Here is a 144179-nt window from a genome sequence, read left to right as displayed (position 1 = left end):
CTGTCACGTCTGGAATTTGGTTGTTCTGGAAGTGAAATTGTACTTGGTCAGATTTTTGTTCGACCATGTGGCAGGTGCCGTTTAAACTAACATGGTTGACACTCTGTTTTAATTTTATTGGTCGGCTAGTCTGGGTCCAGAGGACCTTGTTTACACAATCTATTAGGGGTGACAGTCATTCCCTAGTAAACAAGGGGTGCCCTCTGGAGTCACTACTATGACCGGGTGATTCACCTTGTGTCGCCCAATTTTGATGTACAAATCTACAGTTCCCTCGACAGGAATTTCCTTCCTGTCAAAGTTCTGCAGTTGTCCAGGAAGAGAGGTGAGAGGAATATGGTAATTCTCTCCCCTTCCTGCATTTAGTTCCTCAAAGGCCCTTTTGGACTGAAGGGTAGCTTGGGATCCAGTGTCCACCAGTGCCAAAATTATACCCTGCCCCTGTACTTGTACGGGGGCATAGTATCTTCCCCCCTTCTCCTCAAGGGGGCACAGATAATGCACATTTTTGGACAACTGGTGGGCTGACTTTCTGGTTTTGGACATGGCGAGAGAAGAGATTTGGGCAGAATTCTGTGGAGAGTCTTGGGAATCTGAAAGAAAAAGTTGGCAACTGGAGATCAGAGCCATTGTGGGTTCCCCTGGTTCCGGTTCTGGGCCACCCCCCCTTTTTGGAGGCAGTCACCAGGATGGGTTTCAACCAGGGGATTTCGGTATTGTGGGTTCTGGGATGAAATGATGGGCGGCGGTAGCTCAGTCTCCACATCTCCCCAGTCTGAATTGGCGTCCCTTGGGACCCATTTTTCCTTGGGAGGAGTTCCCCCATCTCTAAAGGAGAAGATCCTTTCCCCAGGATCCTCTGAGGATCCCTCTCCCTCAAATTGGAAGATCTGTACCTCCTCCACAAACTGGGTCTGTTTGGGTACTTTGTTTCTCCTACCTCCTCTCTGCTCCTTGGGTGGCAGACTTTCAGGGGTAGGAGATTTTGTTTCCGGTTCCTGGTTTTCCAGGGGCTGTTTACAAGTTGGGAAGGAAGCTTCCTCCAAGGCTTTACACACCCCTTCCCCTTGTGCCTCCTCCCTGGGAACCAGTGGGTTATCGGGGTGCTGCCCCCGTCATTGTTCTGGAGCACCAGGTCCAGAGTTTGGGGCATTCTGCGGTGGCATGCTCATCTGAGGGTTCTGTTGAGCCCTCAGTATGTGACCCAGATCCCGTGCCATATTTTGGACCTGGTGCTCAAGTTGTGAAACCCGCTCAGGCTGATACGGGGCTCTATTTTCTCCCCTGGGGTGATCCCGGGTAGGGTAGCTATCCCTTCTCTGGTAATTCCCCGGATTGGGAAGATTTGGGTACCCCTCCACCCTTGGCCTCCCCTCTCCCGGATTAGGTTGTCTGGGCTCAGGGAATTGGGGAAAGAAGGATGGATGGTTTTGGGGTTGGAAATTGGGTGGATACCTGGGAAAAAAGTTCTGCCCAGGATTTGGTGAATTTCTGCCCTCCTGGGGGAAGTTAGGAGGGAAGTTCCCCGGGTTAGACGCTTGGCTGGATCCACCCCCCTTGGGCTGGAGGAGTCCACACATAACCCAGGATGGGTCGGTTTCCCTTGTAGCGGGGACCTACATAGTCAGGGGAGAGGGGGACCCCATTTGTGGGACTACCTCCTCGGCTCCCTGTCTGTGACTGGCCCGAGGGCCTTCTGGGCTGTGAATTATTTGGTGCAGGCAGGTTTTTAGGCCCCCCCATCTCCAAATCTAAAACGGGGGCAACCTTTACCTCTGCCACCTTGGCAGCAGCAAGGGTGCTGTTGGTTTTGGGGTTTTTCGGCGCATTATTTTTATTTTCGATGGGCTTCTGCACCTCATAGATCTGGGTAGCCTGTTCAATGACCCAGTCTAAAGATCTTTTCTCATGAAAATCTTCCACGAGCTGGGTCATTATGTATTTGGGTAAGGCATGGAAAAATGTATTGATAAATTCTCTGCTATCCGTGCGCACCCTTCTGGTGGTCTGCGCAAAAGCACGTTTTAATTCTTGCACAAACTCTTGTGGGGCCTGATCCTCCCCACATTGCAAATTTTAGGCTGCCTTGTGAGCCTCTTGAGGATTTCTGTGAACAGAAAAATGTTTCAAGATGGCCGCCTTATAGGTGGACCATCTTAAATGATTTTGGTCCTCCAGCCCTGCAAAGAAACTGGAGAATTCTGGGGAGAATGTCCATTTGACGTACTGGATGCAGCTACTGCTGTCCTTCACATGGAAAGTCTCCATCATTTGCTCATAGAGCTCCAAGTGTTTCCAAACGGAATACTTGGCGTTCTTATGGTAAGGAGTGATGACACTCCTGATTGCCTTTATTTGTTTCAATGGGTCCTTAAGCAAGGCCCTTTTTGCCTTATTGGCCTTTTTGGTTCGGGTAACCCTGGTCCATTCATCCTCCGACTCAGAAGCGCTGCTCCCAGAGGTGCCCGTCTGATGTTCCAGGTTTTCCCAGATTCTGTGAGCCTGGGGATGGCTGGCAGAATGTGGGGACCTGGTCTCCTGTGACACTCAGAGGAGTCTTCAGATCCCTCCCTGCTACCAGGATCTGCTGGGTATCCCCCCCACTGACCTAACTGGGCAGAGGTTTTCAGGATGCCCTTAATGGGCCTACTCTCCTGGGGTTCCCCACTAAATTGCACTGTGCTTGGGTGTCCATACCCGGATACCCGCCCATCCATTCCTGGGAGGTACTGGCCTATGAGCCCCATACTTCTAGCTGGATAGTAATCTGCCCTCCCCGTGGCCCTGGGCTCATGTGCGCGAGGTGACATGGGGGTGGCAGAGTCCAGGGACTGGGAGAGATGAAGGCCTCCGGTACTAGGGCTCCTGAGGTTATGCTCAGGAGTTTCTCTTTCCCAGCGAACCTCATCTCTATCCGCCCCTGCTTCCTGTTGCAATGCAAGAGCCTGCACTTTCAGTTCCTCAGTTAAGGCCTTACTAGACTCTATCAGTCTCTCCTGCATCGCTACCTGTTGCTGGAGCCTATCATTGTGCTGACAGAGAGCCTCATTTTCTCTCTGTGCTTCCTGATTGGTCCTGGAGTACTGGGCCAGTCTCTGCTGCAGGAGGGTTACCCCCTGAGCTGTGTCCCTATTGGCCTGCTCCTTTCTTGCCAGAGCATCCTCCACCCTCCTGGTGTGCTCTAACAAGTTCTGGTGTTCTTTTTAGAGGTCACCCAGTCCCTGGAGGGCCAGGTGATTTTCTTCCATTTTCCTTTTTAAGTGTCAGACTTCCTGGCCTAAGGTATCCCTTTCCTGACTAAGAGCCTGCATCTGTGCCGCCAGGTCATCCCTTTGCCTTTGGAAGGCACCAGCTTTCTGGCGCTCCTGATCAAACTCTGCCTGGATATCCAGGTCTTTCAGAATCAATTTATTGCTTTCCTCTTTCTCTGTGTGTAATCGAATTTTCAGGGTGGCTACCTGCTCTGTGCATGCCCTGTTGAAGTCCAGTTGTTGCTCCAGCTTTTTCTGGCTCTGCAGAAGGGAGTCCAAACCTTCTTGGTACTCCTTCTGCAAGGCCAGAAATCTGGTATCCTGGTCTGCCTTTTCCTGTTGCAGCACATCCATATCCTCCTTTATTTTAGTGATGTACTGTCTGCTGTCCTTTTCTGACTCCTGGTTCCTGAGCAGCCTCTGCTCAGAAGAGTCCAGATCAGAATTGGCCTTCTCTAACGCCATCTGTTGCCTATTTGCCTGGTCTTGGCCTTCAGCACATTTGTCCTGCATGGCTCCCGTATATAGCTACAAATATGCCGCTATCCTAACCATCTTGTTGTGTTCATCTTTAACTTTAGGAGCCATGTATAATTCACTCAGGGCCACATGTAATGGACCCTGATCTCTCCATATATCTGACCCTGTTTCAGTGACCTGTTGCGCGATTGCCTGCAGCCAGACCGTTTGGTCCTGATGAGTCCACTCACCTCTCACAAATAGCTTATGTAAGAAGTGTTCTCTGGCTATTTTCATATCTACCAAGGTCGTCATTCTGGAATTTGAGTTCCTTCCTGACTTACAGAAGTTTGTATTTTATTTTGCAAAACAGACCGTTTCCTTAGAGCGTTCCTTTGAGGGGTGCTTTCACAGTGTAAAACAGCGTGGTGATCTAACCGGATATGTGTATCTGGTCAGTTGGCACACTGTATTAATCTGCACAAATGGTAAATCTAACCCAGAATATCCCGGCTCGAGCACCCACTTTTGTAAGCGATATTCAATCAACACTACAGCTAAGTCAATGCCTAGTCTGGGATGCTGAGGAAAACCCTTATTGATGTATTTTTATATCCAGTTCAGTACTCTGGATGACAACCCTTGTATAACACCCCCCCCTCTTAGAATCCCCCTGACCCCACTGAGCCAAGAAGTAGGTTTGTTTTGCAAATAAAAAGGTTTATTTGAAAAAGTAAACAATATATATGTATCACACTTTCATAATAAATTAATATCTGATAGTACACTTAGACATATGATGTTGATCAACAATGGGTAATCTGGCACTAGCACACTTCTTTACAATCAATGAGGAGTTAGTATAGGATGGATAAAGTAGCAAAAATACTTTTATGGTTTCAAGGGAAAAGCAATGAGGAATAAAATGCAGTACAGAAATACTTGATATGATTTTAGCAAAAGTTAAGATAATCACTTTTTCTCTGGCAATTCACCCCCCTCCCCTATCAATGTAAGAAATGGAAGGAGATGGAAAGAGGAGCACACAGTTCTCAGGAATGCAATCAAATACAATACGAAATTCTGTTCCCCCCCAGCAAGCTTAGAGGAAACAGGTATGAGTTTTAAAACACAGGCCCAAGTGCTTCGAATGTGGTGGCAGTGAAGTGAGAAATGTGCTGAAAATGCTTTTAATTCCCTTTAGGAGGTTCAGGGTGAGTGAGAGATACTTGGGATGAGCTCAGGCTCACTTTAGCAATGATTCAGGGATGGTTATTAAGAGGCAAACAAATTTTTAGCAATGGAAAGCAAAAAGCTGCTATCTTTTTACAGGTAAAGAAATCAGGCCAAATCGCAAATCACAGCAAAATTCGCGAGTGCGTGAATCGCGATTACGGCAAAAGTATAAGTCGGTTCTAGGTTCGTTGGAAAGCTGAGATTCTAAGCCTTCAGAGGAAAGTTAGGACAAACGGTTCCAGAGATATGAACGATTTTGTAAAGGTCGTTTTTCGGATTTAAAGTAACTCAAATTGACAGGTGACAGCTTTGAAAATGACAGGTGACACGATTTCTAGGAGACAGTTCTAATCAGATTAAAATAGTTGGATTAAATTATTTTAACTAAGAGCTTATTTCTGTCACAATTTGATCTAAGTACTCAATCCTAGCTTTGAAAAGACTGGACCTCGCCACGGATCGGGTCAGGATTGGCTGCGGTTCCCTCGCCACGGACGGTCTCTGCGCGCAGCGCCTGGGTCAGCTCCGCTCTGCTGGGTCTGTCAGGCACCGGTTCTGCTCACAGCGTCTGGGTCAGCTCCTCGGATACAGCGGCCTGTGGTTCTCTGGATCTCTGGTCTGCTTACTGGGTGTCTCTGCTTTCTCTGGGTACAGCACTGCTTCTGGACCTTTCTGGCGCAGGGTTTCAGGCCAGAATCAACAGCTCAGCCCGGCTGTGAATAGTATGCAAATGATTTTGAGGCCTGCTGACGAGAACTCAGCTTGTGGGTTAGGCCTGTTCTTTACAAATTCTGAAGTAAAGTCTTGGTCTCTGAAGATTGATGGATTGAAGTCTGAAGTCTCCCGGCAGAGCGTCCCGCGGAAAGTGAAAAAGGAATCCCCACTTGTCCTGCACTGTCTGCTTTTATGTGTTTAGAAAGTGGGTGTGTGCGCAGCATCACTAAGCCAGCCCCTCTCTCAATTTATCATTGGACAAGCTTTCCTTTTGCCCTTGATTGGGGGAACTGAGTTGTGAGTCAGAGTGATGAGGTAGATTTTATAGCCAGAAGGCCCTACCCTGTCATCTTTACATACAAATCTATATTTGATCCAAATACATCTTTCCCAACTACACAGTTGCTTTTACGTCACCTACACACATCATATATCACATGAGGTAGGCACTGTTCCTACTCTGGCGTTTCTAGGAGCTTGGGTAAAGAAATGGCAACTTATTTTCGATTTTAGTGGGTTATGCAACATTGGTTTTTCATTAAAAATTATACACATATACACGGCCTGTCCATACATACTCCAGTAAATTCCCATGTCTCTAGCTTAAACACAGACAGGGTAATTCATAGAATTTCGCAGAAAAGTGTCGCAAGCGGCTGGCGCAGAGTGTCCGCGTGCGATTGTCTGCGCCCGGTGCGTGCGCCAAAACCGATTTCCGCACACAGCGTATTCATGGATTTCAGGCTCCCAAACCAGCCGTGGCGCAGAGTATCGCAACGACCCTGCAGCAGCGCCAGTAACGCCCCTAAGAACGCCCTCGCGCAAGGAAAAGCCATCAAAATCGCTAAATCATCGCAAAGGGCTGCGCTAACCCTGGACCAGTTTACAGGGCTGCCAAACAAGGAACGCAAAGCGGGTAACGTTCATATCAGGGGTACGTGGGAAGTTTTACATGCGATTAGCCAGGGTACGTGTATGACAGGGGTACGCGTGAAGTTTTACACGCGATTAGCCAGGGTACGTGTATTACAGGGGTACGCAGGAATTATCACACGCGATTTGGCTGGGTACGTGTATGACAGGGGTACGCGTGAAGTTTTACACGCGATTAGCCAGGGTACGTGTATTACAGGGGTACGCGTGAATTGTCACACGCGATTTGGCTGGGTACGTGTATTACAGGGGTGCGCGGGAATAATCACATGCTATTTGGCTGGGTACGTGTATTACAGGGGTGCGCAGGAATTATCACACGCGATTTGGCTGGGTACGTGTATTAGAGGGGTGCGCGGGAAGTTACACACGCAATTAGGCTGGGTGGGTCCTCACAGGTGTTCCCTGTACACCCTCCACGGCCCCTGCAGGCAGCCCACAAAACATGGGACTACCCTGCACACCTGCTCATGTCTCCCACCCTCCACCCCCCCAGCAGTGTGGGGCACCCTCCACCAGGCCCCCACTCATGCCCCTATCACCCCCACCCCCCAGCCACCATGGGCAGCCCCACCCAGGCTCCCACCCATGTCTACCACCACCCCCACCCCCCAGCACTGTGGGGCAGCCTCCACCAGGCCCCCACTCATGTCTCCCACCACCCCCACCCCGCAGCCACCATGGGCAGCCCCCACCAGGCCCCCACTCATGTCTCCCACCCACCCCCACCCCCCAGCAGTGCAGGGGCAGCCCCCACCAGGCTCCCACCCTTGTCTACCACCCCCCCAACCCCCAGCCACCATGGGCAGCCCCCACCAGGCCCCCACTCATGTCTCCCACCACCCCCACCCCCCAGCAGTGTGGGGCACCCTCCACCAGGCTCCCACCCATGTCTACCACCACCCCCCCAGCCACCATGGGCAGCCCCCACCAGGCCCCCACTCATGTCTCCCACCCACCCCCACCCCCCTGCCACCATGGGCAGTCTCCACCAGGCCCCCACTCATGTCTCATACCCACCCCCACCCCCCAGCAGTGCAGGGGCAGCATTCACCAGGCCCCTACTCATGTCCCCCTGCACCCTCACCCTCCAGCATCCAGGGGCACCCTCCACCAGGCTCCCACCCATGTCTACCACCACCCCCCAGCCACCATGGGCAGCCCCCACCAGGCCCCCACTCATGTCTGCCACCCACCCCCAGCCACCATGGGCAGCCCCCACCAGGCTCCCACCCATGTCTCCCACCACCCCCACCCCCCAGCAGTGCAGGGGCAGCCTCCACCAGGCCCCCACCCATGTCTCCCACCACCCCCACCCCCCCAGCAGTGTGGGGCACCCTCCACCAGGCCCCCACCCATGTCTCCCACCACCCCCACCCCCCAGCCACCATGGGCAGCCCCCACCAGGCCCCCACTCATGTCTCTCACCCACCCCCACCCCCCAGCAGTGCAGGGGCAGCCTCCACCAGGCCCCCACTCATGTCCCCCTGCACCCCCACCCCTCAGCATCCAGGAGCACCCTCCACCAGGCTCCCACCCATGTCTCCCACCCACCCCCACCCCCCAACCACGATGGGCAGCCCCCACCAGGCTCCCACCCATGTCTCCCACCATCCCCACCCCCCAGCCACCATGGGCAGCCCCCACCAGGCCCCCACTCATGTCTACCACCCACCCCCACCCTCCAGCCACCATGGGCAGCCCCCACCAGGCCCCCACCCATGTCCCCCACCACCCCCACCCCCCCCGGCAGTGTGCGGCACCCTCCACCAGGCCCCCACCCATGTCTCCCACCACCCCCACCCCCCAGCCACCATGGGCACCCTCCACCAGGCCCCCACCCATGTCTCCCACCACCCCCACCCCCCAGCCACCATGGGCAGCCTCCACCAGCCCCCCACTCATGTCCCCCTGCACCCCCCACGCCCCAGCATCCAGGGGCACCCTCCACCAGGCCCCCACTCATGTCCCCCTGCCCACAGGCCCTGACAATCCTCAAGCATGTGCCTCATGGCCAGCCACCACAGCCCAAAGACACAACCAAGTATTACATGCGCCCATGATACTACTCCAATGGAAACAATGTAAATCAACACATGTGTCTCACACACACACAATGGTTGCAAGTGAACCTGAAAACCCATATCATGACATGCATGAAAACAAAGAGATGAAACCACACATTGAAGAATGAAAAAATCCAAATAATGTATTAAAAACAACAGTAATGGCAATCAAAATTAAACAAAATACACAAGTAAAAAAATAACAAAATTAAGCTGGCTGTCCCTTTTCAAATTAAAATCAATAAATGATAATCCAAAAAAATATCTTCCAAAGTTAAAGTCCATAAAAAGGAAATGAAGGGAAAAAAGAAATAGAAAACCATTGCTCCATGGGAAAAAATATTCATAGTAAAAAAAATATCCAAATCCAAAGTCCAACTATGTACAAAGTATTCAGGGTCCATCAACCCCAACAGAAGAAATGAAACCTACCAAAAAACTTATCTAAAATGGAACTATATACAAAAGGTGGAGCAGTGTCCGTCGACTCCAAATAAAAATAAACTATAAAGGAAACCTACACTAAATAACTATATACAATGGCGGTGGGCTAGTCCAGCGGCTCACTTAGTGGTGTTCTGGGCCAGGGCATCATCGAACTCCTCGTCTATGTCCCGGAGGCGGTCCTGTTCCATGGCCCCGAGGGTCCGCAGGGACGCCGACATGTTCACCTCCAACTCCCTGCGGATTGCCTCGAGGCACTCGGCCCGCCTCAGGGCCCTCCGCATGGAGTTCTCTGCCCTGACCATCGTGAGCCGTGCCTCTTCCGCCCGCCGCCGCTCCGCATCTATGGCGTGGCCCAACCACTGCCACACGGAAGACACTTCCCGTCCAGGGTCCTCCTGCCCTCCGGCCGATGCCTGCCCCTCCGATGTTGAAGGCCCTGAGCTATCGTGGCTCCCACCTACAGCCTCCTGCTGCTGCAGCTGCTGCTGTCCAAGTGCCCTGTCCGATGGTGCCTGCACATCCTCCTCCAGCTGGGGTGCAGTCGTTGATGTGGCCACCCCTGCTGGACGTCCGACTCCTGACTGTGGCAGGGATCTGTTGTCCACCAGCTTGGTCGCACGGTCGGAGGCAGCTCCACAGGGCACCCAGGTGACACATGGGTGGGAAGATGGCATGGAGGACGACTGGGGCATAGGGGGTTCCGTGGAGGAGGGGGTCGGAACAAGGTCCAGGAAACGGAGGAATCCAGCCCTGGTGAGCTATCCCAGTGGGTCAACGCGGTCAACGAGCCATGCGAGAAGACGTGCAGACTCATCATGAAAAGACTGCAGGTCAGCTCGCATGGCCCGTTGACGCAACGCCACCCCACCCTGGACAGGCTCAACCTGGTGCAGGATAGCCACATCCGCAGGGAGAGGAAGGCCAGGTGTTGTAAGCCAATCCCCTCCCTGAGAACGGGTCTGGAGGTAGGCATCCCCGCTGGTGCAAGATGATGCAGTGACAGGAGCAGGGACAGGATTGCACACAGGCACCTCCGCGGCGGCCTGTGCTGCCTCCTGTCCCTGATCCTGCACTGCACCACTAGCACCAGTGGAATCCCCACCTCCAGACCCCGCCTCTGTCGCTTGCACGGCCTCCTCCTCCTCCAAACCCCCACCAACCTGTATGACTCCGTGCCATCTTCCTCCGTTGGGCCCTGTGGGGTCCCAGCTGCCCCTTCTGCTGCCGAGGAGTCCAACTCCAACCTCCGCCTCTTGGACCTCCCCTCGGCAGCTGCGGCCTGGGACACGGCACTGGACTCCTCACTCCCCGACGAGATCAGAACCTGGGAGGGGATCCGGGCCTTGCGTCTCCGGCTGGTGGTGCGACCCCTGCCGCTGTGCTCCACAGCACCTTCTCCACCCTCTTCATCAGTTGACGCTGCAGACAGGGAGAAAGAAAACACAGGTATCAGGGCACTGTACAATGGACTCATACACACATGACAGTCATACATGAGTGGCATTGGTAAACTTCAGACATGGCATCACAATCCCCAACACACATGTCATTTCAACTTGCACACATGAGCCATACCACAGCCATATTGCAACAGCCAGCACCATCCATTCACATACAACAGCATGAGCAGCCAAAGGTCATCCACACATCACATGCAACATAGGGAGTACACTACACATGCACACACACCACCAAACTTGCATGCATGTGTGCACCTCCGCCAACTGTCGCAGTGTTCCGATCGACATCCATGTCACACCTGACAATCATTCCTCCACATCCTGTGCCATGCAAGCCCACACACACAAGCACCATCCATGTGTCACACATGAGACCCCTCGCATGTGTCACCCTCACGGCCCTGTACACACCCCCTACTTGCCCACATAAAAATACATGTTCAACCTGCACACTCCTGGCACACCACACGCACAGCTTACAATCAGTATGCATGTACACTTACCGCTCGACTCCAGACGGGTCTGCCTCTCAAGGACCTGGACGTGGAGCACTGGGGATATGTGTTCCAGGACCCTCATCTGATCTTCTGACAAGTGGCCCCGGCGCCCATTAGCATCCGCTGCCTTCAGGAGGCGCCGGGCCTTGTTGAGGGTCCTGGACCTGAAGTCCTCCCAGCGCTTCCTGACACGTTCGTAGTCGCGGACTGCCACCTCCTCCGCGTTGATGGCAGTCACGATGTCCATCCAGATCTGAGTCCTTCCTTCCTTGTCGGCGCGCAACCTTCCGAAGAGGGCATCATACTGCCCCAGGACATGCTCCACCAGGACACCAACTTCGGTGGCAGTGAAGCTGGTGCCCCTCTGCCTCCATGGCCGGGGGTTGCCACTGGTGCCAGATGTTGCAGTGCCTGACATGGCAACCCCAGAGGCAGGAGTGGGTGGGCAACTGGGTCCTGGGGCTGGGCTGTGGGGCGATGGAAAAGCAGCCGGGAGTCTTCAGTTCCAGCAGGGGTGGTCACAGCAACAGCACCCCTGGCTGATGTGCAGGCAGCAAATGTCAGGGCACGTGGGCAGCAGGCAGTCAGGCAGCAGCAGATGGCAGGTGGGAGCGTGCTCAGGGCTCTGGGGGGCAGTAATTCGGCCTTCTGGGCAGGAGCGTTGCCTTCCGTGTGTGAACGCGTGGCCAGCTTGATACGGAGTGATTTTGCACGTGAAAATCCAGCACGTCTGCGTGTAATTCGAGGAAAGGCCCTTAGCGCGTAAGTGCGTCAGCACACGTCTGTACATTCATTGACCCAAAGGCCACCAGCGTATGCGCGTCTATGAAGTCACGTGCACGTTGAATATGGCACACGTTTGAAATGTTGCGTGTTAAAAAAATGAAAGACACGTCCGAGTGTCAAAGCGTGTAATTGGTGGAAATGGCCTTAGCGCGTACACGCGGAAGTGACAAAGCGTGTAATTGGTGGAAATGGCCCTAGCGCGTACACGCGGAATTGACAAAGCGTGTAATTGGTGGAAATGGCCCTAGCGCAGTACATGCGGAAGTGACGCTGGACGTGTGGGCCAACATAAAAGGTACGTGTAGAACACCATTTCCTTGTACGTGCTTTTCGTGGAGAGCGAGTGGGTGAAATCTGTACTTCTTGTCATTTCACACGCGATTTACTTCACAGCGTTTCCAGTTCGTACTCCCTGTTACCTCTGACAGCTTTTTCTCTTTTTTCTCTTTTTCTGGTTTTCCTGGGCCTGTTCCCTCAAACAGCGTTCCCTTCTACTGTTGTCCTGTCTCCTCAGACAGCGTACAATTCTTCTTTTGGCGGGGGTGTTGCCAACGCGCACACGCGCTTCTTTTCACGCTCTTTTTCCTGGCAGACAGTGAGTCACGCACGTATCTAACATCTGTGTTTGCCCCGTGTGTAGCCTACCCCTTCAGAGGTCATTCTAGGCTGCGTGTGACACGCATACGTTCATTCTTGTGTTACTGGGTGCCACAGCGTAGTGCAGGTTTTTTTTCCGCACACGTGGTCTAGGAGGGGTTGCGTGCACGTCATCTCCCTTTTTTGGGCTTCCTGTGCATTGCGTTACCCGTCATCTTTCCCCAGGGGTCACATTCAGCCTTGCTAGAGCACTAGGGTACAATTACCATCTGGTACCCAACCCCTTTGAACCCCAATTGCCCAGGACAATAGTTTACAGCCACTCCCATATGCACATTAACATCAGTGCCATGGTTGGGAGGCGAGGAATCCGTAAGGGTGGCAAAGGTGGACGAGCCACAAGTGGTGGCCGTGGTGGATCCGGTAGGGGACATGGTCATTACTTGCAGGGTGACCCTGTCCCCCCATGTGTGGAGGACCAGTCAAGGGCACCCATAATCCCCCTCCCGCCCCCCCTGGTTGAGGCTGATGTGGCTGACACCATCCATGCTCAGCCCTTGTTGGACCAGCCCATTGTGGCACCAGACCTGGCCTACTCCATGGCTGACTTCCAGGTCAGCAGGCCTATGACACGTGCGCTGGTGCACGTTGATGTAATCAGGCCACGTGGATCAGGGGCAGCAAGGTCATCTGCTGCCCCAAGTAGGCAGGGTGGAGAGGCTGCAGGGGCAGCTGTGGCTCCATCCACCCCAGCTCTCACACACCCAGCCAGGACAGTGTCGGTCCTAGTCCATCCTGCTGACATTCCCCCTGACACCATTACACTTGAGCCAATGCCTGCACCAACTCCCATGCTGAGTGTGCAATCCCACACTCCTGATACAGAGTCCACCAGGGCTCCTGCCCCTAGTGTCCAGAGCAGCGTAGGACACTCAGGATCACCACCACCTTCCAAGCGGAAGAGGAAGAGTGCTCGTCTGGCACAGGCTGATGCCCCAGACACGGCTACACAGTCCGGCCCGTCGAGGAAGCCCAGCTTCACGGATGCCGAACTGAATGCACTTGTTGAGTATGTGTCCGCACATGATAACGAAATGGTCATTGTTGCAGGATCCAAGACCACACCTGCACAACGCCAGGGACACTGGCAGACCGTTACGGACATCGTAAGTGCCCTTGGAATCGTGAGGCGCACAGCCAATGATTGCTATAAGCGCTGGAATGACCTAAAGCGCAGGGCAAAGAATAAGCTGGCCTCAAGTCATGCCGCAACTCTAGTGACTGGAGGTGGGTCTCCAGTAGAAGACATGGAACTCACTCTGCATGAGTCAGTCGCTGGGATCTACGTCACGGAGGAACAGATCCAAGGCGTGGGAGATCTGCCTGATTATGAGGCATTGTCAGGTGAGTGCACATGCATGTGTGTGTCATCCATGTGCATGGTGTGTGTGTGAGGGCTTCTGTTTGTGTGCCAGGTGAGGGTGTGTGCGCCTGAGTCGTTTGTGTCACCCATGTGCTTCATGCAATACATTCTGCGCAGCAGCATTTGGCCATAGCAGTATCCCTTCTGCCAACAGTAGACATCTAGCCCAACAACACGCCAGTTGCCCTTGAAGTGTCACCTTGCCACAACATTGTTGCTTATTTTTCTCTGTTCATTCAGGCAGATTGTTTGCATTCAACCACTTTTACTAGGCATTTCTCAGTCCTCTAGTCACATGTCCGACATGGCTATGGTAAAGTGGAGTGACTTTGTTACCTGGATATCATTTGTTTAGACATGTCCCTGTGCAATCGGACCATTTTGGACTGGCAGCTCCAGGTGAAAAATCAGACCTGTTTGAATTAGAAAAGCTATTACATGAGGGAACTGGACTGAATGAATAAGTGCTGCCCTCCTCTCCATCTTCACTCAATAGCAATGGTTTATGCCATCTGTGTGATGGCATTTGTATTTCTCCTGGCAATCACAGGCCAATGTATGATGCCACTGCTAGGCAACAGGCAGAAAATGTGTTCATCTTCCATCTTGGTGTCATCAGTGTGTGCCATTTGCCTACCCTTCATACGCAGTGAGGGTGCATGCATGGGAGGGTTTTAGTCATGTGGGACATGTGTCAATCAAGTACTGGTTCTGTTGCTTCTCAGCCCTCATTGTGTGCCATGGTGCTAATGCCTGTTTCCATTTGTTTGCTTTTATGTCTTTGCAGGGGAAGACGCACCTGATACTGCTGGGGTTGTGGAGATGGTGCAGACCCACGAGGGGGCTGAGGGCCGACCGACCACCAGTGAGGGACGTGGTGTGGTGGTGGGTGAGAACCCACAACTGCTGCAGGTCGTGCTCTCAAGGAGTGTCTCTGGCTGCACCTCCCCAGAGCTGTACTCAGGTGTTGATTCGGATGATGAGACCTACGTGCCGTCGCAGGTGAGTGTTCCTGGGAGGGATTCTGTTCTGTCCGACCCACCTGCACCAGGGTCAGAACCCTCAATGGGGATGTCAGTGTTGGCAGCTACGCCTTTGGTGGTTACGGATGCAGGGTCACACTCCGCGACATCTGATCTTGTTCCTGGGCCAGCAGATCAGAGGGGGAATGCAGTCCTGCAGCCTCAGGCAGTGCCGGCACAGCAAGGCGCAGTTCTCCTTGCCCCAGACAGGTGTGGTGCCCGCCGACGTGGTGGCCGTACGCCACCTGGCAATACCGCATGGGAGAAATCCATTTACGGTATGGCAACCCAACAGGCAGCATCATCAGAGATGATGGCTCAGGCCATGGATAGGGTGGCCACTTCCATTGTCCCCCCCGAAAGGCTGATGGAGCGACTACAGCAGGCAACCGACTCCATCTGCCAGTCACACAGGGAGGACATGTTGGCGTCCAACAGGGACAGGCGGGCGGCACTGGCGACTCTGCAGGAAGCCATCTCCATAGAGTCCCAGGGCCACAGGGAAGCCCTGAGGCTGGAACTCCTTCACCTCAGGACGACTCTTGTTGAGCTTGAGGCTTCAACAAACCGAAGGACAGAACAGCAGCTGGAGCGTCTCACCCATACGCTCTCAGCTGAGATGCAGGCAACTAGGGCGGAGGTCCGGGCATCCCGTGAGTTGTTGCATGGGGACCTCCGCACACTTATCCTCCAGAACGAGACCTACCACACCGGCATGCTTGCAGCCATGGAGAAACAGACTAGGGCCTTGCGTGGGCTGCCTCCCATAGTGCCACCACCTCCGGATGCAGCTGCACAGGGTGAGAATAGCGACAGCAGTGATACTCCCACAATAGGGTAGCCGTGAGAGCCATGAGCCCATGGAGGTTTTTTTTTTTCGCAAGATCCACACAGGTGGGTTTTGGTGTGCACCCTGTCCTCGGACCTCCTGGGTGGCCTCCCCAACCCCCCCCCCTGGGCCCATTAATGGCCATTTTTGATTTTTTTTTTTTTTGGGACAGTGTGTTGCCTTGTGTGGCTCCCGTGGGCATACGCTGCATTGTGGCTGGGCAAATGCAGGCTTGTCATGTATTTGGTTCAGATGCTTGGGTTTTTGTCACACACACCCCTCCTGCTTCCCGTTTCCATGGGCTTGCAAAGGGTGTGCCCAAGTGACATTGACGTACATGGTGACATTGGACTCCCATTACATGTGTGGGTAGTCTAGTCAATACTGTGTATACATTCCTAGTGCATATTGCTGTTGTGTTGTACACTGCATGCTGCATTGATGTGTAACTCATCATCCATGTCTACCTCCTAATTTGCAGGTCCTTTCCTCATGTCTACACAAGGCCCTCTACTTTGGAGATGGGGTCCATGTTGGCAGCAGTGCACCTACAACTCTACATGGCAGCAACACTGTACAGTTGGAAGTGGTGGGAGTGCAGGCATTTCCAGGTGTTGAGACTACTAATTCCTTACATTCGTAATGTCATGTTAATGGTAGTTTTGAGGGTCAGTAGCTGATAAGTGTTATTGCTAAATACCTGCTCAAGTGTGTTGTTGGTCCTGCATTACTGTGAGCATTTCAGGTGTCGCGAGTTTCAATTAGGGACACTGTACTTTGTGACACTTGTGTCATGTTGTGGGGATTACTTTGTTTACCTGCACATAGCATGACATGGCATGGTGTGTCGTGTGGCGGTGCTGGGGATGGGTTGGGTGACATGGCACTGTCCTCATGTTGCATTTTGCAAGTGGGTATTCATTTTAGCTGCATGAATGTGTTTTTTCACGAAACTGCATTGGTGGTGTCTGTGTAGGTAGGGATGCACACATTGTAACACTTCCAGGTGAACAATCTCAGGCTGATATGGTTTTGACGGTTGATTCTCCAGACATTCAGGATCAGTGTCAGGTTGAGTCATCATTGATTGTCAGATGGTATGTGCCAGGGCAGTGTGCACTCCACAGGGGTGTGATTTCCATGTGAAGTAATTAGCCACTAGCTGTGTACGGGCTGCCTCCCCCGTGCCCTTTCCCCTCCCATGCGCAGCGGGCGTGCATGTGGTTGGGGATGTGGGGGCACCACCATGTCCACGGCCAGGCCCCGGCGTGTTGCAACGTTGTGCAGGACACATGCTGCCACTATGATTCTGCACACTACCGGGGGAGCGTATAACGGCTGCCCGCCAGAACGGTCAAGGGAGCGAAAGCGTGACTTAAGCACTCCGAATGTGCGCTCCACTATGCCCCGGGTTGCAATGCGGGCTGTGTTATATCTTACCTCGGGTAGCGTGGTGGGGTTCCGAATTGGCGTCATCATGTGGGGGCTGAGAGGGTAGGCACTGTCCCCTGTGGAGGTGGTGATGGGTATCATTGGTGGGGTTGTGACCTTGCTCGGTATCTGACATGCATGCATGTGCAGTGGCATTCATACTCACCAATCAGCCACGTATCGCCATGCCGCCCAGCTTTTAGGTCCCGGCATAGGGTGGACATTCGGTAAATGAAGCTGTCGTGGGTGGACCCGGGATAGTTGGCATATACTGAGGTGATGATTCCCTTGGCATTACATAATACCTGCAAGTTGATGGAATGCCAGTGCTTGCGGTTCCTATAGATGTGCTCAGATGCCCTGGGGGGACGTAGAGCCACATGGGTGCAGTCAATGGCACCTAGCACTTTGGGGAATCGTGCCACACCGTAAAAATCCAGGGCAGCAGCATGCCTTTCTGCAGGTGTTCTGGGCAGGTATATGTGCCTGCGGACTGATGGGCGTGCAGTGATGATGTTCAAGACCTGGTGTAGGCAGCGTGACTGCGTGGCCTGTGACACCCCACCCACTATGGCACTTGTCCGCTGAAATGATCCAGTGGCTAAGAAGTGCAGTACATTGAGGACCTTCTCCAGGGGGCTGAATGCTTGGGAGCACAGGGTGGGTGATGTGAGGTCACTCCCACTCACTCACCAGGTCCAGTATTATGTGTGGTGGAAACCTGTACCTCCCATACACCTGGTCATCAGGCATCCCGAAAAGGCTGGTTCTGGGTGTGAAAATTCTGGCCCTGACTATCTTCCTCCTCCTCCTTTGGTAGCCCACGGCCACTGCTGCTAAGAACGGTATATTCATCCTAGCGTCTGAGCTTGTTAGTTTTTTGCACGCAAATTTATGCGTCGCGGGTCGACGTATGCCTGCTTCCTACTGGCGTACGTGTTTCTTTGCACATGTTGTAGGCGAGCGTGTGAAACTTCCCGCGCACCCCTGAAATCCAGTACCCAGGCCAATAGCGTGTGGAAATTCCAGCGCACCCCGGAATACACGTGCGCTGATGTACTCGCGTGTGTAAGTGCCCACGCACCCCTGAAATACACGTACATAGCCAATCGCGTGTACACGCACTTTTGTCCAATTACACGCGATGACACTCTGACGTGCAGTCTTTCCATGTGTGCTCCGTCATCACGTGCTATGAGGGAGACACCCGTGCGGGTCACCTCACAGACACGCTTACGCGCTGAGGGCCTTTGGTCCAATAGAATCACGTATGCGTGCTGACGCGCTTACGCGCTAAGGGCCTTTCCTCGAATTTCACGCTGACGTGCAGGATTTTCACGTGCCAAATCACTCCGTATCAAGCTGGCCACGCGAAAACACACAGAAGACCACGCTCCTGCCCAGAAGGCCGAATTACTTCCCCCCAGTGCCCCAAGCAGCCTCCCACGTGCCATCTGCTGCTGCCTGCCTGCCTGCTGCCACCGTGCCCTGCCATTTGGTGCCTGCACATCAGCCATCTGCAGGGGTCCAGTTGCTGTGTCCACCCCTGCTGGAACAGAAGACTCCCGACTGGGATAACATCGCTCCACAGCCCAGCCCCAGGACCCAGTTGCCCACCCACTCCTGCCTCTGGGTTTGCCATGTCGGGCACTTCAACATCTGGCACAAGTGGCAACCCCAGGCCAGAGGGGCAGAGGGGCATCAGCTTCACTGCCACCGAAGTTGGTTTCCTGCTGGAGCATGTCCTGGGGCAGTATGATGCCCTCTTTGGATCGTCCCGCGCCAGCAAGGAAGGACGGGAGAGGATCTGGGCCGACTGTGTGGTTGCCGTCAACGCGGAGGGGGTGGCAACCCGCGACGTCCAGAAGATCAAGAAGCGCTGGGAGGACTTGAGGTCCAGGACCCTCGTGAAGGCCCGGCGCCTCGTGGAGGGGGGCCGGGGCCGCATGAGTTCCATCCAGATGAGGGTCCTGGAACGCGTACGCCCAGCGCTCCACACCCAGATCCTTGAGAGGGAGACCCGTCTGGAGTTGAGCGGTAAGTGGCCAAGCATTGCTGTGTGAGACACGGCATGTTGCGGTGTGCTGGTTGTCTGATACTTGCCTGTATGTGTGACATAGGCCATGTACGCATGTATGTGTGCAGGGACATCATGGTAATGCATGTGCGACCAGTGATGTGTGAACCACATGGTCGTTGCATGTGTTTAAATGCGACATGGGGAGCCCTATGCAGATTTTACACATGAGAGCATGCCAGTCTCTGTTCCTGGACATGGGTGGGGGTGAGGGATGGGTGCTGATGCCAGGTACATATATGGTAGCCATATCTGTGTGCCTGACCTGCGTGTCTGTGACTTGTGAATGCCATGGATGCATGACACATGTCTGTGACAATGCACAGATTCACTGATGCAGCCTAGTTATCCTTGTATCCGCTGTGTTTGGGGTGTATGAGGCCAGATGGATGTGACTGAGGTGAAGTGTGTGCATGTGATAGGCATGACCCATGATGCATGTGAGTCCCATATCATTGTATGTTTCAAGAGTCCATTGGACATGTATGGAAATGTCCATGGCATGCACCATGCCTGTTACTGTGTGTGTTTTGCCTGGACTGACACATGTGTTTTGGAGGGACATGATGGACGTGTACTTTGACAGTGGTACTCATCTGCTATTGCTTCCTGTCTAGGGGACCATTGTACAGTACCCTGATGCTTGTGTTCTATGTCTCCCTCTACGCAGCGGCTAGTGAAGAAGAGGGCGGAGACGGCGCTGTGGAGCAAGGCGGCGGGGATGCCCCCACGGCTGCAGCGGAAGGGGGGGTGAGCCCCCACAGGGGCCTGCTACGGCGGAAGAGGGTGAGGAGCCATCCAGGTTGGTGGTTTCCACAGAGGAGGAGGAGGCCGCCACTGAGGCACACATGGGGCCTGGTGGGGGCATCCCTGCTGGTGCAAGTGGTGCAGTCCAGGGGCAGGAGGCAGCACAGGTCACCGTGGAGGGGCCTGTGCATGTCGCTGTCCCTGACCCTGTGAGTGCACCACCATGCACCAGCAGGGATGCCCCATCCCAGGCCCGTCCGCAGGTAGAGGGGATGTCCATGTCACCTGACTCCCCTCCACCTGTGGACGAGGGGACCCGTGGCCGTATGGAGAAGGTCCTGATTGGGGTCGCGATGCGCACGGGTGCAATTCGTGATGACGTGCGTGCTTCCCGGGAGAAGCATTCACGTCATCACGAAGAGCACCGTGCTGACGTGGCCCAATTGGGATCTTCCATGTTCGGGGGTTTCCTGCATGTGTCGGCCAATCTGGCGGCCCTCTCCTCCTCTGTGGAGGCTATACGCCGGTCGTTCTCCTTGCCGTCTTCCGGCCCAGATGCCACCAGGGCCCCCTGTGGACCTGCCCTGACCAATGCAGCCAGCTCGGTGGGGATCCCATCCCTGCCACAGTCGGGAGTCAGAGGTCCATCAGGGGTGGACACCACAGCAACTGTACCCCAGCAGATGGAGGATGTGCCGGCATCATCAGGCAGGGCACGTGCACGACGGCGTCGGTGGATTCCATCAGCCTGGATGCCGTCGTGCTGGCAGAGGCAGTTGCGTCGGAGGCAGCAGCAGAGTCAACGTGGGAGGCATCATGGCTCGGGGCCATCAACATCGGAGGGGCAGGCATCGGCCGGAGGGCAGGAGGACCCAGGACGGGAAGTGTCTTCCGTGTGGCTGCGGTTGGGCCAGCAGATAGGTGCAGAGCGGCGGCGGGCGGAAGAGGCGTGGCTCACGATGGTCAGGGCGGAGAACTCCATGCGGAGGGTCCTGAGGCGGGCCGAGTGCCTCGAGGCAATCCGCAGGGGGTTGGAGGAGCAGATGGCGTCGTCCCTGCGGACCCTCGGGGCCATGGAACAGGACCGCCTCCGGGACATCGAAGAGGAGTTTGATGATGCCCTGGCCCGGAACACCACGGAGTGAGCCGCTGGACTTGCCCGCCGCCTTTGTATATAGTTCTTTAGTTTTAGGTTTCCTTTGTTTCTTCTTATGATTTGGAGTCGACGGACACTGCTCCACTTTTTGTATATAGTTGCATTTTAGTTAGGGTTTTTTGTAGGTTTCCTTTGTTCAGTTGGGCTCATGGACCCTTGGATGTTTTGTACATAGTTCTTCATTGGATTGTTTTATTTTTTTTGTTTTTATTTATTCACCAAGGAGCAATGGTCTTTGCATTTATTTTTCTCTCTTGGATTGATTTTATTTTTAAAGTGACTTTGGACAACATTTTTTTGGATTTGGATTTGTAGTTTTAATTCTTTTTGACAGACATGCAGCTTATCTTTTTTTCCTGCCATTGCAGTTTGTTTCATCACATTTGCATTCAATTTTTTTTAATACAATTTTGTTTTCATACTTCACTGTGTGGTATCATCTCATTGGTTTCATGCATGTTGGGTGTTTTCCCATTCAATTGCAACCATTGTGTGTGACGGACATGGGTTCATTTGCTTTATGAACATTGGGGGTGTAACATGTCATTTCCATTTCCATGTGGGTGAACGGGTTACTTGGTAGGGCCTTTTGGCTGTGGAGGCTGACCATAACGCACATGATTGGGGATTGTGAGGACCTGGGTGCAGGGGGACATGAGTGGGGGCCTGGTGGAGGCTGCCCCTGCACTGCTGTGGGATGGGGGTGATAGGGGACATGAGTGGGGGCCTGGTGGTGTTGCCCCTGCACCGCTGGGGGGTGGGGTTGGTGGTAGACATGGGCGGGGGCCTGGTGGGGGCTGCCCATGGTGGGTGGGGGTGGTGGTAGACATGGGTGGGGGCCTGGTGGGGGCTGCCCATGGTGGCTGGGGGGTGGGGGTGGTGGTAGACATGGGTGGGGGCCTGGTGGGGGCTGCCCATGGTGGCTGGGGGGTGGGGGTGGTGGTAGACATGGGTGGGAGCCTGGTGGAGGGTGCCCCTGGATGCTGGAGGGTGGGGGTGCAGGGGGACATGAGTGGGGGCCTGGTGGTGCTGCCCCTGCACCGCTGGGGGGTGGGGTTGGTGGTAGACATGGGCGGGGGCCTGGTGGGGGCTGCCCATGGTGGCTGGGGGGTGGGGGTGGTGGTAGACATGGGTGGGGGCCTGGTGGGGGCTGCCCATGGTGGCTGGGGGGTGGGGGTGGTGGTAGACATGGGTGGGAGCCTGGTGGAGGGTGCCCCTGGATGCTGGGGGGTGGGGTGGGGGTGCATGTGTACATGAGTGGGGGCCTGGTGGAGGCTGCCCCTGCACTGCTGGGGGGTGGGTGGGGGACATGAGTGGGGGCCTGGTGGGGGGTGCCCCACACTGCTGGGGGGTGGGGGTGGTGGGAGACATGGGTGGGAGCTGCCCATGGTGGCTGGGGGGTGGGGGTGGTGGGAGACATGAGTGGGGCCTGGTGGCGGCTGCCCCTGCACTGCTGGGGGGTGGGGGTGATAGGGGACATGAGTGGGGGCCTGGTGGTGCTGCCCCTGCAATGCTAGGGGGTGGGGGTGGTGGTAGACATGAGTGAGGGCCTGGTGGAGGCTGCCCTTGCACTGCTGGGGGGTGGGGGTGATAGGGGACATGAGTGGGGGCCTGGTGGAGGGTGCCCCACAGTGCTGGGGGGTGGGGGTGCTGGGTGACATGAGCAGGTGTGCAGGGGCAGTGGAGGGTGTACAGGGAATACCTGGGAGCACACAGCCAAATCGCGTGTAGAATTTCCCGCGTACCCCTGAAATACACGTACCCAGCCAAATCGCATGTGGAAATTCCTGTGCTCGTACCCGGCCAAATCGCGTGTGGGACTTCCCGCGCACCCCTGAAATCCACGTACCATGCCAAATCGCGTGTGAAACTTCCCGCGCACCCCTGAGATCCACGTACCCAGCCAAGTCGCGTGTGGAAATTCCCGCGCACGTACCCGGCCAAATCGCGTGTGGAACTTCCCGCGCACCCCTGAAATCCACGTACCCTGCCAAATCGCGTGTGAGACTTCCCGCGCACACCTGAGATCCACGTACCCAGCCAAATCGCGTGTGGAAATTCCCGTGCACGTACCCGGCCAAATCGCGTGTGGAACTTCCCGTGCACCCCTGAATCCACGTACCCTGCCAAATCGCGTGTGAAACTTCCCGCGCACCCCTGAGATCCACGTACCCAGCCAAGTCGCGTGTGGAAATTCCCGCGCACGTACCCGGCCAAATCGCGTGTGGAACTTCCCGCGCACCCCTGAAATCCACGTACCCTGCCAAATCGCGTGTGAGACTTCCCGCGCACACCTGAGATCCACGTACCCAGCCAAATCGCGTGTGGAAATTCCCGTGCACGTACCCGGCCAAATCGCGTGTGGAACTTCCCGTGCACCCCTGAGATCCACGTACCCTGCCAAGTCGCGTGTGGAAATTCCCGCGCACGTACCCGGCCAAATCGCGTGTGGAACTTCCCGCGCACCCCTGAAATCCACGTACCCTGCCAAATCACGTGTGAAACTTCCCGTGCACGTACCCGGCCAAATCGCGTGTAGAGCTTCCCGCGCACCCCTGAAATCCATGTACCCTGCCAAATCACCCCGGAATACACGCACACGTTATTTTTCAGTCAGCGGGTGTCCGTGTTTGTGGGTACCCCTTTGCACATCATTTGTCCTGGAGGGCCACAGTATAGGACATTCATCATAGCTGTATATAGGTGCTATTTGTTGGCGCACCTTTTGGCGCACATTTATTACAGGCGCAGAGATGCTACAGCCTGCTTTCTTGTGGCGGTCGTGTTTGTGCCTGTGCGGTGGTTTGACCGTGCGCTTTTTTGCCCTATTCGATTCCATGAATACGTGTTGTAGGCGAGCGTGTGGGCGTTCGGCGCACTTGCACCCTGTACTTCCCCCGTGACGCCCACATTTTGGCAAGTTGTTCCCCATTCCGAGTGTTACGCCTACTTTTGTTGTGTGCGCCGCGCTATGTGCGATTTTCGCTGTGGCCTGTGCGATTTTCACTGTGACCTGGCGCACGCCGTTAGATGGCCTGTGTGCCAATGTGCGCCGCACACTTTTTTAGCGCACATCCGATGGTTTTCTCGTGCACGGCCTTCCATGAATCGATGTGCGCTGCTTTTCGTGCGATTTTCGCACTTGCACTGCGATTTTCGCTATTCCACTGCGAATCGCACGTTTTTGGCCACTTGCGTCGTGCTAATTATTCCATGAATCGGCCTGAGAGTCTGTAGTATCAATAAATAGCGGGGTTTTGCCCCAGAACATCACACAAATTGGAGTTTGGGCTTGAATTGTGGGCAAAGTTTTCATTTTAAGGATCCCCAAATTTCACATTTCTGTCATCTGGTTACCAAGAGTTATCAGTATTTCTGTAAAATATATATTTGCTTTCAATTCAAAGTACTGCAGTGTTTGAGTCCGCCCCCAAAGTTTGGGGATGACAGTGATCACCTGTCTCTCCTGGCTGGCAGATCTTTGTTGACAGGAAACAGTCAAAATCACCATATCCTATTCAAGGGAAAAGGTCTTTTGTGTGGGCTCCAGCAAGCTGAGGTCAACAGACCAGGGGGCCACTTTGCATTTGGTTAGCATGACCATGTGATATCCTGGGCTTTCTGAGGTGAGAAGGTTTCCCAGCCTTTTGGCCTATTAATCAAATCAGATTGTCTCTGGGAACCGCATGTGGTTAGATTTGTAATTAACTCACAGTCTTTTGAAGTCCCAATTGTCACAGAAGGCTGATTAGCTTCTGAAGTAGCAGTTCTCCTGTCAGAGTTTAGACCGCTAGCGCCGCCTTGAGTCCAAAGCGGGTACTGCATGCATTTTTTTTGGATCAGTCTTGAATTAATGCATTTCAAACAAGAGATTTTACATGGAAGTATATTATACAGGTTCAGCACATGGCACTGGTGTGGTTCTGCAGTAAAATAATTTTGTGCCCATAATTCAGCCATATTTGACCTGAAGAAAATGAATTCCCAATAGTTATGGGTTGCTTTTGGCAATCAGCATTGCCCCTTTTGCAATGGTTTCAGGCTACTGTGTGTAGCCCAATGGTGGTTTTAGGCAGTGCCCTTCTGTGCCCACAACATAGGCAAAAATGGGTGGCAGCCTATTCTTCATGCATTTCCCTGTGCATTTTCTGGGAAGTTCTGGCCATCATGATGTTTTCAATGCCAGTACTGCACAGTTTTATTGTAGGGGTTGGATGCATGGGTAAAAACATCCCACAAGCCCCCCCTCTTGCGATGGCCATTCTGTCCTTCACAGATGGAACTCGCAAGATCTGGGATGTTCTCCTCATCTTCTTCCGGTATATGGCACAGTTCAGCATCTTTTCCTCCACCCAGTTGGATCGATCGGTTCTCCTCGCTGGTCCTGATGGGAGGGTTGGGCGGTACCCCAGGCCCCTTGGGTCTCTGCTCCCGGTCCCTGGTCGTCCTCCTTGGTCAGTCTCCAGGTTTTCTTTCTCCTAGGACGACAAAGGAAAAGCGGCAATACCTATTCGTAGACATTTTTCCATCACTACTAATGGTGTGGCAGACATATACATTTTATACTTTAACATACCTAACATTTTACTTTTGCGATACAAGTTATCATTCAAAGACAGTGGCTTACAAGAGTATAATATTTTAGAGACTATATGTGGGATATTTTAGGGTTGGAACTGAATTAATCTGGAGCGGTCCCCTCTGGTATTGCAGAGGACTCCTCCAGTTGCTGCAAAGTGTGCCTGGGATGGCAACACTTTAGCTGGTTAATATGGACCCACTTGTCTTCCCCTTCTGCCAGACTGCCTTTGGGGATGCAGATCTTATAGGCAACAAGGGAGATCTTGTCTATAATTTCAAACGGTCCCCTCCATGTAGGCAAGAATTTTCGCTGTTTGGCCTGGTTCTTTTGGAAATTGTATAGATAGACCCGATCACCCACCTTATATTCCTTTCGGGTAGTTTTTAAATCATAGTGGGTCTTCATGCTCTCGGCTGATCTTTCTAGATTCCGCTGAGCATAGGCAAAAGCATGTTGAAGGTGTTTCCTTAAATTCTCCACATACTCATGAGTTGTGGAGGCATTTATCAGTGTCTGCTCTTGGGTCCTGTAGAGCAAATGCTGGGGAAGCACCATCTTGCGCCCCGTCATCAACTCAAATGGTAAAAACATCCCACAAGCCGTCCGACCATAATACAACATCCAGGCCACTGCTCACCTGGAGAAATAACATGCATGCATCCAGTTCATTTACCATGCCATGGGACTGGATTACTGTTAGACTCAGCGTTTTATAGACCCAGCAGGATAGTGTTCTCTTTTTTGGGGAGGGAGGTTATGGTGAGGCTGGGGAACAGTCACATCTGAAAATGCTGATATTGATCTAATGGAAAGCACTTGTTTCCTCTTAACTATTTTTTTTATTATTGCAATTGTTTTAGTTGAAAAATCAACTTTTTCAATCTGTTACACATGTGGTTGCATATATTGTCACAAAATCGAGAAGAGTTAAAAATCAGACATCTCCATCATTAAAGCCTGAGTAATACATTAAACATTTAAAACAAGGTAACCAATCTAAAAAATCACAATTAGATTAATTAGATGCAGAATAGAACATGAAATGCAGAATACATAGATTAAACAGAACATTCATTTCCATTAGAGATTGTGAGGGCAATGGATTTTTCCCCCAGGTTCAGTTCATTGAGATACTGGACAGTGGCTATAATTAATGAGTCCTTTGATGTATTAAATATCTCATTCCATAGTTGATCTTTGGTCAGCAACACTCTGTGGCCCTCATTACAACTCAGGCGGTAAGGGGTTTACGGCACCGTAAACAGCGCCGACCCTTACCGCCTTAGTACGAGGTCCCTTAGCGCCATGGCGGACTTAACTCCTGCTTTTAGCAGGTGTTAAAATCCATGGCGCTAAGGGACCATGGAGTTAATTACACCACCGTAATTTACAGTGGCGTAATTAACGCCTTCCCCACTCCCATTATGCCCTATGGGGCAAAATGGGAATGGGGAAGGGTAAATGGGAAAATGGGGATTTACCGCCCCGCCAAGGTTGGAATGGGGCGGTAAATCCGCCAACCACCATGGCGTAAACGTAGTTTACGCCATGGTGGTAAAGTCACGGCCCAGGCGGTAACTTACCGCCTGGGTCGTAATGAGGCCCTGTTTTTAAAAAAAAAGTATAAAAATATTTTAACCTTAATTCCAGCAGAGAAGGACATTCCGAAATTAGATGGAAGGTAGATTCCTCATTCTTAGATATTTTGCAAAATCTACAATTCGGGCTTAGCGTTGCATCTTTTGAATATTGTGCAAGTTTGATTTTAGTTCAAAGTAGATTTAACCTGAAACGTAAGAAAGTATTGGCATAAAATCTGTCTGGAAATGTAAGGATATATTTCGGAATGTCATTCAGTGCTTTCTCAATAAAGGGGGCTGCTTTGAAGGCAGAATAGTGAAAACATTTTTCTCTTGTGCTAATCCAGTCATGTCTAAATAGCTTAAGTTTCGCTTTGTCTGGAAATTCGAGCAGTTCTTTAAGGGAAATGTCTGCTTCGAAGAGAGACTTTTTGCACTGTTGTAGCCAAGAGGATATCAGAGTATTGCTTGCACATTGGATCATATCTTTTACAGCCGGAAATATATTTTTAGAGGAATCTGTGGCAAGAAAAGCCTTTCGGTATAGAGCAATCATGGCCCAGGAAACAACCACAGATAGGGAGGACAAGCCTAGCTCAAGACGAATTACGGATATTGGGCAACTTTGAGGAACCGGCAGTATTGCTTTCCAATATATTCCCTCTAAGAAGTCCCAGTTTACTTGCTTAGACATGATTTTAGTCTGACTCCCTGTAGTGATACACAAAATTGCAAATTTGCCAATCAGGGCTTTAGATGACAGCATTAGCCGCTGAAAGCCAATAGTTTATTCAAAGTATGTGCCAAAAATGCTGACAGTAGTCTGTTGTAGCACTTCCATCACGCAGTAGTGAGCTACAAGGAATATGCAGGCCTAGTAGGAGTGGTAGGTCACATTATGCATTGTGGATAGACAGGCAGGGCGAAGGCCCCAGCTCTGTAGCTTATAGACATTATTGGGGTGTTTGGAACATTATGGCACCTATATAGCGCTTAGATAGCCAATCTTAAGCGCTGTGAACACTAAGCTATGAGTGCATGCCTTTTAGAGCTTGCTCACATAGGCTTAATTCATCTCGACTTTCTAACTGTAGCCCTGCATGGTTTCGTAAACTAATCTTCTTTTCTCTGGGAAGGCACTGAAAAGACATTCCTGAGCTTTCGCGCAGATGGACTCCAAGCAGGGAGGGGCACAGAAAGGAGCACAGTGGAAATTCACAGAGTTGGGTTTTTCCATGAGCAAGCCTATATTTTGCACAGGGAAGCTTCTGGAACTGTGCGTCATGGACTTACAGCACGAGATTATAAAAATGCATGCCCACATGACTCAGGTGGGAGATCGATCTGTGGACTTGGTTCGAGCAAGATCAAGTGTCCGGAACCTGTTGCTCTGTCGGCACCCTGCAGCGCTGTCCTCTGAGCGGGGCTTGTTACAGCTAGCTTATGAGGGCCAGGGTCTCCCAGTGCTGATTGAAGGGGCGTAAGACTGTGTTTCTCTATGTTTCTCTAAGTTCTATGTTTCTCTATATTTCGCATTTCTCTAAGTTCTGTGCTTTGTAATCTTCTCTAACTTGAATCACAAAATGTTGCTGAAATTCACTGTTTAGAATAAATACTAAAACTTTTTGAAGGTGTCCTTTGTCACTAGCATGAGTTCACTGCTCGGCACAATAGAACCTGTATTTTGGGCTGAATTGGGTAATTTTTGCTCTAAGGGCTGGTCCCGAGGAAGATTTGCCCAATATCAAGACACTCCCATATGTGATTATGGGCACGGCTTTCTGTAAATAAAACATGCGGGCAGGCATCAGTGAGAACAGACCAAACTTCCTTTGCAGGACTTTAGCTTGGATAGCTAAGAGTTTCATCTTATTAGTTAGTTCTTCTTTATATGGTTTATCCGCTACATCTGAATTGATGTTAACTCTGAGATATTTGTACTGATTTATTTTTTCAAGAGGATATTTCGTGATAAACCAATTAAATTTAATATTTGTCTTTTTCGCTGCATGATGAAAGATTACAATTTTCGTTTTTTTGGTGTTAATTTCTAATTTATTTACTTCAGCATAATGTGATAGATCAGCTAATTTCCTCTGAAGACCTATTTGTGTTTTGTTGAAAAGAACTACATATCTGCATATAACAGATACAGAATGGTCAGAGATCCCAAGCATGGTGAAAAAGACTGCACCTCTGTCCGTTCTTTAAAAAAGTCACAAATATCAAAATTAAAAAGGATTGAGGGGAATGGACAACCCTGTTTCAGCACTACATTTGTCCTTATTGCATCTGACAGAAGGCTGTCAGTTGTAAGTTTGATTTTTATGCTCGTGTCAGAGTAAAAAAGTAAAATCAGATAAAAAATATACAGAGGGCAGTTAGCGTTTAAAAGTTTTTCCCACAATAAATAACGAGTGATAGAGTCAAACGCTTGTTTAAAATCCACTAAAACAAGATATATTGGTTGTTTCTTATGGATAGCTTGTAATTTGAGTGCAGAAATAAATAAATTTAACGAAGTGCCAATACCTGGGACAAAGCCAGATTGATAGTGATCCATTAGATCCTGATCGTGGAGTCATTTTATAAAATCTCTAACCATTAGACTTGCTAAAAATTTTCCCGGCACATCTCAAAGAGCTATTGGGCGATAATTCCTAGGGTCAAATCTATCGCCAGATTTAAAAATCGGGATTATAATTGCTTCCTGCCATGACAGAGGGAATTTATTTTGGCTTAAAATGCTTTTAAAAATGAAATATAAAACATCAGCCCAGGCTTCCGGGTTTTCTTTTAAAATAGCATTGGTTATCATATCAGGACCTGGAGCCCGCGAGTTGTTTAGTTTCTTGATTATTATAAGTACATCAAGTGTATAAAATTCAAGGCCTTTGATATCAGACTTAACTGGTATTCTCACATTGAGCAGGTTTAAGTAGAAGTAGAAGTAGAAGTTTCTCATAGTGTTTTGTCCATGTTGGCTGATCAATGCTATTTAAAAGCATAGATTTTTGGGCTGTTGGTTCTGTTCTGTTTATTACTTTCCATATTTCACCTACTTTTTTGGAGAGAATGGCTTTTAGCATTATTTCAGCATTATTCTGTTTCTGTATCGCTATTATTTGCTTAATTTGGTTCCTATATCTATTTTTTAGTTTTTGCTTTAAAATTTGGTTATAATTTCAGGGAAGTAATCTTATATCACACCGTAATTTTGATCTAAGAATGGCTATCTCAGGGTTCCATTTATGTTTGTGAACAAAACTTGGTTTGTTATATGATAAGTTCGATTGAATAATGATTTGAGTTAGATCATTACAGTTACTTTTTTCAGCTGCCTCTTGGTCTCTATACAGAAGTTGCTGTAGATAGTTGATGCGAGAAGGGGACCATCGAATACGAGACCTCACATTATTTATTTGGATTGAGCCTTTATAATATTCTACATTTGTCTTGGAGTGAGGTCTCCGAGATAGTTCAACCAAATGATGATCGCTCAATATGGTTGGAATAATTTGGAAGTTCACTAGTGATTTAGTTGCATCATTAGAGATAAAAACGTAGTCTAACAGACTGCGAATTACCTCTAGTCCAAGTTGGTCTTGGAGGTACATCACTAGGGAATGTGCCATTTATCATTGCGAAGTTCCTAGTTTTCATTAGCAATAGCGAATTAGATAATCTCGAGTTAATGAAATGATCAGAAGGGTTAATCAGCTTCATGTTGAAGTCCCCAGCGATTATGGTGTTAGCAATATCAGGCTCTTGTAAGGTCTGATCAAGTATTAACTCAATGTTATCAGCAAATTTAGATGAAGTCACAGAGGCCGGGTTCCAATATATATTTACAATTACAGTATTTGGAAAGAAGGGGTGATCTTTATTAGAGGTCGTGATTAAGACTGGTTGGATTCCAGGATCTGAGCTTTTCCACGGGGTAATATCTAATTGCGTGTCCGTTCTTACTGCTAGAAGGAGACCAGCTGCTGGTCTGCCGTTAGCTGGTTTAGAGGCATTAATTGCTAGTAGTTGATGATCAGGCCAAATTGGAGTTGCAGTCATCCACGTCTCTTGTAATAAGACTATGTCATATTTAATGAGTGAAGGCGATTTGGAATTAATTAGGTGCGAAAAGCCACAAGTATTCCAAGAGATCAAGGTGCACTGACCTTGAGGCACATTGGGTGGCTAGTTGCTTTCATTTTCCGAGTATCATGCGCTAGAGACCCACATCCATTTAGATTATTGCAGTGGGGGTGGGTTTTGCAGATTTGTATTACAATTGGTGCATGATACATTAGGGAGAGTTGGTACCTGGCATTGGTTTTTAAATCCAGACATTTGTTGCTGGTCAGGATTGGGAGCTGGAGCAGGTTCAAGTAGGAGACCCTTTTAGAACAGTAACTGTCTTTGGTCCCATACATAGTTTTTGACTATTAAAGATGGTATTTTAATGTCGACAATATCCTGATGAGCTGGAATATGGTAGGAAACGCCATCAATATCCTCTGATTTGATGTGTTTCAGTTGCGGAATGGCATGAAAAATTGTTAGTAGTGTCATCCTGCTCGGGAAGGGGTCGGAATAAATTCTATCGATCATGGTGAGCCTCAAGGTTTCATTTGATAACATTTTAGGTAACTACTCCTCGTCATATTTGGCATCTTTGTCTGGATAAGTAGAAATGGGAATATTCTCAACAGGTGGTAAGTTGGGAGACTCATCAGCATTTAAGTTAGTGAAAGAGGGTAAGGATTTAGTGTATAATTCTCGGTAGTACCTTGAGCTCTTGGCGGCGAGTCTTTAGGAAAAGGAGCTCTCTTCACCAATTTTTTCCTCTTTTGCTTCAGGGTCGTAAACGGATTTGAATCGTGATCTAGTATAATGCAAAATGTTGGATTTCCGGATGTTGGACGTGATCTGTCCTGGTGCAAGCTTTGATGGACAGTTTCCAAAACAGAGATGTTATTATTCGAATGCACTGAAAAATGCATAAGGTTATCATTTGACAGATCCTTGACTGGTATTACAACATCGCTTGTTGAAGACACAGCGTCTAAGCATGGTGACATAAGAACAGAATCCTTACCTGTGAGTGACGGCACACCTGGAAAAGGGGGATCCTGACCCAGTTTGAGAGATTTTGAAGGAAGAGCATTAGCATCAGCCACGGAAAATGTAGCAGCAGAAGGTTCGGACTGAGAAGGAAGTTTAATGTTAGCTACAAACTTTTTGGTTTTAGATGCTGCTGCTTTGTTTTTTTTTGGTCAAATTTTGGTTCTGTGTTTTTTTTATTTAAGGTATATCAGATGACAGGTCTAGTACAGTATTTGGGATTTGGAAGAATGTTGTCTTATTGTGTCTTTTGCGTTTTCTTCTCTTATTCTGAGAAGGACGCTTAAAGATCTCATATAATTGACTTTTTCCTGTAGGAGGAATGAGTTGTGGTTCAGATTCAGCACACAATTCCTTCTCAGGTGCAGATGATATCTCGGGGATACTGGATTCTGATCCAATCAGAATTTGATTCTCATTTTCAGTGTCAGGACTCACAGGTGTGGCGTCACTCGCAGTAGAAAGAAGAACAACATTTTCATTCAAGTTAGGTTTCAGTAATGCAGGAAGATTTTGTGCGAGCCAGTCAATTTTGCAAATTATATTAGTTAGTGTTAGGTCCTGGGAACTGACACGTGAATCAAGTAATTCAAAGAGTTTGGTCAATGTAAATATCGATGTATTTATGGCCATGAGAGCTGACTGAATAGCTGAATTGGGAAGTGAGGGAAAGCCAAAAGAAGGACGAGGTGTAGGTTTGGTGAATGATGGGACTTCAGAATTATCCGACATCGCACTATCCGGAGATGAGATAATGTCATTAGGGCAATCAGTTGAAAATAATTCTGGGGAATTGGAAAGCCTGGATTCAGCAAATTCATTAACTGTTACCTTCTTAGCTGGCTGAAAGGGGGGCATACAAATCACTTTGGTTGGATTTTACGCTGATTGCGCCAATGGAGATGTAGGTGGAGGGCTGGGATACCTTGTTCCATCATTTATTTTTTTCCTTTCTGTCTTTTTTTTTGGCTCACTCCTTGCTATATCCACATAGTGTAAAGCATTTTTAGAGGCCCGTTGTTCGTTCCGTTAAGGACCTCTGAATACAAGGCTGATTGTGACAATGGTCTTCTCTCATATTTGGAATTAAGGCGGGTCTCAGGGATGAAGCAGGGAGTATAAAAGACTCGTTCATGAAAGGGAGAGGGTTGATTATTATAGCATTCATGGATAGTTTTGTCGGAAAGAGTAGTTACAGGAGTTTTCACACCCGGATTTTTTGGGAGAATGGAATGTACTTCTGGGGTCTCCTGTAGGTTAGAGCAGAGGGAATGAGGCAGAGTTATCAGAGGATGACTCATATATGATGAGCCTGGAAGGACAGGGTTGCCAGGAAAGGCTGAGAGATGGAAGTGGATGAGGCATTCCAGAAGTTAGCCTAAACATAGTTTTATGTTGGTTGAGGAAAGTAAATATAATGCACAGAAATTTCTTAAGATCCGATAGAAGCAACCCACACGGTAGCCAGGCTTTAAGTAATTTGTGGGTTATTCAGTACCTCAGAGTTGTTGGAAGGTGAAGCAGACAGCTCGTCCGTCAGGTCAGAAGCGGTTTCTGTATAATATGCAAAGGGGAAGAATAGAAAGAAATTGTTTCACATAAGGGGTGTTTGTACCTTCCAACACTCCGTTGACATCTCGGTTGTTTGTCCAAGAGAAGGGAGTTTTGCTGCAGGTTTAGTTGCGAGCAGAGTGGCGCATGTATGGGCTTCAAGCCGGCAAAATCGTCGAGTTATCCACCTTCTAACACAACGTTGAAGTACCGATTGTTTGCCTAACGGGAGTTTTGTTTTTTTTTGCTACAGGTTTGATTCCGAACGGACGGGGAGCTGCCGTCGGCTATGAGCTGGCAAAATGCCACAGGCCACAAGGCTCCGACACAAGCAAGATGGATTGTCTGAAGGGGGTTGGGGGATCTATGGCAGATAGGCTCCCGAAAGAAGCTTGAAGGATATATACCTTAAAGCAGCAAGAGGCCGCGGGTCAACAGAAGAGCGGTGTTAGCCGCTCGCTCAGGAAGCGCAGTTGAGAATCATAGTATCAAAACAAGGCAGCGGCACAAAGAAGCCTAATAATATATCAAAAAGGGCATAACACGGCAACCAGCAGCCAGCGGCACAGCGGACAGCCGACAGTATTTGCGTGTACTTGCTGTGGTGCGTGCGCACTGGTGCGCACGAGGGCTCGTATTTAGAGGCACATCAAGAAGTGGGCGTATCTAAATAAGGAAACAGATAAAGAAAAAAGGGAATTAGCATTATATAAACGCAATATAAACGTAAAGTTGAAATGAAGTTAGAGTCCACATAAAGTCCAATTAAGGGTAAGTGTTTATACCTATTTCGGTCCAATCCAGTAAAAGTGAAAGTATTGAATGTTGATTGTAGAGGCGTAGCAGCGGGACCAGCCAAACAGCCGACAGTACTTGCATGTACTTGCCTAGCTGCGCGCCTTGTTTCCTCTTAATGAAATGCTATTTTGGATGTTGGAAGCCAGGTTACTAAGACCTACTGTGATAAACGCAGGAATGTGATGCCCATTTAAGGTAAATTGATTTTTTTAAAAAGAAAGGGAGGGGCAGAAAAACTCAGAGAAAAAAGAAAAAGCGGATTGAAGAGGAAGTCTGGCAAAACAAAAAAAATTGAAGATCTGTTTACAGGTCAGACTATCAAAATGTCATGTGGTATTCAATGTTCCCTCTAACCTGTGCACAGCTACTGGGTACCGGTCAGAAGATTTTTAGCAGCGCACACAGACAATTCAAAAAGATTTAATAAGGCACAAGCCACAGCAATTACCTGGAATGTTCTTTCTCTTAAAATAAGCAACTAGTCTTGATATTCTGCTCATTTGCATTACACTACTTTGCAAGGGTGACCATAAACACCTAAAATTCCTAACAGCAAAATACAACGCAAGAGGTTATAAACTAATATGAAAAACTGGCTCCACGAACAGAAGAATCTAACCAAGTTATGCCTGCACACATTAACCAAGAATTTCTCCTCCCCACCCATGACTTCTAAACCGGACTCTACCACACTTTTCCCTTATGACTAACTTCTACCCCAGAGCACATTAAGATACCACCGGACAACCTTGACTCTTCCTCTCTTGGCTCTGCGAAAGGTTAGCAGACGTGTACCTACATCCACTTGTTTTGTTTGTTGTAACATGAATAAAGTTCACGCGCCAGAATTTCTGTTACTCGTTGTGCCTTACCGAAAGAGTCACCCACACTATATAATCGAACTGCCAGGTCAAATATCGGACACTGACTGTAAGTGAGCAGGCTACTTGGATGTGTAACGAAATCCGATACTTCCTCTTCTTTGTACATGTGTCACGCAAGTGCTTTGAAGCGGCCCCCTTGTAAGTTAACAAATTTTAAAACTCAAATATTACTTTGCCCTCTAAAGATTTCGAAAAGACAAATGTGATGCTCAGCGTCTCCTACTTCAGCATTTCTAACATTACCCTATAACTGGAGATCAACATCACATTATCATTTACTTAGCCTACAAGGGATAATGGGCATGGACTATGCCTGGGATTACTCGTCCATAGTATCAGAGCACCGGATATTCAGACAGGAGAATGCTTTTCACACAATCTCCATCGTTTCCAAGTGTTCAGAGTTCCTTTGGGCATAGACCTTCACACATTATATGGTAACTCACTTCTATACAAAACCAGTTTCACTAAGCACTTGTGTAATCCTACACAACAATATAAGGGTGGTGTATGTTGCAAACAATCTTGTATGCACAGCAAAAGAATTGTGTACATGCAGAGCCATGACATTCTTAAAATGCATATCATATGTTGAGGCATTTAAATATGCCTTGCTTGCAAAGTATTAGTATTGTGGGTCTGCAAATATCCCAGTGAGTGTTTACTGCTACAAAACCTCACTTTTTACAGTGCTCTATTAAATTGTATTGGAGACAAGCAGAGGGGCTGGGGAAGGGTATGGATGGAAGCATCACTCCTTGCAGGTGATGAACGAAGCAGCAAATTTCAAAGACCAAGTCAGACGTTTCGGCAGTACACTGAAGAAAATGTGTTGCATGTTTGCTAAAGGATAGGAAATTCTAGTACCCATCTAGACAACAGTACCTTCTTTTTCTTTCTATGCTCAACTGCTGAAGGCTTTTCAAAATAACCATGTGTTCTGTGTGTACAGTCTCTAGCATCTCCCTGCATCCTATTTAACTGATCACAACAAATTACAGAAGAGTTGTGCATAGTCCTAGAAGAAGGCACTCAATCAGTTGTATCTCTGATGAATTGATGCAATTAACTTAAAATGCATATATGTGCGATTTTCTTCAGCAGTGCTTAATAATAAACCTCCGTTGATATTTATCTAGGTTGTGGTGCGGAAGGGTGGGGAAAACTATACAATTTATTATGTGACCTGTCATTTCAATTCCTATGTCAGGGGTACATGCAGGGCTATAATCAGATTTTGCTCCCTACTTGGAGTCAAATTGTAATTGTTTATTTGTAAAGCGCTTATACACAAGAGAAGTGCTTCAAAGCACTTCAAGGCGGGAAGGGAACCAGGGGATAAAGTAGTCATTCTTAGGCTTTGAAGATTCCAAATGATCTAACAACAATACTTAGCATACTAGGCCAGAGGCATTTCTACTGGTATAAGTCTGTGCCAAAGAGTGGGGAGAGAAGCGGGGGGGAGGACATACATAAACAAGCTAGTGAGGGGAGACAGAGGGAGGACAGGACAGACAAACCTGCTGGGCCTAGTACATTCAAGGTCATGCAAGTGCGCAGACAGGAAGTGCGAGGGAGATGACAAGTGCGCCCAGTGCACAGGAGCCTGGGTTAAGTGCAGAGTGGTTGCCACTCACATTGAACATATTCCGAGTGCAGCAGTACAAAGCAGAGTGCAGTGGCCCGGAGGCAAGTGCCGGTCTGGCGGGAGGAGCCTTGGACCTGTGAAGCTCTGGAGGTGCACCAGGCAACCAGTCAGAGAACTGAGCAGGTTGAGGAAGAGAAAAGGGAGGGAAGCAGGAGAGAAGAGAAAGGAGAGAGAAAGAGGAAGAAAAGAGGAAGGCCTTGAGGAGTTTCTGGAATTTTAGGAAGTCCGGCTCAAGACGGGAAGGCAGTGAGGCTGTTGCCTGAAAATGATTTTTAGGGAGTAAAAAAGTAATTAGCTTTGCCAATAGGGATACTTTCTGCTTATTGAAAGGTGTTCTTTCCCGTTAAAATTCCTCTTGTGATCGGGCATTAATATTATTAGAGTTCCTTCATTTGCCACTGCTCTACTGGTCACTAATTAAAAAAATATCAGTGGAGCTTTGTGGGTTGAAGCAATGATTTTGCATTGTTTCTCATTTAAGTTAAGCACATTTTCCTTTTTTTAAGGAGTAAAAATGCATGGTGCATATGTCTCTTAGCTCTAAGGCTGGTGTTATCACTGCCCACAGGAGAACGTAATGTGGATAGTAAGCAGAGGCACAGGAATCTTTGATCATCATATTCTAAGGTGCAGTTATTCTGATGCAACTATCATCCTTACACAAATGATTAGAAGCATGTTCTCCTGGCCCTTGAATTACTTAAAGTGGCACTTGAACTCCTTTCAACATGTTTTTTGACAAATTACTTTTAATTGCCATTATTCCATCGGCAAATATATTCTGTCTGAGTTTCTTGACAGCAAAATGAGTGATTTTCCAGTGGCATAAAAAATACAAGGCCTCATTACTGGGCGGGGTGGTATCCCGGCGTAAATCTGCCAAAATACCGCCCAAATTAATTTCCGTTTCCACCACTTGGCCCGCAGGAATTTCCACCGGATTACATGTGGTGGTAGCAGTGTAATTCCCCATTCATATTTAGTCCATTGGACTCAATGTGGCTTTTTGGCGGAATTACTGCAGCTGAAATTCTGACGATTCTGCAGATTTTTCGGCGATGAGCTGGTGGATTTACCTCTAGGATTTTCCTGAAAGCAAATCCTCCAGTCCAGGCCCGAAACCGTAATTTGGCGTAGTGGTAAAGTTGGCGGCAATGGAGTTACCACCAACTTTACGGTCAAACTCGTAATGAGGCTGACATTTTTCTCAGCACAGATGTACATTTGCAAAATACTATGGCAGATATTGAAGTCTTGGACTGGTTGATGAGTTTTCTGTATAATCACATATGACATTTTATATTTTAGCCTATGTGTTTGGAAAAAGTGTTGTAAGATTTTTAAAGAATTGCAGGGGCTGGGAAGAGGAAATTCCTTTCCAAACTCTCTTCTGCGACGGTAGCTCACTAAGTGGCTTACCTCAAGAGTCTGTTGCGCACATGGAAAATAATGTGCGCACAACAGCCAACCTGTTCCGCACATAGACAAAAATAATTAGAGGAAACATTGGTGGTATTGATGGGAGTAAAGTGGAGGAAGGTGACCAGGCATCTTCTTCAGGTACAAGTGTTAAACCTGGTTCTTCACTGGACACTTCAGCAAGAGCTCAGGATGTGAGAACAGAGGAAGTGACAGAAGCCGGAGTCTCTGCAGTTATTAGGGGACATCTCAACAGTGGCAGAGGCTGCAGCAACTACAATGTCATCAGTCATTGAAGGTGCCCCCCGAGAGGAAGTGTCGGAATCAAGTCTGCCAGAAATAATTGAGGCTGTCCGTCTCGAGGAAGTGGCAGTCGGTGGTGGTGCCAGTCTGTTACAAACAACTAAATCTTCCCCCAAGGAGGAAGTGGCAGAAGCCAGTGTGCCTGAAATAATTGAGGGTATCCGTCTCGAGGAAGTGGCAGCCGTTGGTGATACCAGTCTGTCACAAACAATTGGAGCTTTCCCCAAGGAGGAAGTGGCAGAAACCAGTATTCCTGAAACAATTGGAGACAACATTATCCCCCCAGAGGAAGTGGCAGGTACTAGTCATTCATAAGAATCTTTACCTACTTTACCACATACTGAAGACTCAGGGAATGGGGGTGTGAAGCACAGAGCACGGAAAGATGATCTACAGGTGGAGACTATTTGTTTCAACATCCAAAACCCGATCAACTTTCCTATTTCTTTCAGCACCATCCAATTCAACCGGCCAAACATAGACACATTAAAGCAGAGTTAGACTTTTGGAGGAAAGATGGGAGTAAACAGCTTTGGTTAAGTTACTCTGAAATACAAACGGCCCTTTTTGCACAGTTTGTTTAGCGTTTACTAAACATGGAGAGAGGGGTCTTTTCATCAATGGGATGAAAAACTGGAGGCGTCTTTACCAGTGCATTGCAGAACATGAGGCAGGCCAAGGTCACCGGAGATGCACAGATTCATATATGTTGACCTTTTCAGGGGTCGACATAGGCGGTTTACTCTTTCACCGACAGAAATGAGCTCGAAGTGAGCAAATAAGAAAAATGAGAGACATATTGGAGCACGTTATTGATGTAAAAGTCATTGGGAAAAGGGGTCTCAGTTTTCGAGGGAAATCAGAGTCCATGTCCGAGCTGGATAATGAAGAGCTGGATCATGGCAACTTCCTTGAAATCCTTCTGCTCCTAAGTAAATATGACAGACCTCTAAAGGAACACATTGAGGCCATTCAAACCAAATCCAAAAAGAAAACTGGGCAAGGACGGGGTGCTTCTGTGACCTTCATGTCAAATACTACAGTATGCAAAGGGCTGTTGTATCTACTGTTTGCTGTGGCGTGGAGGAAGGAGGAGGAGAAGGAAGACAACAAGAGAGGTGCGTGTGCCGTGTACCTGTGCCTTTAACCAACTGACTGGCTGTGTCACCTGACCCAGTCTTCTGGGCACTTAAGGCCGCCTCTCTCGCCCTTGCGGCGCTAAGCCCTGTGTGCAAAGGGCTGTTGTATCTACTGTTTGCTCTTTGGCGTGCGGCGCTAGGCAAACAAGGACACTACAAGAAATGGAACCGCTAAGTCTCACTGAGAGACCTACAATTCCGAGAACAAGAGCCCATTTAAAAAGGGCTGCATCATCGGATGAGACACAGGAGTTGACCGCCAAACGTTCGAGGAAAAAACAACAAAGTCTTTACTTGTCATGTAACTCTGTAATCGATATAGCAGAGGGCATCGAACACGATACGTCTGGCAACGTGGATTTAACAAGAGAAGGCTCAGACAGCGTGTTTCATAATACGTGCAAAGAGCTAGAGTCGCAGCCCCCGAGCAATAGAGATCACAAGATTGTAGTCCTAATTACAACCTCGGAAGCACCGGAAGCACCTCGTACTACTGGTGGCAGTATGAGCCCCGAGCTCGATATATCAGCGGAGTCGAGGACCAATGCATCGGTAGCAAGTGATGAAATAGTTTCATTCGATGAAACACTCGAACACATAGCTGTGAAAGAGTCCCACTTACCACATGCAGAAGGCTGCGGCCGGTTAGGAGAGACCACAGAGTTGGAGCCGACGCGGAGAGATCCTGAGATGTCGCTGATTGAGGAAAGGACAAGCCCGACGCGTGATGATGACGTGGCCGCCCGGAGGCGGTACGGCGGAACGGTCACATTGAACAGTTCGAGCGGTGTTGCAGTCACCACCGCGACGCGGCTGGAAGCGGGCGGATGCAATAGAACAGGCGATTTTGAAAAAGTTGATCACGCCGCTGTTAGCATGCCTGCAGAGTTGCCCGTAGAGCACTCGCATCAGAAGAAAGAAGTAAGTAATCAGATTACGAAGCCTGATCTTTCTAATGTCAATCCTAGTGGAAATATTAATGTTATACTTAATCGCTCGGAGCCATCTGCCACTCCTGAGAATAACAAGATCATTGTAGACGATCCATACAATGACGAAACAACGACAGAGCTGTGGAAATACGGTAATGCGCAGGAAGAGCCCAGCGCGAGTACCACGACTGGGCTAAATGTCAATATCCCTGATGAAAAAAGAAATTCATTAGAAGTGGTTTCCTCTGTATTGCAAAATTTAATTAACCTAAACAAAATCAGGAACCGTGATAAACAAACATTATTGACTCCAAGAACCGCATCTAGAACTGATGTTTCAACGACAAATTACGACACAGCACTTAATCATGAAATTGGGGGAGCAGATAGTCTGGAGAACAACAATGCTCAAGAGGTAGTAACGCCTACGAGGGGTAGACAGACACAGGAGAGCCATGTGCCTATCTCTCAAAATAGGGCCTCTAAACAGGAGTATGAAGAACAGAGAAAACGGGTAATAGCACACGAGTTCAGTAGGTCATCCGCGTCGCTCGATGTATCATCAGAAGAGGAGGAAACTTCAGACTCTTTGATTGGGGAACGCCCTTTTCCTAAAATAAGAAGAGAGACGAGGTACTATAATACCAACTTAGCAAAATCAATTGAGATAAATGAAAATAGGAAACAAGTGTCATATAGTCATGTCCCCCTAAATGATCTATTAACGACCTTAACTGCGGCCATGGCAATTTCTCTTACACCATTTACAAAACTCTATGAATCATTAAATGACAACGTAAAGGATATCTCAACCCTGTTAGCATTGACGCACTCAAAACTGGTTCAATTAGAGGCAACGCATGGTTTGGGAAGCCATAAACAAAACGAGACAAACCAGCAGTTGCTGTCTGGTTTACAAGACATGAACGAATCTAAACAAAATGACAGGATTGACAAGAAGTTATTTGCTGAAGTGGCAAGAGAAGCTTTGTCGTTATTTCGCAAATCTCACGTGGCTCATAACGGGGAGACATTGGAAGCTGCTGTTCGAGAGAAAGATTCAGGCTTGACCCCTAATTCAGTAAATCCTAGCAGCAGAGTAAATATTCCAAATCTGGCATTGAATGCCCCCCTCAACCCGCAAGTGGAGGCTTCACTCAAACCCTCTTTACATCGCACGTTGATCACGGATACTTCACAGTTTGTTACGAATGACCCAATGAATGAAGGGGACCGCACAGAAGTTGAGCAGACACTGCTGGAGGAGGACTTGCGAGCTATCACTAACAAAATGAACAGAAACGCGGAGAGTGTTATAAATCCTCTCGACCTCTCATTTAATTCTGCGTTTAAACACTCACAAAATGCGACGAACCCAGCATTGGGGGATGTTCAAATTGCCTCCGGCTCTAGTTTGACACAAAATATAATAGATCTGGAAGTTGACCCGCAAAATCAGCAAGATGTGTCACTAAAGCACTCGGGCTTGTTCCCGATTTTTGGGCATTCGAAGACAGAAGCGAGAGCAAGTCTTGTAGGGGACACAACGAAAAATACTGCAGCTATAAAAAAACAAAAGAATAAGCCGGCTATAAAAAGAAAGCAACAAAAAGGTGCACGAAAGTTCTTGCGAAACTTAAATATGTTCCACTTAGTGGATAAAGCAATTACCTCACGATTAAAATTTGCCGACTCATTTAAAGAAGGTAAGTCGGTGGATCCTGATCACGAGGCACTAAAGGCAAAGGATCAAGAGAGTGAGTATCAACTTGTTGAGGAAGCAACGACAAAAAAGAATGCGATCATACAAATCGCAGAGGAGGAGACAACACAGGCCGATTTACTGGAACTATCGGTCTATGAGGAGGACGCATCAGATGAAGTGAGCTCTGGTAGTAGCCCTGTGGAACCTTCAGCTAAACCAAGAACAGTAGGTAGCACAGAGATGCACAACCCAGACAATGATGTAATGAACATGAGGGTGGAAATAAATCCTAAGGTTCTCCCAGACAAGCCACTTAGCGATGCTAAGGACCAAAGGTGCGTGAAATTATATCCCATGGTCGAGAGTAAAATGGACAAGGAAGAGCCAAGGAGCCCTGAGTTTGTCACACTCCAAGAAAAAAGGGATAGGCAAATGAGGAGGAACAACGCAAAACCAACAAGCCCCAAGGTGCAAAGTCCGATCTTTGCTAACATGAATCCAGTGAAAGAAAGAAAGGACGCGTTTCTCGCATCGAATCCTTCATTTATTCCGTTGAAACAACGGAAGGTGGACCCCCAGCTATCGGAGCCACTCGGGCAAAACTCGAATAGAAGACAGCAGAGGATTAGCACGAAAGCTACTGACTCGGTGGCTGTGCCTAAATTAATGTTGGAATGCCTACATGGATATGAAAATCTAATCTTGAATCGCACTAATGTATTGAGACTATTACACCACGTTCCACAACTGCGGTCGCTGGTCTCAAAAGATCTAAAAATAATCGAATTTCCAGATGAATTGCGAACAGACAAAGTGATTTTACATCTAAACTCAACCTTAATTGCAAATGTAATACTTGAGGCAAACGAAGAGCTGCATTCATTAGGCTTTGACGCCTATATAACGACTGACCGCGAGAGAAGAAGCCTTAAGGACGAAAGTAAAACCCATAAAGGGGTAGCCGCTCAGTGTGACCATAACGACCATAGTTCAGAGAGGGACGTGAGAAACCCTGTATATTCACTGACAAAACAAATATCACAACTAGAAAAGAACGAAATGGATTACAAAAACATCGAAGCGGGATCCCAGTCGTTAGAGTTGAGAGCTGGAACTCAGGATTTTGCCACTCTAAAGGGAAAAATCGAAATCACAATAAGTAATGAGATGCTAAACGAGACCACAAGTTCAGTACGCTCTAACATACGACGGCGGACTAGCTTAAATGAAGATTGGACCTGGATGGCGAACGCTCTGAACAGGAAAGCATCCAGCTAATGCCCAATGAGCGAGACGCAACAAGATCTGATGTTTAGTTCTTGGAACACACGCGGCTTTAGTCATTTGCTGATCAATAATTGGGCTACCAACCGACATTTGATTTGTCTTCAAGAGACCTGGATGTGCAATTCACCTATAGTGGCAAATTTTGAATGCGTTTTGAACCCTGCCATTAAGCCCGATAAAGGTCGGCCAATAGCCGGCCTATTGACGATGATAAATCGAGCGTCTGGGTACAGGTTAGTAAGCTCTGTTAACCTAACGCCATACATCCAGACCTCTGAAATAAGTAAGTACGGGGCGGATGGCAAAAAGAATGACGTGATACATATTATTAATCTGTACTGGAACCATCAGCGTACTGGATCCTTTGAATTTATCGACCAAGTCACGGAAATAATCGACAATATATTAGAATCCGGCTGCGGAACCGCCATAATAGCCTGTGGGGACCTAAACATCGATTTCTTCAAACCGCAGACTGCTGTAAAATCTAAACTAGCAAAAACATGGAATGACGAAATGGAAGTAAGAGGCCTCACAATGTTAAATGGCTGCACGCAAGGTGATATTCCTCCTAAGCCAACGTGGCGGCGTGATGACCAAAGTTCCACCATTGACTATATTTTCGTGTCCAATAATATGCTTAGGAAAATAAAGTCGATGACGATTTGTCCAATGACCAATAGTGACCATGAAAGGCTTGAATTCACATTTCAAGATTGGAGTTATAATCCGAGTGAAAAATGGAGATCAAAGGTGGCAGTAGCACCAAACAGGCTGAGATTAAAATTAGTTGACAAAGAGGTCCTAGAGATTCATAATCAATTTATAGCAACTGAGAAGGTCATTGACTACGTTCAATTTCTGTGGCAATTTAAAACAAAACACATTGGCATGAAAAATGGGTCATTTCAGAACAAGCATAGTTTTGACTTACTTATAAGACAGCGAAAACGTGAAATGAGAGCTGCAATCCGCAGAAATAATCAAGGCCAAGTTGGTGAAATCAGGGAAAAAAACAAAAATGCAAGACAATCCTATAAAAATTGGATGAAAAGTCATCGAGCCATTTTGATGCAAAATGATGCAGAAGCATTGATGAAGACGCTCGTAAATAAAAATAGTAGAGATTTCTGGCGCATACTTAATGCCCTTGAAGCCCCGCAAGTTGCATTGCAGATATGCCCAGTGCCTGAAAAAGAATGGGTAAACTATTTTACAGCACTGTACCAGAATGATTCGCCACCCCTTAAGCCAACGCCTAACACAACAGCATGGGACCTAGATTTTGCAGAAGACGAAATCCACGAGATAATAATGAGAGCAAAAAACTCTCGGGCGCCTGGACCGGACGGCCTGTCAAATGTGATGATTAAACAATTCCCTGACTTATGGACAGCGGTATGCGCTGAGTTATTCAGACGAATTAACGAGCAAAAACAAATCCCTGCATCGTGGAAAACAGGAATAATAATACCCATATTCAAGAAAGGCAATCGATTAGATCCTGCAAATTATCGGCCAGTGGCCTTACTTGATGTATTGGGAAAAATTTTTGCTTCACTGCTCCAAAAAAAATTGATTATATGGGCAAAGTCTGTCAATAGAGTTGATGTAAGAAAAGCAGGCTTTGTAAAATCCGTTGGATGTTCGTTGAATTTATTGATCTTAAATCTGTTGAAAATGGAGGCTCTGAGAACGAACTCGAGAGTGTTCTTAGCTTTTGTAGATTTCTCCATGGCTTTCGACAGGATTGACCGTGATTTATTGTGGCAGAAGCTTGTCTTGTGGGGATGTCCTGAGGGATTATTGGCGGCAATAAAAGAATTACACAACGATACATCAATCTCTGTCCGGTTGGATCAATCGGGATCACTTACAACCCAAATAAAAACATATAAAGGCGTGAAGCAGGGGTGTCCTCTGGCAGCAGCAATTTTTAGCCTTTTTATTTCTGACATTGGGGCTACCATTCAGTCGGTCAGAGCATTTCCTCCAACACTCAATGCATCAAAGATAAGTTGGTTACTATACGCCGATGACTTAGTGATTCTAGATCTAACTCCAATTGGACTCCAGCGTAAACTAGACGCCGTCCAAAAATACGTGGACCAGAACAACTTAAAGATTAACACCAAGAAGTCGGAAATACTGATTTTTGAGAATCTAAAAATTAAACGGTCACAGAAAGGTCCAAGACAGGTGTGGCTGCTGAACCATGAGAAATTGAAAATTTCAAAAAGCATTAAATATCTCGGCATGCTATTAAACTCAAGCATATGTGATGAGCCGTGGGTAGTAGACTCAAAACGGAAATGTGCCCAACTAGCATGCCAGGGCCTGAAGATACATAGGAAATTTGGGAACTTTTCTACACAGCCTTTAAGGAACTTTTACGAACAAAAAGTGGTCCCGATTTTGTCCTATGGTGCAGAAAACGCCTTCGGATGCTCGTCAACACACTGGGCTTCGCTGGAACATACGTTTTGGACAAAGTCCTTGAGTTTGCCCCCAGGCATTGCAACGGCATGTATAAGATACGAACTAGCCCTAATTTCATTACAGGCAAGGATAATTTGGAATCAACTTAGCCTGTATCGGAAATCAAGGCCAGAAGTGGGAATACCTCAATTTGAAATCTTATACAATGCCTCAGCCAAAGGTTCGGCTCTGCTCACGCAATGGGTAAAACGATGCGAAGATCTGCTAAAGGTCTATAACATCACCGTAGAAACTCTGCTTACAAATCCAACAGCCGCCAAGGTATCAATATGGCGCCTTGATTGGATAAATACATGCGATGAGCGCAATGAAACCCATGCAATGAAATATTCTCCGGGAGAAGCAAGAAGCTATGGAATCCTTCAACCTTATCTGAGTCGTTTTCCATCCATGAAAGCAAGAAGATCATTCATGTTATTCCGCCTCAACGCAATGAAAACAAAGGACAGAATGAGTCATTGGGCGAGAAATGTGGATTTATTGACGACGTGCCGGTTATGTGGTAAAGAGCCAGAATCTATAAAGCACTTGGTGCTTTTCTGTACAAATCTGAAGGACATACGTTCAATCCACTTAGGCGGCTGGTAAAGTGCCCATCAGTCGATATGTGCTTATGAATGGTGGAAGCATATGTGGAACGGCGCAGATATGAAATTAATTCTACCTTTGACCTCCTTCCTAGCCTTCATTGAAGAAAGATTAAATGCAGAAAATGACCCAGCCTGAACAGACTAGCTTTGGGTTCCAAATGCGTTTAAAGACATAGAAAAAAAAAAAGATGAATGAAGTAATTGCCAAAGAAACGGTATAATGAATGGTTTTGTGTCACGTCAAGCAAACATTTTAAAGGTTTAATTTAAACCAATAAAATTAATAAAAAAAAAAATACTACAGTTGAGTACGTGACTGACGCCATTTCAAAATTGATTAAAATGGTAATCTGTCAAGAAATAAAGGAAGCAGGACTATTTTCCAGTCGGATAGACTCAACCCAAGATGTGAGTGTTACTAATCAGTGCTCTATAATTATTAGATATGTTACTGACACTGTTCATGAACGCCTACTAGTAACCAACTGCACTTTGTCTACTGGAAAGGGGCTGTTTGAGTTGGTGCAGAGTGTTATTAAAGATAATGGTCTGGACCTACGCAAGTGCATTGGAAATTCAACTGATGGTTCATCCAATATGCAGGGCCAGCACAAAGGTCTCACATCCTGGCTCAGTAAGGAATACCCTGGTCAAATACATGTCTGGTGTTATGCACATGTATTAAATCTTGTACTAATAGAAGGGACTCAAGCATCAAATTAATCCACATCTTTGTTCGGCCTGTTAAACTCCGGTGCCGTTTTTTCCCAGGAGTCCTACAAAACGATGGATGTGTGGCGTAAGCAGTCTGTGGAAGGCCGCACAGTCCAAATAATAGGAGAAACAGGGTGGTGGGAAAAGGATGAAGCACTACGGAAAGGTTTCGGCTCCTTTAATAACCCAAACAAAGAAATGTTCATTGATGTGGTTGTAACACTCAATAATATTGGCACAAATACTGATAAATTCAATGCAAACGGCCGTTACCAAGCTTCAAACTTTTCTGAGTCTCTGTGAAAATTTCAAACAGTTCTCACAGCCCAGTTATATCTGAGTATTTAATTCGACAACCCCATTATCTAAGTACCACCAGACACGTGGTATGGACATCCTCCAGGCACAAAGAATGGTCTTGGATACTACAAAAGCGCTTGCTGCAGAGTTAAGAAATTTTGATTCTGTGTACTGCACAGCTGATAAATGTGCAGAATGGGCCAACGTGGGTTTGGAAGAGACAGGCAATGATAAAGGAGTGGAAACTGCACTTCCAGAAGGAGGAGTATCCCACAAAAAGAGGATGCATGGAATGAGTGCAAGGGATGAGCCTATCCCCTTGGCTAAATACCGATTTAGTTACTGTACATAATGCCATTCTGGACAATATTATTCAAAGCCTAACTAGTCGTTTTAAAAAACACTCATCTATTGCCGCAGATTTAGCATGCCTGGATCCCAAAAACTTCAGTGAAAGCCCACCCGACAATGCTCTTAAAAATATTTGTTCCTTCCTTGAAAGACTGGATGACACCATAACGGTACAGGGGTTAAGGGAAGAACTCTTGGACTTTGCAGCCAAGTGGACTAAACTGAGGAGGACACTACCAGAAGAGTATGCCTTCGAAGCCCTACATAGTGAAGATCCAGCACTACAAGATGAATTTGGAGAGCTACCTAAACATTTAGTACAGAAATGCAATACATGCCGTAACTGTGCAGTATGTTACTACTCAGTTCTAAAAAAGTATGAACTTTTTAGTAGTGCTTACCGGCAATTGTATTTAGCATACAAGTTCAACTTGACCTTATCCTGCACACAGGTAGCATGTGAACGAAGTTTTCAAAATTGAAGAATATTTATTATTATTATATTATTTTGCATTTGTAAAGTGCTCACACAGTCCGCGGGCATCGAGGCGCTGTTACAGGAATTGTTTGTTTTTTGTTTGTTTTTTAGTTGCGTAATTGTTTTTTGATCCTAGTTACGTATTTATAACGCACTTAAATACCCAGAGGTTTCTAAGCGTGGACCCGGGGTTCGACCTGTGTTACTTCATGTCGTCTTGCTTGCAAGGTGAGCACGTTGCCGCTGAGCTATCCTCCCAGGATATTAAAACCCGCCTAAGAACCCACCTCAGCCAGGACAACCTTGAAACCTTTATGTTCATGTCTGTGGAGCGGAATGTGCTTGTCCAACTGCAAAATCCAGACATAATCGACCTGGTTGCACAAAAAAGTGCATTGTTGAAGGAACTGTTGACTGATTGATTTCCAGGATTTCCAGGAAGCTTGATGCAGGATTTGCACAAGCTGTGGAACCTGTCAAAGAGCTGTGTTGTTATTTGAGCATAAATACAACTGGCAACTGGTACTTTCCGGTGCCTTCATTTGGCTGTACTGCTTATTAAATGCAATTCTATTTTCATTACTGGTGGCAACGGGTAGACATGCTTTGAGTCTGGTTCTGCAAAATAAGTATTAAGCTATATGATGATGCTGTTTTTAAAAAAAAGAACAAAAGGAATGCTATCACTTTCTCAAGCGTTTACACAAAACATAATATGCAACAGACACATGCACCCTCCATAAGTAGCATTTTCTAGAAAGTCGTTAATTGACGCGATTCACGGATGATGGTTTGAGGGCCACTTTTTTGAGGCGAGGGGTAGGCCACATTATTTTGGGTGTCCGGGCCTATTTCCTCACCAGTGCATATTCTACAATTGAAGAATGCAACAACCTGCTGCAAGAATGATGGCAAGGTCTATGTTGGAAGGAGCAAAGACTGCGGAGAAACAATTGAAGTACCAGGAATGAATGGAGGTATTGCAGTTCTGATGTATCGATATTGGGCCTGCAGATCCAGAGCCTGCATGCAGTTGCCTAAACATTGGGGAGGTGTATGCTCCGTTGTAAATGTACACGTCCTAGCACTAGAGATTCCCCGAAGTGACCTCTACATCAAAGAGTTACCAAAAATGAATGAATGTAACAGAAGGAAAAGATCATTTAATCTTGGATGACTGAAAAGAAATAATTATTTCTAATCAAAATCAATAAAGGTTTACGAAGACATTCCTGATGAGCAGAAACTATTCAGCAAGACTGTCATGATAATGACATCTATATTCACATCAGGACGTCAATGTGCAGTAAACGCCAAGTGGTTGCAGATCACTAAATAGGAATTGCTGCAGACGATCAATGCAACAACAAAAGGATTCAATGCAATAAAGGTAGAATTGAGAGCTATCAGGCTGATGACTGTCCAGAACAGGTATGTTTTGGATCTGATAACAGCAATGCAAGGAGGCGTTTGTGCCAAATCCAGGCCTCCTTGCTATACATTCATACAACCTCATGAGGGAGAAAATGGAGCCCTGACAGAGGCAATAACAATGTTAATGACCCTGCATACGAAAATGGAAGACAAAGACAATAAGACGGCAGGAGACGATTGGTTCGCATCCCTGTTTTCACTGATTCCATCTTGGTTGGCAAATGCTTTCAAACTACTTGGAGCAATACAAGTGTTGGTGTGACTAGGATTCAGTGTCTCAGAACGAATGTGGCGGAAAGGCAACAATGGCGCAGGTAGTGCTACCGGCACTGTTGTTACCTCTCTGCCATATTATGAGTTCTCCTTGCCGGTGCCGGCCTGCATGCGTGGTCTGACCAGGCGTGCAGACCGGCACCTGTGAGCTGAACTCGTGATTTCACCAGCACTGTTATTAATCGGGCAGAAGGGGATCGGGAGGCTGGCCATACCGGCACCTGCGAATGGGCAATTACCGGCCCATTCATTTCATTCGCGGGTCCCGGGGGCAGTAGCGAGTTTGGCGGTAGCCCTGCCCTTAAAAAGGGCACGGCTACCGCCAAACTCGTAATGAGGCTCTCTGTCTCTTATGGATCATCTTGGTACAATGCAAGAAAACAGCCAAGAAAGCTATTGTGATCGAGATATTAATTGATGTTTGCAATGGTATTGGAGTGAAAACACAGACTGAATATAGTACTCGAGAAAATATCAAGAAAAGTTCTGGACAGAAGGCAACTTTTGGACAGCGATCTCTGTTGTAATTGTAAGTGCTCAAGAGGTTCCCTCAGTCACTTGATTTGGTCTTGTCCCAAAACAATGCAGTTCTGGGAAAGGGTTTGTGAAAGATTAAATTTAGTCTTAAACATTGCGATTCCCATGAATGCTTCTTTATTAATTCTAGGCAATGTTTCTTTGCTGGATGAAATTGACTTTGGCAGTAAAATATGGTTACTACGCACATGCATGGTTGCTAAAAAATGTATATTGAGGTCCGGGAAATCAAGTAATTCTTTTAATATTGATGACTGCGTGGAGGAGCTTCATACTGTTTCAACATATGAAAAAGCCATTTACAAAAACACAGATGAAATTGACAAATTTTGGGAAATTTGGAGCTGTTTTCTTGATGTCTATGGATGAAACAGGACTTTAATTCGGAAGCAATACATCTCTAGCTTTGAATATTACTGTTGTGTATAATTATTTATAATTTTATGCAATGGTTTTGTAATATTCTTGTGCCTGTTGCAAAGTTTATTTCAAATGTAATTTTCAGTCCTTGGCTTCAATGCTTTCTTTATTTTTCCTTTCTTCTTTTCTCCCCTTCATACACCTCTATTCTCTCTCTTGTATTTGATATTTAGAACTAGTTTGTGATGAATTATTTAATATGTTTTGACTTTGATTGGCTGTGTGCGTGTTAATAGATTAAGCTATATTTTGTTCTTAATTGTTATTATGAAAATAAAATTTTGAACCAGAAAAGCAAAAAAAAGAAAAAAAAGAAAAGTTCTATTGGGAAAGGCCGCTGGCTGGGCAAGACTCCCAAAATCCCTGGCGGGCCAGATTGGGGTCCTAAAGATGGTCGTTCTTCCCCAACTCTTATATAGGTTTATCAACCTACCTCTTTGGCCAGGTGAGGGCTTCTTTCAAATGTTAACCCATACTGTTAATGCGTTTCTGTGGCATTCTGGGGCAGTTCTACTAAAACTTGAGACATTGACCACCCCTAAGGAGTGCGACGGATTCAGCTCCCCCGATTTTCTTAGATACTGGTTGGTGGCGCAAGCCCAATTTACCTCACATTGGTTTAACACACAGGACCCTCCCCCACATGTCAGGCTTGAGAGAATGGCAGTCAGTGGCCGAGATATCCGATCCTTGATTCTTATTCCCCTGCCAATCATGTTAGACTCATTAGACCCTGTTGTTAGCACATCCCTTGCTCTCTCTAAAATCTGGAAACTATCAGGCACGCCCCATCCATTCCACAGCGATCTACCACCGTGGAACTTCTTCCCAGGAGTTCCACGCATACCGTCGCCTATCACACGCCGATGGGCCGAAGCAGGCTACGAATTGATCCGAGACAAATTTCTGAAAATGGTAACTTTCTTGAATGGCCAGACCTTCCACCTGCTCTCAGAAGGAAACCGTCTGCGTGGCTCCAATATTCATGCCTCCTCCAAAAAAATCTTAAGATCAGATACCCTAGTTTTCCCAAGATACCTCCCGAAGACCCTGTAATTGCGTAGTTATGCAGCTTTAATTCCTCGAGGGGAAAGGTATCCAGACTATACGCTCTGCTACAAACTAGATCTGCCCCCCTGTTTGATAAACTGAAACACATATGGGCAGAGGACTTGGGGGTGCGCTGGAGTCTTATGTGTGCAAACACTCATGTGTCCTTTAACTCCCGATTCAAGTTAATCCAGTTCAAAGTGTTGCACAGATATCACCTCACTCCATTCAGGCTGCACCGGATGGCAAAGGACCATTCCCCCAGATGCCCAAGATGCAGATCCGACAGTGCCACATACATACACATGATCTGGTCCTGTCCTAAATTGGCGCAGTTCTGGGAGGAGGTGTGTTCTTCCATGTCTGCTATTTTGGATCACACAGTCTCCCCGTCCCCAGTACAGTGCCTCTTTCATGACTTCCCCGGCATGGGACGCGACTCTAAAAAACTGTCTGGCCTCTGTATGTTACTCGCTGTCCGATGCATCTGACTGTGCTGGCTCCGCCCTGGAGCACCCTCACACACGCAATGGCTCAGGGAGGTCACTTGGGCATCAGATACAGAAGAAACCTGGTCTAATCATCAGCCAACGCATTCTAGGCCCAGGAACATTTGGTTAAAGTTTCGCTCCTATATGGTCTTCACATCTACAGACTCTGATGTTGCATCCCCCACTTCTTCCTCCCCTGCCTCCACCACTGCTTGAACTGTTTGGTTACTCAGTCTCTTACCCGTGAAATTGTGGCCCCCATGCTCATAACTGTGAAGCAAATGTGCAAATGTTGAATCCGTAATGCATGTACTGCATTGTCATTGCCTGCCTCTGTTCGGCATTCGCCTCTTCTTGTTTTGTCAAGCTAAATAAATAAAGGTTTTTTTAAAAAAAAGTTCTCTTGCACCTCCAGGAACCAGGTTCAACTTTCCCCAAGATTGGAAGAGATATGTGGACAATGGCTATTCTGTTCAGCAGCAGGAGACTGTCGCCGCATAACCTGGAGGTCGATGAACACAAAGAATGCATGTCACCTGAGCGGGGTGACAAAAATATGGGTCCCAAGAAGAGAAATTATGATGAGATGGTGGAAGAAGATGAAGCAGGTATTGCAGAAGAAGAAGAAAAGAAGGGTATGGTTGAATTTTCGACGAAATGGGGGAATTTAGAGGAGCAGGTGGAGGCCTCTCCTCTAGATCCTGCCCCATTTACCACCATCCTTTTGGAGTAGCAGACGAAGAGCTATCATTGAGAATCCATGCGTGAGTTTGTGTGACTTGTCTATACCACGTTGAATGTACTCTATTCCGACCTGCAGAGTGTTAAGCAGCGTTGCATCCTGGCTGTAACACTCTTTAATCTTTACTTAGCCGACTTGCCAGCAGCTTTTCTTGAGTCTGAATCCTTTGCAATCAAGATTGGAATACAGAAATTAAACTGGCTTGGCTATGCAGCTGATTCATTTTTATTAGCTCAAATGCAAAACGGCCTGCAAAATATATTGGACTACTTGAACACATATGCGAACAGGAATAGGCTCAAGGTGAAAATCACTAAATCTAAAAGGATGGCTTTTAAAGGAAATCTGCCAGGGCAAGTTTAAAGTATGTGTGGAAATACGATGCACGTCCCCTTGAATGTGTTAAATATTGTGAATGATCATAGATGACACTAAGTTGGAAATGCCACTGGATTGAAACTAAAAACAAATGTATGAGAGTAATCCATCGCCTTAGTTCTCTTATTGGGCGGCAAGGAGGGATGTCAATTAAAAATTTAAATATTATTGTTATACACTGCTAAGATTATTCCTGTTCTTATGTACAGTGTTGAGGTGTGGGGTCATGATCTAACATCTGAAATTAACTGCTTCAAAGCAAAAATGTTAAGGATATTAATTTGAATGCCCAAGTGTTTACCAGTGGAACACCTCAGACTTGAAGTTAACATAAAAAGTATAATGCTGTATACACATTGAAGGTAACATTATGGTACGAAAAACTACTGATGTGTGATAACAACACCATCATAGTGAGTCATTTAAAAGCATATGCATTGATTGAAGCATACACCCATAGGGGTACAATGGCTAAAATCAGGAAGACACATGATAGTTGGCTCCTAGGTTACACGAGAGATAGTCACAAAAATCATCTTTGGACTTGCAAAAGTGGTTGAAATTGAAATCGACTTCCCATAGCTATGAAGTAGACCTTGTTAAATTAGCAACAAATGCGAATAGCAGTTGTTTCATACGGCCTCATTACGACCCAGGCGCTAATGGGTTAACGGCGCCTTAAAAGGCTGCGGCTCCGTTAACCTATTAGCGCCTAATTACGTGGTCCCTTTGCGGGACCCGACCTTAACAGCTGGTTTTACCAGCCGTTAAAGTAGGGACCCGCAAAGGGACCTTGGTGCTAATTATGGTGCCGCAATTTGCGGCACCGTACTTAGCGCCTTCCCCATTCCCATTGAGCCCTATGGGGCAAAAATGGGAATGGGGAAGGGCCATGGAGGAAGGGGGAATTACCGCCCCGCCAACCTTATAATTGGGTGGTAATTCCCCCTTTCTCCATGGCGGAGTCGGTAATTTACCGGCATGGACCATGGTGCTAATAGCACCATGGTCTTCCGCCAGGGTCGTAATGAGGCCCATAGTCTATATAATGGATCGTACTTCAAGCTCAAATTCTATAATGGCGTATCCTAGTAGTTGGACTGTCAGATATTACCTGACGATGAAATTCAATGTATGTGCTGTGCAAGAAATCATAGGAGCGCGGATGCATATATGGTGCTCCGATCGACTATGTCGACCATGTGGTACCAATATAATAGAGTCTGCCGAGCATATTCTAGTTAACTCCGACGAAAGCTTAAATAGTCTGCAAACAAAATGGCTCAAATGCTGTAATAACAAATGCGACAGCACTATGACTGTAGACATGTTGTGTAAACTAATGGATGGAAATGATATTAACTGTATGTATTTTATTGTGACATTTTTTATGGAATGTATTGAGATTTTAAATGAATTATCACAAGGTGTTACATACATTTTAACTGTTGACACTTAGATTACAAATACTGGTGCAGATTGCCAGACAAGTGATGTTTGCATTTAGCGCATTACAATAAACTGTGCGAGATGGATAGGTGCTATGTTATGAGTTTTAACCATTAGTTTTGTGGTGTAGTATCAAGAAAAGTTCTCTTGCACCTCCCGGAACCAGGTTCTACTATCCCCAAGATTGGAAGAGATATGTGGACAATGGATATTCTGTTCACCTCTATGTAATTGTTGTATAAAGGTTAAATGCATTATGTTTTGTTTGTTGCTATGGTGTCTCCGCTGCAGCTATGTTTATGCTAGGCATGCCACTTGTGATTCCAGAATGGATCCCTGCCTACTGTACCATTCTGGAATGATGTTACTTCAATATGTTTACATTTGAGTTTAGTCAGTTGTACCCTGGATGCTCTTGTGTTGGGGGTCTTATGGTATGCTACTGAAGATAAGACAAATAAACTGTCTACTACATACCTGGTCTGGTGGCTTCTTTACAATGGCGACGAGGATGGGATGTCTGACGTGAGCCCTGCTGAAGCCAAGACCCCCAACCGTGTCTGAAAGCGGTGCTTGTGAGGAGCGGTCAGTGACCGCTGACATCCAGGAGGAATCCGCTCGGAGCCTGCAGTTTGGCACAAGCGAAAGGTGTCCCCATCCACTTTTCCGAGGCGTTGAGGTGCGCCTGTCTCGGGTGTGGTTGGCACTCTCGGGTGGTGACTGGACGGAGCCCCGCGGAAGCGCACTCGTTGGAGTAGCGCCGCTGGCTCCGGGGTCGATCCACGGCTGTCACTGGAACTGGGCTTGAAGACGCAGGGTGAAGCTGCGGTGCTACGGGGAGAACATCCCCTTTCCCCGCCAGTATCCCAGCTGGTTTGCCCCGCCAGCGTCCCAGCTGGTTTGTGTGCGAGCTGCAGTGTTTCCGCTAGTCCTGCCCTGTGACCAGCGTTCCTGCCGGTTCGCCGGTGTCGGACAGCGGAGAGATGTCTGCAGGTGGAGCTGCAGTTCCCTGGCATCAACGACAGAGATTTGGGGCATACGTGCCCATCATGGGACCTGCTACGCAGCGCTGTCAACTGCAAGCGACGCGGAAGCGAAGATCCGTGTTCACATGATACGCAGCCAGCCTGAATGCGGATGTAGCGCCAACGATTGATAGCGCCGTAATAAGGGAAAGTAACTGACGTCTCGCCCAGGGCCCCATGTGGGAAGGCGAGCTGGGGGAGCATTGTCAAGGAGCATCACAGTTGAGGGAGTGTGTGTTTTCCCCGGCCCATGTGGAAGAAGAAAAAAAATAAAATCCTTATGGTTGCTGGAACGGATGGTCCACAAGGAGATTGACTGGAGAGAGCATTCCTAATTGGGCGTGTTTACATTCAAGGTGACGTTTGACTGTGTTCTGTAAGATTTCTTTTTTCTTGTGTTCTGCATGGTGGACACACCTCAATTGCTGTTTTAGTACTGCATTTTAGTTCTGGTGAAAGTTACCTACCTACCTATCAAGGGTAGAAAACATGGCTCTGTCTGGAGTTCCCGGTCCACAAGTATTTATGCCCACACCAGGTCTTCCAAAAATTAAGTGGGCCCCTTGGAAGAAGGGCTTCCTGCATTATGTCAAAGCCACATGTGGAAATGGGATGTCTGTATAACGCAAAGTAGCAATGTTAATGCATTTTTTGGGCTATGACGGTCAGAGGATATATGACACGCTTCCTGATATTGCTGAATTGGATTTGGAAGAGGGAACAAAAGATTTTGACCTGGCATTAATCAAACTTGATAAGCATTTTGAGTCAAAAACTAGCACGATATTGGAGCGATATCACTTTGGCATGAGATGTCAACATGAAGGAGAATCTGTTGAAGACTATATAACTGCTATGAGACATTTATTCATTGTTCTAATGATAAAATATGAGAGGAGATTTGGATGAAGAACGATCCCAATTTGGAGGAGGTTATTAGTATAGCAAAGAGGATCGAGCACACCTTACAGTGTGTAGCGAAATTGTCGATCAAGAAAAATAAATCAGCACCAGGTTTTGAGGTACTAAGGGTTGGAGACAAGAAGGAAGGTTGCCCGAATGAAAAGAAGAAACAAAAAACCAAGCCCAATAAGCGTTATGAGAATACCCAAACTAAGGGTGGGGGCGGTGAGCAGGGTAATAGGCGTTTTCAAAAGGACACTGCCCAAATTAATGTAAAAAAGGAAGATAGACTGTGTTTTCGTTGTGGGAGTTCACAACATTTGTCCACATCTCCTATTTGTCCTGGGAGGCGTGTGAATTGTAGTTTGTGTAAGAAATGGGGGCATTTTGAGAATTGCTGTAAAAACTATCGAATTGGAGGTGGAAAGGGAACACTTCTTAATGAAGAGTATGATGATGCATCATCTGAAGATGCTGATATTTCAGAGAATGAAATACTTACTGTTCATATGGTAAAGTGCTCGGGGTCCGATTAGTGTGAGCATCCCTCAGCATGGATAGAAGTAAATGGTCATTTAGTTAAAATGCTTGCCGATTTGTGCTCCAAAATCACATTAATGTCCAAAACTGTCTTTGAAAATGTAATTGGAGGTGATATCAGACGTTTGGTTCCTTCAGATAAAATACCTGGGGGTTATAATGGAGACAAAATAGACATTTTGGGGTGTTGTGAGACAGAGTTCAAGTTTAAAGGGAGAATGACATATGGGAAAATATATATTACCAAAAGAGGTGAAACATTGTTAGGTTGGAAAGAGCAAAGGGGATTGGGAATTAAGTTAGATCCCAATAGCGAAGAGCAAGTTCTCAATGTGGTTAACTCTTCTGACCCTAATAGCAACAAAGCCAAATGTGAAATGGTAGCTAGATACCCCGAGGTATTCTGTAACAAAGTGGGATGTCTTAAAGGGATGATACACAAAATAGAGATAAAAGAAGGGAGCCGTCCAGTTGCATCAAAGCTCAGACCGTTGCCCTTGTCTATGCGGAAGGCTGTGCGCAATGAATTGGTAAAATTGGAGAAAGAGGGAATTATTGACCCAGCTAGGGCAGTAGAATGGATATCTCCCGTGGTGGTGGTGAAGAAAAGTAATGGGGATTTGAGGGTATGCATCGATTTAAGGGAACTCAATCGGTGTGTTGTAGTGGATCGCCATCCTCTTCCAAATATGGGGGAATTGTTAAGCAGGATAGGGAGTGCGAAATACTTCACAAAACTTGACATGGCGAGTGCATATCATCAGACAAGCTTAGATGCTGAATCGCGCAAATTAACTGCTTTCATTACTTATGAGGGAATATATCAATTTAAGCGTATGCCATTTGGATTGGTATCAGCGTCTTCCATATTCCAAAAGGTTATGGACAAATTATTGAAGGATGTCGGTGGAGTGTGATGCTTTCAGGACGATGTTCTGATATGTGTGAAGGATGAGAGAGAGTTAAGAACAAGACTTTAAGGCAAGAGGGATAACCTTGTGTGGCGAAAAATGTGTTTTTATGACTCAAGTGGTTGATTATCTAGGTCATGAGATATCTGAGCAAGGACTCAAACCAAAAAGGAATTTAGTTGAGTCCATTTTGAAAACACAATCACCAAAGAATAAGGCCGAATTGAGATCATTTCTAGGTACTATTGAATTATATCATCGGTTTGTTGATAATTATGCTGATTCCATAACCAGTTTGAGAGCGTTGTTTGAATGGCGTAATGAATGTGAAAAAGAATTTGAAGCAATGAAAAGAAAAATTGATATCGCAAAACCCCTATCGATGTTTGATACAAGAAAGAAAACCATTCTGGCTGTGGATGCTAGTGACACAGGAATAGGAGTAGTGATGTTGCAGCCAGATGTTAATGGTACGGAGATGATTGTAATGCATGCATCTCGTATGTTAAGAGGCGCAGAATTGAACTATTCTGTGTTGGAAAAAGAAGCTTTGGCGTGCCATTGGGGCATACAAAAAATGAACATTTTTGTCTGGGGTCAAGATTTTATCTTGAGAACAGACCACAGGCCACTTAAGGTGATTTTTGAAAGTAAAGGCCTCGACAAGGTTTCAAGGAGAGTGGCAGGTTGGGTAACCAGGCTACAATGTCATAAATTTGAAATAGAAGTAGTTGCTGGTAAAGAGAATGTACAGGCTGACCATGCCTCAAGGGTGAAGTTGGAAGATAATGATAGTGTTAGAGGAAGTAATGTGTGTGGTGAGAATGAAATGGATTTTTCAACCGTAGAAGGAATTATACAGAAACAAGAGTGGCTTCAAGTCCTAAAGTCAAATGAAATGTGGAAGCGGATCATGGCTTTTGTGGTGGGTGGATGGCCAGAGAAAAGGCTCTTATCCGGTGAAGAAAGGGCAATGTGGGAGGTGAGGAATGAATTGTCAGTAAAAGGAGAGTTGTATAGATGGGACAAGTTGGTGGTTCCAGGTTGTCTGAGAAGGAAATTAATAAACTGAGCTCACCAGGGACATATTGGTGTTTGCAAAACAAAAGAAGTTGTGAAAGCTGATTACTGGTGGCCAGGGATTGATCGTGAGATTGAGAAAGTGGTTGGTGCATGCAATGATTGTACCAAATCAGGAAAAAATGTGATAGCGGTGTCCCAACCTATGGGAAAAACAAGCATTCCGGAGGGAGTGTGGCAAGATTTGTCCATGGATGTTCTTGGTCCAGTAGACATGGGTGCGGGTAGAGGAAGGTTCATTTTGGTTATGGTTGATATTTTTTCATGATGGACAGAATATAAGATCTTGAGGGAAGTCATGTGTCGGTGTATAATTGAATTCATGGAGGATGTGTTTGAGAGGGAGGGTTTACCCAGGAGCATACTCACTGAAAATGGTCCACAATTAATGGGAAAATTATTCTTAGAGTATCTTCATAAATGCGGAATTAAACACAAAAGGACCCTTTTGTATTATCCCCAAGCAAACGGCATGGTCGAGAGAGTAAATCGATGTATTATGGATGCTATTCGTGGAGCGAATGCGTGTGGTCTTGTCAGAAGAGTTGCAGTGAGAGACAGGTTGTATGCGTTGAGGATGGCTCCGCGAATAGAAACAGGGATTAGTTCATTTGAATTTATGAGAGGGCGAAAAGCAAACACTTGTGTGGCGCCAGCTTGGTTGTGCAGGGCGAGAGCAACAGATGTGGTTGTGGATGTTGTAAAGAAAAAGATGGATGCCCGAAAAAACAAATGGGTGGAAAAAGTAAATGAAAAACATCCAAGAAAAGTTACTGTGCTTGAGGTTGCGGATAAGGAAAGCGGTTATTTCTAAGAAAGGGGAGCCGCTCTACACAGAACCTGTTAGAGCCACACGAGTTTTAAAAAATGCTGTGTGTGTAGAAAGTGGTCAAATTTGGTGTTTGTCCATAATTGTAAAGGTAAAAAGATAGAAGTTTTAGTATCTGTTCAGTTGGTATATTTCTCACAATAAAGAAATGTATTCCTTAGGGGAGGGGGGTGTGTTGTATAAAGGTTAAATGCATTATGTTTTGTTTGTTGCTATGGTGTCTCCGCTGCAGCTATGTTTATGCTAGGCATGCCACTTGTGATATCTGAATGGATCCCTGCCTATTGTACCATTCTGGAATGATGTTACTTCAATATGTTTACATTCGAGTTTAGTCAGTTGTACCCTGGATGCTCTTGTGTTGGGGGTCTTATGGTATGCTACTGAAGATAAGACAAATAAACTGTCTACTACATACCTGGTCTGGTGGCTTATTAACAGTAATGTTCTATATATACAAAGCGGATTTGGATAAAAGTATATTAATAAATAAAATACAAATAATACTCTTACGCGATTATGAGTGTTTACACTGTTGTCTGGCATTTTCTCTTTAATACCTGTCGCTATTCTAATGTTATGGCCACACTTGTTTGACTTGCTTATTTTCTTGCGTGGTACTGAGCCTTCCAGATGGGTTTGGGAAAGCATAGCTTTTGCAGTCATTGTACAGCAGCTTTTATTTCTTCTATTACTTTTTAGGCGCATATGCGGGTAGAAATCTCACTAAAAGAAGACTTGGTTAAATGCTCTCCAGTAGGGCTGGGGGAAATAACAGCAGGCAAAGCGTAATTGGCGAATGTTGCCCTAAATTTCACCATGTCCATTTCACAAATAAAAAGGGGTTCCGTGTGCCAACAGCACAGGGAATGAAAACGGTAATATTTGTATTTATCCCACAACTATTTACAATTTTGCAATTCCACAATTGAAATTAGCGTGAAGTTTCTACATTTTGTTTGCAATGTGGCATTTTTTGTGCGAGTTAAAATTGGCTGAGGTTCAAAAATGTCCCACAAATTCATTTGACACCTTTGATTCAAAGGAATTCACCCACTCCTATTCCCTAGTGGCAATGAAGTTTATGTCGTAACCATATTTACTGAGGAACAAAGCTACGTGATGCTACTTCCTGTTTTGTCAAGGGGTGAAAGGTCAGGCACCATCACTTCCTGTGATGTCACTTGGGGTCGGGTCAAATGATGTCATGATGTCATCAGAGGTCAAGGTTCATGTGATGTCACACCTGCTACCCGAGGCATTTTGGTGAAATGACGTCCCTGGTGTGATGATTGGTAGGTTATGGAATTTTCTTTCTTAACATGCTTTCTTGTGCAGGACATGTCCCACCCCCTCTGTTTGGTATCAGTGAGACATGTGTAAGGAGTGATATATCCTTTCCTCCCGTAACTGACTCTAAAATGGCTCTACAGCAGCCCCCACTCACTCCATCCACTCTTCATTTATCCCCAAAGTCTTCCTACTTCTGGTAACCTTTCTCATTTCCTTCTTTAACATTTGTCTCACCACCTCTTCCTTTCCTACTGCCTTTAAACATGCAATGATCGTACCTATCCTAAAGAAACCTACAGCTAACCCCCTTCTTGCTTCTAATTTCTGCCATATATCCCTCTTACCTTTTATATCCAAACTCCTTGAGCGCCTTGTTTATTCACGTATTACATCATTCGTGTTTAGCCTGTCTCTCCTTCCTCCGACTCAGTCTGTTTTCCACCCACTATTCAACTGAAATAGCCCTTACCTACATACTTAATTCTCTTCTCACCGTTCGCTACTCAAAACACTCATCTATTCTTATTTTACTTGATCTGTCCATCGCCTTTGACACTGTAGATCATTCTTTACTCCTGGACTCTCCCTCCTCCCTTGATCTGTGCGGGTCTGTTCCATCATGGTTTTCATCTTACCTATCCAACCGTACTGTTGCTGTCTCTTGGGGCAGCAACACTTCTCCTTACATTCCTCTGGTCCATGGCATTCCTCAAGGTTCAGTCCTTGGTCACTTTCTATTTTCCTTATGTACTTCCTTTCTTGTCCCCATTATCTCATCCTTTGGAGTGTCACACCACTTCTACGCTGACGACACCAGCTCCTTCTATCCTTCTTGTCCTTCTTCTCGGACATTCATCAGACTCTCTCATCTTGTCTCACCACCATCAAGTCTTGGATGACCTCTCACTTCCTCACTCTCAATGCCGAAAAAACAGAGGTCCTATTCTTTCCCGCTAACACTCTCACCTCGCAATCTCCTCCCTCTTCCATCTCTTTTCCTCCCTCCTGTCTCTCTATCTGTTCCGCTGCCCGCAATCTTGGCATTTACTTTGATTCTAATCTCTCTTTTGACCACCACATCTCTGTTACATCCACGCCTATCGATTTCATCTCTACAACATTAGCAAAGTCCGCTCTTTTCTCACTTTCCACGCCACAAAACTCCTCATCTCCTTTCTTCTCCCGACAATTCTATTGTTCAGTTCTGTTCTTTGGTCTTCCCCACTCACGCCTTGCTCCTCTCAAATCTATCATTCTTCAATTTGCTCACTCTGTCTTCTCTCCTACCAAGACCAAATTTCTCCTTCCCTGGCCTCTCTTGGCTAGTTGTCCTTCTATTCTCAACTTAAATACAACTTTCTCTGTCTTGTGTTCAAATGTCTCTTTGGCCTTCCTCCTGACTACCTTGGATCTCTCCTTTATTTTTACTCTCCATCTCGCTCCCTGCGCTCTACTAATCTTTTTAGACTCAATGCCCCACGTCCCCATTGTGCCCAATCCCCTTTACGCTCGTTCCAGCTCCTAGCCCCTCTTCACTGGCACATGCTTCCCCTGTCTCTTTGCTTCATTACTTCTTATCCTCTGCTCCGTTCCCCTCTAAAAGCCCACGTGCTACAGTCCTCTAATTGATTTAATCTGCTTATGAACACTTACTTACACTCACTTACTCTTATGAACGCTAACTGATTGTTACCGTTTATGAACATTGATTGACTGATTACTCTCAGGAATGTTAATTGATCGTTACTATTTATGAACACAGTTCTAATGTTACTGCTTTTGAATGCTGATTTGCATTCCGATTCATTATCTTGTTGACTGTCCTATGTAAAGCGCTTTGGACAAAGGCGCTTTATAACACAAAATAAATACAATTACAAATATGGTATGATTCCAATTTATGTCCATGATGACAAACCTTTCTGAGGAAGTGTACTTCTGTACGCATACCTTTCCCCCAGCCACATCATTACTGTGGTCCCTCCAGGATGTGTCACAGATTGATTTGACTCAGTATCATGGAATCATAAATTGACTCTGGGCATCAACAAGCGGGTGGAAAACAGATCTGAAACATAGACCATTTACATGTTTGAAGCTCTGATACATTTGCTTATTGCAGAAGTGTAGCCCCTGTTTTCTGGCCCTGGCCCAAGCAAGGGTGTCCACCTCTCTCACCCCGGACCAGGGGCAGTCCCCATGGGAACCGCCATCGCCACTCCCCAGGGGAGCCAGTAGGAGGCGGCATTGCACCTGCCAACAGGAGATGGGCTACACCCCAAGTTCTTCGATCACTAATGGGCACAGATACCAGAGTAAATTTGATGGGGAACCCAACGGGGATTCTCTCTATTTATAGAAAACACTATTGCCTTTAACTCATTCCTCTTTTTAATTCCCTAGGATTCCCCTGGCTTGACCACCAACAAAATGGGGACCTGCTAAATCAGCCCACCCTTCTTTGGAGGATTCTCACGGATGCTTAGGGTGAGTCTGATGCAACATACCCTTTACCTCCACTCAGTTACCACCCACACAGAGTGTGAGGCCTGAGGATAGCCTCTGTGGGTGGTCACATCTTACTAGGGGGCCTCTGGCAGGCCGCCACACTATCCCACTATTTCACGCCAGGGTACCTCCCCTCTACCTCCTTTCTGTACACTATACTATTCTATACACATCCCCCTACTTAACGGTAATTGCATACATGCATATAACTACACATACATATACATATATACATTAACATAGTACATATAAACTTTATGTCCCGACACCGGTGACTGCTACAGTCAGTCACCCTCTCACAGTACCTGAAAGTCTAAAAGTCTGATAAATAACCAAATACAATTATAATTACAAGTCTCTAGTTGTGATGCTGTCCCCTTATGTGGCTTGAGAGCAGATCTGGCTTTAGTTAGAACGAGTTGCAGGGCTGGTTGGGCCTGTCCCTTGATGACTGATCGGGCCTGGCCCCTCTGCTTTCTTCAGGGTAGCCCTGTATAGCACATCAGGCCACCTGCACTCACCGCACAGCCAGCACAGATTGATTCCTCTTGGCAGCCTCCTGCGTGAGTGGGTTCTCGCCCACTTTCTGACTGCATCACCACTGCTCCCCACAGAACTTCTTCTGGGTGAGACCTGTTTGGTGGGGGATGTTACATCTTTGACTAAAGGCGCGCATGTGCGAGCCTCGTTCTGGGCCGCACATGCGCGGAACAAATGAAGACGGTCCGTGCGGCAGTTGCCGCCGGGACCCCAGAAGCTACGGACGTGTGTGCATTTGTCTTATTGTATGCATGCATGTGTGTGAGTGGATGGGGCGGCCCGAGGCACGGGCTTAGCCACCACATTGGCGAGGAGGACGGATGCGAAGAGGAGGGCATTTTGACACGCGAAGCGTGTCAATCACAGATCTCTTCCCCTAACGCAGCCCGGAGCCGACACGAGTGATGGAGGCCATTTTTCATTTTCAACATGTGAGGCAGTAGCGGCCCGCAAGGGTGCTCGTGCGCTGCCCACGTGCTGAGGAAAACATTTCCCTTCAATTTTTGGAACCCATATGGTCTTCTGATCCGGAGGACTGCAGACACAGCTGGTGAGGAGATATTCTCCATGGCAGAGCGCTGGAAAGGCCATCCAGACCCTGATCCACAGCCGGTGGCAGGTGCCAGGGCTGATGCCCAACACAGTGTTTCAGTGTACACAGCAAGGTACGTCCGTGTCTGTGTGAAGCCAGGTTTGCGGCCTCCAGTATAAAGGGTTTGTGGCCTGTGCCACCTGTGAAAATGACAGACAGCAACGGCGAAGCACCCACGCCGGCAAGACCGACACAACGGCAACATGGCTCACTACAGCCAATGCAAGAGTTTGACACCTCAGGCCCACCTTCAAAATTGGGCCCCAAATGGCTCCTGTTGATAAGGAAATTAGACATGTTTTTCACAGCAATTAGGGAGACCGACGATGACGCGAAAGTGGCAACACTACTCTACTCAGAAAAAAGAAAAAGTAAGGTGTACATACCCTACTAAAGACCGGTGCTCTCAGTTGACCCTGAACAGGGTTGCACAATTTCTTTCAATCTTTTCATATAGTGATCATAGATATGAGTGTGAAAAGATGATAAAATAATATAGAAGACAGTACTTGATTTTCAAAAATGATTCACAATCAAGTGATCCAGGGTTGTAGCTCCAGCAAATTGCGAAGACAGATCCTGCGGGAGCCAGGTATGACATTGACACAGATATGCGAAAATGGATGCCGCAGTGCGCCCGTGTAAAAGTGAGGAGGCGTTTGAAGTGGGGAGACAAGCCCTGTCAAAAAACTCGCTGGAGCCAGAAACGCCAAGAGGCAACACCTCCACACGGACCTCAGCTTTGTGCCAATACTGTGGGTATGATCTGCCACACTCGGAGGAATGTCCGGCGAAGACTAGAGTCTGCGGGAGATGCAACACACCAGGACACTATGCCAGGATGTGTCGAGCAGCTGCCCCAGTAACCACGCACAGAGGGCCAGCGAGAGCAAGTGGAGGTGGTTTCAGGAGACAACAAAGCATCGCCACGCTAGAGCAGGACACCCAAAGGCTCAATATCGCGGAAGAAGAAGAGGAGAAAGAAATCTTCTTTATCTCGAATCTCACTACGGGGACAAAGAAAAAGGAGACATTTAGGGTGCCCCTACTCAAGTACTGATCGACACAGGGGCCTTGGTGTGTGTGCTAGCCCCTGAGTACTATGAAGCCATCCCGGGCCCGCCGCTGCTGGACAAATGAAAAGCCAAAATATTCACTTTTGGGGGTGACACACCCCTGCCGATTCAGGGGGTGTTCATGGCGCCCGTAACCCGGGGGACCAAAACCATCAAAGCAAGATTCTTTGTCACGGACGTCAGCCCGCATTCACTGCTAAGCTGCACCGCCTCAGAGGCTTTGGACATTGTGCACTTTGCGCTAGAGGTATACCAAGTGGACATTGATCAACTCCTAGACAAGTTCTCCAGCATTTTCCAGGGAGTGGGCAAACTGAAGGCGGCCCCAGTGCGCTTGCACATCGATGACACAATTCGGCCCACAGCACTAAACATCGAAGAATACCCTTCCACCTCCGGGCACAAGTCGAGAAAGAACTTCAATCACTCATCGAGATGGACATTATCGCAAGAGTTGGGGGGCCAACTCCCTGGGTCTCGCCTATTGTCGTGGCACCAAAACCGAAACAGCCAGGTGCCGTCCGCATTTGCGTGGACATGCGACTCCCGAATGCTGCATCAAACGGGAAAGGCACATAACACCCACGCTGGACGACATTGTGGGCGAGCTACAGGGGGCCAAGTTGCTGTTCGCCCTCCCCAGAGCAGGAGCTCTGGGCCACCTCCAGGATCTGCTTGCCTGCACCTCCTGCCTGCCGACATATGCAGGGAAGTGAGGACCCTTTCAACCAGCCGCACCCAGCCCAGCGCAAGCGACTCGAAAAATTATTGCAAATTGGCGGATTTATTTATTTAATATCCGCAACCTAAAGGCAGAAGGATTTCACCGTGCCTCCAGGCCACAGAGAGGTGCTGGCCCCCTCTGCAGCCACCAGACGCCATCCACCCTTTGTCTGAGACACAAGGCACTTTGCCATTCCAAGATGGCTGCCTCGAGTGCCTCCACCTCCTCTCCTCTTCAAATCTGCACCTATAAGCCCTGATTGGCTCCCTCTTGTGGTAAGAGGCCAATCAGGACACCGTGCAGGCGTGAGCTGGCCTCCGTGAGAAGGCACTGTGAAAAAGCTCAGGTCCTGACTGAACTGACCGAGCTGCAGGCTGCACCAGGACACTAAGCCCCATTACCACTGGTCCTGCCCACCACCCTACATGCCCCTGCCCCCCTGGCACCTGAACCCACCCAGAGCCTGGACCTCGCCCTCGCAGAACAACAGAGCACATTGGTTTTCCAACGCTGCACCCTACCCCACAGAGGTAATTTACATGTGACCACTGAGTGCTTGTAATGTGTAATTGTGTAACCACTTGCAGTAATATTTCATCAACTGCTCCCAAGACTGCCACACGCTACCTATACCCAGCCACGTGCTGTTTCAACTGGTAGCCATATTCATTGTATTGCCCTATTGGGGCACATGCATTTAGTCACTTGAAAGTGCACTACCACTGCAAGCTGCATCTAGCCTGCCATCACACTGTGTTTCCTAGTTGCCTAGCCTGCCATTATATTATGTTTTTCTAATTGCTTAGCCTGCCACTATTCTGCACCTTGATACTGTACCCAGCCCAAATCTACACTGTGCCCTGATAGTTGCATCTAGCCTGCCACTATACTGTGCCTGATAATTGTATCTAGCCTAAAACTACATTGGATTTTGATAGCTGCACTTAGCATGCTACTATATTGTGTTTTTTAGTTGCTTTAGCCTGCCACTACATTGTGCCTTGATAGTTGTTTTCTGGACTAAAAATACACTGTATTTTGATAGTTGCATTCAGCCTGCCACTACGTTGTGCCTTGATAATTGTTTCTAGCCTAAAACTACATCATATTTTGATAATTGCATTTAGCCTGCTACTACATTGCAACATGATAGTCACACTGCTGCCTGAATTGCCTCAATACCAGGTGAACATCTAATGCATTGTGCACCATACCCGCCAATAGCTCTACAGCTACCAACGCCTACTGTTTCACCCCTGGGCTCCTGTGCTCTCAGCCTACCCATCTATACGCCACAGTATATGGTATAACACCCTCTACGTCAGAAGAATGCTTATTAGCATGACTCTATCAACATACGCCCCTCTGCTGTTTCTACAACTAATACTGGTAACTATGGACCAATTTAAATGTGCACCCTGCCCTACTCTCCATTGAAACGCTAGGCTTCGCGCTAGACTTTCCACCCTCTACGAACAGCAGGCACCTAGCAACGCCTAATTGAACCGTCGCACCATTCCGAAAAACTAGACTAAATCTTAACGCATCCCAAACCACAATTACCTGCTAGAACCATAACGAAAGAACCCATCCTAGTCACCTCTAATACCATCTGTCTTCCCAAATAAATCTCCATAACAGGAGCACTGATCAATGCTAGATCAGTCGTGGCCCACGCCACTGAAATAGCCGACCTCCTTACATTAGACAACCTCGGCCTCCTAGCAGTCACAGAAACCTAGCTACATGACACAGCAGGCCCAGCCCTCTCCCTAGCAATACCCAAGGAGTATCAACTACTAAGACAAGACCGCCAGAACGCCAGAGGCGGCGGCTTAGCCATCATCTCCAAATCTAACCTGAATGTAAGATTAACACCACCGCCCACCCTAAAATCCTGCAAACTCCTGACCGCTAAATTACCAATATCCCCATGACAAACCCTAACTATCTATCTCATTTACAGGCCACCAGGGCCTCTAGGCCTATTCGTAGATGAATTATCCAGCCTCTTAGTGAGCAACACAAAAAAGTCATCCCAGACAATGATCCTTGGTGATTTTAACCTAGGTCTTAATGACCCAGATGACAAACAAGCGCAAGCTATTGCCACCATGCTTGAGGGACACGGACTCACCCAAAAAGTTCTCACCCCTACCCACGACAAAGGTAGAATATTAGACTGGGTAGCCACCTCCAACTGCCCTACTAGTATCACCAAAATTACACCCCAGCCATGGACTGACCACTTCCTCATTAACTTCTATCTAACATTCAACAAGATGTTCAAGATTGAAAAATTAATGGCACCATCGGTAACCACTAGATCCAGAAAAAATATCACACCTGACAATATCTTACCCCTGCTCCTACCAACCATCAACGCCCTGCCAACAGATTCTGACCCAGATACCATGGTCAAAATATACAACGACACCATGGCCATAGCCATGGACACCGTTGCCGCGCTGAAAAACTGTAAAAGTAAACAATCCCACCTCAATACTCGGTTCACCCCCCACATAAAAGAACTGAGATTGGAACTGAGATTGGAAAAAAGGACACACCCCTACAGCTGAAAACAAACTTAAACTCAAACTATGCGCTACTAACTACAAGAAAACAATCATTCAAGCTAAAAAAGACGTCTATAACGATAGAATCTCCAACGCATGCTCCAATACAAAGGAGTTATTTTCAATCCTGCAAGAACTTGAATCTCCCATACCACCACCCGATAACGTACCCAAAGACAAGCAATCGTGTACCAATATCTAAAACGCCCTTGCAAATAAAGTAAGAACATTACAATCCAAAATTACCCTAAAAAAAGCCTTGCTCCCTCTCAGCGAAACTCCCAGTATGCCCACACTTACGACCACTCCCAATCCTAGCTTAACACATTTCAAATTCACTAAAGTTTCCACTCATGAAACTGAAAAAATCATTGCCTCACTAAAACCCTCAAACTGCAAAGGTGATCACTGCCCGGCCCAGATAATTAAGAACGCCGCCAGAGACCTAGCCCCGTTCATCACCAAACTTATCAACGCCTCCTTCTCATCTAGCACAGTCAAGTAACTTAAAAGAGTCCTGGGTTCTCCCCCTGCTAAAAAAACAAACCCTGGACCCCTCCATCCCCACCAACTACAGGCCCATCACCACTGTCCCTTTCTTCCTGAAGATAATTGACAGAGTGGCTTATCTCCAAATCCAAAAATACCTGGAGACCAACCAACTCCTTGGCACTCGTCAATCTGGCTTCAGACCTCAGCACGGCACTGAGACTGCACTCATAGATCTCAAAGCCCAAATTGACGAGCTCAGCGACAAAGGAAACACAGCTATGCTACTCCTCCTTGATCTGTCGGCGGCCTTCGACCTAGTGGACCACGCAGTACTTTGCAAACACCTAGCGTCAGCCGCCCATTTCTCAAGTGAAGCTATAGCCTGGGTGCAATCCTTTCTCGACAATAGAAGTGTGCAGGTCTTTTCCACCTTAGACTCTGCAGACCCTATCCAGACAACATGTGGAGTCCCACAGGGTTCATGTGTCTCGCCAACGATGTACAATATCTTTACTAAACCTCTATTCGACAAATTGGTTAGACTGGGTGTCACCTACACAAATTATGCAGACGACACCCAGACCCTCATCCCCCTTTTGGGCAATTTTGATACGGATACAGCTTTAGTAAATAAAATGTACAACCCATGGCCTCTGCCTGAATGATGAAAAAACAGAGATCCTCATTCTAGGTTCAACTAACAACCTAAAAAAACTTGACTCTAACTACAGCTCTTTCAATATCGACGGCAATATAATCCCCGTCGCCAAAGAGGTGAAGACCCTTGGTTTCTACTTGGACTCTACCCTGTCCTTAAGAAAACAAGTGAACTCCCTGGCCTCATCCACTGCCTATACTGGTAAACTCATTAAAGCATGTAGACCCTTCCTCTCACCAGCTAGCTGCATTATCCTGGCCAATGCACTGATCCTCTCAAAACTGGATTACTGCAATGGACTTTATGCAGGCGCTAACAAATACATCATCAATAAACTCCAAACCCTGCAAAATAACGCACTCAGAACGGCCTTGAACCTCCCAGTCAGAGAGCACATTTCAAATGCGCCTAGAAACCACAACTGGCTAAAAATTAGCGATAGGATCACCTTCAGAATTGTCACAATAACATTCAAATGCCTGAATAATGCTGCCCCCCCATACCTCAGGGACAGAATAATAAGAAAATCCTCTGCACAACCAACCAGAACAGCCAACTCTTTCTGCCTCCAAACGCCAAGATTCCGACTAAAAAAAACAGGAGGCAATAGTTTCCCCGTGCAAGCAGCTCAGTACTAGAACGCCCTACCAGTTGAACTAAGAAGGGACCAATCCTACAACAGCTTCAGGCACCATACCCGCACCTGGCTCCGTCGTAATGACCTTTGAAACCTGCGACCATGTGCTTTGTGTATTGATACCATACGCACCCCTCCACGCTCTCATGTAAAATGTACATAATGTATCTACTGTTTATAATATGTTAGCCTCTATTTCCACATGTAAAAGTAAAGAATGTATATAATGTAATTACTGTATATAACATATGTAACCAACAACCTGTAATCTGTAACCAAGTTCTAAGTATTCTTGTTACTCTGCGCGCCCAGTTACCCAAGGGTTTTCTGGCGCCCTATAAATAAACAAACAAACAAACAAACAAACAAACAAACAAGGTCTTCTCCAAGCTGGATCTGAGGTCAGGGTATCACCAGCTAGAACTTCACACGGACTCGAGGTATATAACAACCTTTACCACCCACTAGGGCCTCTACCAGTTCAAAACTCTCAGCTTCGGCGTATCCTTCGCTGCAGACGTTTTTCAAAATGCCATAAGAGGAGCGCTAGCTGGCCTGAAGGGGGTGCTCAATATGAGCGACGATAATTTAGTATTCGCAGCGTCCCAGGCCGAACACATGAAGTGATTGGAGTCTACCTTGCAAAGGCTGAAAGAGTTATGCCTTACCCTGAATCGAGGGCAGTGCAAATTCTTTAAGGATCGCATCGGTTCTTTGGGTTCATATTCCATGTGAGTGGGGTATCGCCAGACCCAGAGAAAATCAAGGACATCCATGAGGCCAGGGCGCCCCAATCCCCCAGGGTGGTGCGCAGCTTTCTGGGGATGGTCAATTACTGTGGATAGGCCTGGCGTCCCTATGTGAACCACTCCGGGCTTTGACAAAAAACAATGCCAAAAGGGTGTGGGACAAGAGAGAACAGGAAGCATTTCTGGAAATCAAGAGGGCACCCTCTGACCAAGACACAATGGCCCTCATTACGACCCAGGCGGTAAGGGGTTTACGGCAGCGTAAACAGCGCCGACCCTTACCGCCTGAGTACGAGGTCCCTTAGCGCCATGGCGGACTTAACACCTGCTTTTAGCAGGTGTTAAAATCCATGGCGCTAAGGGACCATGGAGTTAATTACGCCACCGTAATTTACGGTGGCGTAATTAATGCCTTCCCCACTCCCATTATGCCCTATGGGGGAAAAATGGGAATGGGGAAGGGTAAATGGGGATTGGGGACTTACCGCCCCGCAAAGGTCGGAATGGGGCGGTAAGTCCGCCAACCACCATGGCGGAATTGCACCCTTAGCGGCATGGACCATGGTGCTAATAGCACCATGGTTCTCCGCCAAGGTCGTAATGAGGGTCAATGGCATATTTTGACCCCACTGTGGAGTCGGAGATAGTTGTAGATGCCAGCACGGTGGGACTGGGAGCTGTTCTCATGCAATCAGATGCCACAGGCGACATGCGCCCCATTGCCTACGCAGGCAAGGCCCTCACAGACACCGAAAGATGCTACTCACAGATCGAGAGGGAAGCATTAGCGATCTTGTGGGGTTGCCAGCATTTTCGCCTGTATATCCTTGGGAAACCGGTAACAGTTGTGATAGACCACAAACCACTTCTACCAATCTTAGCAGGAGTATCGTCGAAGCCCCCACCTCAGATTGAGCGCTGGATGCTTGCTCTCATTGAGTATGGGGTTAAGCTGATGTACAGGCCCAGAACAAACAACCCGGCTGACTACCTGTCCCGTCACCCGAACTACGGAACTACGAGAGAGGGAAAAGTCCCAGTGAACTGGTGGAGTGTCAGGAGTTTGTTCACAACATCGTTGAGAGTGCAATGCCGGTGGCGCTGTCGAGGGAAATCGTGGCCGAAGAATCGATGGCTGACAACGTGTTCAAGATCATACAATCTGCGATACGTAGTGGGGAGTGGAAAGAAGTACTCCAGAACAACACCAGGCGAGAGAACAGGGCCCAGAGAGGCCTTTAATCCCTTTGGAAGGTGAGAGACGAACTTCCAATTTCGGACGATGGGTTACTACTGCATGGGCGACAGATCGTCATCCCACAAGCACTGAGGACCCGGGTCTTGGAACTGGCCGACACCGGTCACCAGAGGGTTGCAAAGACGAAGGCGTGACTGAGACCAAAAGTTTGGTTCCCTGACCTAGAAAGCCTAGTGGAAATTCACGTGCGGAGGTGCCTGCCATGTCAAGCGGCGAGCCCTCTGGAGAGAGCTCCACCAATCAACTCCATGGAAAGAAGCGAAAGCCCATGGGGCACAGTCCATGCCGACTTTGGGTCAACCGGGAGGGGCATGTACTTTTTGGCCAAAGTCGACCAGTGGTCGAGATATCCGGAAGTGGAGCTAGTGGACTCAACAGCAAGCGACCACACCATTTTAGCCCTAGACAAGATGTTCGCAACTCATGGCTTCCCAGAAATCCTGTGCTCCGACAACGGGCCACCGTTCACGGGGAACCAGTTTGCGCAGTACATGAAGGAGAAGGGGATCCAGCATAGAAAAGTATCACCACTCTGGCCCCGTGCAAACGGAGAAGCTGAAAGACTCATGATAACGCTGAACAAAGTGTTCCGAATATCAGCAAACGGTGCAGAACTGAAGAAGAACCTGGTTGAGTTCCTCCGGGAATACCGAACGACACCCTACCAGTCGACAGGAGTCGCCATGGCCGAAGCCTTGTTTGGATGCTGCCCGAGGGTCCTCATCCCGGAAGTAGAGGGCCGCGAGCCGGGGGTCATCGACAATGACAAGGTCCGAAAGGAAAGAGCAGCCTGCAACGAGAAAGGAGTGCGAGGAGAGGCCTGCAAGAGAAGGAGGTAGCAGTAGGAGATTCGGTACTCATAAGGAACCGTCGACCTGAAAATTGTCGCTCCCGTATGAGCCACAACCGTGGACAGTTACACATGTAAAGGGGACCATGGTAACCTCTGCCAGCGAGAGAGGGACCGTCACCCGCAACAAGTCCTTCTTGAAGAAGGTAGAAGCACAACACTGAGAGGAGGAGCCTGAAGAGGTCCCTCCACCAGAGGAGAGGGCCGAGATTCCCGCAGCCGACACATAAATGGACATGCCGCCACGGGACGAGACACCGCTGCCGACCCCACGGTGTAGCAGCCCGTACTGGGTGCGACAGGGTCGCAAACTACCTGTCCGTTTTAAGGACTATGTCCTGGACTCAGGAGACTGAGCCGACGCCCGAGTCAGGTCAGCGACCCACGTTGGGTCTGTTTAAAGTTGTTATTTTAATGTTATCCTTTTGTTTAAAGAAAAGGAGGGATGTTACGTCTTTGACTAAAGGCGCGCATGCGCGAGCCTCGTTCTGGGCCACGCATTGCGCTGAACAAATAAAGACGGTCCGTGCGGCAGTTGCCGCCGGGACCCCAGAAGCTACGGTGCATTTGTCTTATTCTATGCATGCATGCGTGTGAGTGGATGGGGCGGCCCGAGGTACGGGTTTAGCCACCACATGGGAGGCCAACCCGTGCTCACTGCAATGACTGCTACCCTTTTCATTCTTCTGGGTGGGTCACATTTGCTGATGGGCCCACCTGTGCCCACCACCGCAACCGTGGCAGTTTCACAATTTTCTGTTGGCCTGTGCCACCATTTCAGCTTCAGGCGACATCCCCTGTGCCGCAGGGATCCCCTTGCTTTTACTGCCGCTCCCATTACCATTTTGAAGCCAGGTGGCATGGCCATGGCAATGGGGTTGCCACCATGTTCACTGCATTGCGTTGCGGCCTGATCTCCAGCCACCCACCTCAGCAATGCGTTGTGAGGTGCAGGGGACGGGATTCGGACCTTAATCCGGGCCTCTCCACTGGACAGCACAGGGCTTTCCTTAACCTGGTCTGCCCAACGGAGCAGCCTGGGACTTCCTCCTTACTCTGCTTCAAAAGGGTTGGCCAACAAGGCAAGCCCAGTATTTGTATTCACTGCTCTGCCCTCCTGGGTGGAGCAGACTTCACTGCTTTTCACCTCCCAGGCTGCTCCTAGCATACTCAGAGGGCTTGTCAGCACAGGCCCGCCTTGCTGACCATGAGACAAATCAACTGGGGACACAGCCTGGTAGCCTGGTCTGGGCTGCCCCTGCATGCGGCCCAGGCTGTTCGTTATTGGCCCAGGCAGCCATACGCATGCTGGCTGGGCCCTTGGTGATTCTTTGAACCATCCAGTCTGGCCCCCAGGTGGGTCTACACCTGGCCCCACCCTGGGGCAGCTGAACTCCCCCACCATCAGCAGCTCGGTGACCCTGGCTTAGTCACTGTAGGGCTGCTTTAGTTAGGGGATTGGTAATGGATTTAGATAGCACTGTGTTTTTATTTCTATCATCGACAATTTCATCCTGGAGTGTACGTATACTGGACAAGCCAACACTGTAGTTGGAGAGCACCTGCTGGTCAGTCAGGCATAGAAGTAAAAACCTGCACATGTTCACCAGTGGTCTAACAGCCTTTTCATTTGCTCCCCTTGCTCTCTGCTGGTGTTGCTAATGTGCCGGCTGATGGACACCTGTTGGGGGGCTATTGGACAGTCTGATTGACTACCTGCAGGAGTCCTGCTGGGCTTGCTGATGGCCTAATTTGTGGAGGGATCATGTCCAGGCTAATTTCCTAGCAGCTGGCAGCGCTGCTGGGCAGGCCGATGGATTGTCGGCTGGATGGCTGGTTCAAAGGCTGCTGGGCAGGCTGATGGATTGCTGGCTGGAGGGCTATCTGCAGAGCTGCTGGGCCGGCTGATGGATTGCCGGCTGGAGGGCTGCCTCCAGGGCTGCTGGACAGGCAGATGGATTGCGGCTGGAGGCCTGCCTCCAGGGCTGCTGGGCCGGCTGATGGATTGCTGGCTGGAGGGCTGCCTACAGAGCTGCAGGACAGACAGATGGATTTACCGCTGGAGGGCTGCCTCCAGGGCTGCTGGACCGGCTGATGGATTGCTGGCTGGAGGGCTGTCTCAAGGGCTGCTGGGCCGGCTGATGGATTTCCGGCTTGAGGGCTGCCTCCAGGGCTGCTGGGCAGGCAGATGGATTGCGACTGGAGGCCTGCCTCCAGGGCTGCTAGGCCGGCTGATGGATTGACGGCTGGAGGGCTGCCTCCAGGGCTGCTTGTCAGGCAGATGGATTGCGGCTGAAGGCCTGCCTCCAGGGCTGCTGGGCCGGCTGATGGATTGCCGGTGGGAGGGATGCCTCCAGGGCTGCAGGACAGGCAGATGGATTGCCGGCTGGAGGGCTGCCTCCAGGGCTGCTGGACCGGCTGATGGATTGCTGGCTGGATGGCTACATCCAGGGCTACCTCCAGGGCTGCTGGGCAGGCTGATAGACTATGTGTTGGGGAGGCTGATATGATCCCTGTTAGCAAATGTTTTAGAGCTATCTGATGTGGGGTAGGTGCAGGGCAGGAAGATGGGCGTCTGACCCAGGACTGTCAGACAGGCCACTGGGCTACACTGTGGGGGTTTCTGAGCAAACTGATTCTGGCTGGGGGCTGTTAGGCTACCTGCTGGGGTGCTGTTGGGCTAGCTGATGGGCTACCAGATAATACGTACAGTTCCACTCACTGAGATAGAGGTGTTTTTTTCGATCAATGATACCTGGCGAAATGTCTGCCCATTTTGTTCTATTTTAATCCCTCTAAGGCCAATATCGCAATGAGGCTGTACATCTGTGGAGAAGGATGCAACGTCCGGTTGAGTCACAAGGCCCAGGGTAGACAATACAAGCTTCATTCAGCCTTGCGATACCAACATAGAAATGTCTGCAGCTGTTGAGCATGAGCGCCTGGAAACAAAGACCATTGATAGCGAAGGCAGGCCAGGTAACTGCAATCCACACAGCCATTGTGTTTCCACTGAGGGCAGGACATGGAGTTTTCTGAAGCAGGTCACAGCTCTTAAAGCACACTTCAAGACCTCTCTGCACTCCATGAGTCCCTCCTACCTCATACCAGCAACTGCATTTAAGGCCCAGTTGGACTAGTATTGGGACACAGCTCCTGGCACCACAATGAGGGCACTTAGTGGCTTCCTCGCTCCCCTGCTGGTCAGCATTTTCCTCAATATGTGGACTTCTGCCACAGCACAGGTTTCCCTGAAAGGTGAGAATATGAACAGTGGGTGAGGGCAAATGAAAGGGGAAGATGACAGTCTTATCTCTAAGGAGCAAAACTCAGATTGTGGTGTACTGAAATGTGGCTCTGAGGGACTGCGGAACATGGTATTCTTCTCACCCTCAAAGCCCCGTACAGTCACCAGCTCCAGCGAGCAGTGCGTGTAATGGCTGCTTGCTGTTACTTTACTTTATTTTATAACACGTGTACAGCGCAGCCATGGACCCTTGGGCATTAGGGCGCTGACAAAAACAAGAGCAAGAGTGAGCCTTAAGAGGGAGCCGGGGGAGAGAAGATGGCCGTCCGAAGACGGAACCAATTAAGTAAACAGCCAGGTTTTCACGTTCTTTTTGAAGGTCTCTAAGTTAGGCTGAACTCTGAGATCTAGGGGGAGGTTGTTCCAGGCCATAGGGGCTGAAAAGTAAAAGGCTCTTTTTTCGGCCCTTCTGGTTCTGATTCTAGGAATGCTCAGAAGTCGCAGGTTGCTGGATCTCAAGGATCGACTTTCGATTTTGTCCATAGTAAATTGCCTCAGATAACTCTGCATATTGCCTTGAATACATTTGAAGGTGATCACCAGTAATCGATACTGCACTCGAGCCTGCACCAGGAGCCAGTGCAGGCCCGTTCGTGCAACAGAAACGTGATCACAGCGCTTAAGCCCCATCACGACACGGACAGCAACGTTCTGAATAACGTGAAGCCTATTAATTTCTGTTTTATTCAGGCCCGCCAAAAGATTGCAACAGTAGTCAATTTTAGCTCTGATAATCGCCCGAGTGATAGTTTCCGCATTAGTCTGGTTAATAAAAGGCCTGAGATGGGCTATCAATTTTATATAAAATGCTGTGGCAGAGAACAAGCTTCCCACGTGGGCCTTTATCGATAGCAGCTGATATAAAACAAACCCCAAAGTTTTGAACTTTTTCAAGGATACTAATGTAACCTCACCGAGTAGGAAGCTAAGATAAGGCGAACCCAACTTAGACGTTGAGAATGACGACCCCACAATCTGAAGTTCTGTCTTACTCTTATTAAGTGCAAGATTTTTCCTCAGCATCCAATTCTCTATGTATGAATTCACACGATTCAGTTCTGCCACGTCCACTGAAAGAGTACCCACCACGGGGACAACGCACTGGGTATCATCCACGTAGTTGGTGAACATGATCCCCTCTTTACACCTCGACTTGGATCTGCAAATGTGCATGCCAGACCTGTGTGTTGGAGAAATGCATGGGCATCAGGCTTTAAAAAAGGCATGCTTCACACATTAACAGGCATTGACAAAGTCAACAGTTTCGGATTTTGTGTAGGCAGGTCATAGGCATTTTCCAGGCTGTGGCATAACGGTTTTACCTGGCCTAACTTGGCGACACTTAATCATGTTTTTTAAATCATGAAAAACTGAAAAGGAACTCATTTTTAGAAGAAACATAAGGCAAGAGCAGTCTGATTTGTCTTCTGAATCCAAGGCCATAGGTATGCGGGACAAGGTTGGTGTGGGCCCAAGGGCTGTGAGCCCACCTAAAAGAATGTGTTTTCTTGAGCTACCTTTATAGAAAAGCTGTGATACCCTCGGGTTTGGGCATTAAATAAATGTTATAAAAATAAATAAATACAATAAATAAATAAGAGAAACTGTGGTGAAAAAGATTTGAGTGGGATGTGCACCTCTCCCCCCAACGACTCACATGTTTCTTTTGACTCTGCCTTATCCTGGAATAGCAATAGTCCTCTTAATTCTCTGCTGTTCTGTATTTTTTGGTCAGGAATCTTTTCCATTGTTGTTGGAGGTGAGGGCAGAAAAATCCATTTACAAGCCCCAGAAGTGTCCAGGAAGCTTGGTCTGGGTCTTTTGCTCCCAGGGCAGCTGTGGTTGATTTAAAAACTGCCTTCATTTAAAGGTGCTCACATTTCCTTTGAGCTTACCCATCTATCGAACCTGGGCCTTTGCGGAGGCTCGCGGCTCAGGGGAGTAAGGCGAAGGGCTTTACCAGCTGTGTTTTCTTGGGCATGGTTTCACCATGCCCAGGCTTAACGTGGCAGGGTGAGGGACTGTAATGTCTGACTACTGCTGAGCCAGGCAGTGTTTATGTCCTTTAAGACTTGCACAAAAGTGCAACGCTTACCCTTACCCCATTTAATCATTATGTTCCCACTTCTCCTTGCAAATGAGGAAAACTGCTTGCAGTGGACCCAGCTGCAAGTAAGTGCTGACGTTGGCCATTATATAAAATTGCCCCTAAAATCAAGATGACTGGGCACATATTAAACAACCTGCAGTAGCAGCCGTGTAGTTATGTTTAAATTGCTCAACTTATAGGAAGAGCACTTTTTGGGCCGTTTATAACTTCGCTCCCACTAGACGAATTCTTACCAAACTTTGCAAAAAAAGTATATGGCCCGCTCTGAATTTATTTGGCAAGTTTGGTGATGTTTCATCAAGGGGAGGGCAAAGTTATAGGTGGGTCCCCAAAAATATTTTTTTACCATATTGATATTGCTATTTTATTTATATTGCGCTCGTACACAAGTGTTTCAGAGCGCAAAAAGGCAAGGAAGTCGAACAGGGGAGAACAAAACAATGATCTTATTAGGCCCATTTACATTGAGAACGCGCAAGTGCATGGGAGAGGGGGAGGGGAAAAGTGCATGGGAGGGGGAGAGTGGAAAGTGCGGAGCAAAGGAGAAAAAGATAAATAATAATAAATAAATAATAAAGGCAACCAACACTGGTAATGCAGCCAGCAAGTGGCAAGTGCTGGGTGTAAGGCAGCAGACAGGGTATGTCTGATAAATGCAGGAAGAATAGGGGGGGTGTATGGGTACAGATATAAACCCCAGTGCAAGGGGTGGCCCAGAGGCAGTGTAGGAGGGAGGAAGGGTGAGCAGGTACCTGGGCCCGGAAGACAGAGGGTAGGCCAGGTGCAGGGTGCCGATAGAGAACATATCAGCAGTGGAGAGGGAGAAGGGCGAAGGCAGAAGCAAAGAGAAAGGTATTGAGGTGCTTCTGGAACCGGAGATGGTTCTCCTCAAGTTTCAGAGTGGCAGGGAAGCTGTTCCAGAGGGAGTCAACAGTCGAAGACAGATCTAACCCCAGCTTGTTTCTTTGAAAAACGACTGACCCTGAGGGAGTTAGAGGTAGAGGAGCGAAGAGCTCGAGTGGAGAGGTATTTGCGGAGGGACAGCTGAAGGTATTTTGGGCCCAAGCCCCAGAAAGCCTTGTGGACAATGCAGAGGGTTTTGAATTTAGACCTTGCATCCACTGGGAGCCAATGGAGAGATTTCAGAGCTGGAGAGATACGATTCCAGGGCTTGAGGCCAAGGGAAAGTCTTGCAGTCCTGTTCTGGATTAGTTGCAGAGGGTGGAGAGTAGAGGCAGGTAGATTTAGAAAGTGTCTGTTAAAATAGTCCAACCTAGAGAGATCCAGAACTTAGGAGACAGCTTCTGGGGGAAGGAGAGGAAAGGCAGAGTACCTCTGAGGAGGTGCAGTAGGGAGTTTGACTTTTTTAGAGATATCAGAGATGTGGGCGGTGAAGGAAAGTGTAGAGTCAAAGATTACCCCGAGGTTCTTAACCTCACAGGTGGGGGTAGGAGGAGGGACAAGGGAGGCCGGCCACAGAGTGACGAGAAAGGAGGATGAAGGTGTGCCATTGAGGAGGATATCCGTTTTGGTGGCATTCAGACCAAGATCGTTGGCAGCACACCAATCTTGAATGGCGGATCGGCAATCAGAGATGAGAGAAGGAGAGGAGGTGGCCGAGGGCAGCCTGAAAATGAGTTGAGTGTCGCCAGCATAGCACTGTAAATGGGAGCAGAAAGTGGCAATGCAGTAGCAACAGTTACCAGATATTGGTTGAAAAGCCAGGGCGAGAGGTTAGACCCCTGGGGAAAACCACAGGTAGAGAGGGATATAGATGATAGGAAGGACTCAAGTTGGACCTGGGAGGGTCGATCAGAGTGTATAGAGGTCAGCCAAGCCAGAGCCTGATCGGTGATACCCAGGTTGTCATGGAGACGGTTGAGCAGGATGGTATGGTTGACCGTGTCAAAGGCAGAAGAGAGATTGAGTAGGATGAGGAAAGAGGGAATGTTAGAGTGAAGGTTGGAGAGCAGATCTTCACAAATGTTCAGGAGAGCAGTTTCTGGTTCTTCTGGCAGCTCTGAAGCCAGACTGGTGGTCGTGGAGACAGCCAACAGAATCGGAATGAAGGTTAAGCTGAGAGATGGCCAGATTTTCAAGGAGTTTGCCCAGAAAAGGAGTAATGGAAATTGGGCGATAGTTAGCTGGACAAGAAGGACCAGCTCCGGGTTTCTTGAGAAGAAGATGCACAAGGGAGTGTTTCAGAGGGAAGGGGAAGGATCTGGAGGCAAAGGAGAGGTTGCAGAAATTGGTAAGGTCTGGAGCGAGGGTATCGACGTGGTCCTTGATGATTTTAGAGGAACAGGGATGAACCTGTTTTGACGAGGCTTTCATAGATCGGACTTGTCTAGTGACCTCATCAGGGGAGAAAAACTTAAGAACGAGAAAGAGGGTGGGGGTGGCTGAAGGAGGGTCAGCATGCACAGACAGTGAGGGGTGAGGAGGGGTTGGAGAGAAGAGGGTGGACAGGATGTCCTTGGTTTTTTAGATAAAGTGAGAGGCAAGGGTGTTGCAAAGAGCCTGGGAGCCAACAGGAGGGGTAGAGACTGCAGCAGGTTTGGCCAGCTCTTTGAAGATTTTAAAGTGTTTAGCTGTGCTGTTGGATGCCGCAGAGACACAGGCTTGAATGTGGAATCTCTTCTTGGTGAGGACAGAGAGTCGGTATTGCCTTTGAAGCAGGTGACAGGCCAGTTTGTTAGAGAATGAACAAGAAGCCCTCCATTTCCTCTCAGCCGCCCTACACTTACGTTTAAGTGTAGCTAGATCAGAGTCATACCAGGAATTGCACTTGGCTTTGGACTTCAAATGGATCCTCATGACAGGGGCAAGAGCATCAAGAGTATCAGAAATAGAAGAGTTGAGCAGAGACAGGGCTGTGTCAGGATGTGAGTCAGTCAGAGTTGGAGGGGGGGAGAGAAGGTGGCGGCAAGAGCCTCAACTGACACACGCTTCACGGAACGAATGTCTGAGAAGGTAGGTGGCAATGTTGGGTTAGGCTTGGCCTGGGGGGAAGAGAGGTAGAGATGAGAGGAGGAGGGAATGATTGCTCCAGGAGAGAGGAGTGGTCAAAGGGATGGAGAGGGGCAGGTCAGAGGAGATCAAGACATTGAGTGTGTGCCCTGGTGAGTGAGTCGGCCCAGAGGGAAGGATGGACAGGGAGAGGGAGTCGCTAAGTTCCCGGAAGAGTGAAGAGGAGGAAAAACAAGAATCTAGATGGATATTGAGATCACTTAGGAGAAGTTGAGTGGTAGAGTCCCGGAAGGAGGAGGAGAAGTCCGCTCACTCAGAGAGAAATGAGGTGATTTGACCAGGAGGCCGATAGATAGTTTCCACGGTGAGAGAATGGCTAGGAGAGAGAGAGAGAGCCTACAGACAAGGCATTCAAAAGAAGAGTAGGTCTGAGTTGGAATGATAGAGGCAGCAATCCACTCAGGTAAGATCAGGGCTTTCCCCCACCCCCACTGGAACGGGAGTATCTGTGTTGTTTGCGGACACTTCAGATGCTTGCGGACATCTATGCCTATTTCTGCATTACAGGGTTGGTGAAAAGCAGTTCTTGAATGACTTATAACTTTGGCACCACTCAATGAAACTGCATGACATTTTGGAATTCCATTCTAGACCTGATTCAAAATGGTTTTGCATAGATTGGTGGGATTCTGTAAAGAGGGGGCAATGTTAGAGGGGGGAGGGGGGGTGGCAAAATATTGTAAAGGCTTATAAATGTGGTATCATTTGATGATTGTGCACAAAAGCCAGCAAAACGATCTTAGATCTAGATATAAATGTTTTTCCAAAGTTTGGTGGGATTCTGTAAAGAGGGGCCAAAATTAGAGGGCGGGTCCCAAAATATTGCAAAGGCTTATAAATGTGGTACCATTTGACGATTCTGCACAAAAGCCGGCAAAACGATCTTAGATCTAGATATAAATGTTTTTTCCAAATTTTGGTGGGATTCTATAAAGAGGGGCCAAAATTAGAGGAGGGTTCCCAAAATATTGTAAAGGCTTATAAATGTGGTGCCATTTGACGAATGTGCACAAAAGTTTGCAAACTAATTTTAAGTCTAGATATAAATGTTTTTGTAAAGTTTGGTGGGATTTTCTCAAGAGGGCTAAATTAGAGGGGGTTTGAAACATTTTTACATGGCTTATAACTTTGTTGTCATTTAATGAGTGTGGACAAAGGTTTTCAGAAAGATTATAGACCTCTTCTCGCAAAGCATGTGTAACCAATCTTACCCATACTAGCCCGTCCAGCAGTCTCTTGTCCCTCAACTTTGTATATCCTGCATTTATTGTCTGTAATGCCACATCAATGCTCTATGTCTTTGCATACGTGTTTTGTGTAATAACTGTAACCCATCCACTCTGTACGAAAACATCCTGATGCCTCCGGGCTTTGTGAGCTATATAAGCTTCAAAATAAATAAATAAATAAATAGACCCAACCTTGAATGTTTGTGTAAAGTCTGAATGGATTTTGTCACAGTTGGGGGCTAAGTTATATGACTATTGTATGTACATACATTTTGACACTTTTGAAAAAATAAAACATGGCCGGATTTCAAGCAAACGCGTGTAAGTATCATTGGCAAGGACCTGAAAGCATGGCTTTGCAAATGTGCCTGTGTTTTATTTTTTGACAAGTGTCATAATGGAGATACAAAAAATAGTGATATAACTTTGGTGACTGAGGGCCATGAGCAGTGGCCAGCTTGTCCAGGTCATGGTATAAGGTCATGACCTGGACAATCTGGCTATTGGCCATGACCGCAAAGGATGACAAATGGGGTTAAAGTGGACATGCCCACCTGGGACCGGCAATGTGGTAGAGTTATTCAAAAGTGGGATACGATTGAAAGGGGAAAACACATTTGCTCGCGGTAATATGCTCATAGGGTTCTGTCTTCCCGTTCTGCAGGCTGCCATGGAAAGGGAAGAGGGAAAAACATTTGCTCGTGGTAATATGGTCATAGGATTCTGTCTTCGCCTTCTGCAGGTTGCCATGAAAAGAGAAGAGAGGCTCTGTACAGAGCCCTACCTTCACTTTCCATGGTGGCCATCTTGGAAAAGGATTTTTGTTCCTACGCTGTAGGAAGAAAACTCTACTTTTTAGTACCCCAGGATCCCGCTTTGGGAATCAGGGTTGCTAATGGCCTTTATCCCACATCGCAGGGCCTGGAATGGAGGATAATGGTCCGGAGCCCTCATTATTTATTTATTTATTTATAATGCGCAGAAGCCTGCATGCATCAAGGCACACACAGACACACTTCAGTTGGGCCGATAACTCTGGCTGCCGGGCCGTTATCCCCTGTTCCTTTCCCTGGAACGGGGGATGAACGTCACATTATTCCCATTAGCATAAAACAAAATGCTAATGGAAATGTTGGAAAAACGTATTAAGTCTATGTACTTTATTGAGAAATGGCATAAGATTTTTTTTTGGTTCTATTTTTTAACTGTGAAAGGTGGTTCCTAAAGGAACCTTTATTTTGTTGTTTTAAAACACATGTTTGCAGGAGAGGTTAGAACATAAGGTGGGGAGGGAAATGAGGGAAGAGGCACCAAGCACTAATATGGAGGGGCAGGTGGACAGGGGAAGATGTTGCATGTGTTACTTCTAAGGTAGTGGGCAGTGTTTCTCATGCTCCTTGATTACAGCTTCAAAAGAACTTCGAAATTGCTTCACCATGCAGAGTGGTGTGTTGCAGTATATACAGAGGACTGTTGTCTTCGAAAGATATGGATCAACAGCCTCTTTTATTGCTTGAAAGGTAGTTGGTGGGATTTTGTGTCCCACAGAAGTAGGCTCTGTGGTTACAATATTGGTTGAGGAAGATGATGTGGACGAAGACAGCCTACTACTTGCTAAGAAAAGAACAATGTTTCTGAGAGCATTGCAGTGGTTGTATTTGGGGTGGTGGCGCATGGAGGTGGTCCCGCAGGAGTACTGTCCAGGTAGTCTGCGACTGAGTGCATTTCACTTTGGTAGCTTCAGCATTTGGTACATTCCCAACAGTGGTAAAGAAAGGCCACACCCATGACTCTCTCTGGGTGCTAGAGATAGGCACTACCTCTACCTCATCTTCTTGGTTCTCTTCATTTTCTTTGGAAATACTGGCTTTTTTGTTGTGTGGGTCCTCAAGCTGGTGGGTGGTGGTGACTCTTGAGGAAGAGGGCTGGCAATAGCTGATGCCATTTTTTAGATAAATAGCAGTCTTTCCACTATTCTTCCAAGTATGCGCTTTGTACTAGATTGTTAATTTATGATGAGTAAGAATAGGTGTAAGAGCTGTGCAAGGGTACATTTTAAGCTTGAAAGTTCCTAGACCAGTAGAAAATGCAGTTCCGAACTGTCCTCGAAATAAAGGAGCCGAACGTGAAGTGCAAACGCATTCATGGGCGCAATCACATGGTCACGTGGCACTGTCCAGAAGGTCCACCATGATGCCAGACGTTGCCAGACGTCGATAGATGCAAAAACAGTGGAAAAAGTATATAAGTGTAAAAAATGATGCTAGAGGTGGGAAATGGCAGAGTTTTAAGGTGAAACTTTGAAAATTTGACAAAAATGTTGCTATATTGGGGTAAGTATGATATTAGTAAGTTGTAGCATGCACTGGTAAAACCCATGAAATTCTCAGAAAAAAACTTTGTTAAACAGACTTTATGGTTAAGTTGCACCAATAAACACCTATGAAATTCAATGCACTGCCATGGCCAGTGATTTTTCACCCCCAAAGTCACTATAGCTGTGAAAATATCTTTAAAAAAATGTAACCCCGGGTACCGACCTACACATACCTGCAGTTATCTGTAGTCCATTGTAGTCTCGAATGTAGCTACAAATATCGGCAAAACGGATGGAAAAAGAAATGCTTCCCTGCCTCCCCAGGCCATCACCAAGTGCCCCCTCATCTTTGCCAGCACTCCCGCTTCCCAGATGGCCTCCTCACCTCCCCTGCCATCTCTCTTTCACCCCAGAACACACGCTGCTTCTGTGACGCAGTTTGCTTTCAGATGTTGGCTATTCGCAGCTATAGCCGAGGCTATGGAAAGCTTTGCATTGCAAACTCAGTCCCTGGACCCCCTCCAACTCCCAAATTTCACGATCCCCCCACCTCTACCCTGATGACATGTATGCTTTTTGATATGCAAATAGCCTTTTACTGCATTTCATTTTCCCATATCCTCGGCTATAGCCGGGAATATCTCTCACATCGAGAGAAAAACAAGATGGTGGTCATTTCATTTCTGAATACCATGATCCTGCAACGCACCATGGGAGATAACTCTATTTTTGTGGGGGAAGTGGGAACCCCCTTTTGTGTCAAATATTTAAATAACTACTGCACAGAATAACCCCAAACCAAACAAAGCACGTTTTTGAATGCTTCATGCCCAAGTTGTTTCAGACCTGGTCCAAATCTGTTCAGAGGTTTGGGCTGTGCACTTTGGCAAAAATTGACCTTTTTTGTCTATGGGAAAATGAATGGGAAGTAGGCTGCACTTTTGGAAAAAGAAATGTTTTGACGCTTAATAACTTTTTTATTCTTTAACAAATCTTTATGAAACTTTGAGAGGTTCCTTTGTGTCTCCGACTCACCTTAACTATAGCGGGGCTTCTCCTCCAACCGGTTTCTGTGCTTATCACGTCATCAGTGAGGCAGTCTCACTTTCAACGAAAAAATCCAGTGCAGGTGTAATCAATCAATGTTGATTCTGCACTAAGGGCTTATATTAGCTGTAATCATTAGGTTTTCAGGAAACCTGCTCACACCAAATCACCCACAATGGGGGAGGGAGGATAGTAGCCCACAATGTGGCACTCCAAAGCCAGGCAGATATCGTCCTGGTGCAGCACCCTATAGGCAGCCTGTAGCTTCCACCCTCCATATAGGCAGCCTGTAGCTTCCACCCTCCAGAGTACCTTAAACATAAACAGCACTGGATGTAAGGGGCGCACCAAGGTGATATATGCCTAGCTTTGGAGTGCCACACTCTGGGCTACTCCCCTGCCCCACTGTGGGTGTTTGGGAGTGTGCAGGTTCCCTGCAAACAGAATGACTACAGCAACCATAATTCCTTGCAGCAAAATCAACATTGATTGATTACACCTGCACTGGCTCTTTGCTGCAAGTGAGACTGCCTCACTGATGACTTGATAAGCACAGAAACTGGTCGAAGGACATCAGTAGCTGTGGAGATGACTTGTGCAGGGAACCAGCGTGCGCCCCTTCCATCCAGTGCTATATATATGTACACACACACACTTTCTTTTTAAAGGGGGTAGAGAAGGAATGAACTGGATACGTAAACCCGAGGTGTAATGCTTTGACAACTCAATTTCCCACTCTGCCTCACTTTGCCGAGCGGAGATAAGATCTCTTCCACGCAGACCTCCTCAGTCTTGCCAGTGTATTTCATTTTACGCCTGCATAACATTTTCTTTCAGATGTAGAACAAATTGATTCCAATGGAAACTGCCTTGGTTTTGCACCTGCTAAAGACCGGCTGGAATCCTTTAATAAATACCACCTGCAGAGAATAGCTTGCGGTGCTATTTATTTCTTCATAAGATGGAGAGGAAAAACGCCTTATAAATGTTTACAGTTGCAGAGGCCCAAACAGCTCGTAAATGCAAACGTGGGTGGCCCCCTGCATGCAATTTGCATTCAATATAATTTGACCCTGGCAGAGCTCTCCCGTCGGTCTGCAGCATATGGAAGTCACGTACCATCTATAAGTCAAACTTAAGTCATTGGAATTTGAGAGGAGCGAGATGGGATGTGAGGAGGGACACACATCTTGTAGACGTCGTTTGTTTATTTACTCACCCATTGATTAGCCATGGCCATGCTAATCCCTATAGCCATTCCTGCCCCAACCTGCTGTTCTCTACCAAAAACTAATTTTGAGTGTGCTCTATCATGCAGTAACATCATACTTTCTGCTGTAAATAGCCTGACAGTGTATTTGCAAAGCAGTCCTTTTAGTACAAATGGCTTTATTGGAGATGTAAATATACTACTGCTGTAATACACATGTCTTAAACAAGAGAACATTCTGCCTCTTGATTTATAACAGAATTTATCTGTTCTTTGTATCAAAGTCCTGTTAAAAACAAGCATTGGAAAAACATCATTTTTGGCTTGTGTGTAGATATTAGGTAGACACCTGCCTGGCACTGCTATCATATGCCCAGGTACACACACCATTGTACAACTGGTACCTCCTTATTGCTATGTAGTACCATTATGGCAGTGCCTGACAAATGCCTACCTCATACCTTCTCAAACCTAAAACTGTTGGCTTTGCCAAAGCTTTTTTTTATGCACTTTGGCAATAAAAGTGATTTTCACAGCAGCACAATGAGGAATGTTGTAACTGTCAATAAACCCGGAAGGAGGCTGGCCACCAGCTAGTTAGGAGGTTTACAGTTCTCCTAGTGCAAGGTAAAGGGACCTGCTAGGAGAGGAGGTCTAGCATCACATGTTAAGCTGCCTCAATGAGCAGCAACTGACACTTAATAGTGGATTGAAATAATACTCTTGCTTTTTCAGATTATTTTCATGGACATTTTCTTGCTGCAGTTCACAGCCAATAACTAATAAGACAGCACATATTTACCACCTTGTGCTTTTAGTGCACTGCTGCAGTTTTACACAAATAAGCACCTGTACATAGACGTATATTTTAAAATAGGTGGTCAGCTGCCGATGAAACAGATTTATGTTAAACTGCTTAAAATATTAGTTGGCCACAAATTACCGGTTGCATATTTGTCGATACAGTTCCGACGTACAGGTTCACAAATTTCTATACAACTGCTCGAGGACGTCTATTGATGCTGAAGGTTGAAAGACGTCATGTATTAAAGGTGGGGTGTGGAGGTTGGGGCGGCTCTGCATATTGTGGTAGAAATAAAGTACTCAGCGACGTGGAAGGATATGGAAAGTCATCCCAGAGTTCCCTGACCTTATAAAGAAAGCCCTCCATGACTTGCAATTGCCTTATCACATACAACAGTGGGTTGGGCAGTCTACTCAAATATATAAATAATCCTATGCATGCACAGTTTAAGTTATTTTGGGCTTCGTTACAGGCTTCGTGGTAATGATAAAAAAGTGAATTTTTAATATCCACTATTTTTAAAATACGACATATTTGCAAGTTGGAATCATGTGGAATATTTACAGCAAGTGGTACATTGAAAACATTGCATGGGATAAATACAGGACACCCCATGCAGATATTCACACTTACATGTACTCTACTTTAGACCCCAATACATTTCAACAGAGACTGGAAAAATAGAAAAATGTGGTCATATTAGAGCCCCCGTATTAGAGCCCTTGTACTCATAAAGCTCAAGTGTATGCCTAGTGTCGCAATGCCTGCAACCCTATGGCCTAGGCAGTATGCTGTAGACTTTGCAATCAAGTAACATGATATGATATGATGTGATATGATATGGCATTTGTATCTTGCCTATACACAAGTGTTTCAAGGCGCGACGAGGCAGGGAGGGGGGAACAAAGGGGAGACAGACAACGATCCTACTAGGCCAGGTGTCATTCAGATCGCGTAAGTGCATGGGTAGAGGGGAAGGGAAACGTGCAAGGGGAGAGAAAGCAGAACCAAAGAGGAAGGTTTTGAGGTGCTTCCCGAACCGGAGATGGTTCTCCTCAAGTTTCAGGGAGGCAGGAAGGCTGTTCCAGAGGGAAGCCCCTGCCGCGGAGAGAGATATACCCCTAACTCGTTGCTTGGAGAAGCGGCTGACCATGAGGGAGTTGGAGGCGGATGAGCGAAGAGCTCGAGAAGGAAGATATTTACGAAGAGAGAGTTGAAGGTATTTTGGTCCCAGGCCCCAGAAGGCCTTTTGGACAATGCAGAGGGTTTTGAACTTAATCCTCACAGCCACTGGGAGCCAGTGTAGCGATTTCAGTCCTGGAGAGATACGGTCCCTGGGCTTGAGGCCAAGGACAAGTCTCGCAGTCCTGTTCTGGATGAGTTGCAGAGGGCGGAGAGTAGAGGCAGGTCGATTTAGATAGAGGCTGTTACAGTAGTGCAGCTTTGAGAGAACCAGGGCTCTGGAGACAGTGAGCTTCTGGGGGAAGGAGAGGAAAGGAAGGATACCTCTGAGGAGGTGCGCTGGTAGTGTGACTTCTTAGAGATGTCAGATATGTGAGGAGAGAAGGAGAGTGTGGAGTCGAAGATGACCCTGAGGTTTTTTGCCTTGCAGTTAGGAGCAGGAAGAGGGCCAAGAGAGGCCGGCCATAGAGCTGCAGGGAAGGAGGGGGTGGGTGTGCCAATGAGTAGAATCTCAGTCTTACTGGCATTAAGGCAGAGGTCATTGGCGGCACACCATTCCTGGATAGCAGAAAGATAGTCAGAGATGAGGGAAGGAGAAGAGGAGGCCGAGGGAAACCTGAAAATGAGCTGGGTATCATCCGCATAGCACTGAAAGTTGGGGCAGAGAGCAGCGATGCGGTGGGCAAGGAGTGCCAGATACTGGATGAACAGCCAGGGAGAGAGGTTAGATTCCTGGGGGACACCACAGATAGAGAAAAAGATGTCAGAGAGGAAGGACCCCAGTTGGACCTGGGAGGGTCGATTGGAGAGGAAAGCGGTCAGCCACGCCAGAGCCTGATCAGTGATACCCAGGTTATCACGGAGACGGTTGAGCAGGATGGCTTGGTTGACAGTATCAAAGGCAGAAGAGAGATCGAGCAAAATGAGAACACACGGAGTGTTAAGAGTCAAGGTTGGAGAGCAGGTCTTCACAGATGTTCAGGAGAGCAGTTTCCGTGCTTCTGGCAGCTCTGAAGCCAGACTGATGGTCATGAAGACTGCCAACAGATTCAGCATGGAGATTAAGCTGGGAGATGGCCAGTTCCTCCAGGAGCTTGCCCAGGAAGGGAGTGATGGAGATTGGGCGATAGTTAGCCGGGCAGGAGGGATCGGAAGAGGGTTTCTTAAGAAGAGGGTGCACAAGGGAGTGCTTAAGGGGGGATGGGAACACTCCAGAGGCGAAGGAGTGATTGCAGAAGTCAGCCAGGGCAGGGGACAGGGAGTCGATGGGGTCCTTGATAGTTTTGGAGGAACAGGGGTGGACCTGTTTTGACGAGACTTTCATAGATCGGACTTGTCTGGAAACCTCGTCAGAAGAAAAAAAAGGGAAAGGCAGAGAAGGAGGGAGGAGGGGTGGCTGCAGAAGGGCCAGAGGAAGAGCAGGGAATAGAGGGAGGGAGGTGATAGGAGAGATTGAGGACAGGATGTTCTGGTTTTTTAAATGAAGTGAGAGGCCAGTGCCGTGCAGAGGGCCTGGGAGGGGACAGGAGAGGTGGAGACTGCAGCAGGATTGGCCAGCTCCTTGCAGATTTTAAAGAGTTTGGACGAATTGTTAGATGCCGCAGAGATGCAGGCTTGGATAAGGGCTCTCTTCTTGGTGAGAGCGGAGAGCTGGTATTGCCTTTGGAGCAGGCGGCAGGCCAGTTTGTCAGAGGATGAACATGAAGCACGCCATTTCCTCTCTGCCACCATGCACTTGCGTTTTAGGGTGACGAAATCCGAGTCATACCAGGAATTACATTTGGCTTTGGGCTTCAGGCGGATTCTCATGACAGGGGCAAGGATATCAAGTGTATCAGATATAGCAGAGTGGAGAGTGGAGAGGGCTGTGTCAGGGTGGGAGTCAGCCGAAGGGGGGAGCCAGAAGGTGGCGGCGAAAGCCTCAACTGACATGCGCTTCATGGGTCAGATGACAAAGAAGGAGGGTGGCAGTTATGAAGGTGGCTTTGGCTGAGGGGTAGGGAAGGTGAGGTGGGAGGATAGGAGAAAGTGATCACTCCAGGAGAGAGGAGTGGAGGGAGGGACAGAGAGGGGAAGGTCAGAAGAGATCAAGATCAGAGCATCAAGAGTGTGCCCTGCAGAATGAGTCAGCCCAGACGGGAGAATAGAGAGTGAGAGTGATGTAGTATTACACTGGAGAAAGGGGGGAGGAAGACGAGGTCCTCAAGGCATTTGTGGGCTGTATCATCTCGACCTCCCTTTCACTCAATGAATATCCTTTTCGTGAATCCACCATCCCCTCTGCATTAGGTGAATCCATAAGTCTACCCTGTTGCATTTAGAAACCACATTCCCCAGAATCCCTGTTTCCTACCTGAATACTCCCAGTCATTCTTGACAAAACCCTACAAATCCCGTCCCTTTGATTATCATTTCCTGCATTCCCAATCTGCTCAGACAAAACACTATTGTTCCCCCAAAACCCCCTGTTTATTTTCCGACAATAATCCTGGTCATTCCTGTTTGTTCCACATACCCTACAAATCTCACCCTTCCGAACTTACCCAAACTCCTAGCAAAAGAACTATAATACCATACAACAACTCTTCCTCTCTATACCCCATAGGATATTCAAACACTCTAATTCCCCTCCTCTCTGACCCGAACACCTTTGCATAACACAAAAGACAACAGACTAATTCTAGAACTATTCACCTGACATGTCCCAACCTAAGGGTCAGGCAATGTCAGGCAATTGACCAAAACCGAACACACCTGATGGCCCTTTCCTTTCCGCACAGGGATCAAAGGTGGAGCAAGAGAGCACAATACATGCAAGGCAGACCGCACAATGTGAGAGCTAACTCAGCACAGCAGTTCAAGAGAAGGCGAAAGACGGCGAATACCGAGAGGGTGACAAGGAGAAAATTAACTTTGCCCTTTCCGATCAAGGCCTGTGAAGCCACCGCAGATGGAAACATAAGACTGTGAACAATAGCCAGCATGTGTTGCAGCAGATGTCTACGGAACGCAAGACCCTCCTCTGCTGATAACCAAGCCAGGGAAGGATACTGGCATTGGCGGTACCAACCTTGACTCCAAGGATAAAGAAAGGCAACCGGTTCATCACAGCTGGTAAATCGAGTGGAGAATCGATAAGAAACCAAACTGTGTTGAACGAAAAGTAGCCAACGGCTAATTGAATTTTGAAAGACAAAAATATACGATTGAGGAAAGATGGGGAAAACCAGCAACAGAGAAGTCCAGCACCACGTGGGTGCTCAGGCAGGAAACTCTGGGTGATTACCCGATGGTACAGACTACTGGAAACAGAAGCCCTAGGGTAGAGGCGAAAAGAGGTGAAAGTGATCTTACAGGGGTCTTGTATAATCCTGTGTGTTATAATGTGGCTTGCTGACCAGTGTTATTAGCAAGCCACTGTTTATGAGCCTTGTGTAAGCTTGTGTATAATAATGCTGATGGCTGGAATCTTATTATGTCATCAGCTCTTCATACAGTTCTAAATATGTTTATGATGTATGTGTTTACTTTTGCTGATGTTCCATTTATGTCAGTTGCTTTAGAGTCTGCCTTGCTAGTGGTGTGCTGGCACTTCTGGCGGTCTTAATATTATATATATAAGCTAAATGAAAGCTTACAAAGCATCCATGAGAGTATCACTCTGTACCGTCAAAAGTCTTTGACCGACAGATGAGTGTGAAAGAAAGGGAAATGAATCCCGCTCGATGAATTGAGCACTTGAACAGAGTGTTGCAGAAGTTAGCAAGAGTGAATCCGGCGGAGGGATGCTAACAAAAAGGGGCGAAGTCCAAAAGTCCCGAAGTACAGTGAACTGCTGTTGAAGTTGGCGGAAGTGACCCCGTAAGAAGAAAGCCGACAATCAGGGATGCAGCCTGAAGTACTGTTTAAAAAAACATTAACGACTCATGAAAGTAAGAGGTATTGGAAGACCAGGGGAAGTGAATTGTCCCCATTGTCATGTGGGTCTGAGCCTGGTCGAGGGAGATCCAGGGTGAAAAGTCATCACCCAAAGTTCATTGAGAAAGGAACTGTTCAATTGATTGGTTGAATACAATACATGAGGGGTCGGCACCCTGAAGATGGGGAGCCAGGGGTGAAGCCATCACCCAATGTGAACTGTGGAGAAGAACGTTTTGTTTCTGTTCGTTTGTTGAATACATCAGGCCTTGTAGGCAAGAGACTTTTTAGTGAAAAAAGACTTTACCATCGAAGAACCTGATAGCTGGACCGGACTAGTCGGCTCGTGCTGAGAAAGCTCAAGCATGAACTGTACTAGCAGGAATGGAACCGTCGGCTCGTGCTGAGAAAACTTGAGTGTGTGCTGTGCTCCAAGGTCCCACCTTGTCCTATGCTGAAAACATTGGGAAGGGAGACCCCTGGCAATCACATTATTATTGTGAATTACTGAATTATTATTTGACACACTTCTTTACTTTATTGAAACCCTATCCCACACTCTTTCTATAATTAGTTGTAAGGAAATGGCAATCAGTTTTTCTTTAGTATAGGCCCTTAGCTGTGTTTAACCAGAATGTTTAGTTTTTTCCCTGTTGTTTTGATGGCTTGCTGCACTTCAATTAATTACTTACGTTATTTGGATCTGATTCAGATTAATTTGAATGGCTCTGTGTCTCATTCTAAGGCAATTGTTCAGAGGTGCAAAAATGTCTGCAGCCCTGAGAACAATGGGCTAGTGGTGGAGCTCAGTGGTAGCTGCTCACTTTTTAAAGTAGGAAGGCAGAAATGGTGTCCCTTAATCCGTTGAGCGAGCACAGCATGGATCCCTGAACCAACCAAGAGGGTTTTCAAACATGATGTGGTTTAAAGAAAATTGAATAAAAAGCCTTACGATTTGCAGTCGGTTCTGATGGGGGATACAATATGTAATAAAATACTTGAGATGCTTGGTCACTCACATGTCTTAAACATGTGGATGCAACACATTATGTACAGCTCTATCCTAAAATTGTGTGCACAAAAGAAACTGGAGCTGCACAGTAGAGAAATATATATTTGTGCCACATCATTGACCCAGCGCCTGACACAGTTTCCACTCTGGGACTTTAAAACATAACTATCAAAAACCAAATGCAAGTACACATTACACCAGATTTAGTTTGGGCTATTAGGTGTCGCTTCCAACACCTGTAAGCCAAAACTATTGAATTGGAGTACAGATAGGGAGAAATGGCATATGAGAAGGAACACAAAGCGTGTAGGTATTGTTGTTTATTTGCCCACCAATTGACTGTCTTTGTCCCTGCCAATTCCCTAATTCCTCTGGCCATCCCACCAAGATCCTGACCCTCCCTGCCCAAAACACCTCCTTGTGGAAACAGTTTGAGCTCACTTTAATCAAGCCTTACCATCAAACTTTGCAGCAAAGTGCTTGCCAATGTTTGTTCAAAGCACTCGAATGCCCCCCTGCTGCCTATATGCTGGAATCCAGAAATTGCAACATGCGCAACATCAGTAATGGTGCCTATTCCACGAAAAACTTTTGAGACCAGGTATCCATTAAGAAGACCCTATATAATGTATCCCCGGAGAACTGACAATCTCCTGGAGGAGATCCCCAAAGGAATATGAAGATAGATGAAAGAGAAGATTAGTGATGTCACAAGAAACAAGTGTGACACACTGAGAAGAGTGGCTAAAGGAGAGGATGTATAGTCCATTTGAATCTGATGACGAAATAAAGAATCGAGTAAACTTTCATATGCAGAATGAAGATTGCACGTGTGAAGAGCACTGCAGAAAATGCAAGCCGTTTCATAACTGCAGAGATTCAGCAACACAAGTAGACTGAGTAATCATAAGGCTGGCTATACGTAGTGAATAGATTGCAGGCGGTGTCGCGATTATATTATATTTGCCGCCAATGACCTCTGCCTTAACGCCAGTAAGACTGAGATTCTACTCATCGGCACACCCACTCCCTCCTTTCCTGCAGCTCTCTGGCCGGCCTCCCTTGGCCCCCTTCCTGCCACTACCTGCAAAGCTAAAAACCTCGGGGTCATCTTCGACTCCACACTCTCCTTCTCTCCTCATATTTCCGACGTCTCTAAGAAGTCACATTACCAGCTTCACCTCCTCAGAGGTATTCTTCCCTTCCTCTCCTTCCCCCAGAAGCTCACTGTCTCCCGAGCCCTGGTTCTCTCAAGGCTGGACTACTGTAATAGCCTCTATCTTAATCTGCCTGCCTCCACTCTCCGCCCTCTGCAACTTATCCAGAACAGAACTGCGAGACTTGTCCTTGGCCTTAAGCCCAGGGACCGTATCTCTCCAGGACTGAAATCTCTTCACTGGCTCCCAGTGGCTGCGAGGATTAAGTTCAAAACCCTCTGCATTGTCCACAAGGCCTTCTGGGGCCTGGGGCCACAATACCTTCAACTCTCTCTTCCTAAATATCTGCCTTCACGAGCCCTTCGCTCATCCGTCTCCAACTCTCTCATGGTCAGCCGCTTCTCGAAGCAACGAGCTGGGGGCAGATCTCTCTCTCCGCAGCAGGGGCCTCCCTCTGGAACAGCCTTCCTGCCTCCCTGAAACTTGAGGAGAACCATCTCCGGTTCCGGAAGCACCTCAAAACCTTCCTCTTCGCTTCTGCCTTCTCTCTCCCTCTCCCCTGCTAAACCTGCTTAACTCCCCTTCGAAGTCTGCACTTAACCTGCATCTGGGCCACTCTGTGACCTCGGCCCAGGGCCCAGCCACTCTCCACTTGCACTGCCTCCCTGGCTCCGCCTGCACTGCGGGACTGTCACTGCATCCCTACAGCCGCCTTCCCAGCACTTGCTCTGCACTTACCTCGCACTTGCCACCAGCTGGCCCTTTTATTTATTATTTATTATTTTATTACGCTACTTACCCTGTATTGCACTTTCCCCCCCACCTCCTCCCCCTGCACTTCTCCTTTTCCCATTACCCCTGCACTTGCGCGATCTGAATGACACCTGGCCTAGTAGGATCGTTTGTCTGTCTTCCCCTTGTTTCCCCCCCTCCCTGCCTCGTCGCGCCTTGAAACACTCGTGTATAGGCGCGTTACAAATACCATATCATATCATATCATATATAGAATCTAGATATTTGATGTCACAATTTTAGTAAGCTCAAACCCACAGACCAAGGAGAGCCGTCTGGCCTGGTATCTTAGGCTGAAGTAGCCAAAACTGGTTATCAGTCCTCAGAGTACAGTGAACGAATGACGCTGAGGCATCCCTTGTTGAGTTGCAAAGAGAGAACGCCATGAGTGCCAAGTTTCTTTATTAAAGACAATTAAATGCTATAATATAAGCCAATTCGTGGTCTCCTGTCACGTAGGATGGAAATAGAAGTGGGCATGAAGACTAGAACCTTGATAAGCATATGCTCACACTCCCTTATATTCCCAGAGAAAAGAAACTAATACAAGGCCGAGTTCAGAGGCAAATCGCATGGCAGAAGGCATGAGTTTTGAGAGATACTGGGATAATTGGGTGGGGAGACATGGTCAGGTCCACCGACTGACACCTCGAGTACCAGCGTATGTGCTGCTAGTGAATGGAATAGTCTAAAAGGGTACAAGCGTGCCAACCAATTGTAGAAGGCCACATAACAAAGGGGAGTATAGTTTGAGAGCCAATGATGTACCATGTATCTAATATTGTTGAAGATGACTTGCACTAGGGGTGGACATAAGTTGTCCACCTGACTGTAGAGACTCAATCACAATCCCATTCCTCATAAAAAGTATACTTAGATGTTCCCCTTAAGCCAACCACAATCTCCGTAGGTTTCCTTAGTTTGCCACGTAGTATGACATCACGTATGACAAGTTTTTGCTATATAACTGTAATTTTTTATGAAAAACGCTGAGCGAGCGTGTGAGACATCCATTGATGTTCGTTGTAACTCCCTGTTTTAGACAATTGAAAATAAAGCTGTGTGATGAGACATTTTGCCTTCTTCCTGAGTCGGTCTTATCATGTGGTGTAAGAGTTATTCTACATCCACATCATACGATGTGTTACCTCAATTAAAGGACCGTAAGTGTTCACTCTTCTGAGAATTAATGACTTAATTGGAACTGTAAACATGCTACTGGTAAAATAAAAATGTCTTACCAGGCCTGACTTCAGCCACTCGATTTATAAAAAAATTATGTTAAAAACAAGCATTGGAAAAGCCACTGAAGTCCTGTTTAAAACAAGCATTGGAAGAGAAAACATGTTTTGCTTGTGCATATGTTTTAAGCTTTTGCAGGCCGCTGCTATTAGATGCTCAGGTACTTGCACCATTTTGCACCTGCAAAGAACAATGGGTAGTTAGTACCTCTATTGCTGTGCCTAGCAAGTGCCTTTCCCCTGCCTACACAAAAGTCCAAACGGTGAGAGTAACCTTACCTTTTTCTCCCCAATTGTTTTTAAAATATACGAGTACAGCAATATCTATAATCAGTGAAAAAACTTTAGTTGAAGAGGTGTTAAGGTGCCAATTTAATGCAGCAAAACCCCAGAAACGTGCAGGTGCTGGAAGGAACACCACTTTAACAATGAGGTCCACATTGCACAGCCCGTAAACATCCTGATGACATCAAAAAATAACATCACTGATGATATGTTTTATTAAGAAATTGTGTAACACGCACGTTCACCCGAAGGCATCTTGGCACAAGGATATTCACCGCAAAGCTATAACACTCCCAAGAATTAACAGAAAAGTATAGTTTTGAGCAAACGACGGAAATGCAGATGATTCTCTGTTTGTCTTAATTTAAATGGAGATGAGGGAAGCAACAACTAGAGGACAAAATGAAGGAGGGAGGAGAGGCAGGACCTTCCGAAGAACCTTCAGCCAGGGAGAAAGAAGCAGACAGAAACCTCAAGATTTTTTACCATTGTCACTGGAGTAGGGAAAACAGCCAGTGAAGTAGGCCAGAAATAAGAGGACTAAGAACCAGAGTCAGAGGGGTCGCCCACAACCAGGACCTCCATCTTGTCTCCCTTCAGCCAGTTGGTGCCCATTCAATCTCCCATGGCCGCCAGGCAGCCACAAAAACGGGACGACACCTCGCCCTGGTCCAGATCTAATCGGACTAGGATCTGGTGTCATCCGCATATGAGTAACACCTGACGCCATGGGAGCGTATGAGGGCAACCAAGGGCTGAAGATAGATGTTAAATAACATCAGAGACAAGGAGGAGCTCTGGGAGAAACAGTGGCAAGGAAACTGATTTGCCCCTGTCAGTCAAAAATGAACCAAACCTCTCCAGAACTGAACTCGAGATGCAGATGGAGACCAGGAGGGATAGAAGTATGGAGAGATCAACAGTGTCGAAGGCCACTGATAGATCGAGTAAAATAAGGGCCCCACTCCTCCTCCATCAACCAACCTGGCCATGTCATCATTACCGATACCGAGACACTCTCGGTCCCTCTCCCGGGGTGGAAGCCCCACTGAAAGGGGTCAAGCACAGAGGAGGACTCAATAAAAGCAGAAATAAGAGGAGAGATGAGAGCCTCGAGGAGTTTCATAAAGAAGCGAGGTAGTGACAGAGGCCGGAACAGAGGCATCCAGTGATGTTTCTTTGAAAGAGGGACCACAATAGCCTGCTTAAGTTCTGTTGGGACAAGTCCTGAACACCACAAGAGGCTTACAGCCTGAGTCACCAAGGAGATAATCTCAGGCAGAAGATCCTTCAAAACAAATAGAGGCACAGGATCAGATGGTGCTGCAGATTTCAATTTAAAAATAGCATCCAAGACAACCTCATCTGTAAATACTGGAAAAGAAGACCAACTAGAGACAACTTGCTGCCTAGCATCGTGAGTTTCCCAACTGGCCATGCTGAATAGGACTAAGTATTCTTTCAATGTTGGAACAAAAAGATTGTGCCTGATCAGCAGGCAAAAAACATGCAGCGGAGGAGAAGGACCTGACCACAATAGCTCTTTGGATTGGTTGAGAGCAGTTTCAACCCTATGTGTAAATACAAGGCTGTTTAGCTAATTTAATGGCCAAATGGTAAATTCTAGAAAGAGAAACAAAAATCAACGTATCACAGGAACTGTAAGAAGAACGGCATTTACGTTCAGTTTGGCATAATCCTAATTTAGCCAATTTAAATTCCTCTGAATACCATGGTTGAGAAGGATATTCATGTAGATGTGTAAGTCTAAGAGGTACCAGTTGGCCAGTAGTAGTTAAAAGTGCCTGGGACAGAGTAGAAAAAGCCCATTAATCCAGTACTACGGCAGTTGGACTTAACCAGAGGTACGTTTGCACAGAGACGACAATGAAGACATGAGAGGCACCGAGAAAGGAACCAAGAAGTGATCTTACAAGGAATCGGAATCATAGAGGAGATCACAAGACCAGGGATAGCTGAAAAATTCTGATCCAGAATCCCACCCAGCCGGTTGGTAGGTTCAACCAGGTGCTGATGTAAACCTAAGACGACAAAGCTCCAAGTGTGAGTGGAGGATTCAACCTAATGTAAAAATCACCCAAAATAACTAAATGTGCATATTTCAAGTGAAGTGAAGCCACAAACTCCAGAAAGGAATGGAGGAAGTGCGTACAGGGACCAGGAGGACGATACACTAATAGAAAATGAATAAACTCTGAGGCTGATATAGCCAAACATACTAATAAGGCTTCCATTGCCAGGTTATGAACTATGGGTACCATAGTAACTTTAAACACTGTTCTAAAAATGATAGCAATCCTCCCCTCCCCCCGAATGTGAAGCAAGTCTGTTGCGAAAACATGGGAGATGACGTATCAAACAGCCATGTTCCCGAAATCCAGCCCATCTTCACAGAGCTGATCATACGCATAATCAGCGTGCGCCACCAATGATTGTGCATTGAGCAAATACATGCTCAATGGATTTTTAGTGCCAGTATCTGACAGATCTTGGAAAGGGGTGAGCATTTCAAAATTCAATGGAAACAAGGTATCCACAGGTGCCATAGTCAAAAAACTTGTGCGGGAATCGCTGAGGAAAATCCGGCCGAACCTAAACAGGATTCACTTTGGCGTGACTTTGGCAAACTCTACTCCGCTGTGCAAATCACAGCAAAGAGGAGGGAGTTCCTGCAGACGGTGCTTGGAAGTGAGAAATAAAAACAGGACGTGTAACCCAAGTATGAACCTCGCCGTCCAAAGAGGCCAGGCACCCTCTACACCAGAGAGGCCCCTGGTGACAAAGAAATAAGGTGAAATAAACCAAGAAAATGAACATTAATAAAGAAATTAAAACAGAATAAATTCCGTGCGTGCCAGAAATGCAGTCCCCAGTCACGCGACGTGGTGTGAAACAAGTCAACACCTAAAATGAAATAAAATCAGAGCTAAGTAAACAATTCACCACACAAATAGTAGCAATTAGTCAGCTTTACCGTGTGCATATTACATATGACATCACTGGAACAGCAGATCACGCGTGCAAGTAAGAGAGATGCAACATTTAAAATGAGTGTTTCTGCACATGAGGATTGATTCAGGTGCAAGCTTGGCTAGAGCCACCCGATCTCCACCTTGGGGTCCCGTCAGCTTCACTGTAGCACCTGCAGCACGTTCTTTATTTTGCAGCGGCCCCAAGACCTGGGTGCTGCCACACACACCCTCATACCCCGCCATGCGATCAATCATTTTTGGTGGCCTCCATACACTGGGGTACCACCCGTATCATTGGTGTGCCCCTGAGTGTGCTTGATCTTCTTTGGTGGCCCCCATGCTCTGGGAAAGGGGGCACCCACATCTCTGCTGCACCATCGTGGGACATTGTTGTTAGGACAGTTTTTTTAAGGTCCAACTAAGGGCTTCATAAAACCATATCTGAGGCTGTGCACAACTCCACTTTTAGTAAAATGCTGTACCGGCTGAGGACATTTGGTAGCTTAGACAGAGCAGCCAGGCTTATTTTAGGAGGGAGAGAGGGCTGTAGATCAGTATAAATAAACTGTAGCATACCGAAGACCGTTTGCCCTTTCCATGGCGGGTATTGAAAAAAATTGAAAAAAGTAAACAAACAAAATGGCCACCATGGAAAGGAGAGAAAGGACAATGTGTAGTCCCTTCTTCCTTTCCATGAAGACCTGTCGCAGATCAGCAGCGGACACGCTAGGGACAGAAGTGTTTTGACACTTTGTAACTTATTCCATTACAGATCCAAAATTACTCAACAACTCATTTACAAGTAGGTACTTTCAACACATATTATATATTTCAAGACAGAAGCCTTATCATCAAAGTCCTTTCCTATTTCTAGAGTATGAGTTTTCTCATTTGCAGAAGAGGGATCCTAGTGGTCTAGGAGCCAGCTTTAGGCAGGTCAGGATAGGTTTCATTTGCAGAAAAGTCAGAGGTCCACAGGATATCTCTTCAGACAAGTAAGTATCACTTTAGAATTAGTTTAAAAGTGTTCAGAGACTTCAGAGAAGGCTCCCTATATGAGTTCCAGCATTAGGCCAGGGCGAATGGTACGGGCAAACTCCCAACCACACAAATCACCCACTCAGCCTCACAGGATTCACACAAGACTTGAGGTAAAGTATTACCCCAGCCAACACGACCTCTGAAGAAAATTAGAGCTTCTGGGTAGATGCGTTTAGGATGCAACAGCAGATGATAGGGTCCTTGGGTTCTTGGTGTGAAGACTGAAGAAATGGACACTGAAGGAAAACTGGCAGCAGACATTAACGGGAGAGGCTTCCAACAAAGGATTCTTTGCAGCTTCTCGCAGCTCTTTGGGTTTGGTGCCCTTTAACAGGAACCAGATGAAGGACGAATAGCAGTGGTCAGATTCTCTTCACTCTCTGGGTCCTGCATTCTGGTGAGGGGACTTCAGGGATAGGAATCGTGTCTCTGGAGGTCCAGCAGGAGCCCACCAAAGTTTTGAATGAAATCTGACTTTGGAAGACTATGCATAGCACTCTGGCTCAAGGTCACTTAGTATTGGCGGTTTGCAGCCCAGCAAGGTCGCAGCATGTTGAGGGATGACTCGCTTTGCAGGTCTTCTCAAGATTAATGGATCTCACTAGCTATGAGTAGGAGTCGTCCCATTTGGAACCCTGATGTCAATGGGAAGGAAGGGTTACTTCAGGCTCTGGTTACACAGCAGGCTTTCCAGTCGCTAGAAATGGTTACAGCCGTTGTTTCATCATCTTCCTCTTTGGATTCAGCAACAGTGGTCGATTTGTCAGCAGCTTGTAGGATCCAAGTATTTATCAGGAACTTCAGCACTACTTCTGCAATCTCTCCAAGCAAGGTGAAAGGCAAAGGGCTGCAGAGTTATGGACTCCTCCCTCACTTTCTACCTTCTCAGACACTCTGGAGCCTCGGCAGGGAAAGAAAAGGTTTCCCGCCGAAGACAAAACTTCAATTAAGATCTTTTCCATCCAGTACGGCAGAAGAAGACCTCAGAAACAACAAGCAAATAAGAAATGGCAAAACAATGAAGGGATCCACCATCCTAGCAGAATGGTGACCCTCTTGTGCATTACTGTGGCTGATTTGACAGACCGGCAGTATTAATGACTAAAAGTCATAAAAGCAGTTTTACTGCCACCCGCCATTCATGTTATCTTGTTATTGTAACATAAATTGTACCAGGTAAGTCAGAAAGGGGATACAGTGTTTCTCCCCAGCACTCCAAATAAGGCGGGGTGTGCTGGCTCACTAAAGATAATGCAAAGGGGATGCAAATCCCACTTTGCCCCTTGTGAACGGTAGTTCACCCAAGTACATTCAAGAAACATTACAAAGGAAAGCCCTAAGGGGCAACCAAACCTGCGCCCAAAGGTTAATAGGAAACTATAACTCCAATCACATACTATGGAGGGATACATAAAGGTCACGGATAAAAAAAGTGTATGCGACTAGATGAGAAGGGGAAAAGATTCACACGCACATAGGGACAAGGACAAATAAATACCAACTCCAAGCAAAAGGTTCTAGGGTTGACATAGGTCAGGAAGATTATTAACATTCATGAAAATCTTACCTAACAGCATCACATTTGTCATAGGACCATCACTGCCATTTACTGCTGTACTGTTGCGGCCCCACCCCCTGTCATCTCTTCATGCGCACAGGAAGGTGGGCTGCACAATCATCCTAGCTTCGGCCGGCGGCCTGGAGCTCCACCAATATTCACCCGTACCGCAAGGATGTGGTCGCCCAGGGCGTTTGGGGTGGACTTACTCACCAGTTGGGCTGCGCTTTCCCTCCCAGGCCACTCTTGGCTTAGATGGTCCAGGAGGACTTATTGTCTGGGTCCACGCCATCTGGCTGCAGGGCAGGCCATCATGAGGCATGACCACGCCACCAGGTACAGGCTGCCCCACACACGCAGCTGTCTTTATAGTTACGCCTGCCCGGTCTAGTCAGATGGGCAGACCATCAGCTCCCCACTGCCCTGTGAGTGTCAGGGCTGCTCTGGGAACGCAGCTTGGTCCCATGGTAAATGCCAGGGACCCCCACACAGGGAACCCCGTTCTTGAATGATTTGCAACCCTGTTAAGGTGCTCAAAGCCGCAACCCTCCAGGGAGCCACCGGTTCCAGCCTTTGTCCTCCTTGCAACATTTTTCAATTTTATTTTAACCGTCTCCTTTTAGAATGGTCTCTCCCCTGTCCAACCCCCTACTGGACAAGGGAGCTGTGTTCACTGTTCTCTTTTTCTTCTGTTTTCCTTCACAATCCAGGAAAGTTAATTCATATAACACATACACATACATTAAATAAAATGTTTTTCTTTACACCCTGGTGTCTATGAGCCTCATTATGAGTTGGGCAGTATTCTGGCAGTAAATCGACTGGAATACCACTCAGCTGAATTACTGTTACTGCTACTTGGTCTGGCAGAATTATCACCAGATTAAAAGTGGAATGGCGGTGTAAATCCCAATTTTTTATGAGTCCATAGGAATCTTTGGGGCTTTTATGGCGGAATTACCATGGCAGCATCCGCTGCATTAATTCCACCGATTTTGCTGATTTTTCAGTGGTGAGTTAGAGGATTTACCGACAGAATTTTTCTGCAGGTAAATCCTCTACTCCATGGCCATACTTATAGTACTGCAGAGCAGGAATATTGGTGGTAATTCCGTTACTGCCAATTTTATATTCCTCTGCCATATTTGTAATGAGGCCCATCTCTATTTCTGTATTTCCCTTTGGGAACAACCATGAGCCACCCCAAGCCGGCCCAATTTGTGCAACGTTCTACAGGAAGAATAGTGGAAATAAACCTTGAAAGCACAAAGTGCATTAGACAGTACAGGGAGCAATTTTATTTACTTTCTGCTTTGGCCACTGTGGAAAGTAACCAATAAGATCAGCGTTGATCAGAGGGATTTGGACATTAACATGGTGTATGAGGCTGATGGTTCCCATCAGCCAGTAGAGGTGCAGGGTAGAACCACTAGGGCCACATCAGCCTCTTGGGCAGCATACAGGAGTGCTAAGTTGGGTGACATTTGTAGGTCTGCCTTTTAGGTGACATCTCATCAACCATTACAAACTGTGCTGAGTTACTGTGAGGAATTGCCATCCGGCAAGGGCATAGAGGAGCAGCTGCACGCCTCTGCAGGAAATCCTGCCGCCCTGCCTCCTATATGTTGGAAGTCGGAGACTGTGCCATGTTTGACACCAGTAGTTGTGCCAATTCCGCAGCGAGTGTTTGAGAAAAGTTATCCTCTGAGAAAACCCTATTGAATGTATCCCCGAAGAGACGACAATCTTAGGGAGGAACTCCTTGAAGGAATATGAAAAAGAGTGAAAGAGAAGCCAGTTTTAGATAATTGTTAATAAAACAGCAACCTTTCCCATCTTCCTGAGTTGGTTCCATTATTTGGACTCGGAGTTATTCTACGAACCCCAGCCATTTCATGCATGATACTAAAGAACCATAAGTTCACTTGCTTTTTTTATTTTTATGAATGCATATGATGATGTGGAGGATTTCTTCTCCAAAGGGTAAACTGATAATCAGATCCCACTTATATCCCAACTCCATGCCAAAATCATAGCGCACGTGTGCCCTGCTGCATCAGCAGCCTGATCCACATCACCTGCTCCGGCACAGAACAGATTCAAAGGCCACAAGATGCCCACTCGACCAACGCAGCGACAGCAAAATCACTGCGGCACAGTACCAAAGCTATGATGATCATGAGTATTCCATGCTGGTGGCAGGGTACTCTCTAAAAATAAGCTATGCCTGAATTTAGGCATAGTGCATGGCATTACCAATGACAGAAATTGATATCACACACGTGTCAGATCTGCTGTGGAAGGGACTGTGTGTTTCGGGTCATACATGCTGATACTGCCAAACAGCAGGCCGAAAGAGCCTCACTTTGATACCCTTTGTGATGGCCGTGTGAGGGATCAGCAATGCAAGGCAGGCGACTCTTTGATAATTGTTCAAAATATGCCATTTTATTAGAATAGAAATTATATGAAAATGCCTCACTTTCCCTTCTCTACTGTGGGTTTCCCTACATAACAAACCTAGGGGAAACATTCTAACAGAGGAGTTCTAGACCTCACACTAAACATCAATTACAAAAGAAAATATATGGCAATTCAGCAGTAACATTCACAGTATCTTGATAACCTTTTATCAACTTGGGTGAACACTCCCTTCCCCAGGATTCAAGGAGTATTCATCTTCAATGTTAATCAAAAGAATATAAGGAAATCTACATAGATAGTGATCCAGTTCTCAGTCCAGTTCTTGAAAAGTCTATATTAAGGTAAAGATCTGTCAACCACAGTTCCAACGGCAACACAAGTTCTTCTTCTGAAGAAATAAAGATTTTCCACTAACTCAGAATAGCATCAATGTGTTTCTCAGCCACAATGCCCTTTTACCACGTCCAGTTATTCGAGAAGACTTGACGCAGTTCAAAACAAAAGTCTTCATTAATAGTCATTATTCGTCTATTCAGGTTAGAATTCACAATAGGTATATTTGTCAGGATGACTTCTCAATTCTGCTGGTTCTACTTAAACAACTTTATTTCTGCCACAATTTAGCATGAGGACATTTTCCTCAGCTCTATAGCATTCCATTTCATTGGGACTACTGAAGTCTTGCATCCATTGACAACCAAAAATATACCACCCCAGCTTCACCACTTTGAAATGTAAAGTCAGGTTTGGACAAGATTCACTTTAAGGCACCGCAACACCTTCCAACCGGCAAGACACTCTTCCCGTGAACATCTCTTCAAAAGGGGCAGTCCCTTTGCCTCTCTTGTCTGTCTACAATCACATCAGTATTTCATATAAGCAGCAAGGCTTCCCTTCCCCAACTTTGCCTTCACTTCTTTACCACTGTTAGGCACATAATTACCCAGAAGCCTTGGTCCCACTCTCTTGGCTTCAGGTAATGCTTGCACAAATGTATCTTGGGCAAGGTTTAACTTCTATTGGGCTCCGGCAATTGTTAGACCAGTTTCTGGCTTTGAGAAAGGATTGGGCAATGCTTGCGCTCACTCCAACTACAGATACAGTTTTTAAACACTTGACGTCTTTTAGGATCAATGCTTATTTGTTTGAATAAAGAGATATAGTTCACTCTTTACTTGGGAAATGAATTTAAGCACACACAACCAGTTCTTCATAAAGTTTAAAAGTTTTAAGTGTTTAAGAATGGTGTTCCCCAATGTTCGTTCTGCTTGGTAAGAGACAAGCGGCCACTTCTTCTTAGAGTTTAACAAGCTTTAAATGTTTAACTATGATATTTTGCAATGTTCATTCTTCCTCAATAAGAAACCACAACCACTTCTTCTTAAGTAAAGAGCTTAACAATGTCTTTCAGTAGCATTTGCTTTCACGCAAGTAAAAGAGACATTTCCATCACATGCGAGAGCTACTTTCCATTGTTCTCTTGTTAATGAATACAACACACCAGTTCAGTTCACTTTGGTTTCTATGCGAGTGAAGATATGACTGGTTACCCCGCGGGGGAGCAAGGGCGCGGGTGTTGGCGTCCCGCGAAGGGTCCCATTAGCCCAGGAGGGCCACCGTACTGCCGGAGGGGAGGCCACGCCCCCTCCCTATTTCTTCTCCTTATCATCCCCGCAGGGCAGGAAGCCCGCGGGGGAGCAAGGGCGCGGGTGTTGGCGTCCCGCGAAGGGTCCCATTAGCCCAGGAGGGCCACCGTACTGCCGGAGGGGAGGCCACGCCCCCTCCCTATTTCTTCTCCTTATCATCCCCGCAGGGCAGGAAGCCCGCGGGGGAGCAAGGGCGCGGGTGTTGGCGTCCCGCGAAGGGTCCCATTAGCCCAGGAGGGCCACCGTACTGCCGGAGGGGAGGCCACGCCCCCTCCCTATTTCTTCTCCTTATCATCCCCGCAGGGCAGGAAGCCCGCGGGGGAGCAAGGGCGCGGGTGTTGGCGTCCCGCGAAGGGTCCCATTAGCCCAGGAGGGCCACCGTACTGCCGGAGGGGAGGCCACGCCCCCTCCCTATTTCTTCTCCTTATCATCCCCGCAGGGCAGGAAGCCCGCGGGGGAGCAAGGGCGCGGGTGTTGGCGTCCCGCGAAGGGTCCCATTAGCCCAGGAGGGCCACCGTACTGCCGGAGGGGAGGCCACGCCCCCTCCCTATTTCTTCTCCTTATCATCCCCGCAGGGCAGGAAGCCCGCGGGGGAGCAAGGGCGCGGGTGTTGGCGTCCCGCGAAGGGTGTTTGCGGTCCCGTGGAGGTGTACCTTCAGGACTTTGTCACTCTGACCTTAAGGCGGTGCAAGGACGCAGTGTTCAGGAGGTGAAGAGGAAGGCCCAGCCGCCTGGAGAAAAAGGGAGAAAGTAAGTGTTGGCGAGGGTCTGTAAGAGGAGTTGTTGTCTGTTCTGGACATAGGGGCTGAAAACTGGTGTGGACCAACCAAACCCGTAATGTCACTCCTCAAGTCCCTCAGATCCTTGAAAGCCCATGGCCCCCCTAGGAAACCCCCCCCTCCGTCACCAGCACTCTCACCCTTCCACCTTCCCCCTTTTTGCTCAGAGGTCCATCTCGCCCGCCAAAAGAGTGGCCCTATCTCCAAGCGGAAGGTCCTGGCTGTGAAGAGGTCCCACGCCCGGGATCAGAAGGGAGTGCCAGTCAAAACCCTAAATCTGGATGGACAAATCTCTGTTCTAGTACTAGAGCCCTTCCCCCTACCTGCACGGAGTCAGGTTGTTTTACCCTCTGGGCCCCGGCTGGACTCTCCTCTTTCATCTGTTTTTGCTGCGGGGGACAGACTGACACTAACTGCCCAAACTGCCCAAGGGGGCAACTCCTCCTCCAGTTCCCACAATAGCTCCCACAATAGTTCGTGGAGCGATATTCTTTCATCTACTAGTTTAGGGGGTAGCTCCCCCCTTGGTGTGTCCCCTTCTCGGCCGGTCGAGGTAACCATCCAAAACAATACACCTGCTGAGAGCTACCATGAGCCCAAATTGACCTCTGACCAACCCATTGAGGAAGCGCCTTTGCATAGGGGGTGCAGGTGTACCAAGTACTGGCGGAACTGGCCATCATCAAGGATCTGCTGTACACTTTGCTAGAGGCTCAAAAGAAGGGAGATGGAACTGTTCAAGTGGAGGAGCCTATGACCAACACCCCAGCTGACGAAGGGCACACGTGCCCACTTCTGGAAAATCCCTCAGCTTGTCCTCCTGTAGAGGTCCCTTTGGTTTTGTCCACCCCCAACGGGTCTGCCATTGACCCAATACAGGTTCAGGTCTCTGCCCCCATGATCTCCGATTGTATCGAACCCAAAGCCCTGGGTCCATGGAAGTCGGGGGCTCAACTAAAGCTGCTGGAATCAGGAAGTCCCAATCATGCAATAGTCTTTCTTCAGGGGGTGCCCAAACTGGCAGCAGACAAGCCAGAGCCAAGGGACGCTTTACTTAACAAATGCCTATTCTGGCTAAATACCACTGGAGGCTGCCCGTTTGTACGTAGAGAGGCTTTGGCGGGGTGCAGCAGAATATCCAGCATGGACAAAAACTCCCTGGACAGCATTAAATTGACTTTTTGGGACCATAGTTTGGCACACAGGGTTTGGGGAGGTTTCAGTCGGGCCAGCAAATTATCGAAGAGTGGGATTTCAATCAGTATGCCCCCTTTCCTCAGCCCTGTCACCCCTGCTAGATCTGCCTTAGTAAAGACCGGGGTCCTCCCTAGTAACAGCCTCCTTTCAGGTGCCAATTTGACTGTCCTAGGCCCTAGGCGCCATGGGTGTTGGAGGAGGCATGGGGATGGTGGGACCTGATTTTGGACCTAAAGATCTGCTTATGGTCTCCATTGGAGGGGGTGGTTTGCCCGTTCTGCCCTGTTGTCTTCTCTGTGGTTGATTTTTTGCAACGCTGTATTAGAATCGCATTTTTATTTTTAGAAATGTTTTTGTAGGATGTACTTTGATGGTCATTTCTTTTGACCGAATAAAGTTGTTTGACTGACTACTATTACCGGCAGTGCTCGCGCAAGGAATCAGAACACCAGGTTTGACTAACCGGCTTCTGTGATCCTTGTTCTGCGGGTTGCTCGACTTCCACAACTTCGGGCACAGCGTCAACTGCTTCTGACCTCACTGGGAGCCACACCCTTCCTACGCTCAGATGTCTCCAGTCCGGCCACTCATTTAAGGAGTCCCTCTTACTCCTGAGACTCACCGACAGCTCTTTGCTTTGGTCTCCAACACGTTTCCTGCCCAGCAACCACAGCAATCAAGCTCACATGGGAAAAGAAAGCCGCTCTCCGCCTGCTTTTGCAATTTAGAAAGATTATCCCTTTCAAAGGACATATACTGTGTCTCATCCGACAGGATCTCCTCACCACCCTGGGCCCTGTATCCTCCCAGGTGTCCCTCCCACAGAACGGCACGCCCAAGATCAGGAGACGTCTGCCTTTCCCTAGCCACCTGCAAGGAGACTTTAGGCAGGGTTTCAGTGAGGGATCCATAGGATTCTTCACAGCTTTTAACATCCACCCCCCAGAGACTGCCGCACAGCAGGCAGCTGTCTTGTGTTCAGGTATCAAAGGAGCACACCCATTCAGGGGGAGTAGCCTCACACCAGAGTGCTGCAAGTCTAAAGGCCTTTGTAGTCAGTAAGGAGGGAAGGGGACGGGAGTAAGATAGGCAGAAGGGCTCTGGCTACTGGAAGAAGCCGTCCACCATCTTGTTTCTCACTGTGTCTCTTTCCCTTTCCTGTCCCCTCCACTTCCCCTAGGGCAAAGCACCTTTGGTGTAACAGCCACATGGCAATGTCCACTCTGTCCAGGAGCTGGGATTGCACTGCTAAATCAGGCTATATTCAGACCAATCACCTGGGGACTTGTAGCTTTAAAAGAAGGAGTCTCACACTTCATCAGCAGAGTCCTCCCAGTTCCTCTTGGACCCTTTAAGGCCATATAGTTGTCCTGAAGAACTCATTGCACTTCCTTTGGGAAAGTTGAACTGTCCAAAGCCTTCAGCCTAAGGTGAAGAAGATACTGTCCAATACAGAAGGAAGATCTGTCCTCTAACCACTGCCAGGGCACATTGGTAGTGACCAGTGCTGTGGACCAGGACCAACCATTCTGCAACAAATCTCCTAAAACTAGGGGAGCAGACCCTGAACGTACGCATCCTGTCCATGAGTAGTTTGCGGAGGCCTCACAGCAACCGTAAGGCCAGACCAGCCGAAGCTCCCTGTTCTACTGCACTAAACTGGTCACTCCATGCTCACCACATCTTGACTGAGAGGGAAGGCACTGGCGCTAGTGTCTGCACTCCTCTAACCAGCTGAACTACTGCTAGCATTTAAACAGCTTGACATTGCATCATGCCCCAGCGAATCAAGTCACCTGTTCTGCCCTGAAGCGCCTTCTCAACACTGAGACCTGAGCCAAATCTTTGGAGAGTCACTCGCCAACTTTAATGGAGGGTTACAACCACAGCACAGCCCAGCTAACCCTTGAACTGCCGCCTCATTAATCGCACATCGTCACACTCAAGATTACCACTTCAATGACTGTCACCCGCGGGCTCGATCCGCTGGAGCAACACTCATCAACCCCTTCCTACGGCTAAAAGCCTGACTCGGACTGGCCAAGTGCAAAGTATCCCGGGAGTGCTCAGATCTGCATCTTTGAAGAGCTGTCATTCTACCGCAAGAGCATGCGCATTCACCCATAATCAACACCCGCTTATTGTCAGTCCTTCACGATCCTATGTGCCTGAACTTAGCCTGATCAGCTCACATCTACGTTCGACCCTGGGTCTGCCCGCCAAGAACTGAATCCAGATACTGTTGACTTTGAACTGCCCCCACGGCCCACTCGGACTGTAGAGACTGGTCATGATCACTCCTGGTTTGAACTGTGATACTGTGCTGTTTGGGTCACTACTGGTTCACCTTCACACCCTCTTAGGAGCACAGCCTTTCCTTGGTCCATGTTACCACAAAAAGCAAAAGAGGTGTGAGGAGCCAGGAATGAGACATGGGCACAAACTTTTATTCAAAATAACAAGGGGTTGGGAAAGGCCTCATTGTCTCTAAACTAGGAGGAATTTCCCTACCTCAACCAAAAACTAAGGAGTCTTTCCTTCATCAAGATGTCCAAAGTAAAATAAGTCCTGTGTCTGAAATCCTATTCTGGCCCTCATACTCTAAAAACTAACTCTAAAGTGCAAAGGCCATTGTCTCTGGATCTCAAGGTGCACACGTTCGAATTCAACACAAAGTTGTAAATCCAACCAAAATGTTCCAAGTGAACAATGCTCACAGTTCCGGGGAATGGCTCAATTCCCCATATTCCTTTATCAAAATGAAAGTTCAAACAAAGAATTATCAAGTTCCTTATACCCAAAGAGGATAGCTCCCTCCTCTTGGTGCATTCACAGTGCTCGGGTAAATAACTACCTTCCCCAGGTTCCTCTTCACATTTCAGATAGTTGAAAATCCTAAGGGCATGTGACTTCCTAGGGCTTCTCTTTTTACTGTATCACAATGTGGGTGCAGGTCCCTGACTCACAGGCCACCGGGTATAACACCTGCCAGGCTCTTCTTCCCAGTTAGAGCACTTCAAAATCTCAAGGGCATGGATCTTCCTTTGAGATTCAATCTTAAGTGCTTGTGACTTCCTAGGGATTCTCTTTTTACTGTATCACGATTTGGATGCAGGTCACCTGGTACACTCTCCTGCCAGGCTCTTCTTCACACTTAGAACATTTCACAATCTCAAGGGCATGGATCTTCCTTGAGATTCGGGAATGGCCTCTCTGCCTCTCTCAAACTTGAGCCGGACCACCTGTAGTTACAGAAGCAGCTCAAAACTGTCCCCTTCTCCTCTGCTTTCTCTCTCTCCCTCCCGGGGGTCAAGTCCTAAAAATAAAAGTGGGGGGACTCATCAGCAAACGCAATGGGGTGTGACGTTGCCAGAAATGAGCATATTAAGGTGAAATATGCATATTTCATTAAATTGGCTTTGTGCAAACACCCAAATTGCACAAGACAAATGGCATTTGTGATTCATAAAATCAACACACATGCACAAAACCAAGAGAAGACATTTTCTTCTAATAGTGTTTTTGAAAACTTTAAAAGGTGTGCATGCTTTAAACTCCAAGAACCAATGCAAATGTTTTCCCTGGAACATGCAGTACAGAAATGAGACATTTCACCTTTAGTTGTTTGTTACTTTTCATCAGGTGATATAGTGCAGTGGTGAAGTGTCCGACCTGCAAACCTGACAACTGTGGTTCTGGGTCGATCCCTGAGGTTGGCTTAAGTTCATAAATTCAAAGAATACTTGCAATGTTTCACATTTTAGCTGGGGGGACTGAGTCCACCCTCTGAAAAAAGTGGGGGGACTGTGTCCACCCTCTGAAAAAAGTGGGTGGACTCGGTCCACCCGCGTGTACCCTCGACTTTAGCCCTGCTCCCTCCTCTGCTAACCTACCGGTCTGTTGTACCGACTGGTTGCTTGACTACCCCCAGTCTCACTGGGTACCAGGCTCTTTCTTGATCAGTCGTCCTTGCACTGCCTCCGGGCCTACCAAACACTTAGGGGCTGTAACTGTAACCCTACAGTCCCTTGTGCTCCTTGCACTACCCAGAGCCATGTTTCCCTGGCCGCACTTACTCAGAGCATTGCTGCCCTGATTTTCCCTCCCCTCCCCACTCCCTTGCACTTGCCCCCTCCCTTTACACTTGCATTTCCCGTTTTTCGCACTTGCACGATCTGAATGACACAAGGCCTAGTAAGATCGTTTGTCTTGTCCTCCCTATCTTCCCTCTCTTGACTTGTCACCGCTAGAAATACTGGTGTACAGACGCGTTATAAATGACTTATCATATCATATCATATTCTCCTTCTGTAACTTATTACACATACTTCACTTTGCCTGGTACACATTCCTGCCGAGACTTACACACAGTTACTTTTTAAACATTTATCTTCACCTGGTGTACTTTCCTGCCAGGACTTTCACACAGTAGCTTTTAAACGCTTATCTTCACCTGCTGTACTCTCTTAATAGGACACTAATTCGAACCCAAGCAGGTCTTAGGGGATTGAGTCATTTTTATTATAATTATGGTGGCCAAAGAATGGATAAATGTTTAAGGGTCGTGGAAATTAAAATGTATGCCTCTGTACTGTATGGCTGTGAATTATGGGGCTATTCTAACTGTAGCAGACTAGATGCTGTGCGGAATAAATTCATCTGAAATATAGCAGCCATTGGCCCTAGTGCTCCTGGGGATAATTAGTGTAAAAAGTACTGCAGTCCTGGCTGAGTGTACATTTTGAGGATTTTAACTCAAAACAAAGTTATTTGATATCCCTAATCCGATCAGATGAAATGCAATGTGTGAAATATTCTCGTCGCCAGTTAAAGAAAAATATTCATCGTATAATTACGGGAACAATTTGATAACCAAGTGGGGCATGGACCTCAGACAGATAAATTCCCCGACTGAATTTAATACTATACCTAGGGACAAGGCAGCGAAACTTGAACTTGCTTGCATGAGGAAGCGGGTTTCTGCTTTACCATAAAAGACATTTTACGTGGCTTCTTTTCTATACAGCCATGAGATAGGTGCGGTAAATTCCCTAAGATCGCTGTAGCATAGAAAAATAATATTTTTGGTCCACCTAAATATTTTACCGCTCCTAGCAAGAATGCTTTGATGAGAATAATGTTAATTTTTTGCTGATCTAACCTGCCCTGATTGGTGTGAGAACATGGCTTAAAAATAATTTGCCGGAGATCCAAGATGGCCGCCATCCAGAGAGCACCGTGTGAAATGCTCTCCTGTCCCCCGGGCAAAAAAAAAAAAGCATTTAAAGGACGGTTTCACCCTCCCAAGGCAAAGCGCCAAGCTGGAAGACTCTTGGAGCAGGTGATGGCCTACTTAGCTCCACCCGATTGCATTTGAGGAGAACATTTGAATCGGATTCCACAGGAATACGATTAAAAAGCCCAGTAGGTACCGCCCTAGCACAAGCGTTAAGCACGGAACAGATAGGGTGTGCTCTGGAGCGGGTCGATATCCTTTCAAACTCGACTTCAGTTGGCAGCTGTGCTGAGGAAATCAAGAAGTATAATCGGTGTGCTGAACAGGGTCGGGAGCAGCGCGAAGAAAGACCGCTGGTCTGCTGCATAAACAGCTGAGGGGCGAAGCGGGTTCTCACTGGTGCGGAGGGCCATTGTGGAAGACGGCTGCAATACCTGGGAAGTACTGGAGAAGGAGGAGTGTGATGAAAGAGGGAGGCATGGATAGTTATTCAAGGTAAGATTTATTGTAACGGGGCGCGCCGTGCCCAACCACTTCACATCGCCTCCAACGGTTACTACGGTCACACGAACCAAGCTCCGAACCCATACAAGGAAAATGGTTCGCTTGCCCCACATTCCGAAGGACGCATCTCTACACACCTTCCTCCTTAAAGAAAATGAAATAATTGAAACTAAAATTAACATTTCTACTTAAGACGTAGTATAAAGAATAACCATATATGGAAAATGTTAACACAAAAATATAACTCCTACGCTTGTAACAAAATACACAATATTAGCACGGATGACACATGGACTCTTTCAATACGATGCATAGTCCTTCATCCACACCGGTTTAGACCTGGATCTCTGATAACTATTTGAACTGTCCTGAGCGCCTCCACCTTGAACATTTTCACTCCCACCTTGAACACTACCTCCGGAACTGTCATGAGCACTCCCACCTTGGGCACTTTCACTGGCACTTCCACCTTGGGCACTTTCACTACCACTCTGAACACTTTCACCCTCTTCATCTCTTTTCCTTTTGTTGTCGTGATTAGACTCATTTGTTTCCACTCTCCCATCCACGCCATGTGCCTTTGCAATTTTTCCTTTAGACCAGACCTCTCCTCCTTCTAATATAACCACACTCTTTCTTACTGCAGAAATTCTCTTAGGACCCATAAATCTGCTGTCCAACAATTTGTTCACCTGTCTAGGATTCTTTACATATACCATCTCTCCTACCTTCCACTCAGGTTCCTTCACTTTCTCACGGGCATCAAAACACAATTTATTCCTCTCCTGGCTCTCCCTGATACATTTCATTATCTGTTCTCTAACCACTTGAACTACTCTTGCTACTCCCAACCACCCTGAACACAATTTAGTTCCTGGTTCCCTTCCTTTGAGAGAAACAAATGGTGATACCTTTGTCACTGAATGCTGGGTAGTGAGATAATTCCATGTCATAATCTTTAACATCTTCCTCCATGGCTGCCTTACCCTCATGGCTAGTTGCAAGCCTTCTTTCAAAAAACGGTTGACTCTCTCCACTAGGCCATTGGCCCTTGGATGATATAACGCAGTTCTAACATGTTTAATGCCATAACTGCTGAGAAATGTCTTCATTGCCAATGATAAAAACTGAACCCCATTATCGAAACAAGTTCAGTGGGCACCCCTTCTCTAAAGAAATTTTTCTCTAAGAACGCTATTAGCTCTCTAGCTGAGACCTCTCTTACTGCTTCCCATTCAATCCACTTCGTGTGAAAATCCACCAGTACAAACAAAAACCTCAATCCATCTCCCAAACCCATAATGGGACCCACAATATCCACAGCTACTTTAGACCATGGCTGCTCTGGCACCGTGTTAGGACTCAACGGGGTTTCCCTTGTCACTTTTGTTTTGTCACCCATTTGACACTCCATGCATTCCTTCACCCACCTCTCCGCCATCTTGTCTATGCGCGGCCACCAGAAATTCTGCCGCAGTTTCCTCTTCATCGCACCCTCCCCTGGGTGACCCTCATGAGCCAGTTACAATAGATTCTGCCTGATCGACACTGGAGGTATGACACATCGTCCTCTCCTAAGTTTGCCCTCAAGTATGTTCAACTCTTCCTTGACTTCCCACCATATGTCAAATTTCCTATCCAGACTATTCTTGTGGGGCCATCCCTTCACTGTCCAATAACTAAATAAATAATAACTACAGGAGTGTGGGATATTGTGGGAAGCTGTGCTTTGGTCTCCTGCAGTAATTTTAATAAGAGTTCACATACAATATCTATAACGTTATATAAAAGGGTTTGAGGATCACGAAAACGACCTCTTGCAATATTTTAATATCCCTCTGGCTTGTGGAGCTAATTACCTTTTAGAGACTTCCCGCAATAGGGGCATTGCGGACAACAGGTGGTAACTCTTCCTTGTAATCTGGGGCACTGCTGCATAAAATATCTTTATCACTGAGGGGCGTGGTTGCCCGAAAAGAGTGCAATGTCCAAAACAAGGGGAAAAGAAGCAATCCCACATCCTAAAGCTACTTAGAAAACTCAGGACTCTAGCTTGCAGAAGATGTGGGGGAGGAAGCTGGCATCCCCGCAGGGGGCAGAAGGTAACCTGGGACAAATTAAAAAGGGAGATACTCGACAGCAAGAGGGTCTAGATCAATCTGTAACCACTGCAGTTTTAAAACAGTACTTTAATGGCATTGGGAATACAATTGCAGATACAGTCCAGTGGCAGATGGACAGGATGAGGAAGGAGTTGGCCGAAGCCTTGCAAGACATAAAGAGGGTCGTTAACAAAATGGAAGAGAGAGGCGACATCAATGAGAGGGCTATACAAGATCTAGCAGATGACTCTAGGAAATCGGATATGCTCCTGGAGCAACTGGCAACCACAACGCATAACTTAAAAATTCAGGCAGAGGATCTTGAAAACAGGTCCAGAAGATCGAATATCTACATAAAGGCTTTGTGTGAGGAGGTATTGGACAAAGATCTTAGGGCTGCGGTTGCCAACACTTTTGCAGACCTCCTGGACTCAGAGAATCCAGCAGAAATTTGTTTGGATAGAGTGCACAGGGTTGGCCCCCGGAGGTCAGAATCAGCGGCCAGACCGAGGTATGTTCTGGTGGCAGTTCATGATTATTCCACAAAGGAGCTGATTTTGCTAGCGGCACAGAAAGCGACTGAGATCACCTATAATGGGGCAGACATCTCCTTGTTTCAGGATTTGGCTAACATCACACTTATTAGGAGAAAGCAAATGGCTCCGGTCCTTAAGGTCCTCTGAGAAAAAGACATAAGATTATGGGCCTCATTACACGGTAGGCGGTAAGGGTTTACCGGTACCGGTATTTTATCGGTAAATCCTTACCGCCTTACTACGAGGTCCCTTTGCGGGTTGGGGAATTTAACGCCTGCTTTTTGCAGGCGTTAATAACCAACCCGCAAAGGGACCCAGGGAGCTAATTACAGTACCGCAATTTGCGGTGCCGTAATTAGCACCTTCCCCATTCCCATTATGCCCTATGGGGCAAAAATGGGAATGGGGAAGGGCAATGGTGGAAGGGGGAATTACCGCCCCGCCAACCTTGGAATGGGGCGGTAATTCCCCTTTCCACCAAGGCGGTGCCGGTATTTTACCGGCATGAACCATGGCGCCAATAGCGCCATGGTTCTCTGCCTACCGTGTAATGAGGCCCATAGATGGCAGTTTCCATTTGGGCTAATTTTTAATTGGCAAGGTGACAGAGAAGGATTGGCTCATGTGAAGAAAGAGCAAGAATACTGGGCATTGAGGACGAGCATCAAGGTTCAGGAGTGCGTGCAAAGGGGTCCCGAAGCAGACCTCAGAGCTGGGAATGATCTATTAAGGGACCTAAAGGTGGTAAGAAAAAGGGGGATACCAACTCCAGCTGAAAAGTGATGAAGAGGGTTGAATGTAAGAATCGATGTATCATTTTGGGAGACTGATGTGACTGGGGAAACACTCAACAGCAAAAGGGGAGAGGATTGGATCAGGATTAGGCCTGGAGAGGGTGTGATCTCAAATCAGGTTGATAGGCCCTGAGGAAAGGGGTGGGGTAGGGAGGACCTCTTGGAATGGGCAGGGGGTTTTGCCGGATCTGGGAAAAGGCTCAATTCTCGAAGGAGAGATTCAAGGGGGGCTAGAGGCTGGTTGAGCATTCCTGGCACTGGGAGGGGTGGGGCTGGGGATAGGAGGAGATGGGGGCACGGGCCGGGGAGAAGAAGTCCGAGCATGATCAAGGAAAGAGGGGTAGGAGCAAAACTCAATTAGATGACAAAGGACAGTTATACAAGTTTGGTGATTATTTCTATGAATATTAATGGTTTAATTTCCCCATTGAAGAGGAAGAAATTAGAGAGATTTCTTTGGAGAGAAGGGCCTGATATAATCACACTACAAGAAACTCATGTGAAACTCTGTGACAGAGATAGAGTAAAATTGAGGTGCTTCCGACAAATTCATCAAGACAATGATGAGATCAAAAAAGTGGGTGATAATGGTAGCATTCAGAGACAACAGCGACTTCACAGTAGTAGCGATGGAAAGGGATGCAAATGGGAGGTACTTAGCATTAAATGTTAGAGGGAGAGGAGAAGGGTGCACAATAGCCATGGTATATGCCCCTAATACTGGACAGGATCACTTTCTCCAGACATCAATGTCAAAGTTAGAGAAGATTGCAAAGAGCCTGGTGGTACTTTGGCGACTTTAACATCGCCTGGAATCCAGGAAAGGATAGGAGTGGGAAAAAGTACAAGTATGCAGCGGAAGCCTTCTAAGGAATTGGTTGGGAAGATGGAGAGTTTGCGGGTAGTAGATGTATGGAGGCTGAGAGAAGGAGACAGGGAGGGTTATACGTTCTTTTTCCATGTTTATCGCATCTAGTCAAGTATAGATTATATCTGACATCTAATGTTTTACTGGGGCGGGTGACAGATATGACAGTGGGAGCCATGGGACTGTCGGAAAACACTCTGATAACGCTGATGATAAGAAAGAAGGGGGGTCCCCCGGGAATGTGGAAATGAGGATATCCATTTTGAGTGTTTAAAGATGAGATTTTGAGAGAGGAGATTAGGCAAGGGATTGTGACCTATTTTGGGGAGAATAAGGACGAGGATACCTCACTGCAAATACAATGGGATGCCTTTAAGGCTATCATAAGGGGAAGGATTATAGTTATCAAAGCACGAAGGGAAAGGGAATTAAGGAAGGTGGAAGAGGATCTTGAAACAAGTTTGAAACAGTTTATGGCTCTAATGGGTTTTGGGGTGAGAGGGGAAACGAGGAGAGAATATAGGGCAATCAGGGGTCAGCTGGAAATGATACAGGCATGAGCTGCAGAACGTGCCCCACTGTTCCTTAAACAGAAGTAATACATCAGGTCAAATAAGGCTGATAGGCTTTTAGTGAGAATGTTGAGCTGAAATGAAAAAGCCAAAACGATCTTGAAGATTACCAAGGAGTGCGAGGAGGCTGTATACAGGGTCGGATTGGCCCCTTAGCCTCTCGACCTAGGACAGGGCCGAAATCGTCCCAGGGGAGGGGAGTGGGGGTTGTCAAGTTTCTGTCCATGCCTGGGCTGGTTTGAAAAAAAAAGAAAAAAAAAGAAAACATACAACCAAAAATAAATTTGAGAAAAACAAACCCCCTGCAACGGCATAATTCATCAAAGCAATGGTAATGTATGTTACCTTAATTCTGCAGCATTGAAAGTTGAAGGGCCGGGGCCACCGCCGGGCTGGCGGCTGTCACTGTGCCGCTACTCCAGGGGGTACGGTGCCCCCTGCAGTGGCTGTGCTGTTGTATGCGTGATAAATATGTATTAGTGATTTTAGTGATAAACAACCAATTTTGGAGTAGAATAAGCATCCATTTCGGACTATGTATTTTGCCTTTTGCAAGTTGCAGTAGTAGCATGTTTTTTTCTGCCGTTGTCTCTGTTACGATCATCACAAGACATTCCATTCCGGTGTCCTCGGTCACTTGACAAAATCTGTATGCCTAAAAGCTTCTGTACAGTGTACAAATATTTGACCATAGCACGTCAAGTGGCCATTGACTTCATTGTGCCACAAAGCATGCTTTGTTGTAATGTGTCTTTCTTTCGTATCTCCATGGCTTGCTGTTCAGGATGTGTGTTTGCATGTATGAGATAACGAGTGCTCAGAGTATGGGATGTCCTGTCAGTGTGATGCTTTCCTATTTTGCCAACCTCTGAAGCCTGAAAGTAGATGCATGAAGGCTTGACATGTGGCCAGCTCTGCACCAGTTTAATGGTATCCACTACAGAATAATTGCTCATTTTACTATAGCCGATATGATGCGATGTGTGTGTGTGATCTACAGGTTCAAATCCCAGCAAATCCATCTCAGCCTTTCATCCTTCTAAGGTCGATAAATGAGTGCCCACACCGGTTGGGTGATATTGTATGCATATTTGTTCTATAAAAAAGAGCTTAAGCGTAAGTGCTATACAATAACATATTATCATTTGGCCTTGGACGTCTGCTTGCATTTACAGTAATTTGACAATATGGATCTATATGTATATCACATTAGTGAAATCATAACCATATTTTTCTTAGTGTACTTAGGAACAATGCTATTTGATGCCACTTCTTGTTTTGTCAAGGAGTGAAAGGTCGTGTTTCATCGCTTCCCGGGATGTCACTTTGGGGTGGCGTCAAAGGTCAAGGGTTGTGGGACGAGGGATGGACCACTTTTTTGAAGTGAGGGATGGGTCACTTTTTTTTGGGTGTCCAGGCCTATTTCTTGTCCCAGTCCGAACCTGGCTGTAAATATGCAAACAGAGGTTATTTTCTGGGAATTTCGTAGATTTTACGTTTATATAGTTTGCAAGGGGCATCAGAAGTGGAGCAGATGAAATACAGAGAGAATGTGAAGTTAGCTACTATTTCAGATGAGGAGAGATAAGTACTGGAGAAAGAAATAATTAGTGAGGAAATACAACAGGCCATATATTCCCTCCAGCTTAATAAGTCCCGGGGCCCAGATGGATTCACTTCAGAATTTTACAGAAATTTGAATACCTTATTTGACTCCCCTCTTTTATGTCTTTGGGAGATTGGGGAAAATCACCCCGACTATGGAAGAAGCAAAAGTGGTTTTGCTTCCGAGAGCAGGGAAGGACCCATCTGCGTATGCGTCGTACAGACCAATTGCTTTAATTAACCTGGATGCTAAGATCTATACAACATTTTTAGCAAACTGCCTGGATCAGATACTTCCTTGTGTAGTTTTCTTCTTGCTCTGGATGCCAAAAAGGTGTTTGACAGGGTGGAATGGAACTTTTTGTTTTTAACTATGAAGAAAATGGGCTTCGGAGAAGATTTTATGTCTAAGATTACAGCTAATTATTACACCCTTTTTTACGCTTAGCAATAAAAAGTCAGGTATCAGGTCCCATTAATATTCAGAGGGGCCCGAAAAAGGGTTGTCCCCTCTCACCATTGTTGCACGCTATTCATTTGGAATAAAAAAAACAAGTGCGAGTCAAGTGATGAGAATGCCTATTAGTAGAGGGGGAGAAAGGGAGCGAGATTTTAGAGTCTATTTTCTGGCCTCACAAGTCTTGGTGATCAGGGATTGGTTGAGGGAAGATCGGGGAAGGCATGGTGGGACATTGGCAGAGCAGTGGTGGGGGGGAGTTTAGCAGAGGTGTTGTGGAAACCTAAAATAGATAGGCCCAAGAATATGTATTGCAGTCGGGTAGTAGAGGTGGTGGGAGACTCTTGGGATGATCTAGTAAAGAGGGCACGAATTACTACTTTCCGTCTCCCTTCACCCCTATTTTTGGCAACCTGCAGTTTCCTCCAGGGGAAGGAGCAAGGAAGTCCGGAAGTAGCAGGAAGGGGATACCAGAAAATTAGGGATATGTTTAAAGGTTCTGAGATAAAAGCCTTTATCCAATGTAAGGAGGACTTTGGCCTTGATGGGGGGGAAAGGTTTAGATATAATCAAATACGACATTGGGTAATGCAGGTTCCGATGAGGGACGGGGCAACCCGAGCCCTGTCCCCTTTTGAAAGATACTTAGCAATAGAATCAGGAACCGATCATCTGGTAGGAGAAATTTATAAGCTGGTAAAGCAGGGGGAGGTTCCAGGGACGAGAAGCTGCATGTAGAGCTGGGAAAGGCTGGTAGGCCATCCAACAGAGGAGGAGGATTGGGAGAAATTGTGGGGTCGTATCCCCAAGCTTACAAGATCCCTCCAAATTCAAGAAATCTGGCTGAAATTATTGATTCAATGGCAACTAACTCCAACTGAGATAAATAAATTCCACGGTTCAGCCTCTAAGATGTGCTGGAGAGAATGTGGCAATGAGGGAACATGGAGTCATATTTGGTGTGAATGGCCGCAGATCCAGGGATATTGGGGTCTCATTTCGGAAGTGATAGAGACAGCATTGGGGATAGGGTGTGGAAGCAATAAAAGTCTTGTGCTTCTGGGAATAGGGTCTGGCCTGAGGGATACCCTCACTAAAGCAGAATGGAAAGTTTATGTGATACTGATGATGGGTGGGGTATTGACTCTGGCACAAAAGTGGAAATCGAAAGATCCTCCATTGGAAATTGACTGGGTGGGCAAGGTGTGGAGGTTTGTGGCCCTAGAATGGGTGGGCATTGGTACTGAAATACCTGCAGAAAGGAGCAACAGGAGCTTGGTGCCTGAGACAAATGAAACTTTTGGGCCAAATACCTTAAGCCATTGCATATGGGTTTAAGACATTTGATAAAGAAGACGCTGGGGGTGATATCGAAGGAATGTTTGGTGGGTTTAGGTTAAGTGGGTGGGAGAGAGAGGGAACTGGTCTCTAAATTGTATGTGTAATACTGCAGATTCATGCTTGAACTTGGGGCAAGGGAGGGAGGAGGTGGAGGGTTTGTTTTCTTGTTTAAGGAAAATGTTAATAAAACGTTATATGAAAAAGAAGAAAAAAAATTATTTTGTCAGCTTGGAAATTAGGTACACTATGAGTGCTATGAATTTATTTATGAATTTTAACAATTTGAATTTTATTTCCGATGTTTGTAATTTTGTTAAGGGTGGACTTAGAATGTATGGTAGACCATTTTTAAAATAAGGATTTTATGGTTTTAACAAATATTATCTCCCATGTATTGTTGTTTTCAGAATGTTAATGGCTAACAGTGAATAAACATCGTTCTCTCTCTCTTGCCAGGACTTTCACAAAGTTACTTTTGCTTTTATCCATGAAATGATATTTGCCCAATGTTGGTGTATCATTCCTTGCTGAACAGTGTCCATTTCAGTAGTAGGGCACTCTTTCGGACAATGGGCTTTTGCCATATTTCCAAGTCCATTAACATTTTTCCACATTTTTCCATACTTCCAAATTGAAGGTCAGGCAGTCTCCGTGTGCACGGCAAAGACGTCTGCTTTCATGCAGACTCGCCGGGCAGCAATATGAAAGTTAACGATTTCCAAGATAGGCGAATCCAGGGAGGTCCTTTCCGAGTCGCCTGCAACAGCCAACAGTACTTTTGTGTACTTCAGTGTGCGCGCGGGTGCGCTGCGCACAATGTATTTGAAAGTGAAGAGGGGGCGTGAATGAGGGCGGGCTGAGGAGTGCTGACCCAATCGGGAAACACGTTCCAAATTGAAGGTCAGGCAGTCTCCGTGTGCACGGTAAAGACGTCCGCTTTCATGCAGACTCGCCGGGCAGCAAGATGAAAGTTCACGATTTCCAAGATAGGCGAATCCAGGGAGGTCCTTTCCGAGTCGCCAGCAACAGCCAACAGTACTTTTGTGTACTTCCGTGTGCGCCCCCTGGCCACATTAGGAGAAACCACCTCAGGGAACGAGTGATGACATTATTCGATTAATCACAGAGGTATATTTCTTAACTGTGCCTGTTTTACCTTTATGATAGAGTTGGATTTTGGTTTGTAGAGGTGTGAGGAATGAGTGGGCCATTTTACCCCTACTCATCCTTGTACTCCTGTGAGGCAGGATCCAATTAGTCACAGTTACTGAGGCAATCTTTTGATTCAGCGTCTGTCATGCATTAATGAATGAATACAACAATAAAGAGGCATGATGGTTGCACTTCCTTATCTTGTATAAATGATAATGGCCATGCAGTGCCCCTGTAAAATGCTTTTTATGGCCTGATACATTAAGTAATGGGATGAAGAAGGAGGACTAGGTGAAAATGCTAAGATTGCTTACCAGTAATCCCATTGTTTTGAGTCCTTCTCTTCCTTTATTTTATGAATGAGGCGTCTCGATAAGGACTAGGATAAGGAAAGGAAGGGCTCAGAGCAATGGGCTATCTGGTAAATGATGTTTACATTTTAGTGACTGCCCTACTTATTGGCATACATGGCATTATCATTTTAATGCCATGTTGCTTTAAATGCATCTCAAATTAATTTCATTGGGTGTCCTATTCCTTTCAATGCATGTTGCATTCATTCAATCCACGGATATATTCATTTCAATGGGTGTCATGTTTAATTCAATGTAGTTTATATTAATTCCAGTTCATGAAATATGAATTTCAAATAATGTTCTATTCATTTCAGCCCCTGTTATGTTCATTTCAGGGGTCTCATGTGTATTTCAATGCATGTTACTTTCATTCTAATTCACGCTATATTCATTTCAATGCATGGTATAAGCATTTCAATGCATGTTACATTAATTTCAGTGGGGTGTCATTCATTTCATTGAATATGAATGTCAACCCATGTTATAGCCATTTCAATGGGTGTCAAATTGATTCTATTTCATGATATTCATTTCAATCATCCATGTTCTATTTATTCTAATACTTGTCAGATTCATTTCAATCCATGTCCTATCCATTTCAATATGTGTCATGTCAATGCATATTACTTTTATTTTAACACATGCAACACTCATTTCCATGGGTGTAACGTCCAGTGCAATGCATGTAGTATTCATTTCTGCATGTATCACATTATTTTCAGTGCTTCGCATATTCCTTCTACTGAGGGTCATACTCATTCTAGTGTGGTTGATCTCCATTTTCATTTATGTAATTATTCATTATATGTTTCGTTCAGGCCATTCTTTGAGTTTCAATGGATGCCATATTAATTTCAATGCATGTTATATTTACCTCAATGTATGTCCTATTCATTTCAACACATGTTGCAATCATTAAACGTGTCATAGCAATAAAGGTGAGATGTTGACGTGAACGGCTTCCCATACTATAGGGGCAAAGAAAATGCAAGTGTAATAAAAAGAATGTGAAGAGGATTTGGGAGAGATAGAATGAGGACAGAGACAGACATAAGACAGACAGAGAGCGGGAGAGGAGATAGCAGGGGCGCTGTATTGAAATGACACCCGAGTTAATACTTGGAAAGCACCGCGGCTGGCGTCTCATAGGGCGGGCATCATGGCCTGACCCAGTCCTGCTTGTAATTGCCTCATTGTTCTGAAAGCTCTGGATTGTGAAATGCTATTCAACAAAAAGCCACAAGAACTCCAAGAACAATCAAATGACCATGCAAAATTCCTTTAATATTTGCCTGCAGCTGGTGGAAGTCTTGCTTTCTGAATTCACATATGAAGCCTGGGTACTTTAGAGAGCCAGTGAATTCAAGGAGCTAGCACACATGAAATTGAATGGGGGGTAAGTATAACCCACACCGAGGTACCTACACCTAGTGATTAATTTGTAAAAATAAATAAGTGCCAGGGCCCAAACAATCTTGGCTCACTAATGGCAGCCTCGCCAGTGCTGGCAGCATGGCCGGTTCGGTGCTAGATCTGCCCACCACCAGCCCATCACACTGCCATAGTTCTATAAGTGCCCTGCCTCCTATGGTCTTCCTGCTGGGGACTAGCGTGAAGGAGAGGAGCTCTGATCACAGAAATATTCAACTAATCTATATTTTCTTGCACGCCCTACTCGAATCCATCCAACCCATTTTAGTTGGTAAACAGCAACATCAAGCGTGACACCTTCAGCCCGTCTTGGTTTCGTACATTGCATGCTGAGATTTCAAGGTCCACGTTTTCATAGAAAACAAATGAAATTACAAGTCATATCATGCAATGAGCTAAATCAGGACTGGAGCAAGGCATCATGCATGCCATGGGGCCATTTGGGAGCTTTGCACATCTGGAGATTACGTCGTGCAGGGCTTCCTGAAATAGGCGCTATGACTTTAGCTTCACTCTGGCAGTGTTTTTCCCCTAACATCAATAGGGCACATAAAATAAATACGGTGGGCCAGCGTACCCAGACATTTGGCTTCGGGGGTGCATGCTTTTCTACAGTGTCTTGGAATTATCAACCCTGGAATTCACTGCATCCGGGTATTGCTGTCAGTGGAGGGCAGGGGTGTTGCTAGGTCTGGAAAAGACCCGGGGCTAGGCTAATGTTGCAACTGTCGGGACTGGGGCTAGCTAGTCTTTTGGTTGTAGCTCCTGAGATTCTATCCGGGGCTACAACCAAAAGACCAGGGGCTATAGCCCCCTTAGCCCCCCCCTAGCAACGCCTCTGGTGGAGGGGTAGGAGAGGTGTAAAACGGTAAATCGCCTGATTTCAGAGCTGAAAAATTTCCCCATTCCACGCGTGATAAATGATCCAGTCCTGTTTTTTTTTAGGAATTCTGGGACTTGTTCTTTTAAATGAAGGACCACAATTACAAGAGTAAACGGTTCTGGGCGCCCTTCTCGTGCATATAATGGGAAACTCGAGAGCTATGCATTTTATGCAGATTTTTTAACCGTATCCTCAGCATTAACTTGCTGCGTATCATATGTACCCCAGGATAGGTGTAATTTGGTCCCTGGTCCCCTTCAGCCACTTTTGGATTTTTAGAAACTTCACGTCACGAATTGTATTGCAATGCTGGCATTGGGAATAACAGGAGCTGCCTGTCCCAGCCTGCTGTTGTGTACGCCTTACGTCCCGCGAGCGCAGTGACGTAAGGCGTGAGTAAATATTGGGCCGGCAGTTATGGGCACAACGGAGACAATGCGTGTTGTGTGAATCATTGGCAGCTCCGCAGTCAGGGCCCCATACAGGCCCCATTCTGTTCTTCCTTCAGCCAGCACCGGCAGGGAGGCACAGAACACTGGTGATGAGGGACGGTCTCAAAATAACAACACAAACAGCTGTAACTCGGCGTACAGCACAAGCACATTTTTGGAGACAAGGTGGGGGACCCATCTCCCACCCGAAAAAAAAAAATTGTTTAAAAAAAAAAAATCATTTCTTTGCATCTGCCATCTCCTCCTGCAAGACCATAAAAATACAAAACCAGGAGGTAAATGAGAACATTTGGCTTCCCGGCAGACCCATCTTCAGCTAGGTGTCGCAGGAAGCGCCACTGCACCGCAGACGGCAACAAAGCTGAGCTGTTGTGTTCCTGAAGGCCCCATCGACACAAAGGTCATGAAGGTGAGGCGTGATTCACCGAACAAGCACAGCGATGGCGGCAACTCCAGCACAGGAACAACATGGCGACTGGCTATGTCCACACCCAGCACGCCGTCAAGGATAGCAGCGTCACCGACACCTACAGCACCATCCCCTCGACCTCACAGTGGGATGACAATGGCGCTGGAGCAATTTGACCCCTACAACGACCCATCGTCAGTGGGCCCCCATTGGCTATTGTGGATCCAGAAGTTTGAGAGGGCGATGGAATGCAAAGACATCACAACACCCAGGAAGATGAGGTCACACCTTCTGCTCAACGTGGGCGATGACGTCCTGTGCATCTTCAACACACTAGTAATCGATGATGGTTCAGACATCTGTCAACTGGCCAGAGACGCTCTCACAGCACATTTCATGGCACAACTGAACCCGGACTACGAAACTTTCATCTTCTGCACCACGGTTCAGATGGAGGAGGAATCACTTGACTCCTACCACACAAGACTCAGGAAACTCGCACTCTCATGTGAATTTGACAACGTTGAGAAGGAGATAAGGCGCCAAATTATCAACAGCATGCACTCCGAAAAACTACGCAGAATGGTGTTGAGCGAAAAAGGCATTCCCCTATCCAGGATCCTGGAATATGGGCACCAAAGAGAACTGTCGCACGCGAGGGCAGCACACATGGACACCACATTGCAGAAGCTCCAACTGATGCTGACGACGGCGACACTAGCTCAAATCGCCAACCGCAAACCACAGAGGGAGGAATTCAACGACACAAACAACTCACCACGGTGGCAATCCAGGATCCCAGGGCCGACAGAGTGTGGATGGTGTGGAGGTGCGTGTCACAGAAGAAGAAACTGCCCAGCACAAGTCACCACGTGCAGAGCATGTGGCCGGAAGGACCACTAGGCGCACGTCTGCAGATCATCAGGGCAAGCACAATGCCCCCAACTCCAACCGCAACTGGACAAAAACACCCCCAAAAAGAAGAAACAAGCCAACACCCGCAGCATAGAGGCTGCCAACTCGTTAACCGATGAATCCGGCGATGACGATGGTGACCCAGAGAAAAATGTGGGAAGTGGACAGACAAGAAGGAGGAGGAGGAAGGTATACTTGGTCTCGGCAGTTGACCACAGAGTAGTATCATAGTAGTACATATCAGAAGAATATGTAGTAGTAAAAACAAATAGATACACGTAGAAACATTTTTAATAGTAAGTGATATGAAAATAGTCAACGTTCACATTTAAATTTACAATTCCCCTTAGTGCAAAAACATTACAAGAACACATGCTTTCCTAAATGAAAAGTTGAATGAAAAATAATCAAATATAAGGTGGTATGTGCCCTTGTGCACTATGACAGTATTGAATGTAAACGTTCGAGTTTGGGTTTATATATAACGGAAAATACATTACATATACTATATAATTACAATTATAGAAAATAAATTATGATTAGAAGGTAAATATGAATTAAGAAAAAGCACAATATATTACAAATAGTTTTAGTAATTTCTTTTGAAAATAAAGTTCGAATTTAATTCAAATATAACAGATTTCCTTCCAAAGTATATTATTACAAACATACTATTCTTCTTGGTAATGATGTCTGTCATCAATGAAGATTGCCCATGCTGAGATTGCTGGACAATCTTGATTCCATTAAAAACTAGGAGGCGAGCATTATGCTTATCTTTATTACTGCATAACAGCAATTTCAAATGAAAAAATGTTAACACTTTAAACTGGTCAACGCTTTTTTTGTTGTTAACTTTGCACGTGCTACAAAAAAGGGGTTGTTAGTTTCTTCCCTTTAAAATGTTTCCTAAGAACTACAAAGTCCAATAAGCTCCTGCTGTCTTGTAGTTCAAAACTTTCCACCTAATGTCCAATCAGGCTCTGATTCCTGTTATATGAAGTCCTGTCTTTCCTCACAACTCCCCTTTCTTTGGAAGCCAATGTCCTTTGCCATTTAACATCAATTGTCAACCTTTAACAACCAAACTGAAACTTCTTCTATGGATCCTTGTCCATCCAACGGCTCTTTAAGATCTGTATTTTTGCCCACGTCACTTTGCATCTCTCAAGTCTGCTTCTGATCCTCTCCTGCAACCAATGGAGACATAGGGCCTCATTACACGGACGGCAGTAAGGGTTAACAGTCACCGTTAATGGTACCGGTGACCGTTAACCCTTACCGCCTTACTACGAGGTCCCTTTGCGGGTTGGAGACTTTAACGCCTGCTTTTTGCAGGCGTTAAAAACCAACCCGCAAAGGGACCAGGGAGCTAATTACGGTACCGCAATTTGCGGTGCCGTAATTAGCACTTTCCCCATTCCCATTATGCCCTATGGGGCAAAAATGGGAATGGGGAAGGGCAATGGGGGAAGGGGGAATTACCGCCCCACCAACCTTGGAATAGGGAGGTAATTCCCCTTTCCTCCAAGGCGGTGCCGGTATTTTACTGGCATGGACCAAGGTGCTATTATCACCTTGGTCCACCGCCGTCCGTGTAATGAGGCCCATAATCATGAGGGCGGGCTCTACATAAAATATGCAAATTAACATTTCACAGTAGCATTATTTTACATATCCTTGGGCGGGATATAATGCTCGCCTCCTAGTCTTTAATAGAATCAAGACTGTCCAGCGCTCCCAGCATGGGCAATCTTCATTCTATGTCGAGACATGAGGCGAGCATTATGCTTGTTCAAAGCTGTCAATCACTGTACTCGCTATCCAAGAGATAGGTTTAAAATAGAAGGTTTTGAATGTGGACTCATTCGACCAATCAGCAGCCTTCATGATTTCTTGCAATGAAACACCTGTGGAAAAGGCCCTAGAGATCATTGCGTCTCTTACTGAATGCCCTCCAAATAGTGATAAAATCAATACCAGCCCAGTGCATCACCTTACGCACCTTGCTATCGTGGCTGTTGCTACTGCGTGGAAGGGCTTCCTGCATGGAATTAAAATCTGCCTGACCCCTCTCGGTCTAACTTGTAGCATAGCTCTCTCAGTCTTTAATGTATTGCGCTATGCATAATTTGCTATTATTAGGAAAATATGTGTAGGAGATGACTTTAGAGTGTGACTTTGTCCTATTGGCTACATTAAAGGCCACCCACTTCGGTGTAAAATATCTTCCTGTCCACCTCCAAAGCCTTTACGTCTGATACTCTCCTGCAAGCTATGAGGCACAGAAGCATAGCCAGTTTTCCCGACAACTGCGACGGGGCAAGATGTATATTCTCCGGCCAGGCTAGGAAATGTCGAAGGACCGCTTGGACGTCCCTTAGAGAGAAATATTTGGGTTCTGGCAGCTTCCGCATTTTGATACCTTTTACCTGTGCAGGTCTCGCAGAAGGTGAAGCCCTTCCATCTTGAAGTGTCGGTATACTACCCACTCGTTCAGACCCTTCAAGTTCATCACCGGTCTGACCTTTTCTCCACTGTGTACTAAAAACATGTTGCTGAGGACACCTTTGCTCTCCAGCTGCTCTGTTTCTATGGCTCCCTTGTCCGCTAGACTGTGCAGCTCGCTGTGTAGCAGCTGTTGCTCCTCTAGGGGCATGTGTATCACTGCTGGTTCTCGAGCTTCCGCTGGGTCGCCTACACATTCTAATTGCATGCCTGAAACTGCTTGCCTTACCCATGCATCGCTGGACAATTCTTGCCATGCATTCAAAAACCAACGCGTTCTGTCTCCCACTTTCACTGTCACTGCTTGCTGTGTACTCACCACTTGGTGTATACGGCTACCTCTAGGCACCTGCGAGCCCTGTGGAAGCGAGTTCTGGTCGGGAAGAAGTTGTCTTGTTGGCGACTCTCCCAGTATTGGGCTCTGTGTACTTGAGGTCTTCTGTATTGCCTGAAGTGTCCGGACGCCCAACCTCTATGCCTTCCGGTCTCCTGCAAAAACCCAGCCTGGGAATATTCGCCGGATGGAGCTGTGCTTTCTCAAGCGCTGAATATGTCCCCACAAATTGGGACATCTCTTTGGCAAAGGTATCACCAAACAATAAACCCATCTCTTCTCCGCCTGCCTCATTATCTATTTTGAGCAACACTCCCCTTCTCCTTTCAGAAAAGAGGGCGCAGTTAGCATTGCCCAATAGGCATACTGCCCGTTGGGCTCAACTTCCTAGGGCTACCACATCTACTGGCTCATCTGTATCTGCGGCCTTTTCAGCCAGGTCCATTATTTTAGTGAGTGGGCCTGCTAGATCCAATACCCTGTCCTAGCACCCTTGCCACGCTCTATCAACACTCTTCCTGATATCCTTTGCCGCCTTCGTACGAATGTCACCATCTTCGGGTCCAACTCTGGGGTATCTGTAACTTTCCCCAGTAGCAGAGGTCTGGGACATTCTGCTCGCATCTTTGCTCTGAGTTCCCTGTCTAGCGGCTTCCGCAAGTGTTGTGCCATGTATTGTGCCACTCTGGGCGATGGCACCCATTCTGAGGATCTTGGATGCTCTATAGACTCAGGGTCAAACATGTCCTGCAGACTTTCTTCCTCATCTTCATGAGGCTTCCCTGGTCATCACAATGTCCTCCTCGCCCTGATCATCTGGCGAATAGCACGCATCCTCCTCCCCTTCATTATCCACCACAGGGACAGGGGGGCGAGAGCCCGGCACTGCCGCCCTCATCAAAAAGGTATTCTTTAGCCTGCTAACTGGGTCGGATGGCTCCTGGAGCATCAGTTCTACCCCTTCTGTCATGCTTGGGGGCGTCAAAGAGGAAGACCTCTTCCGAGCCTTCTTACAGCCCTGGTAAACCCCACCATCGGGGTGTCTTGCTGAAGTTCCCTCTCCCGGACTCAGCGCCCTCTTCTTTCTCAACTTTTCTCCTTCTGCCTTCTGCTTTTGAAGCATGGCTTCCAGGTGGTCTAGCCTTTGGGCTAGGGACATCATGCCCTCCGAAACCGCCTGTGACAGGGAGTCTCCTAAAACCCTCTTAAAGCTGAGGGTGAGATCTTCATCCTCTGCTTCAGGCTGCTCCCGCCATTCCTCAGCGCTCCACTCAGGAGAAGTGCTTTGGGTTATTGTGTGCTCTTTATACAATACAGCTACTGCAGGCTGCTATAGGGAACAGTTTAAAAGCTACATGCTGTACATTTCTTTTTTTGAATATTTTTTTTTATGTACATCCGTTATTTTCCTTGCCGCTTTATCAGGGATGTCAGATCTGCGTGTAGAAGCACGCACGGAATCTCTGCCAGGAGATTTGTACGCTCTGTGCGAGTCGGGAAGGGACTTCCCACCCGCTGGCATCCGCAGGGCCTAAAGGCCTATGCGCACTGTGTTACTTCGGTGCCTGAAGCAAAGGAAAGTTGGAGAAAGGCGGGGCCGGATGCCTAACGCGGGTGTGTTTCGCCCGCGGCTCTGGCCCCGGCTTCCAATGCGCACGGAATGTTGGGGGAAGAAATGGTAGCTCTGCTAATGCCACGCACCCAACTCATTTTTTTTGTTTGTTTTTTTTGCCTTTTTAAAGCGCTCACACAGCCCGCGGGCATCGAGGAGCTGTTACAGGAATTTGCGTATTTATAACCCACTTAAATACCCAGAGGTTTCTAAGCGCAGACCCGGGGATCGAACCTGTGTTGCTTTGTGTCGTCTTGCTTCCAAGGCGAACATGTTGCTGCTGAACTATCCACCCGGTATTATGCCCATGACGATGCGCCTGTCAACACAATCGGTAACAATTCAATATTCTTCATTCCATTCGCGCATACTCTTCTCGGTCGTACGCACTTCAATCAACTTATGGGCACTACGCGTATAAATACTATTGGTGACAGTATTCCACATATCCTGTTTAAACTCTCTGCTAGTCACACTCACGACAACAAAGCAAGTACCTATCTTTTGCATGCAGCAACAAAGAAAGAGAAGTGGTGGTTAAAGACAGGACTTCATATAACAAGAGTCAGAGCCTGATTGGGCATTAGGTGGAAAGTTTTGAACTACAAGACAGGAGGAGGTTATGGGACTTTGTAGTTCTTAGGAAACATTTTAAAGGGAAGAAACTAACAACCCCTTTTTAGTAGCAAGTGCAAAGTAAACAACAAAAAATGTGTTGATCAGTTTAAAGTGTTAAAATATGTTAATTTGAAATTGTTGTTAAGCAGTAATAAAGAAGGATAAACATAATGCTTGCCTCCTGTCTCGACATAGAATTACAATTGTGTACCGTAAACTACATTTAAAGAAACAAGAGCAGAATACCATATACTGTGTAAGTGTGAAATTTGACATATATGTTATGTAACCAAATGGAGTTGGCATATTTCAAAATGTAATTAATCAAACCAGTGATATCAGTTAGGTAATTAGTGACGCCAACAGTGATGTCATGTATGATGTAAATAGTGATGTCATCTGTGATGCCATCATTGTGGTCATACGCTGCACAACAGGGGCACATAGTTAAGGTGGACTTGCTTAAAATATGAGTGAATAAATCTGATCACCTTCACTCTCTCTTAACCTGTGGATTGATGAACACTCTATTAGTCAAAGCAGTAAGCAAACGAAAGACCAATACCAATACGAGACTGAGGCGCAAGTGAACCATGCCTTCCTCCTGGGTCCAGGTATCTTATACTCCCAGGATTACATGGGTGCCAATGGAAGGGGGAGGTCTTAGTCTTTGGCAAGGTCATTCCTTTGCACTTTATTGCTGACTGGGACAATGCCCATCTTGCTGCATTCAGCAGTGTTCGTTCGTATTATCAGCAAAATAGCACAGTGTAACGCATGTCTTCAAGGCAACTATCCTCCCTAACGCTTCTCATCTCGCCTCAGAGCAGGCGAGAGGCCTTGCAATATGACGACATCCACCTGCTGAAGCCGCCTCAGACTAAAAGGCGAGAGCATAAAACACGCTTAGCTATGCCAAAACATAATCTGCGGATTTGAGCAATGGTTCAACTTGGCGCAAGGCAAGCAGATGATATGGTTATACCTTGGTGGAGTACTTGGGGGATACTTATACGATTATGCTTTGAACACTTTGGCAATTAAGAGTGCTATGGCACTCCAAAATAGGGAATAGCTGACATGCTTGCAAGACTTGCAATCCTGCAGTCCTTTCCTGTTATCTGGTAATTACTGCATGCAGCATCAGTAAATGAGTTATGCCCTTGGGGATCACTCAGCAGGGTGGCTTAGAGATCGCTCAGGTTGACATATAAGGGGGGAGACCGACCGATCCCTACTTTGCTCACAGTCTGGGTATTTGTCAACATGGAGCCAAACATTCTTGCCGTATTTGTGTGCCAGTTTGCAAGCTTTTGCTGGCCTTTTGTGTAAGAGGCACAATGCCATCACTGCATGGTGCAGTACTTGGAATGGGCCAAGAGTGGGTGGCAGCTGCACCAGCAGAAACACAACCAATCAACTGGCTCTGACTTTAACAGTATGTTGCTGCTTTGTGTTGGTAGCTAGAACAAGCAGTCGGCCGCAACCTTATATACCGTGGTAAATCTTCACATGTCACGGTATATGATATGCCAAGTTGCAGTCTCGCATGCCCAGGTAAAGCCATCATTGTGCGCGTGTAGCCAGCATATGTCCTCACATAGCACTCATATGGAGGGACGCCCTTATATGCACTTGTAGACACACCATTTTCTAGGTAAGCATTCTGGGTGATTACAAAAAGATGAAAGTGATAATCCCTGGACTAGTGCTGTCAAGCAGCTATAGCGCTACCCATATCCTGCACACTGTAGACCAAAGTAACTGACTAAAAATGACTTTTCTTTTCTGATTAACCCCTTGCTTTCTGTGCCCCAGTGGCATGTTATATGATCCAGCCAGTATTTTAAGCTGCCAACCCCACCTGTGAGTGAGGTGTGAGAGGTAATCACTGTAAAACAAACAACATCCTACCTTGGGTCACGTCCAGTTCAGCTCTTGCATGCCTTCAAGTCACATGTGGATTTCCAAATTGCTGTCTGATAGAAAATAAGATTTCATAGTCAGGGTCTCTATCAGCTAGTGAGCGCTCTATGAGGAAGGGTAGCAGTGTTACTCACATTCACACTAGCTAGGCTGCAATCACAGATAGGTACATTTGTGAACATTTAACAGTTTAAAACTACAATGGCCATACCTATAGATCTGTATGCCAAAGCAAAATCCTTTTGTGACACTGTGGGGCTCAACACTAGTCGGGCAGTAATCTGGCGCAATTTCCTCTGAGTGGAAATCGCATTACTGCTGGGTCGTGTGGCGGTATTAGCGCTGTATCACAACCTGGTGTGAATGTGCCCCTAGCAGTACCGCAGATGAACCCATCGCTATCAGGAAATTGTATCATCGCCAGAACGGGAAGCACTGCAGTGGCCATTTTAAAAAACACAATCCATCAAATATCTCCACTTCCTGAAGCCATTCGATCCTGGAAAGTAGCCAGAATGTCACAGGAGAGGATCAGAGGCAAGGTGGCAGAACATTGTCTGCGTAAACCAACATTTAGTGAGGGGGAGCTGATGGTCCACACAGATGAGGTCATTGACCACTGTGACAAACTTTAGGGCAGTTGGCAGCTGAAGATCACTTGGCAGCAGCCAGCTGTAACAGCAGTGGCAAGTATACCCTGTGATGGAGAGGACTGCCGCAAGCAGTGGAACGACCTGAGGGTCAGGGTGCAGAGCCTACTGTCCCAACACCACCGGCTGTCCCTGGCTACTGGAGGAGGCACTGCAGAGTCACTGGTCCTCACTGCCTGGGAGGAAAAGTGCAGTACGATGCTGGACGTAGAAGGAATAAAGGGAGTCGGCAATGCAGAGGCGGGAGCCAGCAGCCAGGAAGCAAGAGGTGAGTCAACCCCCCCAACGCATGTGCATGCACATATGACATCCCAGCATAAGATGCCCCGGTGGACAGGGACACATGTACATGTCAGCAGACCCAGAAGCTGGGCATGCCAACAGGGCAGAGTGACGGGGTGGCACAACAGCCACCTTCCACGGCAGCCATGGGGCAGGGCACCAAGGGCACCGCTGAATGTCACAGCAGCGGGAACGAGTGGCAAGTGACCTAACCAAATGACATGCACACCACACCCATACTGGCGCACCCTGTGCCAGCGGGATCGAGGTGCCTGAGCGACCATAACACTGTGCAGCAGTCACACCAGCGTGTCACAGGCCCAGTTGTCCTGCCCCATTTTGGCATGGCAGACAAGCCACAGAGAAGTCCACGTCCCCCACACTGACATGTGCCAGGCATGCCAATCACTGTGCACCACAGGGCAGCCTTGCTGGCTGCATAGTTGTGCCCCATAGAGCCAGGCCAGTGCCGTGGACAAAGTCACCACCCCTACCCCCACCATGTGAGTGCCACCCAGGAGGGTATGTGGGTGCTAGAAGGGCCACAAGCATGCATGCCAGATGTCAGCTACCCCAGCATGGACACCCTGTCCTCCCCACACACAGGCCAAAGACCAACTGGCCATGTGTCACACACTCATCGCTACAAGCAGCCCCATGATGCTGGGCCCACATGCAACCACCTGTAACCAACCATTTCCATTTGCCCATATGTGTGGGGTCAAACTCTGTACCATAGCAAATGTGTCTTGCATGTCAAAACACGTGGGGGAACCATACCTGATTACTTTTCCTATGTCCCCTACAGGCACTCACGCATTGCCAGAGGCATCAGAAGAGGAGGAGGATGCAGGCACATCTGGGAGCAGTGCATCCAGGCCCTCAAGGTCTGCCACCGCCACCAACACCACCACCCTGCAAGGGGCCAGTCACGCTGCACAGAGGCAGATGACCCACCGTGTAACACTGCATCACAGCAGGGCCAAGCCAACCTCGGCAACACAGGCCACCAGGAGCAGCGCACGGCACACTGCACCCACTACAGCAGCTGGAGGCTCAGACACTGAGGCCACACTTGCTGGCAGGACGGCAATACAGTCACAGGAGGACACCAGCCCGATGTCACTGCCTGCCAAAGGTCCACAGACCCCGGAGAGCCCCCCCATGCCACCAGCAACCACAGACCCCGGAGCACCCCCCACGCTGCCAGCATCCCCAGATCCCGCGGAGCCGACCATGCCACCAGCATCCACAGGCACCTGAGCCGGATGCTGACACACCCTCTTATGGCTCCCCTGAACTCAGCCCACAGAAAGTGCACAACTCCTCTACCACACAGCACACACCTACACGCAGCAGGCTGTTGCAGAGGCTTGAGGAGATGGAGCGCAAACAGCGGGGGATGGAGGCAATTGGCCACACGCACTCCAAACACCTGCAGGACATATGGGACAGCATTCAAAGGGCCACCCGCAAGATTGTGCCAGCCATCACCCGGAACACGGCTGAGACAACCACCAGTATGGCCTGACACTGGACTCCCAGAGAGTCAGGGAGATGACTAAAGGTGTCTCTGCACTGGCAAAGGCTATCCGGCAGAGCACGGAGGTGCAATACCAACAAACCCTGGGGACAGACTTTGTCCCTGCCACATCAACCACTCACACAGAGGGGTCACAGCAGGGCATACCAAGCTATCAGAAACAGTGCATTCTTCACCCAAAATCACTGGGCATGGCAGTGGGGGAAGAGGCCACGGTTGTGAAGGACTCTGAGACACTAAATGCCATGAGTGGTTGGTGATTGGAGAGGTGAGGGGGGGATAGTGTCATAGGAAGTTGGTGGTTAGAGGGTTGAGGGGGGATAGTGTGATGGGGAGTCGGTGGTTGGAGGGGTGAGGACAGATAGTGTGATGGGGAGTTGTTGGTTAGAGGGGGAGGGACGATAGTATGATAGAGATTTGGTGGTGGGAGGAGGGGAGCTAGTTGGGGCAGTTCATTCCATAAAAAACGTTGAACTTCATCAATGTGAGGACATTCTGATTGTGTCATTGTTGTGTTTATTGACTGAGGTGGTGCCACACAGTCGTGCATGGCTCGTGCCATGTGATAGTGTCAAATGATATAGTCTATCAGTCCCTGGTTTGCCAATCTCCCATGCCTCACGTCATCTCTGGCAATGCGTGCATTTGCCTCTGCCACAGGCACTGCTTCCTCTTCCTCTGGGGGTGGCATATCACATCAGGGGGTAGCAGAATATTTCTCTTCAGGCAGATATTTTGCAGCATGGCACACAAAAGCACAATTTCCGCTTTCTCTGCTCATTTCACAGCAGGTATCTATTATATGTCTGTGCATGCAGTGTCACTTGTGTCATGCATTGTTTCTGCTTCACATGCACCCAGTTCCCTTGCAGCATATGTTATATAAAGTGTATGACGGTGACATGTGCAGCTGACATGGTGGCTGTCATGTAGCAGTCTATTTCCACTGGGAATGTGGCATGCTGGGTTTCTCATGGGCCGTCCCTGATCATCTGGGGCCACCGGGTTGTTATTGTGGACTGGGCGGACATAGGTGCATGGCTGTGATACTGGCAGAGTTGTTGTGTGAGGCGATGTGGCCATTTGTCTGCATTGGTTATGTAAGGGCCTGTTGCACTGTGGTGCCTGTAGTCATGTTGGTATTTATAGTTGCTACTGTATGTGTACATCTGCTTTTCCATGCAGGTAAATTTGTCATGTGCATGCTCCCTGGCCTGTACTGTGACGTTGGTGTGGGAGGTGATCAAGTACGGATTTCACATTCACTTGTCATGCCATCCTTTGTGTAGTCATTCACTCCCCCGCCCCCCATTTCGGCATTATCCACCACAGGGACAGGGGGGCGAGAGCCCGGCACTGCCGCCCTCATCAAAAAGGCTTTCTTGACTGCATGTGTGCTGGCTTTTCTACTCACCCACTATCCAGGTGCGTTGTCCTCTGTGCCTCTCCATGTATCCTGGCAGTGTGCTGTTCCGTAGGACCATGGCATCATGGGTGGAACCAAGGTAGCTGGCACAGCAGTGGGTGATGTACAGGTTGGCTTCACAGGTCACCTGCACATTCAGGGAGTGGTAGTTTTTTCAGTTACGATACACTGCTTGGTGGGTCTGGGGGGCCACCAATGCAACATGGGTACAGTCCAGGGCAGCGATCACATTTGGCATTTGGGTAAAGGCATAGAACTGTGCCTTCATGACATTGACCTGGGCTGGGGTGGTAGGCAGTGAGATGTGGCGTTGCACTTGCCGCCGGAAGGCTTCAAGCACCTGGCCCAGCACTGCACAGAATGTGGGCTGTACCATGCTGTGCATCATGGCCACAGAGTGCTGGAAGGTGCCAGTTCCAAGGAATTGTAAGAATGACACTAGCTTCAGCAGTGGGAGCACAGCTGTCCCGATGTTAATCCTGCTCCCTAGGTCGTCCTGTATTGTGGTGAGCAGCTCTTTTATGGTCTTCCTGTTAAGGTGGTACAGGGTGACCAAATGGCTGTCAGTGAGGGTCCAATGTGAGGGCCTAACCCTGGGGATCGGCGCACTCCTTACTTGGGCTCTCCTCCTCCTTCTCCTCCTCAACCTCCTCCCCCCTTCTGCTCCCTGTGTCCTGGCCTGGTTGTCCTGCCTCTCTACTTCGAGCCGCAGCATGAGCAGCTGTAAATGCCAGCTCACGGTGGCTAGTGGCAGCATGGTGTTGGAAACAGTGTTTGGGGTAGGGGTGTGCCTTAGGTAGCCCTCTGGGGTGGATTGGGATCACCTGTGGTTTCATTTCAGGCACCTGTGTTTATTTATCTCCAGCTGGAAGCTGGAGGTAACTGTGCCATGTTTTCGGCAGTATTAGCGCTGGTTTCGGCGAACATGGACTTGTGAGGCGGCTGTGTTTGTGCCTCGTGTGGCCTGCTGTGATAGCACCAGCTCCTTTCACAGACAGCAGTATTTGCGCCAGATCATGGTCCCATTTGACCATGGCCTACAAGTTTAGAAGGAACTTCATGATGCAGAAGCGTGGGTTTGGGCTTATTTAGATGTATAGTATACTTTCTCTGAGTAGATTTTCCTGAGGCCAGTAGACCTGTAAAGGAAAGTAGATACAGCCTGTTTTTAGCATGTCTTTCTTTGATGACTTTGACTTTTACTGAAAGGTGGCAATGCTGTCTATCAACTGTAGGCTTGTCAATAGGAGCTGCACAGCAGATATTATGTTTATGCAATATCTATATATGAATGTCATTGATTCACTTACGCCACCTCTAGACCAACAGGATCACCTGATTCGAAACCACTAACACCACTTTTTGAAGCAACGGCCTTCTAATGAGAGCAAGGCTATTTACCAGACCTACTTTTTATGCAGACTCCTTTCAATTAAATTACTGTAACATTCCAGGAGGTTTCCCTTGGCAGAAAGAAATTTGCCACAATCAGAGTCCTTTTTGATATCCTACAAATACTACTTTGGTCGAACTACCATCTTTTCATGGACCTTCATTGCATGGTGTCATGTTGACACTTTGGTTCCGGGGCACCAGGGAGGTGGAAGGCAGGGAGGGAAGTGGCACGGGAGGGCGAGGTAAGTTAGTTAGTCCAAAGCAGTGAATTAAGAAGATGTTTGAAGAGCAAGCTCGGCTACGTCTTTTATTGGTGTGCAGTGAGTCGCGCACTTGCAGACTCTCCCTAACCAAGGGATAGTCACCACACTGGCGACTTGGTGGACACGGTATAGGTACAAGGACGCTCTGTGCAGCGGTGAGAGGCGCGGCAGCAAAGCGAGTATGACGAAAGCCTGCTCAACCCGCCCAGCAAAAGCAAGCCCTGGGACGGCAGGGCAAGGCCAGTAGAGACTTGCCCAGGCAGTGAAAGCAGTAGCAGTGCCTGCCCACAACGGAACGTAATCTTTAAAACGGTCGAGGAGGACCGGGCCGCCGCGGAGCAATGAATGATAAAACTGAGTTAGGAGCATAGGAGGAAGTAACGTGATGGTGCTTGTGCCCTTAGGTGGCCATCTGATAACACGCTCACTCCCCTGAGGCCCTACACAGTCCCAGAAGCCACCACGGTGCTCGTGCCTAATAGGCGGCTGTGTGAACGGAACAAGGAGGCCATATCCCCCAGTGAGGGGCTGCCAGTAGGCAGGAGACAATGTCTGACCAGGAGGGTCCCCAGAATGCGGGTCAGGACGTGCAGGCACAAGGCCCATATGCTCTACAAGCACAGGCTCCATATAGACTACCAGATTCTCTGGCAGTACAGATGCCAGTGGCTTTAAATGTAATGGATACAAGTAACATGGGGCCGA

This window comes from Ambystoma mexicanum, chromosome 4p, assembly GCF_040938575.1.
Source record: "Ambystoma mexicanum isolate Mex_15411 chromosome 4p, UKY_AmexF1_1, whole genome shotgun sequence".
Classification (NCBI taxonomy): domain Eukaryota; kingdom Metazoa; phylum Chordata; class Amphibia; order Caudata; family Ambystomatidae; genus Ambystoma; species Ambystoma mexicanum.
This window is presented reverse-complemented; position numbering follows the sequence as displayed.